Below are 136880 nucleotides of genomic sequence, written 5' to 3' on the forward strand. Positions count from 1 at the left end.
GTGAGCTCAGTGTAAGCCGGCTTTGATTCTTTGTGGGTCTTTCTCCTCAGTTTCAGATTGTTGGGGCAGCTGCCAGTAACCTAAGAACTTTAGCTATAAATCCATAGGAATGTTAGTTTGTTACTGTAGTTCTGATCTCAACTCACAGCCATTGCTTTAAAAGAGTTTGGCACATAAATAGGAACATTTGCTGTAAAATCGAACTTCCTTTCCTTCTGTATACAAGGTGTGTGTGTGTGTGTGTGTGTGTGTGTGTGTGTGTGTGTGTGTGTGTGTGTGTGTGTGTGTGTGTGTGTGTGCGTGTGCATGCAGAGAGAGAGAAAGAGAGAGTCAAAACCTAAGACAAGTAACCTCACGAATCAACCTTTTTTGGCAGGTTTTGAAATGCCTCTGATCTTTTTTCCTGCCCTTAGGTGCCTCGGGGAAAATGTTTTTTGCTTAAATTGACTCTCGCTTTCAGGTGTGCCGTTACATGCCCTGTTTGCTGCCTGCACCTCTCAACACAGACTCTCAAATCCGGGTAAGTCTGGCTTTTTGTCTCACTGGCAAATTGGCATTTTTTGGATAAAGTGAAAGTATCAGCAAGCTCAGAATTTGTTGAGTATGTGGGGAACCAGCATAGAGTATATCAGCTCATAGATTACAATCATTACTTTTACAAGATGATAAATAATCAGGTAACTCTTATACATAAGACATGCATGTGTAACACAGAATCCAATGGGAAAATGGTGCTTAGTGCAGAGTGGATGCAGCCCATGACTTGAGTCTTTCTGTTCTTTGAAGGCAGCTTCAAATGATATAGTATTAAACTGCACAATTTTAAATTGTGTATTAGGTGAATACTTATTTTATCATTGTGATACAACTTGTGACAGATTTTTAGAAGTTTGAATTCTATAGAACTATCCATATCTTCAAAATAATTTTGCTAACATTTTAAGTATGTGTAAATACTAAGGAAAACATGGTATCACTATAAACTGAAAGAAAAGCTTTATAGCTTCACATTCTGCATTCCTCACTGATGCCATTTAGGAAACACAATTGAAATATCTGATGATTCCTGATATAATATGAAAAGAATGTGTTACACAAATAAGAGTTAAACAAGATTTCTATGAGAACTGTCATTTTTGGGTATATAAAATAACCCTTTTGAAATGTTCCAGTAAAAGAATTGAGGACAAATATAAATATATTTATTATAATTATCCCCTGTGATACACATTACTGTAAATTTTTTTACAGAAGGGAACAGTAAAAACAGCAGTGGAATACCTGCCTTTCTTGTGGAGAGGTTGTTTGTCAAACCGATTTGCACCTGTGGGTATTAGGTGCTGGGCAGTTTGACGTTATAACCCTCGTGTCTTCATCTATTTCATCCAAATTGTTTTGAAGGAAAAGAGGAAACTTTGATAAGAGTTTGAGCACAGCCTTCAAGCAAGGGCAGATGAGGTAATGTTAGTGAACAGTCAGCAAGTTAAAATCAGTTAGCCATGCCAGAAAATTAGTTATTGTCAGTTTCATACTGTTTATTGCAACACTTAACATATTTTAATACCAGTGTCATCTTAAAGCATTTATTAAACCCTATCATCCAAAGAAGGGTTAATACTATGCTTATTCATCCCAGTTAACTTTTACATACATCATTTAACTCACCAGTAAATTGAGGGGGAAAAAATTTTCACATAGGCCCTATGAGGCTTCACAGATGTTATCTTTGGTAAAACAACTAAAAAAATGGCACCAATTAAATTTATGGCTCGACAAAATAAGGTATGGATGAGATTACCACAACACCTGAAACTGTGCTCCATATGCAGCTGTAGGTTTTATAATAACTGGGTAGGTGATTTCGGACAATAGCACTTCTAAAAAAGTTGCCAGACTTCCTGTAACACTCATCCAGTTTGGGGCTTAGATTACCTAAAATGGGAATCAGGAAACTGGGAGTTAGACCGGAGCTGAATAACTTACGAAGTGAAGGTGGGGTGACAAAGCCCTGGCTAAGGGCCCTAAAGCCACCTGCAGGGCTTCTCAAGCTCAGCACTACTGATGCTGTGAACAGGTCATTCCTTTTTCTGGGGATGAGGCTGTCCCAAGCACTGTAGGATACTCATTTAGCACACCCCTGGCCTCTGCCCACCAGGTGTCAGTAGCTTCCCCACCCCTATTATGTAGCCAGAAACATCTGCAGACACTGCGAAATGTTCTCTGCCGGCAAACCAACATGTTGAGAACCATTGCACAATCCAGATGCAGGAGAGCTGATGTGGGCCCAAGCATGCGCATCAAGGATCAGCCACCACCCATCCTCCCTGAGAAGGAGGGAGAGGATTGTTTCAGGAGGTAGCACTGAGTGAGAGGAGATACACAGCATTGATTAATTGGTAACAGGAAGTCGAGTCCACTTGCAAGGTGACATAGAGAAATAAGAAAATTGGGGATGACTTTAGCCCATTTACTACCTTTTATTGTATCATTTCAGGGAGAATATTTTTAATAGCTTGAGTTAACCATAGTTCACTCACCTCTTCATTCCCTGTGCCCCAGGGATTTCACAGATAGCTGGATTAGAGGATTTTAAACCTCAATGTTGGAGTTCCTTTGGGCCACTCCCATTATTTGGGTGGAGTAAAGGAAGCCAGGGACCCCAGCACATTGTCCGCCCATCATGCCACTGGAACTCATAGTGTGAATGCTTTGGGCCAGTTCTTCTGACCTGAAAGCTGTAAATCCTTCATAGGATGTGGCTCAGGATTGTTTCACAAAGCATAGTTCTAAATGGAGACAAGGACTGGGAATGAATGACCTCCCTTAGAGTTTCTCCCAACTGTGATATAAAAAAAATTTAGGACTATTGATAGATGATTACATCATAGCCCTCTTTACCTCCCAAGTGCTTCTCTTTGCAGTATGTAAATCTTCAGATTTTAAGTCAGCACTGGTTTCTCCCTGGACTCTAGAAAGCAAAAAAAAAAAAAGGAAATACAGAAATGGGGAGAAAGTCGAGAATTATAAGGCTGTCGGGGAGGAGGCAGGAAAATGTTCAACACTGGGGAACACCCGGGATTGGCAGTTGATGTGGGGATTTTGAAACTGAGGCCAGAGCAGGCCCAGCAGGGACCTCCAGGGCACAGCAGAAGCCTTCAGGTGAGGCCCATGCGGGGAGTTAGTGGCAGACCAGTAAATGAAACTCAGGCTAGAATTCTGTGCACGCACTTAGTGCCAAGCTTAGAGACCCATGTGTTTTAATACCAGAAATGCAAGCTAAAGGAAGTCAAGCCAACAACTCTCTCTGCTGTTTTTCTAAGTACTTTCAGGGACAAATAGATGAATGCTTGCTTCATGGTAGGAAGATTTAGACACGGTCATTTTTTTTAAGCAGAATGTTTCCATTCCTAGGTAAATACCCAAGAGATATAATATACAAGAGGATTAAAATATGTATCCATATAAAATCTTGTACATAAATGTTCAGAGCAGCATTATTTATAATAGCCAAAAAGAGGGAAAACCCCAAATGTCCATGAACTACTGAATGGATAAACAGAGTGTGGTGTATCCATATAATGGAATATTACTCGGCAATAAAAAGGAATGCAGTGCTGATACCTGCTGCAACATGGATGAACCTCAGGCAGAGGCAGGTGGGGTCTGACTACTGGGGCTACTCTGGCCTCAGTTTCAAAATCCCCACAGCCTGGGATTTCTTGTTAGGGGAAATGTTCTGAAGTTAGATAGCAGTGATGGTTGCAGAACTCTGCGAATATATTAAAAACCACTTTAAGGGCACATTTTATGGTGTATAAATTAGTAAAGCTGTCATCAAAAAAGTAATAAAGAGCAGAATATACTTTATACCTTAAAGAGGTATTAAAGCTGTGGAGATAAGAATATCCCCACTCAGAGAGAAGAGCAGTTTCATAGGAGAAACCTCATATATGAAAGAAAAGTCTCTTCTGTTTTCTCCCTAGTAGCTTATTAACAATATCAAAGGCTTCCATGCTAACGGGAAAACCATTTTTGGATATGGTGGGGCTAGAAAAAAAGCCGTTCACTGAGTGAGCTCTAAAAGGAGTGTGCACATTCAGACAGGAATGTATCTAGGAAAGACAGAGCCCAGTGAAAGGCTCTACTCACCCCAACGCCATAGCCTGGACCTGCAGGTCTCAGTGGGGGACACTCAGAGCACACAGACAGCTGGAATACACCCAGCAGCAAGTGGGATCTCACGGAGGGCTTGCTGCAGCCCCAGCTTTGACCCTCACGATGTGTACTCACTTAGGACAGTGGTTCTAAGAGCTGAGCATACATCAGACTAGAGGGCTTGTAGAAGCACAGTGCTGGGCCCCATCCTTAGTTGCTGACTCAATAGGTCCTGGGCTGGGGCCTGATAATTGCGTTTCTAACAAGTTCCCCGGTGACATGGATGCTGCCGATCCAGTAGGGTGGCCAGCATTTGGGTTTGCCCAGAACTCCAGGGGATTCCCAGGACCTGGGGACTTTCAGTGCTGAAACCAGAAAAGTCCCAAACAAACCAGGATGAATTGGTCACCTTATTAAGGCCATGAGCTGTACTTTGAGAAGCGCTGTTGAAGAAGGTAAGATCAAATTTAGATTTGAAGGGTGGGAGAAGGAAGAATCAAGGGTAAACCCTCAAATTTCTGGCGTAAGCCAGTTGGTCCTTGGTAATGCTAGTGGGTCCCAAACTGCACTGTACATTGGAATCTTTAAAAAGTACTGAGGCCATCAACAAAAAGAAAGACAAAAACCACATGATCATCTCCATAGATGCTGAAAAAGCATTTGACAAAGTTCAACATCCATTCATGATAAAAACTCTCAGCAAAATGGGAATAGAGGGCAAGTACCTCAACATAATAAAGGCCATCTATGATAAACCCACAGCCAACATTGTATTGAACAGCGAGAAGCTGAAAGCATTTCCTCTGAGATCGGGAACTAGACAGGGATGCCCACTCTCCCCACTGTTATTTAACATAGTACTGGAGGTCCTAGCCACGGCAATCAGACAAAACAAAAACATACAAGGAATCCAGATTGGTAAAGAAGAAGTTAAACTGTCACTATTTGCAGATGACATGATACTGTACATAAAAAACCCTAAAGACTCCACCCCAAAACTACTAGAACTGATATCGGAATACAGCAAAGTTGCAGGATACAAAATCAACACACAGAAATCTGTGGCTTTCCTATATACTAACAATGAACCAACAGAAAGAGAAATCAGGAAAACAACTCCATTCACAATTGCATCAAAAAAAATAAAATACCTAGGAATAAACCTAACCAAAGAAGTGAAAGACTTATACTCTGAAAACTACAAGTCACTCTTAAGAGAAATTAAAGGGGACACTAACAGATGGAAACTCATCCCATGCTCGTGGCTAGGAAGAATTAATATCGTCAAAATGGCCATCCTGCCCAAAGCAATATACAGATTTGATGCAATCCCTATGAAACTACCAGCAACATTCTTCAATGAACTGGAACAAATAATTCAAAAATTCATATGGAAACACCAAAGACCCCGAATAACCAAAGCAATCCTGAGAAAGAAGAATAAAGTAGGGGGGATCTCACTCCCCAACTTCAAGCTCTACTATAAAGCCATAGTACTCAAGACAATTTGGTACTGGCACAAGAGCAGAGCCACAGACCAATGGAACAGACTAGAGAATCCAGACATTAACCCAGACATATATGGTCAATTAATATTTGATAAAGGAGCCATGGACATACAGTGGCGAAATGACAGTCTCTTCAACAGATGGTGCTGGCAAAACTGGACAGCTACATGTAGGAGAATGAAACTGGACCATTGTCTAACCCCATATACAAAAGTAAACTCAAAATGGATCAAAGACCTGAATGTAAGCCATGAAACCATTAAACTCTTGGAAGAAAACATAGGCAAAAACCTCTTAGACATAAACATGAGTGACCTCTTCTTGAACATATCTCCCCGGGCAAGGAAAACAACAGCAAAAATGAGTAAGTGGGACTATATTAAGCTGAAAAGCTTCTGTACAGCAAAAGACACCATCAATAGAACAAGAAGGATCCCTACAGTATGGGAGAATATATTTGAAAATGACACATCCGATAAAGGCTTGACGTCCAGAATATATAAAGAGCTCACACACCTCAACAAACAAAAAACAAATAACTCAATTAAAAAATGGGCAGAGGAACTGAACAGACAGTTCTCCAAAAAAGAAATACAGATGGCCAACAGACACATGAAAAGATGCTCCACATCGCTAATTATCAGAGAAATGCAAATTAAAACTACAATGAGGTATCACCTCACACCAGTAAGGATGGCTGCCATCCAAAAGACAAACAACAACAAATGTTGGCGAGGCTGTGGAGAAAGGGGAACCCTCCTACACTGCTGTTGGGAATGTAAGTTAGTTCAACCATTGTGGAAAGCAGTATAGAGGTACATCAAAATGCTCAAAACAGACTTACCATTTGACCCAGGAATTGCACTCCTAGGAATTTACCCTAAGAATGCAGCAATCAAGTATGAGAAAGATCAGTGCACCCCTATGTTTATCGCAGCACTATTTACAATAGCCAAGAATTGGAAGCAACCTGAATAAAGAAGATGTGGTACATATACACAATGGAATACTACTCAGCCATAAGAAAAGGGCAAATCCAACCATTTGCAGCAACATGGATGGAGCTGGAGGGTATTATGCTCAGTGAAACAAGCCAAGCAGAGAAAGGGAAATACCAAATGATTTCACTTATCTGTGGAATATAAGAATAAAGGAAAAACTGAAGGAACAAAACAGCAGCAGAATCATAGAACTCAAGAATGGACTAACAGGTACCAAAGGGAAAGGGACTGGGGAGGATGGGTGGGTAGGGAGGGATAAGGGGGGGGAGAAGTGGGGGGTATTAAGATTAGCATGCATGGGGGGGTAGGAGAAAAGGGAGGGCTGTACAACACAGAGAAGGCAAGTAGTGATTCTACAACATTTTGCTATGCTGATGGACAGTGACTGTAAAGGGGTTTATAGGGGGGACCTGGTATAGGGGAGAGCCTAGTAAACATAATATTTGTCATGTAAGTGTAGATTAGTGATACCAAAAAAAAAAAAAAGGGCAGTTCCTGTGTGGTAACCTCCAGTGAGTTCTACACAAGGGTATAAAGGGCATATAAAAGTGTAGGCAAAGGGTCTGTTTGTGTTTATACAGAGGTTCAAAGCCTAATTGGGCTACCCCGAAAATGAACTAAGATACGATATGAAAAAGGACTTCCAACATCTGCACTCTCTGGAAGACTCATGCCAGAAGATGATCATCAAAAACCCCAACAAAGATCCACGCACTGCTACAGCTGTAGATGCACTCATCCCACCAGTTCCTGGACTTGCCATGGGAATGAGGAAAGAAATATCTAAGCTGGCCTGTGCATACAGTAAAACAACAAATTTGACTGGATCTATATTGTTGGAACTCAACCAAGAATTAGGAGAAGTGCAAATTGTAGCGCTCCAAAATCTTACAACTACAGACTATTTACTGTTAAAAGAACATAAAGAATGTGAACATCCCCCAGGAATGGGTTGTTTTAATTTGTCTGATTTCTCTCAGACTGTTCAAGTTCAGTTGGACAATATCCACCATATCATAGATAAGTTTTCACAAATGCCTAAGGTGCCTAACTGGTTTTCTTGGTTTCACTGGAGATGGCTGGTAATTACAGGTATGCTTTGGTTATGTAACTATACTCCTATTATGTTAATGTGTGTGTGCAATTTAAGTAGTAGCTTAAAACCTATACATGCTGAAGTTACTCTATAAGAAGATATGTCAAAGAAATAATCAATCTTCCCATGTTTTCTGCCGCCTGCTACTCCTATAGCTTTTCTTCTTCCTTCCTAATTACAACCCTTAAATAGAATTCGTGCCTCATATCAAATTTACCGAGTATCATAATTGTTCCAAGTGGTAAAGATACCTCAAGACAAATGCTGGGCATAGAAGCTACAGGGCATAAATATGCAAAGAAATAAAAAGCTAACCATTTCAAACAATAAGGCTTCTCTCTCACTTACCAATTCTAGATTTCCCTGATATGGCCCCGGAAGATGACTGGTTAGCCAGAGACGGGTAAGATTCCTCAAGGGAGGAACAACCTAAGACAGGCACAGTCGCAGGGGGGTCATCAGGTGAGAAATTGGGGATCAACAGAGGTGAGGCTTAGAACCTCACCCCCCCTGTTCTGAGAGAAATCTTCTGCATACGTGGATGTTTTATTGCCCTTGTCTAGCTTGGATTAATACATAGTCTACAGACACACACCTGATCATCTACATTTGCTCTCTTACAACACTAAACTATGTTTTCTACCTTTATCTTGTATCTACCTACCACTTCAGCATTTTATTAAAAATAATAATAATAAAGAGAGAAATGTGGTATCCACATATAAATCAAGTATAAAAATCAAATGAGTATTCATATTTGAACTGACTGTTTATAGTTCATAATGCATGAGCAAAACCGAAGGTTTCTGTGATGGCTGCCCTTGTACTGTTCACCATGTAAGAACTTATTCACTATGTAAGAATTTGTTCTCCATGTAAGAACTTGTTTGTTATGCTCAGAAGATTGGAGACTGATGAAAATTAGGCTTGAGGTGGATTAATGATTGTGCATTGAGCATTGACTCCTCTATACAGAATTTTATTGTTGTTAACAACCATTTGATCAATAAATATGAGAGATGCCCTCACAAAAAAAAAAAAAAGTACACACTTCCAATGGTAAAATAATAAGTAACTGGGATGTAATGAATATAGTCAAGATATTGTAACAGCTTGGTATGGTGATAGCTGGTACCTAGAATTGTCATGTATATAAATGTTGAATCACTATGTTGTACACCTGAAACTAATGTAATGTAATACTGTGTGTCAACTACCCTTCAATAAAAAATTATTATCTACAAAAAAAAAAAAAAGTACTGAGGCCAGGACACCACCCCTAGACTCAGGTTTAATTGGTATGAAATGTTTCCCTGGGCAGTAACAGCAACGTTTAGCAATCACTAGGCTATGCCGTTCTTTTAGAATGGAATCCAGGTGGGGAGTAGGTTTATGGAGGCCAATTAATGACCTTTAGGGGTTCATGAGCCATCGGTGGTGGTTCTCAATCCTGGCTATAAATTAGAATCCCCCAGGGAGCTTGTCACATTGACCCCTGGGTTCCACCCAAGTGATCTGACTGAATTGGTCTAGATTGGGCCTGAGCACTGGTAGTTTAAAAATCTCCCCAGGTACATACAATAAAATACTGTTTAGCCTTTAAAAAGAAGGAAACTCACACATGCTGCAACATCAATGAAACTTGAGGACATTATGCTAAGTGAAATAAGCCAGACACAAAAAGACAAATGCTGTATGATTCTACCCACATGAGGTGCCTAGAATAGTCAAATGCATTGTCACAGAAAGCAGAAAGGGAGTTGCCAGGGGCTGGGGGGAGGGAGGATTTGGAGGTGTTTAATGGGTATGGAGTTTCAGCTGTTCAAGGTAAAAGGATTCTGGAGAGTGGTTGAACACAACGTTAATGCACTTCACACTATCAACTGTATGGTTTAAAATGGTTAAGATGGTAAATTTTATGTTATATGTATTTTATCATAAAATAACTAAGTATTTCTTAAAGGAAGTCATTAAAAAATAATCTTCCCAGGTTCTAAGGTGCAGCCAGGGCCATGCCTGCTGATCTAAGTGGAGGTTCTCAGCAGGCAGTGGCATTGATAAGCCTTGTGACTGTATCATTTCCTCACTGAGAAACTGGTGATAATTCTTAAGCAATTATTAATAAGAGAATGATGTGTATTCTAATCCTGTTTGGAATCTTCTAACTCCTCCTTCTCCTCTTCTTCGGGGCAGGTCACTCAAACCCTGCTGATTTATGCTGGCAAGTTCACTTCTCTGTCATGATCTTTATTATTTCTTGATGATAATTCTTGGACCGACTAATAAAATTCCCAGAAGGTGATTTCATCACAGAAATGTGATGAACTATGATACTAAGGAAGCTTTCTTCCCCCAAAATACTCTGCAAAAGGCATTGCACGTGAGCTTTTCTTCCTAAGATCAGCACTGTGATTCATCCCCTTTTTATGTCTGAGTCCTTAACACTCTGCCATTGCATCCCTCCCACCTTTCCAAGTAAGGGAGATCAGCCCATTGTCTGTAGTTGGGGACAGTCTTCCCGTTTGGAATCTCCCTGTGAGTGGATTCCCCACTGGAGAGACTATTTTCTATGTAGCACTTTGATTACCTTCAGCAATCCAGGGCCTCCATCATTTCAAGAGCTGAATTGTAGGCTATTCACACTAATCATAATCTCTCTGAATTCAGTTTCTTTGGTTATACAGAGAATAATATTTTCAACTTGGCTTATATTTCCCATCCTTACTAAAAGGATATTCATCCTTCTGCATTTCTGGACAGAATGAAGCATGTGTCCTAGATTTCTGAATTCAGGACAACATCAGAACTGGGGATTCATGGTATCAGAAGTGTAACTGGGTAATTGCCCGGCATCACTTGCCCTGACTGAGGAAAAGACAACATAAAGCACCACCTAGAAAAAGTGCTCGGGGTCAGATGGCTGTGCATAATGGACCTTCTGAAGCCTCTCCTCTGGATTCCTACAGGTCCTCACAAGGTTTTATGAGTCATTAGTCAAAACCTGCAGAGCTCCTTTTCAGGTGGGGATGCACAGGGCTGCTTCCCAGTGAGTCATTTCCTGCAACACTAGGCATTCAATGAAGCCCAGGCTGTGTACAATTGTTCCCACAGGCTATTGGTGAAAATATAAATTGGGAGAGACTTTCAACATGGCAGTTTGATAGAAATATCAAAAGTTTTATATTCATACACATACACACACATACACACACAATTGTAGTGTATATATGTACTCTTTCTATACACATATATGTATATGCACAGACCCCAACATACATATGCTCTGTGTAAGGTAAATTCTAACTGAAATAAGCAGGCGATGAGAAGCAACAAAGGGCCAGGCAGTTTATTTGAGCGCAATCCCGGGCAATGTTCCCTGGTCTGGCTAGTTATAGGCTGGGGAAGTCATACTCAGCAGCGCAGGCAGCGAGTTTTTAAAGAAGGTAGGGGGAGGCAGAGCTTAGATTTACAATGGTGCGAGGATTGGCTACCCTAAGGCACATTTTTCAGGTTGGGAGAGGGCAGCAGCTGGGGACTTCGGCACGTCATCAGTGTCCAACGTGCTCACCCCTCCCTCCGGTGCCTCCAACCTTACATTCCAGCCTTTTGGTTATAATGGGCATCGACTTGATCTGGCTACTTCTGGCTGAGGAGGGGCAGTACGGGTAGGGCTGAGGCTGGTGGGAGGCCAGAGGAAGCTTGGAGGGAAGGGGCGGGTACTGATGTACCCACATGGTCTTGTTCACTTCTACTGTCCGACCTCTCTATCGGTGGCCGGAGGTTTTAGCAGATATGTTGTCTTCATCTCTCAGGACAGATACATTTAGCATGATCACTCAGGCTTTGCCCCGTCTAGTACTGTAGTCCGGAAGATAAGAGACAGACTGAGGCTTGTTCGTAGCAGGCAGCCTGGACGAAAGAATGGAAAGACGAGCATTGGGCGGGACAAGGGGGTATCTTTCTTAGGACTGAGAAGTAAGGTAGGTAGGAGAGGTGTTCGGAGGAACTTGAGATAAGTGAGTATAAGGGTTAGGGATGACTGGGTGAAGAGGGACTACGGCTTCGTTGATTATCTGCAGGTCTTGAACAAGCTGGTAGGCCCCCGATAGCTTCTTGACTGGAAGGATTGGAGTGTTACAAGGATAATTAGTTGGTGCCAGAAGCCTTTGGGAAAGAAGATGGTTAATGATAGGTAGGATGCCCTTGTGATGGGCTTGGGAAATAGGAAATTGGGGTCTAGAAGGAGAGGAGGATGGGTCTTTGAGGTGGATGAGGACTGGAGCATGATGGCTCGACACTACAGGAGTAGAGGTGTCTCAGACTATCAGGTTAATGCCAGTCGATGGTACAGGAGAGTCTATGGAGGACTCAGGGCTACAACTTATATTGGCTAAGACGATGAGTGAGCTCAGTTGTGGATGACTAAGAGGCAGGGAGATAGAGGCACTAAGCTTGAAGAGGAGATCTCTCCCTAACAAAGGGAAGGGACAGGACGGGATGACTAGAAATGAGTGGGTAAGAGGATGGCTCTTAAACGTGTAGGCTACCTGACCTGTCTCTAGAGGCTTAGAGGGGGTTCCCGTGACACCCACGACTGAGACCTGGGAAGGATGTAAACACCTGTGAAAGGAAGATAAAACAGAGTAGGTAGCTTCTCTGTCCACTAAAAAGGGGATGGGCTTACCTGCTACCCACAGTGTGGCCCTGGGCTCGGAAAGGGTGATAGGGGTGTTCAAGTTTAGGCATCTTCAGTCTTCGAGTAGGCCCAGCAGGTCCAGAGGGGAGTCCTTCAGGGGGGCCTGCCTCCCACGAGACTCTGTCGTGGGGGGATGACTTTCCCCAACTGGGCACTCTACTTTCCAATGACTTCTCTTACCACAAACTGGGCAGGGTTTAGTTGGCTTGTTGGTCAGGTTGAAGCATCTCTTTGCCCAGTGGTCTTCTTGGCCACACTGGAAGCAGGGTCCCAGAGGCTCACGAGCTCTGGACCGGTCTTTGGTGTGATGAGACCCCTGTCCTGCTGGCCGCAGGGCCACCATGAAGGCTCGGGTTCAGGACACTGTCCTCCTCTCATGTTCTTCATCACGGATATTAAAGACTTTAAAGGCCGTGGTTACCAGATCATAGAGTGGAGTTTGGGGTCCCTCTTCTGCCTTTTTAACTTACTTCTTATGTAACTAATACTTGTTCTGGTGAAATCTAGTTCTTTACTAGTTTAGGAGTAATAAAACAGTGACTATAAATGACAAAAGATTGCAAATGACAACGGTTAAAGATCTGATGAGAGCTTACTGTAAGACAGTTGACATAAGGAAATTCGGGTATTTCTTTAGCACTAAACATTCAGTAACAAAGTTTAGCATTATTTTCTTTGACAGTGCTTTCCAGGTAATTAAGCAGGTAATTTTATATCAGATAAATAAGCCAAACCGGCTAAATACTTTCTCTAATGAGAAAAAAATTCCTCTGACATGTTCCAGGGGCCCTCTGGAAAATATAAGAGTTAACTAGAGGTAAAAGCACCTTTTTGAATTTGATTTTGGGAAGCTGTTAAAGTTTTTTTTAAGGCATTTGTTTAAATAGAATCATAAGTTACTATGAAACAATACTTATCTATTTAACTAGAATGACAACAAAATATTTTAAAGGCAAATACAGAAGGTTACACAGTTATTAGCAAAGCTTAGCTTTTAGTTTTTTCATATTAAGATCTTATTATCTTAGATATTCAGACAACTCATTGAGACTTTAAGCATGAGAAACTGTTTTGATACAACAATTAGAGAACTCTTTGCAATCTTTCAACGTTGAGAGCAGACTAACAGTTAAGAAAACTTTATCTTTTTAACTGAAAACAAAATTCTAATTTTGCTGTGCTGTGTACTTAATTCCGAGACTCATTTGCTTTAATTTTTTGTAGTATGACTATATTAAATTATTCTACAAGCTTTCTACAACTTTCCTTTTACATTTAGTGTTCTCCCTCTTTAAATAAATAGCTGTACTTTAGAACAATTACCTTCTTTTACCCTCAACAAAACGAATTTCCACTCTTCATACTTTTTCTTATTAAAACACATCTTTTTAGCAAGTAGAGATGTTTTCTTCTTTAAATAGCTTTAATTAGACCTCAAAACCATTAAGAACTTTAATTTTCAGTGAACACTGAGAAGTGGGCTATTTTAAACTATTGCACTAGCATTCTTTAGATTAACAAATTCATGAATACACTTTATAATTCCTGACACCATGTGCTTTACAGCATAATCTCTAAGCACAAAATATGTCTACTTAACTTAGCAAAACTTTAAGATTGTAGGTTACTACAAAAATTTTCAGGCTGCAGGCAGGCACACACACTGCAATACACAATCACTAAGATGTTTACTTGCTACGCCTAGCTCACCTACTCTCAACAACCACGCCAGATTACTTACAAAACAGCAGATGTGGGGAGGCGTGTAGGATTAGGAGAGAAAGGAGGCAGGTCTGTGCTGGGAGAAGTCTTGTCTGTGGCTCCTGGAACCGGAGGGCGGGAGGAGTGTGTTCCAGTGGGGGAAGAGGGCGGTGAAGGCGGAAGGAGAGGGGGAGGGGGTGGTGCAGCCACCGGAAGAGGAGAGGAGCAGGAAGACGGCATGTTGAGAATGTAGGACTTTAAGATGGCAGCAACACAGGGCAGGACAAAGAACTTAAAAGATGGTGGTGGAGAGGGGTGGGGGTAGCGAGCTGAGAGAGGTGGGGGACCAAGGTTCTCCGGCGGATCTGAAAAGGAAGAAGGACTGGGCAGAGTAAGAGGCTGACAGTCCTTAACTGGAGATCGGGCCAGGAGAACCTGGGTTGTTGAACACTTAACATAAAGGTCTGGGCGGGAGCACAAAGTCCAAAAAGCCTGCATATATGGGATTTCACTCCACTCTCTGCTCTGGTGGCAATAATTAGTCAAGTCAGTGAGGAGGCCAAAATCAAAAGTTCCCTCAGGGGGCCAGCGAGATTGATTGTCCAAGGGATACTGAGGCCCAGCCTCAGAGCAAAGGAAGACTAGCTTCCATTTGCAAACTTCCCAGGACAAATATAGAGTAGCCAGATTAGAAATGAGACACTGCAGTGGGGTCTGAGCCTCCGCTTTTGAGGGCTAGTTCCCCATGTCTGAACCACTCCCCAACTAATCCTGCTGAGAGGAGTGCGTCCCAAGCGTGCCAAGTCAGGGGAGACCTCCTGGGAGCCTGGGTGAGGGACGTCTCCCCCACCGCAGGGCCAGGTGTGGGTATCCTGGATGCCCACAGCAGATGGGCCAGATACCCAGGGGCTGGATGCCCCAACCTGGACGTAGCTGTGATTTTGGACGGACCAGGTGAAACAGAGTTAGGAAGAGAAACAGACCGGGGGAAACTGAGGGACTCACCGGAAAATAGTCCATGCAGCGGAGAGCAGGCTGAGGTCCCGGGTTGGAGAAGGAGAGGGGGCAGGGCCGCCAGTGGCCAGTCGGGGCCCCGAGCTCACGCCCCTTCCCAGGTTTCTTCAGCACCAAATGTAAGATAAATTCTAATCGAAATAAGCAGGCAATGAGAGGCAACAAAGGGCCAGGCAGTTTATTTGAGCGCAATCCCGGGCGATGTTCCCTGGTCTGGCTAGTTACAGGCCGGGGAAGTCACGCTCAGCAGGTAGGGGGAGGCAGAGCTTAGATTTACAGTGGCATGAGGATTGGCTAGCTTAAGGCACATTTTTCAGGTTGGGAGGGGGCAACAGCCGGGGACTTTGGCACATCATCAGTGTCCGATATGCTCACCCCTCCCTCCGGTGCCTCCAACCTTACACTCTGGACCATTATTTCCACTTCATTTAATGATTTAATATGTCCTGGGTATAATTAAGAAACAAAATTAAGGATATGATTTTAGCAAAAATATTTACAACAGTAAAATATTAGAAACAAAGGACATATCAATCAATAGGAGATTCAGTAACTATTTCTTATTCCTGTATTCAGAGGAATACTATCCAGTAATTTAAAATACTGATGAAAAACAGCATGTTCCCTTCTCCCAAATCACTGAGATGCCTGTATACTCCCATCTATATGAGGCTTCCCCACCACAGTGACTTGGGAGGCCCTCTATCTTAAGGGTATAGCTGACTCCACATAGAGGACACAGGTTTGATTTGTGGAAGCCCCCAGGTGATCCTGATGTCCCTCACTAGGCTGAAAATTGCTGATGTAAAAATGTATTTCTTGTTACAGAAAGATGTCTGGGATATACTGATTGAATCAAACATACAGTATGATATTTTAGGAAAATATATGCAAGGAAATCAGGATGAAGGATCATATAGCAAGATATTAACCAACTTTTCTTTGGGTGGTGGTAGTATAGATAATTCCTTCACTTTGCCCGTATTTTCTTCTATTTTTTTCAATAATGAGTACATACTGTATAATTTAACATTTTTTTAAATAATAGATTAAAATAGGTTTAAAATATCAAAAGGAAATTATCTGCATTCTGTGATTTCAAAAAGTAGAAAACAAGTATTTGTAAAAATTGTATACACTTTTATTTTTTAAGAAATTGGGCATTGTAGCTATTGTGGGGCTGTCCTCTCTGGGAAGGTCTGCCCTGCACACTAGGCAAAAACCTCAACCCAGAGGAAGAAGGGAGGGCTCCTGACCCTCATGGGGAAGAACTGGTGAACAGGTCAGATGAGTGCAGGTAAGAAAGGAATTCATTAAAGTGAAAGTAGTAGCAAGTATCAGAGTTGTATACTGCCAGGAAGAGTAGCCCATGCAGGCAGTGGAAAGCAAGGAAGAACAGAGGGAGAAAAGGAGATTTCATTGAACTCCTGCTCAGCATAGAGCAATTCCCTTATCAGCTCCTTAAACCAGGGTCACCTGGCATCTGATGTCTGCTTGAATTTGCATTGCATGGGAACTATGTCTCTGCCACCCCAGGATTTAGGGGAGTTGCAGAGGCTGGATGGAGTGAGTTTATATTCTGAGAATGGAGACTTTCAAGCAGGCCGCTAAAGAATGTGATGGAACTGCTGCAATTCTGCGTGGATCACCCAGGTGATGGGAAAGTGCCAGCCCCTCCCTACCCAGAGGGTCCTACAGCCACTTCCCTACTTGTTGGAAATGTTTCAAGGAGAGAGAGAGGATTGCCGTTAAAACTAGAAAGCTGAATGAAATAGCAAAGTGACAAAGACACTTATCACCTGGGGTGGATGTCTTGGAGATCCTGTCTTTTTTGTAACAAAGAATTCTGAAACAAAGTATAATAGACTTATGCGGCAGAAGATTTTACTTAAAGGGACAGTACACACTCAAATGGAGTGCAACCTCAGAGAGGAGTGTGCTTCAGGATTTAGTGTTTGGGGTTTTATAGGGCCTTTTGGGTAGGGTTGGTATAAGGTATGATGTATACAGATGACTAATATTTCCTTTGAAGTTTTGTCTTAAGAATAGGGTTATTTAGGTGACTGTTGATACAGCTCTCAGCATTCCGTTACCCATGTAGGTTCATTTACACACCTGAGGTCTGTCTCCCTTCCTGGTTACAATATTACATAATGGATTAAGGTGACTGGAAGAAGGGAAAACAGCACAAAGGTTAAGTTAAAGAATAAGTTAGGCCTTTATTTGTTTGCAGGCTAAGTAGATTTTGTAATGGCGTGACCCTTGTCCCATTTCCCTGCTCTATCTCATAGGTATTTTGTGACCCTAAAGGATAAGAACCATCAGACAAATTTTCAAATCATTGAAAACTAATGGCAATTATTGAGTCTCTCAGTGACTGAATTAACCTCCTTTTTTTTAACCCAGCAGAATTTAATTTAATCATTTCCTGACAAAACAATGCAATTTCAACTGACCTTTTTTTTGCACCTTGGTGAGTATTGGTTGTCAAAATCTATTTTCTGCTTTTATTGTTCTAAAATATTTAGTAGAGATATTTTTAAAACATATCCACCTCTTTTTTCTACATTGTTATATATTTGCATAACTCTTCTGTTGTATAGTTGTGTCAAGCAACTAGAAATTCCACCCAAACGTATTTAGAATCCATACATAGCCATTTCTGTCATGCTTTAATGGAATATTATCCAGCAGTTAAGTAAAGGAAGATACTAAAGAAAGTAAAATACTTTCAGGTTATTAATTTGCAAATACAGTGCATTTTAATTTTTGAAACTAGCTCTGCTTTGAATACAGAACTTGTCCCAGTAAAGGGATCTTATGAAGTATTAATAGGCAAAATTCCTTCTTCTATGTAAGCAGCAGCTCAGAGCTAAAAGGCCCAATTTTTAATGCTTCTGCTGTCTTTAATAAACTACGAATAATTTACGTATATAATTATGTAATTACGTAACCAATCATGATTGGTTATAGATAAAATGTTTCCAACAATTGCTCTCTTTGATCCTGACTTTTCTATAACAGCCCTGCTTTTGGTTACTGAGTACTGACTAAATTGCTTAGAATCCCTTCAAAGGTTCAAGCTGGATTTCTTAATAACAGCAAACTTTAAGAATCTCATCTTTTAATTTTGCAATTCCCAAACCCTGAGGCAATTTTCCAGTTAAATTTGCTGGTAATGGAGGAAGGAACAGCTCTAGGTGGTAAAGGCTCTTTTGTCCTCCGTTGAAAATTCTCTGCTGCAGAGAGGAAAGCCACAGGCCAGACAGAGCAGAGACTTATTATACTGCACCCCCAGGACTAGGAAGTCAGAAAAGAGTTGTTTAGATCTACATCTGTCTTGGGTGTTCTCCCTGGGGCTAAACCAGTATTCACAGTCAGTGGTAACCACTAGATCATGGAACCTTCTCCCCAGCCTCTGTGTAACGTAACCTAACACCTTGCCAAAGTTCTGAGCCACCCCCAGCTGCTCACAGAGCCCTCCTCAATCAGGAGAACCCTCTCTCACCTAGCGTTCTTCAAAACTAAATTAGCTTAGGCAGAAAAGCCCTCACTGCAATAGTCCCTGGATTTCTAAATCTGTGCTTAAACCCTCATCTAACCCAAATCTCTAAGCTTGCCTGTGGTTGAACTAGCAACCCGGTTAATCTCACATCATCAACTTGGACATGTTCTGGTTGTAGTTCTTTGTGTGTGTGTATTTTGCATTCCTACTAAGGAAGATAAGGAGAAAGAATAATAAAACATGCATTGGCCCCAGGTTTGGGGAACTGGATGCAACTGCAAACCTTACCTAATGTGCATTCTTTGTTCATTTTCTTGCCCATAATAATGTATGAGTACATAATTATGTGTGTGCATGTGTGTGTTCACAGCCTCTAAAACTCTAAAATGAATTCTAAAGCATTTGAAAACTTCTCACGTTTAAGAAAATTACAACAATATTATATATTAATGGTTATTCCTACAAAATGATCCTTTACAGAAAATTTGCCATACATTTTAAATGACCAGATCTCCTAAATTCATTTTTAAAAAGATTCTATCTTCAATATGTCATTTTTGAGGGTATGTTGATTTTCTAAAGACAAACATCTTTATTCTCTGGGTGAATTCCAACCTATTGTTAATGTGATAATCTGGTAGTTGAGAATTTCAACCCAGGGAGGATATTCCTGAGTCTGTGTTCAGGCATGAAGCTTTAACTACTTTTGTTTCTAGCTGCTTTTTCTCACAATTTTAGACCAGAAGTTCATATTTGCACTTAGAATATTAAATGAATAATAGTTCAATTTCCTCAAGTCCTGGAATACATTTATTTCTGAAAATAACACATCTGATCAAAACAAGTTTGGCCAAGTCAGGTTAAAAAAACATGTTTAATCTCTAAGGTAACAATTCCAATAAAAGAATTCAGGATGGAACTTGTCTAAAAGAATAAATCCCTGGAAGGGAAGTCTTAGTTAATCTGCACATAGTATTAGCAGCGATTTTGTACCTGACCATGTTTTAAAGTCTCTGTTGGCATCCAAACTTCTGACTAGTTTATCCTAGATGCCAATTCGAGGAAATGAAAGGAAATCTGGCTTGGATTGTTGGATGAACAGAAGGAAAAATCCATGTTAGCCAACCTAAGATTATTTATTATACAATGACATAAAAAGTCTAAAATGGAGCTTTCTTCACAAATCTATCTCAGAGAAAGAGAAAGCTGTGACTTTGTTTTAGAAAAATGCTCTTTGCCATGAGATTGAAGGAAGAAAATTCCCGTTCAAACTGATATTTGGTAACCCGAACTTGTGGAGAAAGAGAATTTATCATATCTGTAGCTGTATAACTCAGATCTATGTATGATTAATATCTGATAATAAACACAAAGTGACTAGATTAATAGAATAGTTCACTAGGGAATGTGTAAATACCCTATATTTTTAGAGGCAAATTGAAGTAAAGAAATCCATTAAATGCAAAACAGGTCCATAAGAAAATTCCTTCTTTGTGTTTTTACAATTGAGAAACCTGAGGAGAAACCAAGCTGATTGCATGGGGTGATAATTATTTTTCATTTTAGGCCCATCCCTCTCACTCCTGTCTGCTGAAATAAGGGCTTGGCATAAATTTTCATGTCTCGAGGGAAAAGCATATTAAGAGCAGCTAGAACAAGTTACATGGGTACTATTTTAAAGTGTGGGGTTTACTTGATTAACCATCCAGAGGCTGATGGGGTGATTCAAGAGGAGAAAGGATTGTTTTGGTATTTTTACTTTTTTATTTTGAGAGAACTGCAGGTTCTCATGCAGTATAAGAAATAATACAGCAAAATCCCATATAACTTTCACCCAAGTTCTCCCAGTGTTAACAGCTTGCATAACTATAGCACAATATCACAACCAGGAAATTGACATTGTCGTAGTCTGTTGACCTTATTTAGATTTCACCAGTTTTACATGCACTCATTTGTATGTGTCTGTGTGGGTATGTGTATTTCTTTTTTCTGCAATTTATTCATGTGACCATCACCACAGTTAACTACAGAACAGTTCCATCACTTCAAGGATCCCTAAGATTACTGTCTTGCCTGAGTATTTCAGTCCCAAGCAAGTTCACTCTGTATTCGGTGAGACTGAAAAATGACAAAGGAACATTTGGGGGTAAAAAGGGGCTTATACCAAGCTTTACTCTTGTGGTGATGGGTCGAGTGCTAGAATCCCATCCACCTCCCTCTCAGCCTCTGACCCAGACACTGCCTTAGTTCCAGGCTCTGTCTGTGCTCCCTGGCTCTGCTCTCCTCTCTTTTACTCTCTTGCTCACTTCTCTAGGATCTGCCCTTAGCACTGGAGGGGGGGATTCTTTTACAGCAATACTGGCAGAAATGGCTTATTGCCAATGGGTATACAAGCATGCACCTGTGCAGTAGGCTAAGTATTACCTCATTCATGTACACAATGGGTATCAGGTGAGGATTCTGGCCATGGAACTTCCATTTTCCCTATAACTACCCTTTTATATCCACACCCACTTCTAACTGTTCCTACTTTCCAAACTCCTGACAACCATGAATCTTGTCTCCATCTCTGTAATTTTGTCTTTTAGCAAATAGAATTAAGCAGTATATAACCTTTTGAGATTGGCTTTTCTTTCTCAGCATAAGTCCTTCAAGATCCATCCACATTAGTGTATCAGTGATTCACTCCTTTTTTATTGCTAAGTACTATTCTATGGTATACCTGTACCACACTTTGCTTAACCATTCACCTATTGAAGGACAGCCTATTGAAGTTGTTTTCAGTTTTTAGCTATTATAGTTAAAGATGCTATGGGCATTCTATACAGGTTTTTGTGTGAACAGCAGTTATCTCTGGGATAAATAATAAGACTGCAATTGCTAGTTTGTGTAATAAGCACATGCTTAGTTTTATAAGAAACTACTATACTTTTCCCCAGAGTAGTTGTATGATTTTATATTCCCACCAGCAATGTATGAGTGATCCAGTTTCTCCACATCCTCTCCAGCATCTGGTGTTATCACTATTTTTTATTTTAGCCATTCTGATAGTTATGTAGTACTATTATGGTTTTGATTTGTGTTTCCCTAATGGCTAATGATATTGAACATCTTTTCAGGTGCTATTTCCCATCTGCATTTCTTCAATGAAATGTCTATCCATGCTGTTTGACATTTTCTAATCAGACTGGTATTTTAATGCTGAGTTCTTAGAGCTCTTTACATAGTCTAGATCAACAGCTTTGTCAGACATGCAATTTACAAGTCTGTAAATTTTTTCCCAGTCTGAAGCTTGCCTTTTTACCTCTTTACAAAGGTTGTAATTTTGATGAGGTCCAATTTACCAGTTTTTCCTTTTATGGATCATGTTCTTGTCAATTCTAAGGATTATTCACCTAGGCCTAAGCCCCCAAAATCTTCTCCTATGTGTTATAGGCATTTTTTAGCTTTATGGTTGTATATTTTACATTTAAGACCATGATCCATTTTGTGTTAATATTTGTATAAAGTGTAAGGCTTTAGTTACAGTTAATTTTTTTTGCCAATTGATGTCCAATTGCTCTAAAACTATTTGTTGAAAAGGCTATCTTTACTGAATTGCTTTTGCATCTCAAAAATCAGTTGGGTATATTTTTGTGGGTCTATTTCTGGGTTCTCTGTTTTGTTCCCTTGATCTATGGGTCTATCTCTCCACCAAAATTACTCTCTCTTGTTTACTGTAGCCATATAATAGGCCTTAATATTAAATAGATTGATTTTTTAAATTGTTTTAGCTATTCTGGGTCCTGTGACGTTGAATCCAGGTGTGATTTTATTTCTGAAAAATAACCATCTCTAGTTTGAATTGCAGTCAAGAGAAAACTTGGCCTAGATTTTGGCCTTCAACAGAACTCCAACCCTTTTATTGAATTTAAAAAGATACTGTACAGAGTTTGGAGGGAAAAAAAAGGTGGAGTAGGAAGGCAAGGTGGAAACCTCCTCCCATAAAATACACATAAAAGAAGAAATACAGCAAATATAACTAAACCTGAAAATGAACTGAAGACTGCAGAACAGATGAACTATACCTGGGAAAGAAGAGAAGAAGACCACACAGAAAAGGGTAAAGTGGCAGAGCATGATCGAGCAGGACCCAGGCCCTCCCTGCACCCCAGCCTATAGGCAGGAGAAAGAGGAACAGAGTGGGGAGAGGATAGGAGCTCAGGAGCACTGCACACTAGCCATGGATATCTGCTCCAGGACAACGAGCCTACATTACACTGGGTTTAGGTGATTAACAGGGCCGGACACCAGGGGCAGACTGAACACTGGGAGGCTGAGACTGAACACTGAACACTGTGGAGGACAGGCATGCTCCACTGGTCCTGAGACCCAAAGCAGAGGCAGCAGTTTGAAAGACTTTCCAGCAGTGGGAGGGGTACCAGAGGGGCAAGGGTTGGATGGAGCTCTTTCTTCAGAAGAAGGACAGGTACACAATACCTCCCCAGTACTCCCTTGGCCTAACAGTTTGGGAAATCTCAGGAGCCCCAGTGCTCCAACTCCCTTGCTTGCAACACAACCGCAAGGCTCCTCCCTGCACACATTACCAGTAAGCCAACCCACATGCCCCAGCAGGAGCATCAGACTGTGCTGCCTGGCAGGCAGAGGGAGACTCTCCCAGCTTTCTCACCATGTTTCAGCCCAGCCAGGGAGGTACCAGCCATAGCCAGACCCAAGTGCTCTGGATACCTCCCTGTGGGTATCCAAGCCTGGTGCTGAACATCCTGCCCTGCCCTAGAGCCACACATAGGCCCACCCACCCCATTAATACTGAAGCTCTGCCATCACTGCAGGGCAGGCAAAACGCAGCCTTGCTCACAGCGATACCTGCAGAGTCTTCCACTAAGATCACAAAGGCCGCTGAGACAAACTGCTGATGCTACAGGAGAGAGAAAAGCAGTTCTAATGAAACTGGATTATTGTTTAACCCCATACACAAAAGTAAACTCGAAATGGATCAAAGATCTTAATGTAAGTCATGAAACCATAAAACTCTTAAAAAATAACATAGGCAAACATCTCCTGAATATAAACATGAGCAACTTCTTCCTGAACGCATCTCCTTGAGCACGGGAAACAAAAGCAAAAATGAACTCATGGGACTACATCAAACTAAAAAGTTTCTGTACGGCAAAGGACACCATCAACAGAACTAAAAGGCATCCTACAGTGTGGGAGAATATATTTGTAAATGACACATCTGACAAGGGGTTAACATCCAAAATATATAAAGAACTTACACACCTCAACACCCAAAAAGCAAATAATCCAATTAAAAAATGGGCAGAGGGTATGAAGAGACAGTTCTCCAAAGAAGAAATTCAGATGGCCAACAGACACATGAAAAGATGCTCCACATCACTAATTATCAGGGAAAATGCAAATTAAAACCACAATGAGATATCAACTCACACCAGTTAGGATGGCTAACATCAAAAAGACTAGGAACAAAAAATGCTGGCATGGATGTAGAGAAAGGGGAACACTCCTACACTGCTGGTGGGAATGTAAACTAGTTCAACCATTGTGGAAAGCAATATGGAGGTTCCTCAAAAAACTAAAAATAGAAATACCATTTGACCCAGGAATCCTACTTCTTGGAATTTACCCAAAGAATACAACTTCTCAGATTCAAAAAGACATATGCACCCCTATGTTTATTGCAGCACTTTTTACAATAGCCAAGATATGGAAGCAATGTAATTGTCCATCAGTAGATGAATGGATAAAGAAGATATGGTACATATACACAATGGAATACTATTCAGCCATAAGAAAGAAACAAATCCTACCATTTGTAACAACATGGGTGGAGCTGGAGGACATTATGCTCAGAGAAATAAGCCAGGTGGAGAAAGACAAGTGCCAAATGATTTCCCTCATTTGTGGAGTATAACAATGAAGCAAAACCAAAGGAAAAAAATAGCAGCAGACTCAGAGACTCCAAGAAGGAACTAGTGGTTACCAAAGGGTAGGCATGTGGGAGGGTGGGTGAGGAAGGAGGGAGAGGGGATTGAGGGGTATTATGTTTAATACACATGGTGTGGGGGATCACGGGGAAAACAGTGTAGCACAGAGAAGGCAAATAGTGAATCTGTGGCATCTTACTACAATGATGGACAGTGCCTGCTTTAGGGTATGGGTGGGGACTTGATAATATGGGTAAATGTAGTAACCACATTGTTTTTTCATGTGAAACCTTCATAAGAGTGTATATCAATAATACCTTAATAAAAAATAAAAACAGTTCTGCCCACTACACATCAATAACAGTTGGGACTCCCTCAAAGTAGAACCAGGCGCTGAAGAGTAAAGGGTCTTGAGCTTCTGGGAACCAGAGGATGCCTCCTTCATACAGCTATTACTTTATAGAAGACCCCTCTAATACAAAGGAAGAAACACAGAAACACTGAAAAAATGAGGAGACAGAGGGCTATGTCCCAATCAAAACTACGGGACAAGACACCAAAAAGAGCTAAATGAAATAGAGATCACCAAACTTCTTGATAAAGGATTCAAAGTAAAAGTCGTAATCATGCTCACTGATTTACAGAAAAATATTCAAGATCTCAGGGAGGGCTTCAACAAAGAGTACAGGAGTTGAAAAAGAGCCTCTCAGAGCTGAAAAATACAGTAACTGAAATGAAACAAACAATGGAGGGATTAAAAAGTAAATTACTACAAGTACAGGAGACACTCAATGAAATGGAAATTAGAGAACAGGAATACAACAAAGCTGAGAAACAGAAAGAATAAAAACATCTCTAGGAATATAGAATGGTAAGAGAACTGTGTGACCAATCCAAATGAAACAATATTAACATAACAGGGGTACCAGAAGGAGAAGAGAGAGACAAAGGGATAGAAAGTCTCTTTGAGAAAATAATTGTTGAAAACTTCACCAGTCTGGGAAAGGAAATAGACACACAGGTCATGGAAGCAAAGAGAGCCCCTAACAAAGGAACCCCAGGGAAACAACATGAAGACATACATAATAATTAAAATGGCAAAGAACACGTATAAGGAGAGAGTACAGAAAGTAGCCAGAGAGAGAAAAGAAACTACTTATAAAGGAAACCCTATCAGGCTATCAGCAGGCTTTTCAGCAGAAACTTTACAGGCCAGAAGGGGGTGACATGAAATACTTAATGTACTGAAACAGAAAGACCTCCAGCCAAGAATCCTCTACCCAGCAAGATGATCATTTAAATTTGGAGCCAGGATTAAATGGTTTCCAGATAAACAAAAGTTGAAAGGATTCACTACCACAAAGCCAGCCTTACAGGATATGTTAAAGGAACTGCTATGTATGGAAATGTTTCTAAGGCTAAATAGCTTTTACCAGTGAAAATAAACCCATAATAAAAGTAGTAGACTAGTAAATTACCAAGCAAGTACAAAATTAAAACAAAAGAGGCAAAATCAACTATACACAAAATCAGTGAAGGGGTACACAAAAAGTGCAGATACATAAATACTTTATGTATTTATCTAATACATAAAGTGTGAAGGAGGAATAAAAAGGAAAAAAAGTATTTTACATTGTGTTTGAAATAGAGCAATCAGCAATTAATATAGACTGTTATAGAGTAGGGAAGCTATCTTTGAACCTCTCATAACCACAAGCTAAAGCCTGTAATAGATACACAAAAAAATTCAGGGAAATCTAATCACACCACTAAAAACCCATCAAATAACAAGAGTGTAAGAGTAGAAGAAAGGAACAAAGAGGCGCTATAAAAACAACCGGAAAACATAATAAAATGGGATAAGTACATACCTAACAATAAATACCTTAAATGTAAATGGACTGAATGCACCAACCAAAAGACAGAGTGGTAGAATGGATAAAGAAACAAGACCCATCTATATGCTGCCTGTTAGAGACTCATTTCAGACCCAAAGACATACACAGACTGAAAGTGAAGGGATGGAAAAGATATATCATGCAAATAATAGGGAGAAAAAAGCAGGAATAGCCGTAGTTGTATCAGACAAAATAGATTTCAAAACAAAGAAAGTAACAAGAGACAAAGAAGGACATTACATAATGGTAAAGGGGTCAGACCAACAAGAGGATATAACCATTATAAATATCTATGCACCCAGCATAGGTGCACCTAAATATGTGAAACACATACCAACAGAATAAAAGGGGGAAGTAGATTACAACATATTTATTTTAGGAGACTTTATTTAACACACCACTCACATCAGTAGACAGATCAACCAGACTGAAAATAAATAAGGAAACAGAAGCACTGAACAATACAATAGATCAGATGGACTTAACAGACATCTAAAGAACACTCGACTCAGAAGCAGCAGGATACACATTTTTCCCAAGTGTATGGAATATTCTCCAAAATAGATCACATACTAGGCCACAAAAAAAGCCTCAGTAAATTAAAAAAGATTAAAATTGTATTGAGCAATTTCTCAGACTGCAAAGTTATGAACATAGAAATAAATTAAACAAACAAACCTGCAAACACATGGAGGCTAAACAACATGCTTCTAAATAATCAATAGATCAATGAACAAATTAAAACAGAAATCAAACATTACATGGAGACAAATGAAAACAGAAATTCAATAGCCCAAAAATCTGTGGGATACAGCGAAGGCAATTCTAAGAGGGAAGTACACAGCAATACAGGCCTACCTCAAGAAATAAGAACAATCCCAAACAGACAATCTAAACTCACGATTAAAGAAATCAGAAAAAGAAGAACAAATAAATCCCAAAGTTAGTAGGAGGAGAGATATAATAAAGATCAGAGCAGAAGTAAATACAATAGAGAAAAACTAAACAAGAGAAAAAAAAAATCAATGAAACCAGGAGCTGGTTCTTTGAGAAAATAAACAAAATAGATAAACCCCTAACCAGACTTACCATGAAAAAAATCAAATACACACATGAACAAAATCAGAAGCAAAGAAGGAATAATCACAATGAATACTGCAAAAATACAAAGAATTGTTAGAGAATAGTATGAAAAATTATATGCCAATAAATTGGACATTCCAGAAGAAATGGACAACTTCCTAGAAAAATACAACCTTCCAAGACTGACCCAGGAAGAAACAGGAAATCTGAACAGGCCAGTTACCAGCAATGAAGTACAACTGGTAATCAAAAAACTCCTAAAAAACAGAATTCCAGGTTCAGATGGCTTCATAGCTAAATTCTATCATTTAAAGAAGAGCTAATACCCATCCTTCATAAAGTACTCCAAAAAGTAGAAGAGGGAATACTTCCAAACTTATTCTATGAGGCCAGCATCATTCCAATACCAAAACCAGACAAAAAAAAAAAAAAAAGAAAATTATAGACCAATATCACTAATGAACATAGATGCAAATATCCTCAACAAAAAATTAGCAAACCAAATTCAAAAAGACATCAAAAGGATCATCCATTCATGATCAGGTGGTGTTTGTTCCAGTGATGCCAGGATGGTACAATATTCATTAATCAATCAATATCATACACTACATTAACAAAAAAAAGGATAAAAACCACATAATCATCTCAACAGATGCTAAAAAAGCATTTGACAAAAACATCCATTCATGATAAAAACTCTCAACAAAATGGGTATAGAGGGTACATACCTCAACATAATGAAGGCCATATAAAACAAACCCACAGCTAACATCATACTTAATAGCAAAAAGCTAAAAGCTTTTTCTCTAAGATCAGGAACAAGACAAGGACGTCCGCTCTCACCACTTTTATTCAAAAGAGTACTAGAGGTCCTAGCCATGGCAATCAGACAAAACAAAGAGAGAAAAAGCATCCAAATTGAAGGTAGCAGTTAAACTGTCACTATTTGCAGATGACATGATACCCTAAAGAATCCACCAAAACACCATTAGAACTAATGGATAGGAAGAATGAATATTATAAAAATGGCTATCCAGCCCAAAGCAATTTACAGATTCAATGCAATCCCTATCAAAATACCAACAGCATTTTTCAATGAAGTAGAGCAAATAGTTCTAAAGTTCATATGGAACCACAAAAGACCCCAAATAGCCAAAGGAATCCTGAGGAAGAAGAACAAAGCTGGGAGGATTACACTCCCTGACTTCAAACTGTACTACAAAGCTACAGTAATCAAAACAGTTTGGTACTGGCACAAGAACAGACCCATAGTTCAATGAAACAGAAGAGAGAGCCCAGATATAAACCCACACATATATGGTCAATTAATACATGATAAAGGAGCCAGGGATATACAAAGGGAAAAAACAGCCTCTTCAACAACTGGTATTGGGAAACAGGACAGCTACATGTGAGAGAATGAAACTGGGTTATTAGTCTAACTCCATACACAAAAGTAAACTTGAAATGGATCAAAGACCTGAATGTAAGTCATGAAACCATAAAACTCTTAGAAGAAAAGATAGACAAAAATCTCTTGAACTTAAGAATGAGCAATTTTTCCTGGACACATCTCCTTGGGCAACGGAAACAAAATAAAAAATGCACAAGTGGGACTACATCAAACTAAAAGACTTTTGTACAGCAGAGGACACCATCAGCAGAACAAAAAGGTGTCCTACAGTATGGGAGAATATATTTGTAAATGACTCATCTGATAAGGGATTAACATCCAAAGTATATATAGAATACATATGCTTCAACACCTAAAAAACAAATAACCCAATTAAAAAATGGGTGGAGTACCTGAACAGACATTTCTCCAAAGAAGAAATACAAATGTCCAACATGCACATGAAAAGATGCTTTATATCACTAGTCATCAGGGAAATGCAAATTAAAACCACAATGAGATACCACCTAACATCAGTTAGAATGGCCACTATCCAAAAGACAAGAAATAACAAATGTTGGCCAGGATACAGAGAAACGGGAACCCTCCTAAACTGTTGGTGGGAATGTAAATTGGTGCAACCTCTGTGGAAAGCAGTATGGAGGTTCCTCAAAAAATTAAAAATATAAATACCATTTGATCCAGTAATTCCACTTCTAGGAATTTACACAAAGAAAACAAAATCCCTGATTCAAAAAGATATATTCACCCTTATGCTTACTGCCACACTATTTGCAATAGCCAAGGTATGGAAGCAACTTAAGTGTCCATCAATAGATGTATGGATAAAGAAGACATGGTACATATACACAATGGAATACTATTTAGCCATAAAAAGAAAAGAAATCCTGCCCTCTGCAACAACATGGATGGATCTAGAGGGTATTATGCTCAGTGAAATAAGCCAGGGCAGTTAAAGACAAATACCATATGATTTCACTTGTGGAATATAAAAAAGCAAAACTGAAGGAACAAAACAGCGGTAGACTCATAGACATTGAGAAGGGACTAGTGGTTACCAAGGGGGAGGGGTTGGAAAGGGTTGGGGAGAGGGGGTGGAAGATAAAGGAGCACAGTAATTCACAATCATAATATAAGCTGGTCATGGGGACAGTAGTGCAGCATGGAGAATATAGTCAATGATTCTGTAACATCTTTCTACATTGATAGATAGTAACCACTCGAGATGGTGAGGATTTAATGTGAGTAACTGTTGAACCACTTTGTTGTACATTTGAAACCAATGTAAGGTTGAATATCAGTGGTACTTCAACTAAAAAAAAGATGCTATACTGTCTTTGTCTTTTTCAAATATAATTTTTAAAAGAAGAAATATCGCTATTTCTGTAAATAGCTATCAACAAAATATTTCAGTGGACTTAAATTATATGTGTATCTAACTTTATATGTGTGCTATTTGACCTTATCCCCAGGAAGATTTTTCTTAGTTTTATTCAGTCTTTCTAATAATAAACAAATCTATTAATATGTCGTGGGTTCCAAAAGTAAAATGTAAAGGAGCAAACCCTGCAGGCAAATAATTGTTTGAAATAGTTCAGGTAAGAAACAGTTCAGATTACCCCCACCCACCCCACATTCACGTATAGAGATTTAACAGTTATTCTAACTCAGAATTTAACATTTTAAAACAAATAGAACTTTAAAAATAAGTTTTTAAGCCAAGATCTAAGGATATTATTTCAATCTGTACACATGTAGAGAATTAAGGTGACAATTGATATAAAGTTGCCATAGCAGCGATCTTATCTCACTCATGACCAGATCTCTTCATGACATCTGTTCAGCAGCAGGTATCAGGGGCTAAGTGTGCTGCACAGACTACAACTCCCTCTCTCACTTTATCTCAAAGGGGCATGATCTGGTGCTTGGTATATCTGAACCCAACAACCCAGGTTATAAAGGGGTCAGTTAAATTTACATATTTTAAGAAAAAGTTATTTCCCAAGGATTTCTTAAATGCTGTAATTGATTTTGTACAGATTGGAAGTATAAGAGGTAGCATTAGTATCTCCTTCCTCACGTCTATGCATTAGATAGTGTTACATATCCTAAAGTAACACATGGAGAATTCCCAGTAAATAGGAGCTGTCTCAGCTCAGTTTTGCTAGAAGCAGAGCCTGACACAGGGATTTGTGTGCAAGTGGTTTATTGATGTTGTGCCCTGAGGAGTAAGAGAGTGAGGGAAGTGGAGACAGAATGTGGTCCCAACTGGAGTCAGGCTTCACTCTCCTCCCACGGAGAGGTTCTGAGTATAAATTGTGCCATGTAGTTGATACCAGCCTGAGGCAATGGTATAAGCCATTTTGAACTGTGAATCTATCCATCACTCACTGGCTACAGGCTGGCGTGGGTGCAGATGGTATAACCTCCCAGGCTAAGAGATTTCCATCACACTGAGGGCAACAGTGTCCACGATGTTCTTAGTGATCAACATAACTGATATTAAAAATAAATGAATGGTTAACTTTCCAACTTAACCAGCTGCTGCTTTAAGCCTTTTGCTACCTTTCCACTGCCTTCTCCATAGCCATTTCTGTTGTGTTCAAGGATTGCTCCGTTATGCGAAAGCTCCAGGTGAATGCAGCTGGGGTGCCTGTCATCCCCCCACTGGCAATCTCCTAGTGGGCCGCAGTGCGCAGCTCACAGCTTCTTCTACCTGCGGGCTAGAGGGAGCCCAGAAGTACTGCATCCTCGGCTACCTTGAGGTGGGTTGGTTCTTTGTTTACTTGTTGGAACATGATCAGCGGGATAGATTTTTTCCAAGTACATCTGGGCAACGTAAAAGAAGGATGCAGCACTCCTTCCTGAACATTGGAATCCCAGGTGATATGATTCCAAGTCCAGGAACCCTTGACTGATCAGAAAATAGGGAAAATCTGCTCCGTTTCTTGTTACCTTTAGAATTAGACAGAAAAGGCTTTCGGTTCAGTCTTTGAGGGGAATTACTATAAAATGTGCTCTTCTACTTAGTTGCCTTAGCGACCCCCTTCAGTGGACTTAACTGACTCTCGCAGTGAAGACTCCCTCAGGGCTCAAGGCCATTATGCTGACTGTCCTGCCTTAGATAGAGAGGATACAGATCTTTTAATTCGTTGTGCACCAGCCTCACAATGCCACTTGGAATCGTCTTGTCTAAAAAACCGTAAAATCGCAAAGTGGACATATTTTTGTGCTTTTTCTTCTTAAAGATCAGTTTTATAAAAAGGATCAGTTGCTTTGTATTTTTTTCTTCCCTGTGCTCTGGGAGCAGAACACACCTCCAAGGTCATCTTAGTATCATACCTGCTGAGAAGCCCGAGGCAATCACGTCAACCCCTAAATGAGAGGATAAGCAGGAGGGAAGTTGGACATAAGCCAGCTGTTAGTGGCCCAGGCTTTTCCATGTATTGTTCATTTGAAGTAACTCCTAGAGGTCTCGGGGAAATGCTTTGTATTCTAATTGATTTCTAGAAAAAGAGGATGATTATAAATAAGTAGAGACAATACCTGAGTACTTAGCACTGTTCTAATTTTGGGAAATACTTGTGTAAGAAAGCAAACTGTACATGTACAAGGAAATGACACTGTAGACATTTGCTCAACTCTAGGTCAAGCGGATGGATAGCCCTTCAAGTGACTTCACTGAGTCCAGATATTCTGGACAAAGAAGCAGTTCTCAACTCTTACTATCAGAAACTTTCCAACACTAGCATCACGCATTTTGTTCCTTAACCACTGGCATTTGATTACTGTTGTCATAGCCAACTCATGACATACTCTGATAATAATTGTAAATTAATATTCCTATATCTTGAAGTAATACCACCAAAAATAGAAGTAAATCAAACTTCAGAGGCTTCTTTTGCCAAGGCAATCACATAAATCTCAAAAATCTTAGAGCTGCAAAAAATTCCCAGATATCTTCAGGCTGGCAAAGTATTACAGGTAGAGCTACAAGCACTAGTCTACAGAAACACTCTTGCAGCGTGGAGGAGGACCTTTTCCCATCCATTCTCTAACAAATGCTACCAAGCTGAACATACTCTTCAGAAACTTCAAGTCAGCATTGACCCATAGTGTTACCCAAATTGGGACTCCCTTATCTAGTTGCCACAACTAAGCATTCTCTATAGCCAGTCCCATCAAAGACTTCTAAAATGTTTACAGAAAAAAATGGCTCACAAGCCCCAAAGTTAAACATTTTCCCCAATTATTTCCATAATAATACTAAAAATTATTTGAAGTCTTGATATCTTTGTGGAATCATAGGGCTTCTGCTGCTCTTTTAGGACAGTTCTGGAGCAAACCTCCCCCTATGCAGAATTTATCTAGCTTCTGTTGTTCCTTAATTTTCAAAAGGCATTTTGCTTTTCTTCAAGGATAAGGCTTATGGTGGCCAGTGAGTCTTAAAAGATTACATGGATTTCTTGACCAGCTGGTTTACTTTGACAGACTCTAGGTGAAATAGTCATTAAAATCAACATGCATTTATTCAACACATTTTACTGAGCATCTGTTATGTGCCAGACACTATTCTAGGTAAGGAGGTAAACAAAACAAAGTCCTTGCCTCATTCAGCTTAGATTCTATCAATGGAGACAGGCAATAATGTAACAACTCAAGTCTCAAGCAGTGATAGGGGCTTAGAAAATAGTATAAAGCAAGGTAAAGGATTGAAAGGGCAAGCTCCTGAATTCTACCTCAGCCAATCAGGACCCGGGGTCTACCTCAGCCAATCAGGAACCAGGTTCTACCTCAGCCAATCAGGACCCAGGGTCTACCTCAGCCAATCAGGAACCGGGTTCTACCTCAACCAATCAGGATCCGGGGTCTTCCTCAGCCAATCGAGACCCGGATCCTATTTCAACCAATCGGAGCTTAGTCTCTCTCTCCCCTCCAGTCAGCAAGTACACCCACCACCCCTGGACCCTGCCAACTGACCAAAGCCATGACTCATCACCCCGCCAACTACACCCAGATCCTGTCAATTGACCAAAGCCACAACTCATCACCCCCCCAACTACTCCCAGGCCCAGCCAATCAGCCAGGGCTACGACCATCACCCCCACAAACCACCCTGGAAACCCATAAATCCTTTGTTCCAGGGAAAACGCACTCTCTCTGGCACCTGGCCACTGCGTTGGCACGGGTGTGAGATTGAGCTCGGGCTAGCTCGAATAAAGGCTCTTTGCTTTTGCATCCGTGTTGGCTCCTTGGTGGTCTCCTTGGGATTCACAACTTTGGGCACAACAGGATAAAGAATGGCAGAAGGCCATAAGAGTGGGGAGGTGATACTTTAAATAGGAATCAAGGGAAGTCTCTCTTAGATGATGGCATTTAAACAGAGACCTGAAAGAAGGAAAGGAGCAAGAAATGTGAATATTTAGGGATGGGGGGAGCAGAAAACAGCTTATGTCCAGATTCTTAAGGCAGGAGAAGCCTTGGGTCACTCAAGGAAGAGCAGGAAGAAGTATAGCTAAAGCTTGAGTGATCAAGGCAAGACAGAGGAAAAGTTAAAGCTGTGGTCCTGGTCAGGTCCTGTAGGCCCTTGTAAGTCATGGTTCAGACATAAAATCAAACAACATTGATTGAATACCTACCAGAGCATTTGCTGTTGTGGGCAGTTTGCGGCAGGAAGGATTACAATAAATGGCCCCTGCTTTCTGTAAACTTTGCAAAAATGCTCCTCCAGACTTCTGCAAATAATAGCCAGGAACAACTGTGCAGGCCATTGACAGTCTTTTGGAAATCTTTGGAGATTTCCTTGGGAATTGTAAGTAAAGCTGCAAGTGGGCTCATTAAAGTAAGCAAACTTAAAGGCCAGTCTTGGCTGTAGTAACCTTTGAAAATCCATCCCAAGCAAAGCTGGTTCCAATTCACTAATAAGATCTAGTCTGGGAGATAAGAGGTGGGCCTCTTTGTTGTGAGCTTAATGAAAATCTTATACAAAAATCTACATGTGTGATGTAAAGGTTTTGGCTATGAAATCTTTTCTGCCAAAAACTATGTCTTAGAGAAAAAGGGTAATGGTTGCGGATAAGCTTTTAGCCAATTGTCTCATTAATTTCTTGCCAAATATTCTTTTATTTACTAAAGGAAGTAATTTCAACTCGAGTATATCCTAATTACTTATCTATCATTTAAATAACCTCCAGATTATCTACCTCTTGTATAAGAAAAATATTAGTTCCACATAAATTTGCCTTTTTCCCCCAAATGTATAAATTTATAAAATGTCTAGGTCATATTTTAATTTCACTTGTTATTGTATCTAAGCACCTATTGGATGGAAAAATTGATGTCTTGTTATTTCCTCTGCTTTTTATTTTTAGCCAGATTGAAAGACAAATATAGTAAGTACAGCTTGTTTTTAAATTCAGATCAACAATAAGTAATTATATGATTCTTTATTTTTAATTTCAATGATGGTGTTTTCTAGGAGGAACAAAAATGCTTCATCTGTGACTCCAGATTTCCTTATGATCCCTACACCCAGTCAAACAGCCACACCATTGAGAATGTAATTACAAGTTTTGAACCAGGTAGAGAAAAGAAATGGTGGCAGTCTGAAAATGGTATGATTAAGTTCCTTTCTAGTTTTATGTTTCTTCATATTTTTAGTAAGGTGTCTTTCTCTCTGAATGATTTTAACAATGTGACAAAGAGTTATATTGGAATGGGACAGTATCCACCAAGAATGTAGAGCCCTGTATAAGAACAGAAGTTTGTATTTTAAAAAATTGTTTTCCTCTAGAGAAATCAAAGTATATTTTAAGCATGTAACTCAGAATGTTTCACTGTTTCCCTATTGGGGAAGAAAATACCTCTGCATCCTTTTGTTCTTGAAAAAAAAAAAGTAAGTTTATGAAGTATTGGTAAATTAACCCTAATCTAAAACACTCTAGTAGGACAGAATTACACACTAGTCTAATAACACTAGGGGAAGTCCAGGAGTTATCAACACATGCTTTTTTCTTAAACACATGAATGGAGAGAGAAAAGGGACATTTTGTTTCTTGCTGCAAGCCAAAGATTTTAATACAGAAATTGAATTGAAAAGATAACTAACTATTGTCTGAAGTTTTTCATCCCTGGATTTGTGCCCTTCCTGCCCTTGAACAGTTGTCGTACCGACTGTTGCACTCGTCCTGACTTTCTGTATTTCCTAGATGCCCACTGTAAGTTTGGACATGATGAGGGATTCCTCATCCTGGTCCGGGGTCCTTGGGTTTCATGAATTAAATCAATGTATGCTGACTCACTCATGACAGCTGCTCTTCAGCACTGGTCTGGACCCCTTAATCCCACAAAAATGATTCCATTTGCCAAATATCTATATGTTTCACTTTGGGCTATAATCCCTCTATTTTCTTCAGACACCTAAACATATTTTCCCTGAGGAATCCTAGGCCATTATTAAAGGTAATGTGGTTGGTTTAAAGGGGAGTGTGAAAATAATTATATAAGATAATTTAGGGCAAATGTAACATGAGGCTGTTTTTCTGTATCATCCATTGAACAAGTACATGATTGGTGTTTACTAAATGCCAGTTCATTCTGGATCCTAATTATGGCTCTCTAGTTGGACTGTCCTTAGTGAATGTGAGGTGGTTTTCACCACAGTCTACTGTCTCCATTGATAATTTTTTTTTTTTTTTTGCTTAATTTTTTTTTTTTTTTTTTTTTTTGCTTAATTTTTTTTTTTTTGCTTAATAGCTCTTTGACCCAACGTCCAGCATTCACTCCCCCATCTTCTCACAGAAGGAATCCCCTCTATCAAAGCTGATAACATAGAACAAGGTTCTCAGAGAAGGGGAAGGTAATCTCCTTCTACAAAGGTTAGGAGCCCTTGACCCAGAGCCTGGAATGTGGCTGCCCTCCCAGCAGCGAACCTTTCCCTGAGCCATTTGCCCTCAAACTCCAAGCTGCTCCCAGTTCGCTGCAGCCCAGCACTGTTCTTAGAGCTGTCCTGTCCAGTACTGTGGCTCCTCACCACACCTGGCGACTGAGCACTTAAAACATGCCTAATCCAAATTGAGATGTGCTCTAAGTATATAAAACATCCTTGGTGTCTAAGACTTAGTTTGAAAAAACAAAATGTCTAATAAAGCATCTATTCAATTTGTGAGATATTGATCACATGTTGAAATGAGAATATTTCTGATATATTGGGTTAAGTATATGAAAAGTAATTTCACCCACTTCTTTTCACTTTTTTAAATGTGGCTGCTTGAAAATGTTCAGTGACACATGCGGCTTATATTTCTTTTGGACAGTGCCACTCAAGAGACTTCAGTCATGTCCACACTGAAGTCAGTCTTCCACATCCATGCGAGGGATGGGTGATAGCCAGCTACTTGGTTCAAAGTCCTGGCCAGGATACTTCTGAGGAGCCCATAAGCCTCAGTCCAAGGGGACTATTCCAAGCTGTTTCTATGAAAAGTGACAATGAAACTAGTTCAAATGATTGTTGGCAGCTGTTGGAAGAAAAGGACATGTGGGTTTTTGCCACGTCCTGGCTTGCTAGCTCATGTTTTTGTGTAGTCAGGGTTTGAGATCAAGGAGGTGAGCTCTCCCTCTCCACCTGTGACAATGCCCTGTCACTCACTTGGTGGTACTTACATACTACTGCCACACAGTGGTCATGCACATTGCCACCAAGACTTGAATGCGGGCACAGTCTGGGTAAAACCTGTATTACTCTCATGCAGACCTTCTCCGGGCATGGAATGGCATGGGAAACCACTGCCACAGGCTAGGAACAAGTGTGATCACATTGTTTTAAAGGGTTTTATCATAGACAAGCCATGGTGAGGGATTAACATGATAAACTGGAGTCTCTCAAAATCACTGATTTTCTCCTTTATGGATTTTTCTTTAGGTCTTGATCATGTCAGCATCAGATTGGACCTAGAGGCATTATTTCAGTTCAGCCACCTTATTCTGACTTTCAAGGTATAGATGTGTAGGCTTTTTACCCACTGATCTACTTACCAAATGCCAAATGCTGGGCTTACCTGGAATTTTCTTGCTTGCAGAGAACAAAAAGCTGTGTAAATTTGGATTCAAGCTTTATAATCTGGGTTTTTGTTCTTGAATGAAAAAAGAAATACCACTGCTCATTAATAAATTACATGATTAACAAAAAAAAACTTAGAAGATACAGCAAAAAGGAAAACTCCAAGCCCTGGGGTGATAGGGACCGCAAGAACTAGAAAGATGATTTTCAGGAGAAAAGGGCAAGCACTGGGAATTATTCGGGGAAAAAAATATGGTAAGATGATGATCAAAAGAGGAAGAAAAATTTTAAGGGTCTTTACGAAGCTAGTTAAGAGAGAGAATCCTGTGTTATATTCATTCTATAGTTATTCACCAAAATTCTAATTTTGATTTCAAGCATGATGCTGTTATGGTAAAAAATGAATATAAATAAAACATTTAAAAATGTAAATAAAACACCAGTCTTTGCCCTCAGAGAGCTCACACTGTAGTCATGGAAACAAACATATATAAACTTAAAATTATAATATACAGTGATAAGTACAGAAATAGATGTATGATTAGAATGCTGGGGAATTCACTGATAAGGCTAACTCTGCTCTGGGGAATTAGGGTAAATTTCATAGTAGATTTTGAAGGATGAATAAAAGTTTGCTGGGAGGGAACATTCTGGACAAAGAGAACCACAAGCAAGCTGCTGTAAAATATCAATTACTTCAGCTTTTTTAAAAATGTGTATGCTATCTTTCTTCAATTAATAATTCACACAGCCATAAAAATGTTTTAATTGGAATTAAATCCTAGGGCAAAGTCTATGCTTGTAAATACTTGCCCACTTGGGGAAAGAGATTTTGTTTGGTATGTTCATTGTATAATAGATTTTAAAAGATACATGTAAAGTTTGAAAAAAAATTAGGAAACATAAACATTCAATCTGAAGTGGGTAATAAAATCTTCCTTTGTGAGGCATTAGTAATTTGACTAATTTTTCCATAGACTTTCCGGCCTGCTGCAATGTTAGTTGAACGTTCCACAGACTATGGACACACTTGGAAAGTGTTCAAATATTTTGCAAAAGACTGTGCTACTTCCTTTCCCAACATCACATCTGGCCAGCCCCAGGGAGTGGGAGACCTTGTTTGTGACTCCAGATACTCGGATATTGAGCCCTCAACTGGTGGTGAGGTAGTATTCCCTTTCTTGAATTTCTTTGGATATAAATTAGACCTTTTTTGGTAATGTGGTTGATTTAAATGAAAACAATTTAGGTAGTGTTGACCAAAATACAACTTGAGCTGTTGAATTTTTTAAATGAAAGTATCTAAATTGAAATGAGTCCTGAATTCTTCTCAATTCAGATAAGTAATAAATACATTATAAGAAACAATCCTGCACAAGAGAGCCCAGCTGAAGGGGAACAGGGGCTAGAATCCAGTCTGGGCACTGGCACCCAGAGGAAGGAGCATCTGCTTGCATCTAGCAGTGGCCTTCGCTTAGTTATCTCATCTCCATGTTCTGTAAGCCACCACCCAGGTGGGGTCTGCCAGGGACATCCCTCTGAACAAAGCTAGTGACTGGCAGAAGGTCAGTGTAGGGGTGGGTTTGGGAGGTATTACCTGATCGGGTAGAGCAGAAAGAATTCATGGTCAAAGACAGCGCCAGGATCCCCTGCCAGATCCAAACTGAGGATGACTTGCTGAAGTGTAACCCCACCACATCACCCCAGAGCAGTGGCCCGCTTCACCAGTGACATCACTTCTGCCTGTATCGACCACCGGTGTATAAAGACTTCCATTCACTTTCATTCTTAGTACTTTTATCATAGGAGAACCCAAATGGTAATCTGTATCCTATGCCCACTGGGAGGCAATGGCTCCACCTTCCTGTAAAGTCAGGATCTCTTCTTAAGAGTATATTTAACAATGATGTTATGAGGTAAAATACTATAAGTTTATCTACATTTCTTTCACAGGTTGTTTTAAAAGTTTTGGATCCCAGCTTTGAAATAGAAAACCCTTACAGCCCCTACATCCAGGGTATGAATTGCTTAATATTTTTCACATCAATTCCTTTTTCTAAAATTTCATGTTGGGAGTATTCCTTGTCATTGCATTTCTATAATACATTAAGAGGATGTCCCTCAAGGAGGGTGCTTCAAACTGTGCAAGTTAAATGCACTTTGATATACTATTTTCATTATTTTCCTTTCTCTAGATCTTGTGACATTAACAAACCTGAGGATAAACTTTACCAAACTCCATACTCTTGGGGATACTTTGCTTGGAAGGAGGCAAAACAATTTCCTTGATAAATATTACTATGCTTTGTATGAGATGGTGGTTCGGGGAAGCTGTTTTTGCAATGGCCATGCTAGTGAATGTGGCCCAATGCAGGAGGCACGAGGAGATGTCTTCAGCCCCCCTCAAATGGTGAGCTACTAATCTGGAAAAGCAGTTGGCTCCCCTACTTTTCTTTCACTGTCCTGGTGCTGAGTGAAAATCAGATCTCTGTGGGAATCAGCAATCAAAGTGCCAGCTTGGTACTGGAGGAGATGTCATTCAGCCTGGCCTGAAAGGCCATCTGGGGACCCTCAGTTCTCTAGCCAGAAGCTCTGTGGATTCTGCCACATAATGCGCACCATTGAACTAAGGCACAGAATTTATAATTTATGATTGCAAGATAGCCCATCTTTCTCTCCTTTTATTTGTTTTTTAGAGAATGGAGATTTGGAGGGAAGGACTCATAATTTCACATGCATCCTCTCACAAAAATTGACTGAACGTCTATTGTGTGAGAAAGCCTGTACTCAGTGGCACGGTGTTGGAGTAATACCTGACACCATAAAAATGGTCACTCCAAGTGACATTCTTACACTCTGAATCTTTGTGTGCAAATCTCTTCCCTTCCCAGGACTAGGCTTAAAAGAGTGATGCAGCAGAAGAAATGTATTATTATGCACAGCCCTGGAGGGGGGGGGTGTCTACTAAATAATATTAAACTATTAGTCATGATCAGACAAGGCTTGATATTGAAGCAATTATACCTTCCCATTCAGCTATCTCTGTGTTTCACTGGAAATAGAACTTTTCCCTTTGAATTTGAAGTTAGGGTAATTTGAGAAAACCAAGAGAATCACACACTTCTCTGCAGTTTCTTTCTGTTTCCTAATTCCCTCTTTTCCCTTATGCTCCTAAATCTTCCCCACATACATTCCACATGCACACTTATGCTCACAATCCCCATCCTGTCCCTCATTGTGCTGAGGGCTGAGATGTGTTGCCCTGAAACTAGAATTCAAAACTGCCAAATGCTATATTGTACATGTTCACTGAACATCTTAAAATTTTAAACTTAAAACCTAGTTAGGCAAACAACAAAAGATAGTGGAGGTTGGTATTATAACTAACATGGAAACTAAGATCCAGAGAGGCCCCGTAGCCTGTTATTTCACTTTGCATTTAGAAAACCCCAGTTTCCTCAAAGTAAGCTCTTTTTAAAACTTTTTCTCACAATGCAGGTTCCTGGACGGTGTGTCTGTCAGCACAACACAGCTGGCCCCAACTGTGAGAGGTGCAAGGACTTCTTCCAGGATGCTCCTTGGCGGCCGGCGGCCGGCCTCCAGGACAACACTTGCAGACGTGGGTGGAGATACGTTCTTAGCACAGACTGAGTGGGCCCTGCATTACTTTACTTTGAAGAACATTTAGTGCATTTCTGTGGGACTCTGGGAGACAAGGTTTTGAACCTGGGACTTCTAGCTCCATTGTGTGGTATCCTCATATCTCCCATTATCTCACATAGAAGAACCACCAACTTCTCAAATCCCCTCACCAAAAATTAATTTAAAAATGGGAACAGTATGCATGTGTGTGGTCCCCTTTCCAGAGGAGAGGCAGAACCACATAATGGTAGTATCAGTAGGGACAGTGCCACTCCAGGAGTTCGGAGAACACTAGGTTTGGTACAGAGACCCCTACTGTTTTCCTGAATGATCATGCATTCTATGAGTGTGACCTTACGCCCGTATGTCAGATAATAGGAAAAATGAGGACTAGAATAGAGTTTGACAGACTGTTGTACTTTTTATAAAATATTTAGGCTAATGAGGTATGGGGTTTTTTTTGCAATGTGTTTGTTGCCTCCACATTTTGATGGTCTTCCAAACCAATTTGTTACTCAGTTTCTTTTCCCAGACTTGGGAAAAACAGGATTTGAGGAGGTGAGCGGTCACTAGACAAGCTCTCACAGAAAGGCCCCATCCGTGAGAGTCACAGTACACAAAACCCCGCCTGATGTAGCCTGAGCTTACGCTGTTTACAGAGTAAAAACCGACAAGACAAACAGCACAGACATTACCATGAAGACAAGCCAGTTCCTCCCAACAAACTGCCTTTCCCTCTACTGCTCTGACTGAGCCCCAGGTGAGATGGGAATGACCAGCAGCCCCTTGCAGCTCTTCTGCCTGGAGAGGAGAAGATGCTGGATGGGGTGCAGTGATGCCATCTTACCTACAAATTCCAGTGTCTACAGAACATATGATGGGGAGAAGTCAGATTTACAAAGCAGAAGTCAGTAAAGTGTTCTTTACTGAACAACAAAAAAATGTTGCATTCTAGGGCTTCTAGATCATGCACATGATTTATTTCTGTTTACTTGATTTTTAAAAATACTAAATATTAAACATTTTGGGAACACATTTTATAAAGAGCATATGAGCAGAATCAGAGTTCTAGAAAGATCCTCTGACAGCACCTGTGTATACCTGGCATATCTCTAATAAGGCCAAGTAGAAGTGGAAGGTGAGAGGCTGCCAAGGTGGAATACTTGGGTGCTCGGCTGTGCCCAAACCTTAGTTGATCTCTCAGTAACCCCTCTCTCTCCTCAGCGTGCAGCTGTAATGGCCACTCTGACCTCTGTCACTTCGACATGACTGCATACCTGAGGAGCGGCGGCCTCAGCGGAGGCGTGTGTGACGACTGCCAGCACAACACCGAGGGGCAGCACTGTGACCGCTGCAGACCCCTTTTCTACAGGGTCCCCCTCCAGGCTATCTCGGATCCCTATGCCTGCATTCGTGAGTCCCCGGTCTCTGACCCAGCCTTTCCACCTGTGTGAGCAGGCCTCACCGGGGCTGTCGCCCCCTTCTGGCTTATCAGCATGCCCAAGCTGCCCTCCCAGGAGAGTGGGGGATTGCAGAGCACTTGAGCTTAGAGAGCTCTTCCTTTACCAACAAGTTGGGCCAAACAGTCAGTGTCCATCCTAGTCATCTTACACAGTGGCTGAGGCTGGTGAATCAGGCGACTATCCCGATTCAACTAAGAGAGGGGGGATGGTTCCAGAAGGTGCTGCAACCCAAGTATCATGGAAGTCAGCTCAGGGAAGCAGCTAACTACAGATGGTCCCAGTTTATTATTTTTTGACTTTTGTATGAAAGCAATACTCATTCATAGAAACCATACCTGGAATTGTGAATTAGGATCTACTCCCAGGCTAGTGACATGCAGGAGGATCCTCTCTCATGATGCAACAGGGGGCAACCAGCTTGGCTCCCAGTCAGCCATGGGGTCACAGGGGTCAGCAACAGTACACTCACAACCACTGTGTACCCACAGCCATTCCGCTTTTCATTTTCAGTACAGGAGTCAATAAATTACATGCTGTCTTCAACATTTTCTTATAAAATAGGCTTTGTGTTGGGAGATTTTGTCCAACTGTTGGCTAATCTAAGTGTTCTGAGTACATAGGTAATGAGCAAGGCTAATCTGTGAGCAATAGGTGTATTAAATGAATTTTTACAATATTTTCTATTTCAATGGGTTTATCAGGATGTAACCCCACCCTAAGTTGAGGAAGATCTGTACTGAAATTGGCTACATTTGACTAGATGTAGGTGACTCAATTTTGCTGTTAAGATGCATGAACTAACCATTACTTTGCTTCTTTTTTCTATTTTTCAACCCTTAAAAACCTTTCATTTATCTTTAATCTCAACTTTTTTAAGTGGACTATTTCACACCTATACACAGTAATAGAGAATAGTATAAGAAATACCCTTATGCCTACCACCAGCTTTGTTAAAATGTAATATCTTACCCAGTCACCTTCAGGACTGTAATAAAACACTTCGGGCACTACTGATGTCCCAGGTGCACATCTGTCCCATTTATCTACCCTCCTTCCTAGGGATAAACTCTCATATATTTGACAATTACCATTAACATGCTTGTTTTTTCACTTACATGAGTTTTTATCTACAACAATGTATTTTGGCATGTTTTTCAGTTTTAGATCAACAATATTGTGATGTATTATGTTTCCTTGAGTATTTTGTTCAACATTATATTTTTGAGATTTGTCCCTATCAGGTAACCCTAGTTCTCCAGTACAATTTTTGTATAGAATTTTTTCTTCCTATAAATATGAAAAACATATTTGTCCATTTTTCTTTTGATGATTCAGTAAACATTCTTGTATATGTGGCCTTGTGCACATGTACAAAGACTGTCCCTAAGAATCATACCTAGGAGTGGAACTACTAGGCCATAGAGTATTAACTGCTTCACATTGATTAGATAATACCTAATTGTCCCCTAAGCAGGCACACCAATTAACACACCCATCAATGTTGAATAAGAGTTCCTGTTCCTCTATATCCTGGCTAACACTTGGTTTTGTCACACTTTAACTTTTGCTAATGAAATTATATCTCATCATTATTTTAATTTGCATTTTTCTGCAGGAATGAGACTATAGTGAGGCAAGTAAAGCATCCAGGTCCTAAATTTTAAGGAAGCATTCACCTGCAGAGTCATTTAAGTGCAGGGTTGGCACTTGCCACTTGCACTAATCTGCCAGTAAGTGCCACCTTAAATTTTGCATCCTGGCACCTTGCTGTAGATTATTTCATAGATAAGTACTCCACCTGGTTTAAGATACCCTGTGCTGGTTACTGACTCTGAGACCTTACTCCACTTGGAAACTAACAAGTTAGCTTGTTATTGTTTCGTGGATGCTGGCTGAAAACAAGAAAACTCCTGGGTCAAAGACAAAGGTTTCATTCCTCATGGCACAGCAAGCCACAAGATGTTTGTACTGGTGTGAGTTCCCATGTCCCTGAGCCCCAAGTCCCATGGGGCAGCTCAAAGGATACCAGGTGCATCCTGCACACCTACTGAGTTTACATCACAGCAGTGGAACCCTGAGCCTGGAGAATGCATTGCTTTTATAGCAAGTGGAAGCAAGCCTGTTTTTTGTCCAGAGGAGACATTTCCAGGGAAAGATGTTACCTCATTCCTCAAAGCAGCTTGCAGCAGACACAGCGTTGAGAAAGGGCCGGAGGGCCTGGGTGAAGAGTAGCCAGGGCCTTGCACTGTCAGTGCTCTTGGCAAAGAAACACAGACACCTGGGACTAGGAGACTGCCTGTCCCTGACCCAGAAATCCTGCTTTGTAGGCCGTGTTATCAATACAATGAAACCAAATTGGGAGGGGCTCCTGACTATGAAACTACAACTTCACACTTTATATAATCAACATACAGAAAATGAAGTCCTACACAAAAGTGATTCAATAGCCACCTGAATACTACAGTGTCCTAGATACCAAATGTTAAAATCATCACAGGAGTAGAAAAACCATAAACAGAGTTTTTTGCCCATTACTCAGTAGGTATATGATTGCATAAAATTTTACCTTATATGACCTGTTTTAAAATGATACAAAGAACTGGGTTCTCAAAAAATGTATTTCTTTAAATCAATGTTCTAAATGTCCTACATTTTTTTTACCAGAATTTGTAATCACAACACACACACACATACACACCTCTTTTACTAATGTTTTAAAAGTTGTATTTCTAAAAAAGATTAAATTGCTCTTAGGTGGAATCAGGAAAATATATTCTGAAACAGATAATCTAGGAATCTAGAAAGAGATTGGAAATGACCAAACCACATGTTTTGAACCCATCAACAAAACTCTTGTTCCTTAAGAATCGCTTAGGATTAACCTGATAGTGCCTTTGAAGGACATCCAAGAAGGACAACTAGTATCCCAATATTAATTAGAAGTCATTATTTGTAAACAAGGAGTTTTTTGAGGAAAAGCAGATGAGGAGCTTGTAAAAACTACCATCATGAGACTCCCCAGTTTTTCAGTTTACCCAGATATGTGTTTATGTGTATGCAAGCATGTGTACACAGATGATGTTTATTAAGAATGACTAGAATTCTCATGTAAATGTTCTCTAAATTATCCTTGTTCAAGCCTAAATATTTACATAATCAGCTTCTAGGCATAAGAGTTGACTAATGTTAAGGGTTCTTTGATTAAAACAGTCAAATATGATACAGAAAAAACAAAGGATAGACTCAACCATAGACAGTAAAAGTTGAGACTGGAATTAAATTGTGTCACACCAATTATTGGATTTTATTGGACTTCTGTCCCCAGGCCATGAATGACATAGGGTTATTTGAAACTAAACTTACTACCCATTCACCCACATCCCTTTCCCAAAGGATACTTCTGTGAATAATTAAATTACACTCCGGAACTCAGTGCTGACCTTTTGGAGTGTCTCCCAAATAAAGCTAAGATTTTTCCTTTTGGCTACTTCTAAAGTGAATCCGGTCATTCCTTGCTTTCTAGAAGCAACTGGCTTTAATTAGGAGGAAATTGTGGTTTTTGCAAACTAAACAGAACCCAATGCTATTTTTCCATAGTAAGGTTTTATCACCAGTCACAATCCAATAACAAACAATTGAAAATCAGAAGATTCTGTTAGACAGCCACATTTGCTTCAGTGACACCAAACAACTGGTTTGACTGGATTTTTTCCACTAAGCTCCCTAACCTAAATAGGTATGTAAACATTGCTTTAGACTTGAGGGTTTTGTTTTTATTAATCCTAAGCAAACATGTATAAATGTGAACATAATTGTGCCTTAGAATCAGGATATTCCCTTTTTTCTTTATTGAATTCCTTAAAAGTGGAATCCCTTGGAAACACAGCACTACAAAGATACAAGAGACCTTGGTGGTCACCTAATGTCACCGGCACCTTGGCCTGTATACAAAGCCCAACAAATGCTGCTCCAGCCCCTGTGCAGACGCCTGCAGTGATGAGGGTGTCACTGCCCTGCCCAGCAGCCCTGATGTGAGAGCTCCTCCTCCTGCTCGGTCAGGCTCTGCCCTGGTGACTCTGTCCTCCCGAATTACCTGTGCGAGCAGCATCCTTTTCCATATGATGCCCCTTCCTTTAGTTCAAGTTTCTACTGAAAAAAAAATGTGGGTGTGAGGAGGTTGGTACTGTTGCTCCTCTGCTACAGGTGACTGTTTATCCTACTTTCCAGAATCTCTTCCTCCAAGTGTTTGCACCACCATCAGATACCCAAAAAGAAAACATATGGGGCTGCCCTGCCCTTTGCTTTCCTGTAGGGGCCCCTTCCAGCAAGAATCACAAGGGATGATACCACTTGTCCTTGCGGTGGGCTTTCTGTGATGGGGGAGGGCAGACTCAGGGTTTACTATGTTTCAGAGATTTGGTAGGCATTTTGGGTGATTTTTTTCTTTTTCATGTCCCTAGATGCCGTGTGTGTGTGCATATTTCATTACAGCCCTCTCTTGTCTCTTGACCTTATTTTCACTTGTACAGTTTTTTCTCTTTGTTTAAATCCTTTTTTACTGAGACAAAATTCACTTAACAAAATTGGCCATTTAAAAGGGAACAATTCCCTGGCATACTGTTGTGTCATCACCACCTCTGCCCAGCTCCAGACATTTCCATCCCCTCCAAATAATCTATCCTTGACATCCAGTTTTCATAACTATCTTCCTCTGGTCCTCTTACTTTGAATCACTTAAAAATCTTTCTTTAAAAAAAAAATGTGTAGGATTATCCAACATTTTCCAAAGCCAGAGATCTAGGAGACATTTCTAGGCACCCCTTACCCAGTGGTCTAATTATGTGAACATATTCAATGATTTAAACAAAGTACAATTGTTACAGTATGAATAGAATGCTATGCTTCTATTTCAGGTTTCCTGCAATTAACTAAGATAATGCATATCTGTTCCCAGCTTGTGAATGTGACCCTGATGGGACCATATCTGGCGGCATTTGTGTGAGCCAGTCTGATTCTGCCCTGGAGTCTGTGGCTGGCCAGTGCTTGTGTAAGGAGAACGTGGAGGGAGCCAAGTGCGACCAATGCAAGCCCAACCACTACGGGCTGAGTGCCACCGACCCCGTGGGCTGTCAGCGTAAGTCAGCCGCGGATGGGCGTTTTAAAGCTTGGGGATGTGTCTTTCAGCCCTAGAGTTCAGTCACTGTAAATACGAGTCCTACCAGCCTCTGGGTCTTTTTAACCCCCTGCAAATTTTAGTTGACTTACTGGAGAACTTCTTGCGGTGGTTTGCTGAGGTTATCATGAGGGACCGTCAGGGGATGCTCACATTTCCCCACTGGAGCAAACACACGGGAAAAAAGCCAAGAAATTGAATGCCAAGTTATGAAACCTTTAGAAAAGTAACCTCCACTAGGACTCTCCTATACAAATTTGTTAAATTACATTTTGCATTTCTGCTCAGATTGATGACTTCTTAGGCAATTTTCAAGTCCTGGTTTCTTTTTATTTCTTAAATTTGTTTCACCTTTTTCTTATGTCCCTTCTAGAATTGGTCCTGTGTTCCCTGACAAAGAGAAGAAAAAAAAAAATTAAAGAGCTGAGGGAGGGATCGCCAGGAAATAGAAAGAACCTCAGAGTTTTCTGGGGCCAAGTGGGGAGACCCTTGGCTATAGGATCATAGGAATTTTAGAGCTGCCTGGGTCTCATAGGGCTGCAGATTCCTCAGGAAATCTGGGTAAATAATTTCCCTTTGGTCACAGTGTCATGCTCCATATTTTTGCCCATATAAGGAACTGTGGATTATTTGCATGTTTAAAGAGCAGCATGCTGAATTCTTCTGTAATAAAATGTGCTTCTTGAGTTTGACAGTGAAATTAAATTTGAGCAGAATGAATTATATCATCAAGCCAATTTCCTATTACACGTTTCAGTGTTCCACGTGTTTACCCGACTTCACTGACTAACCTGATGCCCTCTGAGAATAGACCAAATACTGGTTTTTTGTTTGGGGCTTTTTTTTTCTTTTGTAACAACTTTAGTGAGATTTAATTTCCATAACATACAACTAATCCTTTAAATTGTACAATTACATGATTTTTAGTATATTCAGAGTTGTCTAACCATCACTACAATCAATTTTGTACATTTTTGTCATCCCAAAAAGAAACCACATACTCTACTTCTGACTATATACCCCAAAAATTGAAGAGATATTTGTATACCCATGTTCATAGCAGCAACATTCACAATAGCCAAACGGTGGAAGCAACCCAAGTGTCCATCCATGATGAATGAATTTTAAAAATGTGATGTATGCATACAATGGAATATTATTCAGCCTTAAAAAGGAAGGAAATTCTGACACATGCTACAACATGGATGAACCTTGAAAACATTGAGCTCTGTGAAATAAATGAGGCACAAAAGGACAAATACTGTATATTTCCACTTGTTTGAGGTACCTAGAGTAGTCAAATCCACAGAAATGGGAAGTAGAATGGTGGGTGCCAGGAGCTGGGGTGAAGGGAATGGGGTGAATTGGTGCCTAGAGGGTACAAAGTCAGTTCTGCAAAAGGAAAAGTGTTCTGGAGATTGGTTGCAGACAACAATGTGAATGTACTCAACACTACTAAACTGTATACTTAAATATGGTTAAGATGATAAATTTTACATTGTATATTTTACCATAAAAAGGAAAGTAACCCCATTCTCTTTAGCTACCACCTCCCTGTCCTCCCAATTCTCCCAGCCCTAGGCAAGCACTAATCTACTTTCTGTCTCTGTAGATTTGCCTATTGTGGACATTTCATTCAAACAGAATCATACAATATGTGGCCTTTGTGACTGGCTTCTTTCGCCAGCATAATGTTTTCAAGCACCATCCATGTGGCAGCATTTGTCAGTACTTCATTTCTCTTTATTGCTGAATAAATATGAATATACCACCTTCTATTTATCCATTCATCAGCTGATGGACATGATGAAAAGAAAAAGTTACAGAGCAGGAAAAGAGAGAAAACAGGGAAATGACAGCTGCCTGTCCCAGAGAAGTGGCTGTCAGCAATAACCATGACAGAATAGCCTCTGAAAACTTGCCTCTAATCCCCAGACCTGGCCAGCATCACTCAGCTAACCCCACCAACCACTGCAGCCCGCATGATGTCCCTTCATGTCCTCATCTCCTAACTGCCATCCAGCAGAACTACATGAGACTTTAGAAGTGTCTGGCAGTGGGTTTCCTCTGCAGAGCTGTATGCAGTACAATCATCACACAGCCAGGCAGACAGTAAATTTGGCAGGGCAGGCTGCTCTGTGTTCTTGTCCACATGTTTTGTTCAGCATAAACTATTAAGGATGTTTACAGGAGTGGGGAAATAAAAATGAGAATAATTGTGTATGCTGTACTTTCAGCCTGCAATTGTAACCCCCTTGGGAGTCTGCCCACCTCGACCTGTGATGTGGATACAGGCCAGTGCTTGTGCCAGTCATTTGCCACCGGACCACACTGTGAAGAATGCATTGTACGTATCTGCCTATGATTTCCCTTTCATGTAGCGATGCACATTTCTCCTGCCATTGCTTAGAAGGGCATTGGTCTTGTTAATCGCTTTCCATATCCTATTGTATTTCAGTACTTCTGTGTTAAAAGTATTTACACTACAGAAATCAGCAAACACTGTAAGTCAGCCCCCCACCCTCCTGCAGAAAGCTGGCCATTAAACATTTACCAGCATGCCAACATTTACCAGATTGGACTGAACCAACTCAGGCACTAGCTTTCTCCATTGTTCTCCTCAAAGTGCAAAGTAATAGACTCTAAGAGCATTTATTCACCCCCTTTTCTTAGCCCACCAGATCACAGGGCCCTTCCTTCTGTCTCTTGCACGCAGTCCCTGTGCCATCCCTCCCACTCCTGGCCTAAAAATATTTTGGACAAGCTCATTAAAAGTAGTAGATGAAAACAGGTTTAAATATATTGTAGATTCCTGTGGGAAATAAACTCTTGGGTTTTTCAGACTCTATTAAACCTATGAGTATGCATGTCTAAAATTAGTAAAATAAAATATTTTTTTTTACTCCACAAGAAATGTGTCACACATGAGGGAGTTTAAACCCTACTTTTTTCTTTGTTCTCCTGGCTTGGCAGCCTTCCCTGACATTTTAGAAAGAAAAAACAAAAACTTAACCTAATGAAAGAACAGTGACCTTGATGTGTCTGAAGAAATGTAGCTGATAAATAAGAAACATCTGCCTATTACAACATAGTTTTGTGCTAATATTTTAAGTCATTTTACTAAAAACATATGAGGATGGGGTAGAGGAGGTGGGGAAAGAGAGTAAGGAAATAAATAGGAGGAAGGAACTCTGTAAGACAGAGCAGGTGATCCACAGCCGTCCCACGTGGGAAGGTGAGCCACCCCAAGCTCAGTGACCACACGTGGGCAGCACAGCGGGGTGTGGAGCTGGTTAACAGGACCAAGATGCCACACCAAGCGATCCAGACGGACCTTAGACTCAGGCTGGCTTTTCTCGCTGGCAGAATAACTGCCGACTGTGCCATTAACTCACTTGTGTCTACAGGAAGAAACTAACCAAGCAGGGGTCACCCCATGGAGACTTGTCCACTGTGGCTGGGCCCATGCATCAGCTGGACACCCCTACATCCGCGTGTCTCTGGTGGTGCCCTGGACCCAGGCTGTGGCGGGCAACATGGCAGCACGCCCTGCTGAGAGGGAGTTTTCACAACCACTTCCTGAGGGAGGCAGTTGGTTTCACACTGCTTTTGCCTAACCTGAAATTTGGTTTTGGGAAAAATACTGAAAGTCCTTTGCTACATTTTGTAACAAATTGTGTCAACTTTTAATGTTTAACATAAATCCTTTTGAGTAAAATTGGACATAAAATTTTACCAAGGTAACAAAAAAAGCACAGACTTAACAAATCCATTTCAAAGGAGGTCCCTGCCTATAAAGACCTTATTTTTATCTGAGCATGTTAAAATGAGATTCCAGGGGGAAGTACTTTTCTGAGCATTTTATAGTAAACATTATCATATTTAAGAAATAGTTGTTTATATCTCACCAGCTGTTTATGTTGAATAAAGGTCAAGATGTTGCAATGATGAAACAAGTTTGGAACAAGAGTTGACTCTCATGCAGAGTTTGTTATGACAAAAACAACTTATTTATTAAAAAAGTGATTCTGCTAAACTTTGATATTCATGTAAGATCTCAAGATCACCTTGATTGATCTTTTTACCCCAAAACATTTCAGTACTGTGTAAGTAAAACTCCCTAGGGCTTCTGTGGTGGGGAGAATCTATTGGTTTTACAAAGTGGTTGCAAAAAGGCTTGTTGAAGACATCCTCAGACTGACATTAAACACCCCAGCCTGAGGCTCAACTGGTTCTGTCCAAGGAACCATGTGGTTTCCATTGCATTTCCACCTGAAACAACATATGGACACCTGCCTGCCCCCTTCATTTCAAGTCCTGGGAATAGGAGGTATGTGTCCTCGAAGATGATTAAGAAGTGCACAGGCAAGAAGGGCTTACTGTGGAACTGTCCAGGCTGTGTGGCTATTTGACATGCGTCACCTGAAGGGTAGGGATTTTATATTATGCTTCAGAGCAGCACATACCTTCACAGCTGGAATCAACTGAGCATCTTCTCTTTGCAGGTTGGATACTGGGGACTGGAAAATCATCCCCAGGGATGTTCTCCCTGTGACTGTGATATTGGAGGTGCTTATTCAACCATGTAAGTCAGTAAAGTGAATGACCGAGTTCTCTGGCAATAGTCTTCACTCACATTTCCATGTAAGAGCACACTTTATTCTAACCTAGTCCTAGTCACGGGAAGGATTTTATTCCATAACAAGCAAAGTGTGTGAACAGTGATGATCTTGATTACATTAACTATAGCCCAACAGATTTATTTTACTTTAAACATTTCCAAAGGTGAGATAAACAATTCTGCTGCCTGGGTATACAAAGCTTGCAAACATGTAGCTTGACTCACCTAAAACACCAACATTTTGCCACCCTGTGAAGAAAGGTCCTACACTGTCCTTTTCCTCAGAGGAAAGAAGTGGCTACCTGGGTTTTGAGGATCTAGATTTGCTTTTCGAGACCAGATGTACAGTCCCATGGCCTCTCAACATCTTCCCCAGGACGACTCATCAATTCAAAGAATGAGTCAAACTCAGGGCATTTAGCGCAGCCCCCCTTGCCTTCATTTCCACTCACCCCATTGGGCATTGATGGTTTTGTTTCTCCTAGATGCTCACCTGAGGATGGGCAGTGTGAGTGCCGCCCGCACATCACTGGCCCCGGCTGCACAGAACCAGCCCCCGGCTACTTCTTTGCACCTTTGGATTTCTATCTCTACGAGGCAGAGGAGGCGATGCCACTCCAAGGACTTGCACCTTTGGTCTGTATTTCCTTTACCTTCCTTCATGGAATGTCAGTAAATACATATAGCATAACACTCGATATCATGGGTAAAGTACCTAGAAAATAATGGTTTTGCCCACAAATGCAGATCATCTATCTGCAGATTATATAAATTTGGGTAGAGACTACATTTTGTTTTTCCTTATATCCCAGTTCTAGTACAAAGCCTGGCACATAGGAGTGAATTGGATTAGTTTGTGATGAAACGGACTTGACTTTTGCTCTTTCAGTGCACCCACCTCATAGAATGTGTTTGTTGAGCATGTACTTGCCTGTCTCCCCCATGACACTATAAATCGTGAGAGGGAAGGAAAGTCATGTCCCATTCACCAGTGCTGCCCTAGCACAGTTCCTGACACATAGTGGGAACTCCATAAATCTCTGCTAAAGAATGAATGAATAAGGCACGCACAGAGCTGTGAGATGTGCTCACTGGCCTCCTGAGGCTGATCTCGGATTGACAGTTCTCATTGAAGCTGGTGCTGTTCACAGGAGTGTATGACTGCAAATGTCACTTGTTCCCCTGCTTCACTTCCTACAATATCACAGTGGGAATTTTCCCTAAAAATATTTTTCTAAAAATTTTCTTAGAGGAGCAGACACACACACACATATAAAAAGATTAGAGATAATACAAGCTAGACTCCCGTGGCATTCTCTATCATGTGACTCCAGCCATGACAGGAATGTGACGAAGGAAAGGTAACTTGAGGTGAAGGTCCTCAAGGAGAGAGAACATGTAAAAGTCAATTCTGAAGACAGGATTTGGACAGAAAACATAGAACTCATTCCAGGCCCCAGTGACTAGCTCATTTCCTGACATCTCTTCCTTATCTGGACACTGTTGGTGGGAGGGATGAAAACACTCCTTAGGAGGCTTGGAATTTGCTCTTTTCCTGACTGGAATTGGGGCAGGGGGAAGAGGCTTTCACTATTACTGCTTAGACTTAAAACTCTGGTAAGTGGGAATAAAACAATCCTGTTTGCTCATGGTTTTTAATATTGCATCTTTATGATGGTGATTAAAAAAATCTTTTGGTCCTAATTACAACCCTTAAATAGAATTCGAGCCTCATATCAAATTTACCAAGTATCATAATTCTTCCAAGTGGTAAAGATACCTCAAGACAAATGCTGGGCATAGAAGCCACAGGGCATAAATATGCAAAGAAGTAAAAAGCTAACCTTTTCAAACAATAAGGCTTCTCTCTCACTTACCAACTTCACATTTCCCTGTATGGCCCCGGAAGATGACTGGTTAGCCAGAGACGGGTAAGATTCCTCAAGGGAGGAACAACCTAAGACAAGCACAGTCGCAGGGGGGTCATCAGGTGAGAAATTGGGGATCAACAGAGGTGAGGCTTAGAACCTCACCCCCCTGTTCTGAGAGAAATCTTCTGCATATGTGGATGTTTTATTGCCCTTGTCTAGCTTGGATTAACACATAGTCTACAGGCACACACCTGATCATCTACATTTGCTCTCTTACAACACTAAACTATGTTTTCTACCTTTATCTTGTATCTACCTACCACTTCAGCATTTTATTAAAAATAATAATAATAAAGAGAGAAATGTGGTATCCACATATAAATCAAGTATAAAAACCAAATGAGTATTCATATTTGAACTGTTTATAGTTCATAATGCATGAGCAAAACCGAAAGTTTCTGTGATGACTGCCCTTGTAATGTTCACTATGTAACTTATTCATTATGTAAGAATTTGTTCTCCATGTAAGAACTTGTTTGTTATGCCTCAGAAGATTGGAGACTGATGAAAATTAGGCTTGGGGTGGATTAATGATTGTGCATTGAGCATTGACTCCCCTATACAGAATTCTATTGTTGTTAACAACCATTTGATCAATAAATATGAGAGATGCCTTCACAAAAAAAAAAAAAAAAAAAATCTTTTGGGAAGGAATATTGGTATTTATATTTATATATTGGGCTATAACTGTTGTGAAATAATAAAAAATAAAGATACTGCTCTCTGCCCCTGGTTCTGGCACAAAGCTCCTAAAAGCCTTGTGATTTCCCAAGTATAAGAACACTAGGAGTATCTTTTGTTCTAATATTTGGTCTTTGACCCTCGTCCTTGACACAGAGCTCCTAAATCCTTTGGAATTTCCTCAGTGATGGGAATGCCTTTTGTTCTAATGAGACTTTTGATGGGATCAGGGACAGCTTCTAAATGGGGATTTGGGCACTAGAAAAATGAAGATACTATTAGATGCCTGAAACTTTAAGCTCCTCCTGCCATCCTGTAGGAAGGGGAGAGGGGCTGGGGACTGAGTTAATGATCATTTATACCTATGTGATGATCCTCCTTAAAAATCCCCAAAATATAGGGCTCAGAGGGCCTCCAGGTTGGTGAACACATCCATGTGCTGGGAGGGTGGTGCACCCCAGCTCTGTGGGGCCAGAAGCTCCTGCATCCAGGACCCTCGAGGTCCTCACCCCTATGCATCTGTCTCTTCATCTGGCTATTTATCCATATCTTTATCGTATCCTTTATTATGCAATAAACCTCTAAGCCTGCATGTTCCCCTGAGTTCTGTGAGCCATTCTAGCAAATCATCAAATTCAAGGTAGGGTCACAGGAACCCCAATTCCAGGTAGGCAGTGTCAGAGCTGAGCTGAGCTGAATTATAGGACATGCTACTGGTGTCAGAGACTTGGTCAGTCTGGGAATAAACCCACACATCTGGTGTCAGGAGTGTTGTGAGTGTGGTAATAGTGTGAGAGTACAGGAGAAACACAAGAGTGCTTTTCCTATACAATTATAAATACAGTAGTTTCCATTTTCTAAGATAGAAAACACGAAACAGTTACCTAGAATAGATGGACTGTTGCTTAACATTTATTCACTGCACCAGTGGGTGCCGACAAGCAGTTACATAGGATAATATCCTGTAAGTTGATGCAGCTTCTGATATTTACAGTGACTGGAGTATCTGACGTTAATCCTTGCTCCTCTCTCTGTGGCTTAAAGAAAAAGCAGAGGTACAAAATGGGTGCAAAGGGCAAGGAAAATCACTTGAAGGATTGGAAAGAATATCTATGACAAGGGAATGGGGGATTTAAGGGGGGATTAATGTTAACTGTTTAAAGTGTAATAACAGAATAATTTCCTCTCCACTCAGAATATGATCTTTAATTGTAGCAGAAAGGATTTAAGTTAGGTGCCATTTAGTTATTTGTTCATTCATTTAACAGGTATTTATGTGTGCTGCTATTAATAAAACTTCCATTTACTTAATGCTCTGTGCTTTGTTCTTTATGTACATTTTCCCATTTAATTTTCCAAATAACCTAAGTATGAACATCTTTAATTCTCAGATGAGGGGAGACATTAGAGAGGCTAAGCAGTTTGCTCCAAGTCACGTGGCTGGTGGGCACTGGGCCCTGGATTGAAACCCAGGGACATCAAGTTTCAAAACTCTTGCTCTTTAACCATCTATGTTGCCCACCAACATGCATAATGCTGAGCCCCAGGCTACGGGTGGCATAGAAAGGGATTAGTTAGGGTCTCTGCCCTCCAGGAGTTCCTAACTATAGCTAATACATTCACACAGATAGCTAAGGATGGAGGCAGTGCCATTTGGCAAGGAGAGTCAATAAGTTCATTAGCATTTCAGAGCCAGGAGTGATCCTTTATGAGTGAGCTTACCACACAGTAGAAAAATTCGGCCTCAGACTTGAAAACAATAAAGATTTCAGTTGGTAGACTAGGTGAGAAGACAGTCTACCCGGAAAAGTTAAAAGTAATGGCTCAGGAGAAACCAGGCAGGTGCATTCACAGGTAGAACTAGAAGCTTATAAAGGGAAAAAGCATTGGAAAAGAATGTTAGATTTTCCTATTAAAGAGGCCTAAATTCCATTCTCTGGGCAATGAGAACTCACTGAAGTTTTCTGAGCAAGGGAATGACATGACAAAGGCTATCCTCAGTGTTCTTGTCAACGCCAACTAGCAGAGTGAGGCCTGGGATGAATGGAGAGCAGTCTGCAATAGTCTACACAGGAATAAAGAGGGGTCTAGCTTAAGAGACAGCAGAGAGAAGAGAGGATGAAATGGAGATAAGAAAGGACGTGAATCCGGGACTGCAACTTATATATAGTTGTTTTAATTGTAATTATTCAAATAGTTTTCAATTTCAAAAATTGAAATTGGAAATAAGAATGACAAGGGAGGCATAAGGGGGGAAAGGGGCATTACGATTAGCACACATAATGTGGGGCGGGGACACGGGGAAGGCAGTACAACACAGAGAAGACAAGTAGTGACTCTATAGCATCTTACTATGCTGATGGACAGTGACTGTAATGGGGTATGTGGTGGGGACTTGATAATAGGGGGAGTCCAGTAACCATAATGTTGCTCATATGATACCAAAATAAACATAATAAAAAAATAAAGAATGACAATTAACTTTCTTGATGGGTCTTCAAAAGATATTTATTCATTCATTCATTTATCTGTCTGTCTGTCTTAGTCTGTTCAGGCTGCTATAACAAAAATACCATAGACTGGTTGGCATATAAACAACATAAATTTATTTCTCACAGTTCTGGAAGCTAGGCACAGCAGATTTGGTGTCTGGTAAGAGCTCACTTCCTGATCATAGCTGTCTTTTCTCTGTGCCCTCAGGGGGGAAGGCAAAAGAGCTCTCTGGGGTCTCTCTCATAAGACACAAATCCCAGTCATGGAGACTGCCTTCATGGTCTCATCACCTCCCAAAGCCCTACCTTTAAATACCATCACACTGGGGGTTAGGTTGCCACATATGAATTCTGCATGGACACATTCATTCCATGGCAGCATCCTTGCTCCTCAAAATGTGGTCTGTAGACTGACAACATTGGAATCACCTGTGAGGTCATTAGACTTGGAGAATCCCAGGCTCCACCCCAGACCTATTGAATCAGGTCTGCATGTGAACAAAATCCCCAGGTGAGTCCTGTGCAGTTTGGGAGGCACTGGCTTATTTTTCTAGAAACTGCCTGTGGTCACAAAAGTTAGTATTGATTGAATTTAGCATAGTATAGAATTTAATATAACATAGTATAAAGTTAATTCCATAATGTGTTTTCTTTGTAAAGTTAGTAAAACAATTTATAATCGTGTTTTACAAGATGAGCACAATTGGTGAGAAAAATAAAAGTGGAAAAATAAATGTAATCCAGTTGGCCTGTGCAGGGGTCCTCACCACAGAGAGGCCAGGCAGCTGGTCAGAGAGCATGGCTAAGAGTCTGAGTAGTAAACACTGTAGAGTTAGAGTTCCTGCAGCAGGCCACAGCTGACCTTCAGGGCTGCCTGCTCATGATGAACAACCAGGGCAGCTGTGAAATTAAAAACCTTGTTTGTAAAACTAACAATGAAACAATCAAGCAAACTAATGTCTGGGGTACAGTGAAAATTTGGAAATGAGCAATAGGAGAGTCTAACTGGGTCAGCAGCTGAATGACTAAATAGATGGTATAAAAGAAGTCCACAAAAACCAGGATTTTAAGGAAACTAGAGTTGTGTGAATGCAATTTCTCTGCTTTCATGTGGCTGGAGGAATTTGGCTCTCCAGCAATAACCTCTCGTGGGAACTGATAAGGCCAGATCCTCAAACTGTGAGAAAGTGTGAGGAATTGGTCTGGAGAGTGTCAAAACTGACAATATTTAATATATCTTTGAATCTCTATACTTTGCCTATTGTTGATTTTCTACAGCTTTCTTGTTTAAAGTTCATGTTAAAACATAGCTTTTGTACTTTCTTTTAAACACTATAATGCCAGCAGATGAGAATAAGTATTTTCCTAGTTGAGAATTTCACTAGTATAGCATCCTTTAAAAAGAAAACCCAACATGTGGTTTTAGGACAACCAAAAAACATTTCCCTTAGTTGCAGAGAAATTTAAAAAATTATAAACTGCCTCTGTGATTTTTCCTGAGGATATTAAGTGAGAGTCATGACTACCTTTTAAATGAATGGTATAATCTGAATGAACTGTAGTATAATTGGAGCCTTACTGGGTTACTTCAACTGTTATTTCTTTTCTTTTCAAGATATTAGCAACAGCTTTGCCTACATGTGACGTGTATTTCCAGCAACAAGGAAATGATTTCACCATTGACAAAGGCAATGTAATATTGAAGAGAAATCAGAAGCAGAGCATACCTGCTGACCCACAGATGGAGGTAAATGGTTTCCTCATGGCCGTTGTCTGTCGTGCCGTGACCAACCGGGGAAGCTCCTGAACTGTGCCCAGTCCAGGTAAGTGCTGAGTCCTTGTAAGCACTTACCCTCAAGGAGAGAATGGAGGAACAGAGGAAGCAAGCCCAAAGTAACTAGAGCCTCTCTGGAAAACTTCAATAACTTTATTTCTTTTCAAAATGAAAATTTCTGGGAAGATGGATTCTGGAGAGTTGGAGAGTCAAGTAGTGTGAATTCCAATGTCTTGCCATTTTCATAGGGAAAGGCACAGTGCCCAGGAACAGCTCTCCCCCTAATTAGCACAAAGGACAAGCTGATATCCCTGGGATGGTTCATAGCTAGTCTGGAGAAGGTGCGTGCGTGCAATCCAAGATGGCTGTGGTTGGTGAGGGCTGGTGTGAGTGTCAGGGAGGCCACCTCCTAAGGCCCTGCCTCCAGTGGCTTCAGGAGCCTGGAGGAGATCTGAGGACCTTATAGCCATCTAACTGTTCCTCTCTCAGAACTGGAGCTGCCTTGGGCCTGCTTGTTCATTCATCATTCATTGCACTGAGATCTCCGTTGAGCGTTCCTGTGTGCAGATGCATGAATGTGCATGTTAGAAAAGCAAATGAAGGAAAGCAACATCATCTGATCATCTGTTCTGTTCACAAACCTGATACCTAAACAGTTCCTCACATATAGGAGTTCTTCTTGACCAAATGAATTGTTGAATGAATGACAGCACAAGCATTTAGGCTTGGAGCCTGCCCTTAAGATTGTTGTTGGGGAAATGAACCATGTACACAAACAACTAATGCATGACAGGGTAGGGGTTGTCATGACAGGAGTGCACAGCAGGTGACATGGACTTCAGATTAAGAGGAACTGCCTCCAGCTGAGAGGGTCAGACACAGCCTCATGGGTCGTGCTCCTTCCAGGCCCAGGCACACCAGTCATAGCAGTTTTACTCTTCCTCCTCCTTATTTGTGTCCACATGCCTCATGGCCATGAAGCCTTCTCTCACTCTCTAGGCTTTTCAGTCTGAAGTCCACCTGAAAGAGAAGAGCAGGGCCTGAGGGCTACCCTGTCTGGTTCCCCTATCAGTCAGTCATGGCTGTGGGTAGCCCGGCAGATGCAGGTAACCTCCCAGCCGTGGTGGCTCCCTTTGCCAAGGGCAGTTATCCAGAGAAGGGAGCAGTGGTGAGCAATAGCAACCAACAGTCACAGGAGCTAGTGGCTGGAGAGAGCGGCCCAGCAAAGGGTTGCTGGCAGTATACTAATGGCATGGACTCAAGTCCACTCCACGCATACCCAGGCCCACATGCAGGGCCCCTTGTTCAAACACTGGGGAAAAGGGCCATCAAAGGTAAAATGCAAAGCTTTTTACTTTCTTCCGTACTCTCTTGACTTGTCAAACTTTTTTATTCTTTAATGTCATTCTAAGTAAAGAAATACTGCAAATTTAAATTTTTAATATGAATTATACTACTTATTTTCATATCATGCAATGCAAATTTTTCTTTTTTCTTTTGTTATCATTAATCTACAATTACATGAGGAACATTATGTTTACTAGGCTCCCCCCTTCACCAAGTCCCCCAACAAACGCCATTACAGTCACTATCCATCAGCATAGCAAAATGTTGTAGAATCACTACTTGTCTTCTCTGTGTTGTACAGCCCTCCCCTTTCTCCCACCCCCCCATTAAGCATGCTAATCATAATACCCCCTTTCTTCTCCCCCACCTTATCCCTCCCTACCCACCCATCCTCCTCAGTCCCTTTCCCTTTGGTACCTGTTAGTCCATTCTTGGGTTCTGTGATTCTGCTGCTGTTTTGTTCCTTCCGTTTTTTCTTTGTTCTTATACTCCACATATGAGTGAAATCATTTGGTACTTGTGCAATGCAAATTTTAACTGCAAATGTAAGAGCATTTACTCATACCTGTAATCACTGAAACTACACAATTTGTATTTCATAGTCATATATGCGTTTGTATTTCATTCTTTCTGGAGCAATGGGAATGCTGTACAAAACTAATTCAACTGTTTTTATTCATTTTTATGATATGTGGCCTACCCATACTCTCTACCTTCAGCTTGCTGATGAGAAACTATGGGTCACCCTATCTTCCTCTTTCCTTGTAGTCATCATTTTCAGTGTGAGTAGTTGGCTAAAACAGGGAAGTAACCTGAATAGTATATTTCTTAGAGTGCCTTTAACTTCTTTGTGCTTTCAAAGCAAGTTCTGGTTGGAACAGAAAGCTTGGTCTCTTGGAGCAGTCTGCACCCCTGCTTACTCACTCATGGGTGTGACACTCTGCTGTGTACTCACTTTGAGTCTCACTGGACACCCATGCGTAGGACATCCACCTGAAGCTTGTGCTCATGGGCATCATGTGCACGGTATGCGAACGGAGCAGCAAGGAACCAGACACAGATCGTGCATATCTCTTGTGCTCATGTGCATGCTCCATGTCCCAAGAGACTTCACTTACAAAATAATTTGAAGATAAAATTAATTATTTCAAGATGGTGGCAGCAGAACATTAAACCAAAGCATCTAGCCCTTCTGAGCATAGGAACCTGTACACTTACATAGGTTTCATGCCCTGCCCATTTGCTTCTTACATGAAGTTGACTCTATGCAGGCAGTTTCTCCAGGATCCTCATTCGTCACAATTCCTGGAAAACTGCAAAAGGAGATAAGCGGGAACAAACTGAAGCTTCTAGCTGCTGCAGTTGGTCCCAGGGCTGTAACTGATACTCACCATCTTCCTCATTCCCAGCCACCCATTCTACTTTCCCCTCACCCTCAGCTTCTTCTGGGTGAGATGACCTAGACCCTCATGCCACCAGGGTCTGAGCACCTGGTTTCCATGCCTTTAGCAGGTCAGATGTGTGGAAGCTCCAAAGTTGCCTCCGTGGATCACCTCAGTGCCATACACATTCTTCATGTCCCCATTATATAGCATCAGCCCTTCCGGTTATGATAAGCTTTCACTTGACATTTCTTAGGATAAGCACTCTTAACTTATAGGTCAAAGAATCAATGCCCCTTGCCAAGCAGATCTATTCCAAGTGCATGTTCAGGAGCTGGAGGAAACAATCAGTGAGTGTTTCAGTAAACTCAGTGAAACCACTGTGAAAAGGACCTGGGCCAGGACTCCATTTACTGCCTGATCCTCATATGCCCCTGTTCTAAGAGGGGGACCGTGACGGCACATTGGGTACCTAGTTACCAGCATCAACTCAGATCCTGTATCCCCTAGCCCATGAAAGATCTAGGTATTTCCCCTTTCCCAATAGACTTAGGGAAAAACCATTAGGTATCTTTGGGAAATAGTGAGAGAATCACACTTGTTATGGTGTTGAAGAGTCTTCCTTCAAGGGGACCTGGCCTTTTATTCAGTCGCTGGTTCTGAGTCTGAGAAGTGACTCAGATCTAGAAATTTGGCAAATCTTTCCATTAGACAGCCAACCTCAACTTTCTGCTGATTCATACTTGATCACTTTTGATGATTATGGACATTACGCAGTACTTTTGTTGACTGTCTGTCTTGCTCCTATGAACACCATTTTTTGTTAATCATCTCCACAGAAGATTCCTGTGGGTCAACCCCCTGACCTCCTCTTTCAACCTTGTTGCCCATTATAATTACATCCATCTTGCTTCTGAGAACTAAGTGCTACTCAGTCTTAATAGTCTAGGATCCCGTCCTCCACACTGACACTAAGGAACTGTTTTGTAATGATTATCCTACCAGCCTAGAGAAGACACCCGGTATCAGCTTCTCAGTGATGCTGGAGCTCCCCTCACCAGTTCATTCCTTACTCTCTTGATAAACGGAGGGTCCTCTGGGCCTCAGGGAATCTAGTCTGTTGGTGGGTTTCCTGGTCTTGCATATTAGACATTCTGGCATGCCTACCTTGAGCCTTGCATTCCTTCCCACACAGCCTGCTACTGCGGTTCTGGCACCTCTACTTCATTTACACGGCACATGACTTTGCCAGGCTTCCAAGAGCTACTCCAGCAACATGTTAGATCCATCTCTCTGGGCTCCTGGGCCTTGCCAGGCTATTAAATCCTATATCACCAGTGACCCTCATAACCAAACCCTCCTTCTCCAGTTTCATATTCTGTCCCTTTGGTCTGGCACCCTCAGGATCCATACCCAGCCATTCTCTCCCAGTTGCCACTGGACATGTTAACCGGGTCCCTCTCAGAGATCCAGAACCTTCCCAATCAGATCATGCTGACATTTGACCCTAAATACCAGGCAAGTGGCCAGGAGGGTAGTATGGACAGACCCTGAGGAAGGTCTGCATCATTTGAGGTATCTGCATTGTCTTCAAATGTGGCAGGGCTGGAGTAGAGGGGTTCTATTTTCCATAAGGGTGGTGGATTACATCTACAGTCCAAGAGCACTCAGGAGAAGCTCGAGGTCCCGGTTTCTGGTGTGCATCCGCCTTGTGTCAGGATCCTGCTGCTTCCCTGTGGAGGGCCTGATCTTGGCATGGCTGGCTTACCTTGGCCGAGAATTCAGCCTTCTCGGAAGATCTGCAACTCTTACACTTAAGTCTTGTTCCTGGTCATCAGCTCTTCCTGCCCTCTACTTAAAGAGATGAGAGTCTCTGTAAATGTCTCCAAGGAGGCCCTCTGATCCTCATGCTTTGCTTTAAATTGGTGATTGATTGCCCCTGAACCTGTCATCTTCCCTCCTCAAAGCATCAGTGGCATTCAACAACTGCCACCTATTTCCACAGTCCTTACACCTATGATTTCCCCCACCTCTCTCAAGGCCAAAATGATTGCTGAAGTCAGTGCCTCCCGTTCCCCCTTTATCCTGTCCCACTTCTCCACAGATAACAGTTTTAGCAGTTACTCTACTGCTGCCTGCCAGAGATATCAATACATGTTACACCGGGGTCCTCACTGCCAGCTGAACAGAAAATGGCTCTCTTCCAGAACTGCACCTAAAAGTATGTAAATGATCTGGTACAAACTGTTCAGGTCAGCAGCCCTAGAAACAGAGCCTAAGGCTGGATTCAGGTGCATGTGGTTTATTAAGGAAGTGTTATTCCAGAACACTCTAAAAGAGTGAGGGACATGAGATAGAGAAAAGGTAAGAGTAAGAGATGTGCCCTCAGGTAAGCCCACCTTGGCTTGATCCACACAGGAGCTCAGCAGTTACCCAGGGCTGAGAGCTGGGCAACGGGGAAGCAGGGGAGGGTGAGCTGTTAGAAGCCACACACACAGCAACTGGGCGATGAGCGCACCAGCCAGGTCGAGGGGATCCCAGAGGACCACCTGCAGTGTCTACGGCAATTGTGAGAGTATTTCTTAAATGTTTGAAAAATGTTCAGATAAGTGGGTTTACATATCCTCTGTCTATTGAAACCTAATTTGGCAGTATAGTTTCTTATTTACATTTTGTCTAAACTCCTCTGTGGCAGGGACTCTGTCCTATTCATCGCAGTCCTGACTCAAAGGCTGGTTTAGAATTGTTACTAAGTAAATAAACATTTATCAAATGAATAGCAGTTTGGGGTAGATCACAGGTAGAACTCCAGGCTAAGTAATTTGGGCGTGATTGTGTTGGCAGTTGGAAAGAGTGAAATGCTTATTGGCAGCAGGGTGTAGCATGTATTGGACTGGGGAGAGAATGGAGAGGACAACCAAGAGACTCTTGCAGCAACACAGGCAAAATGTTAACAAGAGGCAGGATTCCCGGAGTCTGTGAGGGTGAAGAGGCTAATGCCGGAAGTCATTAAAGAAGTGTTATCTCGGGTCTAGATGGCCCCAGCCTGACATCCTGTAAGACACCATCAGAGATGCTAACCAATAAAATGTTAGGGTTTTTGTCCTTTTATGCCCCCAAGCAGGTAGAAGAGCATTTTTCATGTTCACATGGAAGAAATATCTAAAAAATAAATCCATGTGGGTTTTCTAATTGCCATTCACAATTAGGCAAAATCCAAGAAGAAAGCATGGGGATATTTTCTTTCCCTCCATATTTTGACCAGAATCCTACAGTCATATCTGAGAAAACCCAAGTTCATCAATGTGGAATTTTCTGTGTTCATTAGCACATGGGTACTTAAAATTAAAGTGGTTTCCAGTGACACTGTTTTGTACTCAGTCATTCTATACAGTAACATATGTTCTAAAGCAGCAGATTCAGTACATTATTTTCAACTGTATTCTGGACTGTATCCTGGTTGGAATAATTTATCTGTGACTCAGATGTGTCATATACACATCAGGAAATGTGGGGGGTTTTCTGAACTCTTCCAAGCCTTGACTCTAGGCAAATCTAATACACATTCCTCTCCAATTTTAGGGCTCGGTGACTTTTGGCCAGGCGCCTGCTGTTCACATTGTTTTCCCAGAGCTGCTTCCTGGGACCCCTGTTACGTGGACTGGACCTGGATTTGCTAAGGTTCCTCCTGGGGCTGGCTTGAGATTTGGTGTCAACAACATTCCCTTTCCCATGGACTTCGCCATTGCCATTCGCTATGAAATTCAGGTACCCTTTAATTCCAGCTTTTCCAGTGTTAAAAAACTGAATAAAATATACTCTTGAACTCAATGTTTCCATTCCAGTCTTGCCAGATAGGCTCATCATAAAATGATTTGCAAGAAGTTAAAACATCTGGAGAGCATTATAAATCAAAGGGTTTCCTGATTGAAGAAACACAGTGAGCCATATGCACACATGGCTTATTCCATGGAGAGAAGCTAGAGTTGGAGTTATATATTTAAGGTACTAGGTCTAAGGAAGTGGTGATGGAATGTTTGTATAAGAACAACAAATAACTAAAATAACCCAAATCCTGCCCTCCTGAGATTTTTTTCTAAAAATTTAGTAAACTAATGTATGCACAGAGATTCAGACTCAAAGGATGCAGAAAGGCATTTATTTGCATGTGGGTTTGACCTTAAACAAGAGAAAACTTAAAATAAGCTTGCTCCTCTCACTTCCTCCAGTCTGACTGTCCCTTCTTCCCAACTTTTGAGAAATATCTGAGACAAGAGAAACCAAATTAGAAAAATACTTGATCTAGAACAGTAGTTCATCACCTTTTCTTTGGTAACCTGGAACCCTATGAAAAATATTTTATATGACTTGGGGGGTGGTCTCAGAGCCCCCAGAATTCTTCTAGGGACCATGTTCTGTAAGCGCTCACTGTGGGTTGTATCACCAGAGCTGCTAATCCACTTTAAAACTATTGTTATGGCATAATCCTCTATTTCTCACTTATAAATAAAAGCCAAAGGACTTCAATGAACTTTGACCTGGTGAGTATGACAGCAAAGTCATTAAATATACATATATATAAATTTTTCCACAGAGAAGAAGCTTCTCTGGCAGCTTTAAAAAGCCTTTCCCAAATTGTGAAGCTTCCAGACTATAGTTACTTAGCATATACTATAAATAAACATCTCTGTTTATATATATATAAATATATTTAGTAATATAATTATTATTTATATACTAATATATTTATATAATAACTTTTATGTAATAAAAAGAAAAAAAGCATATATCCTTCTGTGAAGGATTCCAAATTTTTATTTTTGTCCTGTGAGCCAGGAACATGATGAACTAATCAACCCTTTGGGAAAACAGAGGTTAAAGATTAGACCTGTTGGGAGTGCCAGGGTTTTTCCAGGCCCATGAACTAAAGTTATGGCCAGAAACAATGTTCTTTCTACCTGGATCACAGTTCAGACACCAGAAAGTTAGGCCCAAGAGTGAACCTCTGCAACTACTTTCAACTCCAAACTTGTATTTTGTGAGTGGGCAATGGGTTGCAAATGGGATTCCACGCACTATGCGCTGGGTATATGTTTGTGCACGCATCCTCACAGTGACATGCTTTTATGTCATGCCTCTAGTCGGCAGCTGACTGGTCTGCCCAGATCATGATTAATCCACCTGGAGGGAGCAAGCAGTGTACACACAAGACCCAACAGCCAAGGCTTCAGTCTTCTGCTTTACCAGCAGCTTCCAGGTATGCTGGGGACCTGTCCTCAAACACTGACACTTTCTTTTAGAATTTCACTCATCTACTAATAATTGGTATTCAGAAGCTAAGTGGAAGAAAAGGTATAAAAAGGAGACTCTTAACATTTACTGTTCCCTGTGTGCTGCGTGATCCTTTGCATTTAATACCACATTTCATCTTCCCAGCATCTCAATGAGGTGAATTTTGTCTGCATCAGACAGGGAAATCAAGAACAATACTTAGATGACTTGCCCAAGTCTCATAGCTAATGTAGCAGAACCAGGATTCCAGCCTAAATATCCTACTCTCAAACTTGACCATCCCTTCCCCGTTCCCCAGATGGCCTTGATATGTGAAATGTTACAAGGATAAGAGTAAAATATTCCGTTCAAGTTATCTCAACAGCTGACAGTCTATGAGTTAAAAAATTTCCTAATTTTGAGGCCACTAATTTTGTATCAGAGACTTGTGGCAAATAAAACAGACCTTGCTAATCCTTAGCATGACAGATAGGTTAAGGATATTGGTTCCATCCTTTTCTCCAAGCAGCTATGACAACCCGCGGACAATAGTTTCTAAGGCTTTGCTGTTGCCACAATCCCATGGAAGGGCCCCAAAGAATGTGGGTGAACTTACTGTCCCCCCAAACTCACCTAGACCTGGCTCTCCACCCCAGTAGGACCCACTTCCACACAGTACAGGAGGAACGCTACCAAATACTATAGCTGCTGAGGTTATGTAACTGTACTTTTGTCACTGAATTTTTGCTTTATTAATACAGAATCGTGCTGCTTCCCACACCCATCTGTTTAGAACCAGATGTACAGTATTCCATAGATGTCTATTTTTCCCAGCCTTCGGAAGGACGGCCCCTCGCTCATTCACATATCCTGGTCGATTCTGTGAGTACCACGGGGCTTTGTGGGGGGCTGCTTCCTTCTCAGCTGAGCTCCATGGTAATTCTGCTTTTGGACTCTCTTGTGAAATGTGTCTTGAGGAGTATAAATATATTTGTTCAAATATATTTCATGAATAAATGTTTTTGTTTCATATACAGAAACAAATGTGTTTCATACAATACAAAATAAAAATGTATTGTTTTATTCACTATAACTCATTCATGATCTACAGAGATCACCTATTTTCTATGAAAGCCACCTAATAACAACTGCAAATCTTACAGAATAGTATGTGCCAGTAACAGTTTGAAGTGTTTTACATATTTTATTATTTAGTGTTCACAACAGCTCTATGAGGGAGGTACTATCATTATTCCCACTTTACAGATAACAGAACTGAGGCCCAGGGTCACAGATCTAGTGAGCAAGGAGTCAGGAACCAGAGTCAGACCGCCTAACTCACGGTCCCAGCTCGGGGCCACTGCAGTGTTCTGGCATTACAGAAAGCTTAGGGAGAAACTCCACTTAACTGTTATCATCTTGTAAGTTCCCCTTTTATATATGCAGTGTTTTTATACCTTTGTGCTCAGAGTGCTCATACAACTCTGTATACAGATTTTTTTCACTTCACATTATATCATAAGCATTTTTTTATGATGCCTGTGGCATCTTATTATACCTAATATTTCCTTGAGTGATTTCTTCCAGCATCTCTCCCCCACAGAGTCAGACCACAGGCTTCCCTTCCAAACTGTGCACTCTGGACCCAGGCTTGCACTGCGCCAAGTTTGGGCATCGAGTAAATTTTCTTAATTTACTTTCCTATTCTTCTACTCCTGGTCATTTAAGTCGCTTCTGTTTTTCACTACTATATATAGTTGGCACATACTTTTAAGTGTTTTTAAATATAATCCCACTCTACCCCAGGTTTTACAGCTCTTGAAATAACTTGTCCAATTAATTTCTGGAAGGTATTCTCCGATTAATTGTCAGGATCAGTAATCTATTAAAGTACTAGTTTCATTCCACCTTCAGTAGACTTGTATAGAATTGTGTGAGGTTTTTTAAAGTAATTTTGTGGATAAAAGGCAAATTTTTTAATTTGCATTTTAAATATTTGTGAGAATCTCCTGATATGATTTAATTGGCGAGCTACAGCCCTACAAAGCTTTACTGGAACACAGCCATGCCCACTTGTTTATACATTATCTATGGCTGCTTTCCTGATACAAAGGCAGACTTCAGTGGTTGCAACAGAGAAAGCCAGAAGCCAGAAATTATTTACAGTCTAGCCTTTTATAGGAAATTTGTTGACCCCTGAGTTAATTAGCTGTATATTATCCGTGTTTTGTGAATTGTGTCTTTGAAGTTCAATTTCTAGTCATTGTACATTTTATTTGCCCTGGAACTTTGTATTTCATCATCTACTGTAGAATTCAGTATGAGATAACAGATATATCTTGGATATTATTCAACAAGCTCACCTATTATAACAAAAAAGCCATTGTTCTAAAATTATTTTACCAAAGGTAGGGTTGCAAGATTTAGCAAAAACAGAAAAAAGAAGGAAGGGAGGAAGGGTAGGAGGGAGGGAGGGAATAAACAGAGCACCCAATTAAATTTGAATTCCATATAAATATGTCCCAAATATTGCATGAGACATACTAAAAATTTATTCATTGTTTCTCTGAATGCAGTTTTAACTGGGTGACTTCCATTTTATTTGGCAACCTTAACCAAAGATGGTCTAAATCCTGTACCCTGAAGGTCATGTAATGTTGTGGTGAAGTAGAAAGTAGAAACAAACTCTTGAACAGGAAATTTACGCTATCATGATTTCCCTATCCATATAATTCATTTTCTCTGCTGAAGAGCTTTAAATAGAACTGTGCTCATGAACTAACATACAAGTTACAAAGAAAGAAAATTAAATCCAACAGGTTTAATTCAGGGAGAAAAAAATCTCAAAGTTGGGAACCCAGGCAGAGTAAACAAAGGGAGAAGAAAATAAAGAAGTCCTAAATCACTAAGGTAATAGTCATGAAACAATAGTCATGAATACTGGAAATAGTCAAGATACTCCTCATTTTAAATCCATAGCCTAAATATTTCTAAACCTTGTAAATGAATTCCAAAGATGAACACTTGATGCTGCATGAACGCATCCATTCAAATTATCCATTCATCTGCCACTCATTGGGTGTGTATCAGTCAGGCACTGTGCTGGTTCCTGGGGTATAAAACATGGTTCTTGCCCTCAAAGGATTCTCAGCCTGATACAGAAGACAGGCATGTAAACAAAATCATTGTGATGTTTGATAGATGCATAATATAAGTGGATAATTTGAAATTAAAAGTATATCCATTTAATCAGCTTTCAAGCAATTATTCTTTCATATATAGCTACGAAAACCCTGAAACCTGAATAAAAATTAGGAGAGTACCCCAATCTTGGCAAAATGTCAGAAACCTCAGAAGAGGCCCTAGATCCCTGTTTTAGGTCAGATACCCTAGAAACAGAAGGTGGGGCAGGACCCAGGTGCACCTGATTTCTTGAGGGTGTGCTCACAAGAGAAGAGCCAGGGGAACAGGAAAGGGCAGGGGAAGGAACTGAGCAAGATGCGCTCTCCCCTGAGGTGTGGCTTCAGCCTGATCCCGCAGGGGGTTCTGGAGCATGAATTGCACCATAGGCTTGGTTCCACCTGGAGGAAAGTGGTGGACCTATGTGTGCCCAAGTCAGGCTGTAGGCTCACCACCACCACCACCCATCCCCCAGTGAGTGCACTGACTCCCGGACAGGATGGCTGACTCCAATTTTCTGGAGAAGGGACAGCTATGAGCCTTTAGCAGCCAATGTCACAGCAGCTGGTGTGACGGGAAGATCGGGCAGGGCACTGACAGAGCCCCCTGTAGTCCCTGACCCAGGATGTCCAGTAGGAGAAAGCTGTTTTACAGTTTGTGATTATGGACTATAGACTAGTTACTTCCACAGCACCCATTTTGCTGCTCTGGGAAGATACTTGACTGCATGGGACTTGGCCCTTTCAAAGTTCTTCTCTGCAGCTAGATTAACATTTGCACCTACGACTGGAATGAGTTGCCAAGAAGACCAGATGAAAGCTTTGTTCAACCCTGACGCTCCTTCTGCACAAATGCCTTTTGTTTGGCAAGCATAATAAGACAGTTAAAAATTATTTTCGGTCACCCTGGTTACATGATATGTGATTCCATAAAAACATGTTTAGAGTCAAAATTACACCAGGCATTCTAAAAGAGAAAACTGCCATTCTTCTGTTAAACCATGGTGTGGACTACACTGGGTAAACATAAAGTCATTAGAAGTTTCTAGAAGTGGGTCATGACATTATAAAATCCTAAAGCTGACAGGGACTCTTGTCGTCTGGTCCATGTCCTTGGTACCAGGAATGGCCACCTCTAAACCAGCTCAGACCAATAACTGTAAATAATTAATCCTTGGTTGGCTTTCCTCATTCCCAGCGTCAGTCCGTCTGGCTTCCTTCACCTCTTTCCCCACTTGGCTTGTGTTTGGAGGAAGCAGAATCATTTTAGTATCAACTGAAAGATGCAATACTAGACGTGTGTGTATATGTGCATACACACTTCTTTATTGAACAGGTTTTTATGAAGCACTTACTGTAAAAACACTGTGTTAGGCACCTTCCTACATTCCTTCCTAGCAAGGAAGACAAACATCATCCCTGACATACCCAGGCTACCCTCCCAAGGGGAAATGCAGACCACTAGGCAGGAAATGACAGCACGGTGTGAGAGGTGCTGGGAGCTGTGACTGGTCACTAGAGTGAGAAGTTCAGTGTGGCTCAAGCAGTGGTTCCTAGCCTGAAGGGCATCTCCTAGGCACTACAAATGATATTGATTTAATATGCAAATACAAAAGAGAAATAAAAGGAAAGACACATCCTAGACACACTGAAGAGGAAAGATTGCCCAGTTTGCCCGGGCTTGTGATTGACTTGATGTGCAGGGCACATGGAGGGACAGGGAGAATTGATGACGAAGAAGCAAGTAGCAAAGATAATCTTGCTTCCTACACTGAGCAGCTTGGCAGATGGTGGCCTTATTTCCTGACAACAGGCCCAGAAACGACAGCAGATCTCAGGTGTGCTTGGCTTGCAGTGCCTGTGGGACAGCCAGTTGGCTGGTCAGGGCAGATCTCTGCCGGATGGAGTGCACGATGGCGATGTGGGCTGGAGATGTAAGCTCAGATGTCAGCCATCTGTGGATGGTAACCGAAGACACAGCACTTTCCAGGTCACTTAGGAAGAGGGTGTGGAGTAAGCAGGGAGCCCCGCAGAACCCGATATTTAAGGATGGGTGGGAGGAGAGGTGTCCCATTGGCATGAAGAGTAAAGGGAGAGGACACAGTAAGGGTGGCAAGGAAAAATTTTTCAATAAATTTGGCCGTCAAGGAGTCGGGGGCAAAGATGGGGCAGCAGCAAGAGAAATATATGATATCAAGAAAGTGATTTTTTCAGATAGGAGATATTTAAGCACATTTAAATAGCAGTTGAAGAGATTAAAGGAAGCAAGCATAATCCACAGGAAAGTTTCCTGAGGACCAAGGGGATAGCAGTGGGTGCCTCTTCCACCGATGCTTCTCCTTCGTAAGCCCTCAAAGTGGAGGACAGGTGGAAGGGCCTGTGAGACAGTTTGGGAGGAGGGGAGGGGGCTCTGGTCCCTTTGCTGGGGTCTACTTTCTCTGTGGACTAGGAGGAGCGCGAGGCAATGGCACACACCAAGAGGGCAGGGAGAACGAGCTTGGAGTTTGGAGGAACAGAGACAACACTTTGAAATAGTGTCTAGGGCTGAGATTCCTGCAGGTGCCCTGTCATAGGACAGGTAGAGAAGGACTGAAGTCAGGGTTGAAGTAAAGGCCCCTGGGAACTAGTTTCAGCTTGGACACAGCAAGAAGGCCAGGGGAGATGTATCTGTGCCAGTGGGCTCCCTCTCCTAGTCTGACCTGCTGAATTAAAACTTATTTTCAATGCTGCTTTTTCCACCAGCTGTTCAGAATGACCAACTGGGTATGATCAGTCAGATGAACCGACATGTTCTCTGCTGTATCATGCAAGCCATTAATAAACATTTCAATAGTATTAGGTTATAACTGAGATAAAAATCTCAAGAAATACAACTGTTCAGCTTTGTTTACATAGACATAAAACTATAGAGGATTCCTCTGTGACAATAAGCTTGTCATAATGAATTTGTCCCCATGATCGCTGTATGGTCTAAGCCAGCAATTCCCAAAATGCATCTTTGAAATAGTGAATTTATGGGATGTTACTAAGTAGTGTTTGAATATGGGACCACGTGGTAGTATAAGTGTGGAAACACTGAGTTTTAAATGTGTTTCTGGCAGCACTTCTCAGGGCTCAAATATGTTAATCTATACTGTTAATTTCCAAGAGGCACATAGTTTGATATAAACTATCACTGTTCATAAGTGATTGATAAGGACAAAACTTTTAAAAGGAAAGTTTTATAGAATTAGAGTTCCACAGTACCACTACGGAATGTGCTGTCTTAGCCATAATTTATCACAAGCAGCTTATTTAAGTCTTTCAAATCTAAGAAATTTATTAGCCAGATAAAAATGTACTAATAAGGCTAGCAAGAAGAAAATGGCTTATTTTACTTTCCTTGCTATAAGTCAACAAATGCAATTATTTAAAAATTTCTTAAATAAACTGAGAATCTTAAAGTCTTTGGTTGTAAGCAATTCATATGATAAATTGAGTCTCTTTCAAACATTATTCTCATAGATCTGATTTTATTTTTTATAACTAGAATCTTGAACAGGAGACAATTATGAACATAAGTCTGTTTTCATTATTTCAACAGCTTGGTCTTATTCCCCAAATCAATTCTTTGGAGAATTTCTGTAGCAAGCAGGATTTGGATGAGTATCAGCTGCACAACTGTGTTGAAATTGCCTCGGACACGGGGCCTCGGGTGCTCCCTGGTGCATGTGAAAGGCTTATAGTCAGCATGTCTGCCAAGCTGCACAATGGGGCAGTGGGTAAGTATGCATTTAATGTGTTCAATCAAAAGCTCTGCTATCTGTACAAATGCTTTTGGAACATGAGTAAATCAATTTTAATTTATTTCAGCATCTACTCCAAACAACCAGTGTAAATACGAGTTGCCCAATGATTAGATACACAGAACAGTTTTTGACCTGTTGGAATCGTTAAGTCAGTACAGTAAGTGTATAAAAAGAGGAGCCTTGCAGTAGGATTGGGATGCTGGATTGCTGAAACACTGGTCCTAAAATATTTATTTGGATCCTGGCATTTGGAACTAGAACGAACTCTAAATAACTTCTTTCATTCATCTCCAAACCTTCATTTAATAAATGAGACTGTTAGGATACAAAAACATTAGGTAACTTGCCCATTTCACTAAGCTGTAGAAGGTTTCTCATCCTTGGCATTTTGAAAATTGGGGGCTGGGTAATTTGTTGTTGGGGAGTGGGGAAGTGGCCATCCTGTACTTTACAGGATATTTGGCAGTGTCCCTACCCTCTACCCCCGACACCAGTAGCACCCTCCCCCCATTGTGACTTCCAAAAATGTCTCGAAACTTTGTCATATGTCCCTTGGGCGGGGGGAAATCTCCCTCCCACTGAGAACTACTGCTATAGAGGAACAGCTACAATCAGATCCCAGGCTTCCTACATTCCAGGCAAATGGCAAATGCTTTTCCATTAATATTCAGGACTGTCCCTTCAGAAGAGTCTCACAGACACCCCCACCCAGTCTCATGAAAGATATGGAATATGGGAAATCAAAGCTATAGTCCAGCACCAACATAGATCATCAGTAATCAAAATAATAATATAATAATAATTACATTGGAACAATTAAGTATGAAAACTGTTTTAAGCCTTCCATTAACATGTTAAGTAACATTTATTGTTATGTTTATTGAGCACTTAATACATGCCAAACACTGTTCTAAGTGCTTCATAGGCATTATTATCTTTAATCTCTATAATCCCACAAGGCAGATCCTATATTATTATTATTCCCATTTAACAGATGAGGGAATTAAGGTTTAGAGAAGCACCAAATTAAAGAGATGAACTAAAGCTACTAGCAGGTCAAGATACTTTTCTGTCTCTTCCTTCACCTCTGACTTCCCTCTTTTGTTCCCTGCAGCCTGCAAGTGTCACCCCCAGGGCTCAGTGGGACCCAGCTGCAGCCGGCTCGGAGGCCAGTGCCTGTGCAAGCCTGGTGTGGCCGGGCGCTGCTGTGACAAGTGCTCACCAGGAAGCTATGGTTTGGGGCATCATGGCTGTCACTGTAGGTAGCAAAAAACAGATGGGGAAGCATACTTGTTCATAGCCTTGGAGTTGTCAAGGCAGAAAAATCAGTGTGTGGAGCTTAAAAAGGGACGTGATTGGGAATTGGGCTAGATTGTTCAGATTGTCTATTTATGTAGATAAAATGTACTAAATCTTTTTCCACCATACTTCATCCATTCACTGGTCACTGACTGTGTACAGAGCTCTTTTAGGGACTACCAGTGATGATAAAAAGCATGGTCCATGCTTCTGGGGTTTGCAGTCCATCAAACAGGTGGTAGTCCCAGTGGGATGTGGGAACACCATGAAGGGAACTGGCTGTGCAAACCCAACTTTCTGATTTGACACATAAGCCCTGTGGCTGGCAGGGCTAAGATGATGTGGGATTGGAAGGTCAAGAAGGGAAACACTGCCACCAGGATAATACCCTTTTTGATGCTGGGGTCACAAATAGCCTTGGAACTCATTTTTTAGGCCTCCCATTAATAAGGGCTTAGATGGGGCTTCATCCACAGTTGGTAATTCAGTTCTTATGGCTGTCATGTTTGAGTATACAGTTCTCTGTTCACAGGGGAAAGCATTAGGGAGAATACTGTTCCCCACAGAAATCTGCTTTAGGAACCTTGAAAACCTCTAGGTAGGTTGATTCTCCTTCCAGGTAAGTTGGGAGCATATCTTTGCAGTCGTGATTCAGAGAGATGGCACCTCCTGGCCATTGCCTACCCAAAAGCACAATGCTTAGGTCCATTCTTGCATTTTTTCCCCTTCTCATTAAAAAAAATTATGAAGTGCTTGAGATACACAAAGAAGCAGTTTTTCCATGCACTGCCATGTGAAACAGTCATCATGTTTTTGTATAGAGAAGATTGTCTCAAAAGATCCAGCAATTTACCAGAAAAAGATTGAGCTATTATCTCATCTAGGGAAAAGAAAAATCCAACCATCTTGAGAAGAATTCTTAACATTTTTAATAATCTTAAAGTTTGACTCCCAAGACAAATGAAAGTTCAAGACACTAAAAACGTGTTACTTATTCATTTCTTCTGTATAAGCAATATTTGTAAGATCCACAGCATACTGCGTTATTGAATGAGTCAGTGACTTGTTGTTTAACAAACATTTACCTGGTACTCAGTACCTGCCAGTTTCTGTTCTAGCACTTGGCACACTTACTTTCTTCCTCTGATTGGGATGATACAGCAAGTTAGGGACTGTAAAATCAGAGCTGGGACTCCTATGGAGCACATCACTTGCCCTCCACCCAATGTTCTCTTTGCTTTATCTAGCATGCCACTGCCACCCTCAAGGCTCAAAGAACACCGTGTGTGACCAAATAACAGGAGAGTGCCCCTGCCAGGAAGAGGTGGCTGGCCGCCATTGTGATCAGTGCCTGACAGGCTATTTCGGATTTCCCAACTGCCGCCCTTGCCTTTGTAATGGGTTTGCTGAACTTTGTGATCCGGAGACAGGGTCGTGCTTCAATTGCAGGGGCTTTACAACTGGAAGAAACTGTGAAAGGTAGGAAATTCATATGTGCTTTTCTTTTTAATTTCTTGCTTTTGTTCTGATCTCACAACATTCTAGAGGACCACTGAGTGGAAACTCAACAATATTTAAGTGTAGAATGATTGCTATGGGAGGGGAAGATGTAGTATCATTCCCATTTTCCTTCAAGATCTTGTTATGAGCCAGACAGTGATTAAACCAATAACAGGCATTTACCTGGCAACTTGCTTTTTATGTTCCTAAGATATGACATGTAAATTAAATGATGTTCTATTAGCTTTAATTACTATACCTTGAAACTTTCAATATAAAGCAAAAACTCCTTTCTCAGAGCAAATGAGCATCTGCTGAAGCATTGGGTTTGGGGAGTTGTACCAACCTGAAACATAACACATCCACAGTGGTTAATATGAGCTTTCCTGGAGACATTTTGGTTAAAAAAATTTTTGCTTTGACAGATGCATTGATGGTTACTATGGGAATCCTTCCTCAGGACAGTCCTGCCATCCTTGCCCATGTCCAGATGTTCCCTCGAGTGATCAATATTTTGCCCACTCCTGTTATCAGAATCCCTGGAGCTCAGATGTAATCTGCAATTGTCTTCAAGGTTATGAAGGTATGCAGTATAGTTCATGATGGTCTTTATCTTCTGTCCCACACTGCTGTTTGAAAAACAGTCATGTGTTGTAATTTATCTGTCTTGGACAAAATGAGTGGTGCAGAATATAAGGTGATGGTAAGAAGACACAATTTGGTAAATTTCTGCTTTACTGAACAAAGAACTTGAATGATTCAAAAATGAATGACAAAAACTCATTCCACTGAGCTATCATTATTTTTAAATAATGTTTGGATAAACCAACTGATCAAGTGAGTTCAAATCAAATTAATTTCTTTAAAATCATCACATGTTAAGATATGTATGTGATTAAGTAACTTATGTATCTTATATATATCACATATATCATAAGCACTTAAAAACTAAAAAATTTTAACCATAAAATAGTTTCTTTGTGTAATTTGAAGCAAGCAATTTGACTGATATTTCACAGATATAACTTACTTTTTCAGATATCTTGAAGAACTAATTTGGGCATTGTTTAGACACTGCATAAGTCAGTTCAATGTTTGTATCTGTCACTCAATCCAAAAATTTATTTTGAAGAATTTAAGCAGAAGTGTAAATTATGCAAACAACGAAAAAATTTATGAGGTCTACTTAATTTAATCATGTCATCTTCAGTGATAATTACTATCATGATAATAAATTGGTCGGTTAATTTTTTTTTACATATCTATATTTGTTTTATTATTTTTTTCATGAAATACAGTCATACATATGGTTTTATACCTTGCTTTTTTCTCCTTTAACACTATATTGTGGATATATTTCTATATCAGTAAATATATAATTACATCATTTTTTTTTGGTATCATTAATCTATAATTACATGAAGAACATTGTTTACTAGGCTCCCCCCCTTCACCAAGTCCCCCCCACATACCCCTTCATAGTCACTGTCCATCAGCATAGTAAGATGCTGTAAAATCACTATTTGTCTTCTCTGTGTTGCACAGCCCTCCCCGTGCCCCCCACACACTATACATGCTAATCGTAATTGGTTGGCTAATTTTTGTTACCTATAAGGTTACACGTGTCTCTAGTTGATTTATACCTCTTCCCTCATAGTCTCTTTTTCATGGACATTTTGGGTTGGCTGGTCATTTTTTTTAAGAACTGAGACCATGATTGGGCAATAAGAGCATTTCTAAATGGGATGAACCAAAATGTGGAGGGTGGACCCACAGTTTGGGCACCTAAATGTCTGCAGTTGCCTCATGGTTGGAAGGGTAAAGAGTGTAGAGAGGATGGTTCCTCCATACAGTGCTTAATAAAAATACACTCAAGGGCGCCTACGTGAAGAAAACCACCCTCAGCCATCTTTACTTCTAGGCACATATCTCAGGCTGCTGCTCTTTACCTGTATGACCATGCAAGGGTTGTGGTGCCCAGAGAGAACATGGCCTGAGATTAGCATGGCTCTTGGCACACACTAGGGTGACACTGGCTACATAAAGATTCAGGAATCCTTTGCTCACACCCCTGCTCTGTGATTTTTTTTAAAGACCAGAGTACATTCTTCACAAAGGACTTTTTAGCTCTGAATAATCATTTTTGTCTCTAATTGGATAATAAATTTAAATGAGTGGAGGAGAGGATTAACGATGGTGGCATGAGAGGTGAGATAAAGACCTTCTCCTAAAACCTCATATAATATGAAAATGTAATTAATACAACTAATCCTGAAAGATCAACAAGAAAGCAAGCTGTGCCAGACTGCATACACCTGGAAGAGATAATAGACCTCACGGAACAGGGTAACATAACAAAGCCATGACCCGGCAGGACTCAAGCTCTTCCCCCACCCCAGTTCACTGGCAGGAGGAAGAGAAACAGAGCGGGGAGGGAGTGAAGGCCTGGGACTGCTGAACACCCAGCCCTAGAGATCTGCTGTGGGAGCACAAACCTACATAGCATGGTGCTCTGGTGATTAGTGGGGTTGAAAAGCTAAGACAGGTGGAATACCTGGAGAGACTGAGATTCCAGCTGCTTGTGGAAAACAGGGATCAATATCTGGCTGATTTGGGTGGGCAGTCTGAGAGACTTCCTAAAAGCGAGAGGGTTGCTAAAGGGGCAAGGATTGCACAGAACTTACTGCTCAGGAGAAAGGACAGGTAAACAGAATTGTTCAGTGCACTCTGTCCAACAGGTTGGAAACTTTCACAATCCTCAGGTGCTCCAGCGTGATACGCAGCCTGCTGCACCTTCCTCCCAGCCAGCCTGCACCTGGCTCACAAACCAGCAAACTCTGCCCTGGCATCAGGCCAGCCAGAGGGAAGCCCCGCCTATGGTAGCTACAAAAGCAAAGCATAGAGGCTTACACCTGTGTGCTTGGCCCACTGGTTCTGGCAGTGGAGACAGGCATAATAGCTGGGAAGCAGGAAACAGCTCTTTCCTGCCCCCAGGCACCAGCACCACTCCTCTGCAACCCTGAAAATGCACCAGGGGCTGAACAGCTCCAGAGAGTAGAGGTTCTGGGCACTAGAGGGCACCACATTACAAATATGAAATGTCAAAGGAACCTGGTTCAAAGCAAAATCTCAACAACCCCAGAAAAAGAGTCAAGTGAGACTGAACTAATAAATCTTCCTGAAAGAGATTTCAAAATAAAAATCATAAGCATGCTGCTGGATGTACAGAAAAATATTCAAGAACTCAGGAACGAATTTAGGACAGAGATCCAATCATTGACGATCACAATGGAGGTTATTAAAAGCAGATTAGATATGGTGGAGGAGATGATAAATGAAATGAAATAGAAATTAGACAGGAGGAATACAAATAAACTGAGGCACAGAGAGAAAAAAGGATCTCTAGGAATGAAAGAATACTGAGAGAACTGTGTGGCCAATTCAAATGGAACAATATTTGTATTATAGGGGTACCAGAAGAAGAATAAGAGAGAAAAAGGGATAGAAAGTCTCTTTGAGGAAGTAATTGCTGAAACCTTCCCCAATCTGGAGAAGGAGATAGTCTCTCAGGCCATGGAGGTGTACAGATCTCCCAACACAAGGGGCCCAACGAGGACAACACCAAGACATATAATAATTAAAATGGCAAAAATCAAGGATAAAGAAAGACTATTAAAAGCAGCCTGAGAGAGAAATAAGATCACATACAAAGGAAAACCCACCAACCTATCATCAGATTTCTCAGCAGAAACCTTACAGGCCAGAAGGGAGTGGCATGATGTATTTAATGCAATGAAGCAGAAGGGCCTGGAACCAAGATTACTTTATCCAGCAAGATTATCATTTAAATTTGAAGGAGGGATTAAACAATTTCCAGATAAGCAAAAGCTGAGAGAACTTACCTCCCACACACCATCTCTACAGTATATTTAAGAGGGGCTTCTATAGATGGAAGTGTTTCTAAGGCTAAATAGCTGTCACCAGAGGTAATAAAAAGGGATAGATGAACAGTACAGAATATGATACATAATATATAAAGAATGGAGGAGGAAGAAAAGGACAGGGAAAAAAAAGAACCTTTAGATTGTGTTTGTAATAGCATACTAAGTGAGTTAAGTTAGACTCTTAGACAGTAAGGAAGTTACACCTGAACCTCTGGTAACCACGAATCTAAAGCCTGCAATGGCAATAAGTACATACTTATCGATAATCATCCTAAATGTAAATGGTCTGAATGTACCAATCAAAAGACATAGAGTCACTGAGTGGATAAAAAAACAACACCGACCTTTATGCTGCCTACAAGAGACTCACTTTAAATCCAAAGATGTACACAGACTAAAAGTGAAGGGCTGGAAAAAGATATTTCATGCAACTAATAGGGAGAAAAAAGCAGGTGTGTTGCAGAACTTGTATCAGACAAAATAAACTTTAAAACTAAGAAAGTCACAAGAGACAAAGAAGGATATTACATAATAATAAAGGGGTCAATCCAACAAGAGGATATAACCATTATAAATATCTATGCACCCAACACAGGAACACCTACATATGTGAAACAAATACTAAAAGAATTAAAAGAGGAAATAGAATGCAATGCATGCATTCTAGGAGACTTCAACACTCCACTCACTCCAAAGGACAGATCAACTAGACAGAAAATAAGTAAGGAGACAGAGGCACTGAACAACACATTAGAACAGATTATCCTAACAAACATCTACAGAACTCTATACCCAAAAGCAGGAGGATACATACTCTTCTCAAGTGCACATGGAACATTTTCAAGAATAGATCATATACTAGGCCACAAAAAGAGTCTCGTGTAAATTCAAAAAGACTGAAATTGTACCAACCAACTTCTCAGACCACAAAGGTATGAAACTAGAAATAAATTATGCAAAGAAAATGAATGAGCCCACAAGCACATGGAGGCTTAACAACATGCTCCTAAATAATCAATGGATCAATGACCAAATAAAATCAGAGATCACGCAATATATGGAGACAAATGACAACAATAATTCAACACTGCAAATTCTGTGCGATGCAGTGAAGGCCATGCTGAGAGGGAAGTATATTGCAATACAGGTCTACCTCAAGAAAGAAGAACAATCCCATATGAGCAGTCTAAACTTACAATTAACAAAACTAGAAAAAGAAGAACAAATGAGGCCCAAAGTCAGTAGAAGGAGGGACATAATAATGATTAGAGCATAAATAAATAAAACAGAGAAGAATAAAACAATAGAAAGTATCAATGAAAGGAGGAGCTGGTTCTTCAAGAAAATAAACAAAATAGATAAACCCCTAGCCAGACTTATCCAGAAAAAAAGAGATTCTACACACATAAACAGAATCAAAAATGAGAAAGGAAAAATCACTACAGACACCACAGAAATACAAAGAATTATTAGAGAATACTATGAAAAATTATATGCCAGCAAACTGGATAACCTAGAAGAAATGCGCAACTTTCTAGAAAAATACAACCTTCCAAGGCTGCCCAAGGAAGAAACAGAAAATCTGAACAGACCAATTACTAGCAACAAAATTGAATTGGTAATCAAAAAACTACCTAAGAACAAACCCCTGGACCAGATGGCTTCACCCCTGAATTTTATCAAACATTTAGTGAAGACCTAATACCCATTCTCCTTAAAGTTTCCCAAAAAGTAGAAAAGGAGGGAATACTCCCAGACTCATTCTATGAGGCCAGCATCACTCTAATACCAAAACCAGGCAAAGACACCACAAAAAAAGAAAATTACAGACCAATATCCCTGATAAACATAGATGCAAAAATACTCAACAAAATATTAGCAAACTGAATTCAAAAATACATCAGAAAGATCATCCATCATGATCAAGTATGATTTATTCCAGGGATGCAAGGATGGTAAAATATTCAAAAATCCATCAACATTATCCACCACATCAACATAAAGAAGGACAAAAACCACATGATCATCTCCATAGATGCTGAAAAAGCATTCAACAAAATTCAACATCCATTCATGATAAAAACTCTCAACAAAATAAGTATACAGGGCAAGTATCTCAACATAATAAAGGCCATATATGAAAAACCCAAAGCCAACATCATACTTAACAGTGAGAAGCTGAAAGCCTTTCCTTTAAGATTGGAAACAAGACAAGGGTGCCCACTCTCTCCACTTTTATTCAACATAGTACTGGAAGTCCTAGCCATGGCAATCAGGCAACACAAAGAAATAAAAGGCATCCAGATTGGTAAAGAAGAAGTTAAACTATCCCTGTTTGCAGATGATATGATATTGTACATAAAAAACCCTAAAGAATCTACTCCAAAACTACTTTATCTAATATCTGAATTTAGCAAAGTTGCAGAATTAGTTAACCAAACTAATACACAGAAATCTGTTGCATTCCTATACACTAATGATGAACTAGCAGAAAGAGAAATCATTTGCAATTGCATCAAAAAGAATAAAATACCTAGGAATAAACCTAATGAAGGAAGTGAAAGACCTATACCCTGAAAACTACAAGACACTCCTAAGAGAAATTAAAGAAGACACCAATAAATGGAATCACATCCAGTGCTCTTGGATAGGAAGAATTAATATTTTCAAAATGGCCATCCTGCCTAAAACAATCTGCAGATTCAATTCAATCCCTATCAAAATACCAACAGCATTCTTTAGTGAACTAGAGCATATTGTTCTAAAATTCATATGGAACCACAAAAGACCCCAAATAGCCAAAGCAATCCTGAGACAGAAGAATAAAGCTGGGGGGATTACACTCCCTGACTTCAAGCTCTACTACAAAGCCACAGGAATCAAGACAATTTGGTACTGGCACAAGAACAGACCCATAGACCAATGGAACAGACTAGAGAGGCCAAATATAAACCCAATTATATATGGTCAATTAATATACAATAAAGGAGCCATGGACATACAATGGGGAAATGACAGCCTCTTCAACAACTGGTGTTGGCAAAACTGCACAGCTACATGTAAGAGAATGAAACTGGATTATTGTCTATCTCCATACACAAAAATAAACTCAAAATGGATCAAAGACCTGAATATAAGTCATGAAACCATAAAACTCTTAGAAGAAAACATAGGCAAAAATATCCTGAATATAAACATGAGCAACTTTTTTCTGAATGCATCTCCTCGAGCAAGGGAAACAAAAGCAAAAATGAACACATGGGACTACATCAAACTAAAAAGCTTCTATACAGCTAAGGACACCATCAACAGAACAAAAAGGCATCCTACAGTCTAGGAGAATATATTTGTAAACGACATATCCGACAAGGGGTTAACATCCAAAATATATAAAGAACTCACACCCAAACACCCAAAAAGCAAATAGCCCAATTAAAAAATGGGCAGAGGATATGAACAGACAATTTTCCAAAGAAGAAATTCAGATGACCAACAGGCACATGAAAAGATGCTCCACATCACTAATTATCAGGGAAATGCAAATAAAAACCACAATGAGATATCACCTCACACCAGTTAGGATGGCCAGTATCAAAAAGACTAAGAACAACAAATGCTGGCGAGGATGTGGAGAAAGGGGAACCCTCCTACACTGCTGGTGGGAATGTAAGCTATTTCAACCATTGTGGAAAGCAATATGGAGGTTCCTCAACAACCAAAAATAGAAATAGCATTTGACCCAGGAATTCCACTCCTAGGAATTTACCCTAAGAATACAACTTCTCAGATTCAAAAAGACAGATGCACCCCTATGTTTACCGCAGCACTATTTACAATAGCCAAGATATGGAAGCAACCTAAGTGTCCATCAGTAGATGAATGGATAAAGAAGATGTGGTACATATACACAATGGAATACTATTCAGCCATAACAAAGAAACAAATCCTACCATTTGCAACAACATGGATGGAGCTGGAGGATATTATGCTGAGTAAAATAAGCCAGGTGGAAAAAGACAAGTAACAAATGATTTCCCTCTTTTGTGGAGTATAACAACAAAGCAAAAGTGAAGGAACAAAAGAGCAACAGACTCAAAGACTCCAAGAAGGGACTAGTGGTTACCAAAGAGGAAGAGTCAGGGAAGTTGGGTGGGGAGGGAGGGAAAGGGGTTTGAGGGGCATTATGAGTGGCACATATGGTTTGGGGGGGATCATGGGAAGACAGTATAACACAGAGAAGGCACATAGTGACTGTGGCATCTTACTATACTGTTGAGCAGTGACTGCAATGGGGTATGGGGGGGATATGATAACATGGGTGAATGTAGTAACCACATTGTTTTTTTATGTGAAACCTTCATAAGAGTGTATATCAATAATACCTTAATAAAAATATGTATGTATATAAAATACATTTAAAAAAATTTTTAATTAGAAAAGGGTTTTTAAGAATGATTTTTTAAATTTTAGAACACTTTTCCTTATTCATCCCAATGCGTGACCTCTCATCCCTGAAAGAGCCCAGTTATTCTCTATTTTCATCAATCTCCATCCCCCTCTCCCCACCCCACACACACCCCTCTCATCTCATTCCCTTTTTATCACCCCTTCCCTCAGGTAAGCGGTGTGGAGAATGCTCTGCCGGTTTCTATGGAAATCCACGAATTTCAGGAGCACCTTGCCGGCCGTGTGCCTGCAACAGTAACATTGATGTAACGGACCCAGAGGCCTGCAGCCGGGTCACAGGGGAGTGCCTTAGATGTCTGCACAACACCCAGGGGCCCCGCTGCCAGTTCTGCAGGCCAGGTTACTTCGGATCGGCCATCAATCAGACCTGCAGGAGTAAGTCTGCAAGTGCCCCGGGAGAAATGTGGCAGTGGAGTGGCAGCTCTTAACTGTGGTGGCAGAGTTAGGCCAGTAGTGGCAGCACCTGCTGGGTGTTGCACTGGACTCATCAGCAGAAGTGGTTGTAGTGCCACCATAGGTATGTCAGGTGCAGCATCAGTGTGCTCACTGGGGTTTAGTTTGCATTACGTGACTGCTGCCTTCAACACTTGCCCTCGCAGACTAAGACCGTGGCTTCTCAGAGTGTGGTCCACAGTGCACTGTGCCAGCATCACCTGGGGACAAGGGGTGGGGTAGTCACAGGCAGATTCCTGGACTGTCTCCTCAGGTCCTCTGAGTTGAATCTTGGGGAGTGAGGCCCAGGAATCTTTGGCGAATGGCATGAGGAAACAATGAGGTTTTCAGTCATCCCAGCTGTGAACTCTTGGAACTTACTAGGCAGAACCATATGAAATTGCCATTTGTGGGGGATCAAAAACAGTTGAATGGGTTCAACCTGCTTAGATTCTTTGATAAAGTCTGTATTATTTTAAGCTATTTCTTCTTTGAGCTCTTCGAAGAAGTGATACAATCAGGTCTAAAAAGCAGTTTGTATGGCTTGTTGAATGCCGGTGTTATCACTGAATTTACCTCCAACAGTGGCTCTGTTATCCAGGATGCTCCTGCCATCCTTCTGGTGTGAATCCCACTGAGTGTCCCCCTAGTCGGGGAGCTTGCCTCTGTGACCCTGACACTGGTGCATGCCCTTGTCTGCCCAACGTCACGGGTCAGGCCTGTGACCACTGTGCTGACGGGTACTGGAATCTGATCCCTGGCAGAGGATGTCAGCCATGTGATTGTGACCCCGGGACTTCTCACAGTAACCGCTGTGACCAGGCAAGATACTTTAAACTTACTAGCATGCCGAGGGTGAGAAGTGAGGGGGAGACGTGGTTTCCAAATAAGAAACATTTCTTTACATACTGTTGTTAATTAGTGCTTTTAGACAGGACTGGCCTTGTATGGGTATAGAGTCTGCATTTATCGAGGAATGAAAAGCACCAGAGAGAATGAGGGTCTCAAAGTTGAGCCTCCTTCAGTTTTCTCCAGGCTTCTCTGTGACTGCAGAAGTCAGAATTCATGCACAGCAAAAAACACACTATCTTGTGTTTCGCTACTTTATATGCATAATAATAGGGAAGCCCCAAGAAACTGACCATCAGTCAGGATTGATTGTTAATCAGAAGGAAAATTAATAGGTGTCTTCAGAACCCTCAGTTCCATTCTTCAAATTGAGCTGTCATCCCCTATGGCTCACCAACTGCTTCGCATATGGGTAAAATAGGAAGTCTTTACTACCAGACCAGTGTCAGTTGTTCCTAAAGAAAGCAGGCTAGTGTACTAGAAGCAGATCTTCTTAATGTATGCTGCTTAACCACACATACGATTTTCAGTCAAGGAAACAATGAGCACAGAATTTTTTAAAGAATATTATCTATTTATAAAAAAAACTATTAACGTCATGATTAGGTGTTTTCAGCTTAGTATATCCTTTGAAATACTTTCACATTAGTGGAATTGGGGGGAAAGGGTGAAACAATGACAAATTTTAGAGTCAAATCCACAATACAAGATTTAATTGGAATTAAAATGCTAATGTAAGAAGCTTTCAACTAACGTAAAGTAAAAGAGCCTTTCAACTCTTTTAAACCAAGAGTCTTTCCAACTAACATGTCTCACCTCCAATTTCAGCTCCACTGTTCAACTTTTTAAAAGTCAAATTTTATACAAGTAAACTTTTGAAGGTAATTCTTATATAGTGTTTGCCCTTCTCTTTTCAACCTTCTCCAGCCCATACCCACACAAATACATACCATGACCTCCTTTTCCTGAATACATTTCTACTTTAGGATAGACTTAGATTATAGAAGAGTTGTAAAGATAGTGCAGAGAAGAGGTTCCCTACACCCAGTTTCCTCCATTTCCTAGCATCTCACATTAGTAAGGTACGTGTGTCACAATCAATGAACCGATATTGGTACTTGACCATTAACTAATGCCCATCATGTATTCAGATCTCCTTAGTCTTTACCTGTGTCCTTCTTACGTCCCAGAACCCAGTCCAGCACAGCGCATTACATTCAGTCATTGTGTCTTCTCAGGCTCCCCTCAGTTGTGGACAGTTCCTCAGATGTTCCTTATTTTTGACTTCAACAGTTTTGAGAAATATTTTATAAAATGCCCCTCAATTCAAATTTATCTGGTATCTTTCTCATGATTAACCTTGGATGACAGCTTTTGAAAAGAACACCATAGAGGTAAATGCTGTTCTCAGCACAACAGGTCAAGAGTACACACCAGTTACACAACTTACCACTGTCAACATGAACCTGGACCACCTGACTGAAGTCGTGTTTGTCACGTTTCTATACCGTCAAGTCCCTCTTCTCCCCACTTCCCATATGCTGTGCTCTACACAGTTATGCTCTCCACCCTTGAGGGCAGAGAATCTCCATGCGTTATTTGGAATTCTTCTGCTCTGGAGATTTGTCCATTGTCCCCCTTTCTTCCCTTATTCAGTCATTAAAAAAATAAATAACCATAGGGAATCATGGATATTTATACTGTACTTTGAGTTACAATCCAGTACAACTTTATTTTGTTGTTCATGTTATTCCAGCTTTGGTCGTCGGGAGCTCTTTCAGTTGGCTTCCGTACTCCGTTGACGTATTGTCGGGGGGGTTGGTTTTCTTTAAGTATTTCCTTACTCTCTGCACTACAAGATACTCTTAGTTCATTTTGTGTATTTCCTGCCCCTGACCTGGAATCAGCCACTTCCTTAAGGAGTGCTGGTTGCTTTCACTGGAGAATGGGATCTAGGTACTAGATGGCCTTGCCTATTTTATGGGTTCCCTTCCATTCCTCACACATGCAGCCACCAGCCATGGAACAAACTAGGAGATTTCCGTGTGACTGCTTGGCTTTCTTATTCATGAGGAATTCCTGATGTTCATGACATCATTGTCTTGCATGCTTCTTAGGTCTTTTGGGAAGCCTGTTTCCAGCAGCACTCAACAAAGGCTAGAGTTCAGTCATAGAGGCAAAGGGAAGCCTATGAAGCTGAAAATCTGATGGCACTTGTTTAGCCAATACTCCTATGACAAGGGTATTTGAGGTTGCCTGGTTACAAGGGTTTCCTTAGGAATGGTTGTTCTTTATAATCAGGAAACACTTTCACTGGAAGATAGAGGAGACATGTGGACCTTAGATTCCCAGTTGTTTAAACAACTACTGATAAATGTCTCTGTGTCAGCCAGTAGGTGATCCTAGTGCATTCCTACAGAGCGATCCAAACGTGCCGCCCATTATTTTCATCAACAGGTTAGAGGGAGTTGGAAGAACATGCTTATCAGATCTGTAGATATTGCAGTTGTAAGCTAATGTGATAAAGACAGAATAAGAGACAAGATATCCTAACAGGCTATCTTGTTGTCTAGAAACAAGATGAAATGTTGACAGGATGAAAGTAAAGTTTTGCAATTGGGTTTTAAAAACCCACTGCATAAATACAGGATGAGAGTAAAAACTTGGCACCAGCTCATGTGAAAAGCATCTGAGGATTTTCACTGCATGCTTCAAGTGAGTCAGCAGTGTGGCCAGGCTGCTCGAGCAGCGATTCCCATTCAGGCTGGAGTAATGGGAATGCCATGTCCCAGTTCAGGGCAGTCATTTGTCCCTTTGTCCTCCATACTGGTCAGGCATCTGCAGGAGCTTCGTTGTCATTTGTGGGTACCACATTTTAAACATTATGTTGACAAACTAGTATGCATCCAAAGGAAGACAGTCAGGATGGTGGGTAGAACCATGCTATTCTGTGCTGAAGGCTTGAAGGACTTAGGGGTGGCCGGCCTGAAGAAGAGAAGCAAGCACAAGTAGAGAATGGCCCCCTCTAGTTGGGAGGAGGATTGGAAGAGAGAAGAGGCAGGCTGCAAGGAGCAGATTCTGCATCAGTGTAACAAAGTATTGCCCAACAATCAAAGACAACCAGCAATATGACAGGCCCTCCAGAGCAACAAGCTCCCCATAACTTGCTTTATTTCAGCAGAAGCTAGTGGGAACTCTAAAGATTAGAGTAGAAGCTTGGTATATCCAGTCAGTTTATAAATCCACCTACTTATAGAGTTATTGTTTAAGCAGATTTCGTCAAGTATAACCTAAGACCACAACAATAATTATTTGCTTCTACATTTTTCTCCCATTAATTTTCCAACTCCCTGGGTTTTCAGAAAACCTGGTCAAGAATCCAGTTGGGAGGATACAGGAAAGTTCCTCCCTCTCCCAAAAACACTGTGAAATATAACTGTCATTAAATTATTTAGCACCAAGTACAAAAAATGTTGTTTTGTTAAGAAAAACACTAGCCCAGTTGGGAGAAACTCTGTTGTACATTCAATAATGGAAACATTATTTGCCAAATGAATTGATGAAAGTTAGTCCAGGTCTTTGGCCCCTCTCTGTTATGGGAGAACTCCCATAACTGAAGAGGAAAAGAATGTGGCCCATTTCCCATTATGTGTTTTGTTTTCATTTACATCTGTGTATGTTTCCCAGTTTGGGGCCACCTGTCCTTGAACAGCTGGAAGCAGGCTGTATATTCTGGAGCCCTAAGCCAGAACACATGAACTCCTGATCCTTGGTATTGGTGGGGGTGGCTGCTGGCCATGGGAATCACCCTTCCTCTGCCTTGGCACAGCTGTATGTCCTAAGACACTGGAGGGAAGACTGTTTTGTATTAAAATGCATTTTTTTTAGACCATAAAGCTTGTCAGTTCCTCACCCATGACTGTTCTCATAGCTTACAGGCCAGTGTCCATGTAAATTAGGCCATGATGGGAAACGCTGCAGTGAGTGCAAGGAAAATTATTACAGTGATCCGCTGGGACGATGCCTTCGTAAGTACTGGCAATTCTAAAATCATGCGTACAGCCAATCTGGTCCTACCACAGGCATACTATGCACAAACTGAACTTGAAATTCCTTTATTTGGTAGAAAAATCACCAAGTTTAATTCTAGTTATAAAATAGCATTTTTTGTAGCCCTATAAAAAAGGTTTTTTCTCCAATATTAAAACTTTAGTCTATACTAAATGTTAGCCTATGTTAAAATTCCTCAAGTCATTGAAATGCAACAGACCTGAGGTCATGACTTGGGGCCAATTTTCTGCTATTTGGAAGCATATTGACAAAAGCAGCTACTCTGGATTGAGATACAGGCTGGAAGATGGATCATAAGAAGCCTGCAGAGGGGTTGTCTCCTCCACATGTATCTCGTAACCCTGGGTCTACACATACTCACTTATTCATTCATTTTCAGATATTCATAGTGTGCCTGCTGGGTGTTCTAGAGAGTGAACAAATAGGGCAAGGACCTTAGCCTCAGGGAGTTTGTGTTCTTGTGCCCTTTATCCCATGTCTTAGCGCTAGTTGTAGGATTTAGAGCAGCACCATCCAGTAGAATTTTCTGAAGAAATAGAAATGTTCTGCACCTGTAATGTCCAGTGCAGGAGCCACTAGCCACATGTAGCTGTTGAGCACTTGCAGTGTGGCTAGTGCAATGCAGGAAATGAATTACTTATTTCATTTAAATTTAAATAGCCAGTTAGTGGCTGTCATATTGAATAGTGCAGATTTAGAATCTGGGTTGATTCGGAGAGGAGGAATCTCTCAGAATCTCTTTAAGTAGTCTTTGCATCTCTACTTAAAGTCAGTTTCCAAAGAGGTCCATCTAAAGATTCATCAGATGCGATGAACTTATAGGGCCTCCTCTACCTAGCCACATGGTAACCCTTTCCTCTTCTTCATTCCTGTATAAATGTGCTTTTGTGGCTAAAAAAAACTGCCTTCATTTCCTTGCCCCATTCAAATACATATTCTCACTGTTTTCCCCTGGCTCCACTTACTTTATTTTCTGAATACTTTAAAACCCAAAGAGTAATTTTGGTTCCTGGGAAAACTGTCTTAGAGAGCCTCTTTCCCTGAGTCCCTCTAATATTTCAATAATCTTATTTATAAAAATACTTTCACCTTAGAGAAAACTTTGCAAATGGTCAACTCAAGCCACAGACCCTGCTTAACAATCCTGGGAAAAGCAGTTAATAAGGGGAGCCTTGGCGTCTAGCTGGTGACAGAGTGACAGAGTGCCACCCTAGAGGGGTTCCTATTAGAGGCCTCTAGACCAGTGTGAATGAGCCAGACAGATGGTATATGGTTGAGGAGCCCTGTGTGTTAATTGGTTATTATTTGTAATTAGCATTATCTTTACTTAAGCTGTCAAATGCATTTTTAAATCTTCATTCTTTGCAGTTAGTCACCAACATAGGCTAGTGATTCCCTGACCCTTTGGAAATTGCAGTAACTTCAATAGCTCTCCCCATTGTCCATCCTCAAGCTTAATAAAAAACCTACTCAATTAAAGTGCATGTAGCATCAGTTTTTTTTTCTTTTAATGGAGACAAAATGAATTTCATTTCCCCCCCCCTTTTAGACAGACTTTAGTTTTTAGAGCAGTTTTAGGTTCACAGAAAAATTTAAAGGAAGGTACAGAGGTTTCCCACATAGCCCTGTGCCCACAAGTGCACAGCCTCCCTGCTATCAGCATCCCCCCAGAGTTGGACATTCACTGCGATTGATGAACCCACATGGACAGATCATAATAACCAAAGTCTGTAGTTTACACTAGGGTTCACCCTTGGGGTTGTACATTCTGTGGGTTTGGGAGAATGTATAATGACATGGATCTGTGATTACAGTATCATTCAGAGTATTTCCACTATCCTAAAAATCCTACGGATTCCATGTATTCATCTCTTCCCTAATCCCTTCCCTTAGCAAACACTGATCTTTTTACTGTCTTTGTAGTTTTGCCTTTTCCTAATTATCCCATAGTTAAACTCATACAGTATATAGTCTTTCAAAGTGGTTTCTTTCACTTAGTAATATGCATTTAAGTTTCCTCTACATCTTTTCAGTTTGGAGCTCATTTCTTTTTAGTGCTAAATAATATTCCACTGGCTAATTGTACCACAGTTTATCCCTTCACCTTGGTTATTCCAAGTTTGGGAAATTATGAATAAAACTGCTGTAAAGATCTGTTCTGCAGGGTTTTGTGTGGACAAGAGTTTTCAATTCCTTTGAGTAAATACTAATAAGCGATTTTCCCCCCTTTTTTGAGAATGGAATAGTTCTCCTTATATAATGGAAGGCAGTATGGGTCAGCACACCCATAGGTTTTATTAAGAAAAAGTATGGTCATGGGAATTCTTAGCAAGTCTATGACATGCCTGAATCTCTCTTGGGGACAATAGCAGCAGTCATTAGTATGTTGCCCACCATCAGATCTATGTTTCCCACTCAAATAAGTGAAGAACCCACATGTGACACACAGTAAAAATGACACTTAATATTTTCCATATAGAAACCATGACCTGATAGTGGAATGAAAAGAGGAATGTTGTATTTCAATGGCCAATGCATAGACCTTTGAAATTACACTGGTTTTAAATGTTCACCTTTGAAGTAGGAGTTGGGGAGAGATTCTCAGGAGAGAAGACTTTATTCTTGAGCTAGTCATAAGCAAAAGGTCAGGTGACTGAAGTTGTTTGTTCCTTTTCTCTTCCTTTTTAGCATGTGACTGCAACAGGGAAGGTTCCCAGAGGCCCGTGTGTGACCAGGGCACAGGCATGTGCCACTGCCGGGAGGGTGTCAGTGGCCAGAGATGTGATCGCTGCGCCCGGGGTCATGGCCAGGAATTCCCTGCTTGTCTTCGGTGCCACGTGTGCTTTGATCAGTGGGACCGCACCATTTCTCCCCTCTCCAAAGTGGTGCAAGGGTTAATTAGGCTGGCTGCCAACATGGAAGATAAAAGGGAGACGCTGCCCATCTGTGAGGCCAACTTCAAAGGCCTCAGAGAGAACTTGTCTGAAATAGAAAGGATTTTGAAAGATCCTGTTTTCTCATCTGGGGAATTCTTAAAAGTCAAGGATTATCATGACTCTGTCCGGTAAGATTTGTACTCAAGCAATAGACAGCCAAGTTCCTGCCTTACCTTATCTCCAACTGAGCGTTAACAGCCTTCAATTTAGAAATGTGCCTATGTCGACATAAAGGAAATGATAATTTTTCAAGTAAGAACCAGGCTGGCGATGATGTTTGCCTGTCTCTTTCTTACCTAGCTCAGATTATGGGTAAATTTTCCAGATGCCATTGATAATGATGACAAAAAGCCAATCATTAGGAAGTTGATTGGGAAACTCACACACAGCAGAGCTAAAAAACATGAAATTGAAAGTAGAGTGGTTTCTAACACAAATATTTTTTCTCAACCATGCACTCAGGAAAATTTGCTAAATCTTCCCAATTTCTTCAGTCACTCAGAAGCCCATATATTAACATGAAATCTTGTATGAGTATGATAATGGCTTCAAAATGCTATATCATGTTTATCATGTGTTATTTAATCCGTTTTTTAGTCAGCAAACATTTCTAGAGATTATGTTGGTTGCTCTAGGCCAGGGATCAGCAAACCACAGCCCACAGACAAAATCTGACACACAACCCTTTTCTGTAAATAAAGTTTCATTGGAACACAATTACACCTATTGATGTAGGTATCTTCTGTGGCTGCTCTCCCACTACAGTGGCAGGGTTGAGTAGTTGTGACAGAGACACTACGGTCCCCAATACCTAAAATATTTACAGAAAAATATTACTACTTCCTATACAGTAAAAAATTTACAGAAAAAGTTTGCCAAATTGCTCTTGGCAAAATCAGGACGAATTGGGTAGTCTCCACCTTTCTAGAAGTGCACAGCCCCCTAAGAAACTAAAAAGACTGTGGTTATACAGCAAATCCCTCCATCCTTCATAGAAGGTCCTGGATTAAAGGATAGTTGAAGCTGCAGGGTTTTATATTATATAAAACATAAGAGTAAATATAAGGCTGTTCATTATCAATAGGCAAAAATCCCAGAAGTATATGGTAATTGCATAAATGTTATACAAGGAATATGGTACAGTTCACCTGGATATTTCAGAGGCAGGGCCACCTGTGTCGTAAAAAGAGCTACAGGGCCCAGGGAGGTCACATGGCCAAGTCAAGCTGGCAGGTGAGAAGAGGAACATCAATACTTATATGAAGACTGTTGCACTACAGGATTTGAACTGTGTTCCCAGATCAACCCATTTTTTAGGAGATGTCAGACATGTAGATTTTTATGGAATTGTCCTCACTTTAAAATAGCCAAAAATCCAATAGTTCTTTTCAAAAATACTCTATAGGCCAAAGGAACATGTCTGAGAATGAGCTTTGAGCACTGGTTTGTGGTTGCAGAAAATGGCAAAGTGGAACTGAGAAAGTAGAATGAGCCTTCCTGCAATGGACATCATAGACAGAGAGGCTGCAAGAGCCCTGGGCAGAGCCAGAGAGAGGAGGGCAAGAGCGGGAATTCCTGCTGAAGTGACGAGGAGAGCACTGGTTGATGGGCCTCTTCAGACAGAAGCCAAATGCCTGTCTCCTCCTGGTCCCCATCTTTTGGCGCTGCCCAAATACCACCTCCTCCCAGAAGCCTTCCCTGACCTCCTCAGAGAAGGCCTGTGTTTCCTTCTCCATTTTCCCACCTCTTTGTGGATCATCTGCCATTGCCTGACTGGGGGGCTCTTGAGGCCAGAGCTGCATTCTCTGTGCTTGTATTCTCTATACCCAGTTTCATGATATAATATATGTTTGCTGGGTAAACTACAAACCAAAGGGCAGGGAGGAGGGAGAACCCAGCACATCATGAGTGTAAGTTCAGAAGTCAAACCTCCAGGGTCCAAATCCACTTACTGCTGCACAGCCTTGGACAAGCTATTCACTTCTCCAAGCTTCAGTTTCTTATCAAACAAGGGTAGTTCCTATTTCATAGGATTCTTGTGAGAAATACTCAAGCCACCGAGTATGGTATCTGGTACATACTAAGTGTTTAAAGAGAACCGATGATAATAATAGTAATTACTATTATTGTCATTATTACCCTGAAGAATTACAATCCTGACAGTTGAAGCCTGAAGAAAAGCCTGTGGATTAGAAGGAGAGTTAGAGCAGAAAATGCTAGGCAGCATTAATTAATGCTTTGCACTTGTGCCAAGATAAATTAGTCCATAAATTTGTATTATAATTTCCCTCAACTGTACTCAAGATCTGCACCTGGTTTCCCCATCCAGAGGATATACTGACGATTCACTTGCACCAATGGTCTGTGCTGAGCCCAGCAAACTGAGGCAGGGCAGAAGTGTGATCCATCAAAGAGAAGGTGGCAGACAAGGAGCACACCCACACACTCGCCACCAAGGAAGCCTCCTCACATGTGGAAACTGAAAGCTCAGACCCTGTACAGAAGTAACACCAAGAAGAATCTTACTGGAAGCAGATTTATTCTCATTGAGGAACTTATTTTTACCCATGACTAAGTGAGGGGTTCCATGCTGAAAGCCAAATATGCATCTGTTAAACCAATGAACCATGTCTAAATACATGTTTTGAAAACCCAAAGCAAAGGGAGATATAATATAAACAGTTGAAGTAGAAAGATTTTAAAATCTTTATATTTTACTACACTTTGTAGGCTGATCATATTTCAAGTAAGCGCTGAAAGATTCCAGGAAGCTGAATTAACAAGAAAGAGATAAGCCATAAACAGAGTTATAAACTGTCAAATAAAAAACTGGGGCAGAAAATCCATTCTAATTATGAGGATACCTAATAATGAGGGCAATTTTTTATGTGTGATTTTTTTCACCAATCTATCAAATGCAATAACAGCTTCACTACATTTACTCTCATTTTCCCCTGTAGGAAACAAACCAGGCAGCTAAGTGAGCAACTGAAAACAGTGTATGAATTTCAAGATTTGGAAGAAATATTAGTAAGAATGAGGAGTGAAGCAGACCTTTTGCTTGAAAGTCTCAAAGAAGAAATTGATTTGCATTCCACTGTCCGTAATGCAAGCATCATGGGTAAGAGAGAAAATGCACTTTAGCTGTCTGTTTCTGGAAGGATTGATTAAGTCCATGGTGCATTCCATTAGTGAGTCATCATGGGCTTATTGCCATAGTGCCTGAGCACTTTAGAACATGAAAACACACCCATTATTATATATAAAGGTATTATTTGCACATGAATATTTCAACTTTTTAAGCATTGTAAAACCTGGGTAACATTTGCTCAAAATAATGAATAAAGCTAACAATGTCTGATACCAAACCATGCAAAAGGACTTGTGTCATTAGCACTTAGATATTCTAATATGGCAATAATGAGGGAGAGATGCTTCCATGCCTGCCTGAGTATAACTCACTTCTTCTCGAGTAACCAAAAGTGCAAAGGAATATTAGAAAAAAAGGACTTAAACAACTTCATAAGAACTTCATAGTGATGTGGAGTCATTAACATCCTAGAAGCCCTTGATTCATATCGCATGGTTCTTAAAAATGAATGGGAGCTGTGCCCAAGCCAGGATCACTTGGAGGAGAAATAAACTCTAAAGCACAACTTTGATTAGCTCATCTCCTAATCTCTGATGAGACCCCTATTACATATAGAAATGGACAATTTGTTACTACCCATAGAGGCAGCAGTGAACCATCTAACTGAGAGGTAAAGGGAAAATACACATGAAACCCACCTCAAAGCAAAAACATTGTCTGCTTTTTCCTTATCCTATGTGTACGCTCCTGTTTTTCATCTGATCTTGACCTTAAAGAAAAAAACTAGATGATAATTATGACCCTAAAGGAAGGCCTAAATGGCGAAATAACTATTGATAATTATCAATAAATGCTAAGTAAAGAGAAAGGAATTTGTTCTAATTCCTGATCTGGAAGAAAGTACTCACTGAAAGAGCTGAAAATCCATCAGCGATCCCAGGCAGAAGATGGAAAACTGCCCCCGTGCTCCTCCTCCCAAACACGCAGTCCAGTAGCAGCAGAGCCTTTTCCCCGTGTCTGACGCTGAGCTGGGCAGTAGAGGCGGGGAGATGAATACAGCAAGTCTTTGCCCTTACGTTATTCCAGTCTAGTGGAGAAAACAGGTGTATAAACAACCCCGAACAATGAAGAGACTACCTTAAAACATCTTCACGCTGCTTCAGGAACAGTCATGAGAACAAAATTCCTCTGGGGTTTATTAGCAAATACTTGAGAAGTAGTGACAATTGAATTGAGCTTCACAGAATGAAGATAAATTTGTCAGATAAAGGCAGAAAATCATCCCAAGCAAAAGGAATACGGTGGTGGTTTTTTGGGTTTGGGGTTTTTCTCATAGTGAATGAGAATCATAACATCTCAAGAGTATGCTAGCGTAAGAACCAGGAGGGTTCAAAATGGAACGTGTGGCTGGCTGTTGCCTACATTACGTATATGGGAAGGAAAGATCAGGACCCGAGGCCTCTGCTTCCTAAAGTATGGAGTTACAGTTTAAAGCCCAAATATGGTATCATTTGCATCAAAACATGCCATATAACTTTCATGAGTTTGTGTTTTAATAAAAATATGGAAAATACAGAGAAGTGCTTAAGAACACAGCCTCTAGAGTCAAACTGCCTGGCTTCATCTCTTACTAACAATGAGACCTCAGGCAAATAATTTACCTCATCAGAGCCTCATTTTATCACTTGTAAAATAGGGGTGATCACCCTAATGCACATGTCACAGAGTTTTGTGAAGATTAAGGAAGAAAATTTGTGATAGTACAGGTGTACAGAAAGCATTCAACAAATATTTGCTACTGTCGTCATTCTCAAAATCAGAGGCCAGCAAACTACAGTCTGCCAACAAAGCCTACCCATAACCTGTTTTTGAGCATAAAGCTTCTTTAGAAGTCAGCCTCACCTATTTATTTATATATTGTCTGGCTGCTTTTACTCTACAGTGGCAGAGTTCAGTAGTTGTGACAGAAACACTGTAGCTGGCAAGCCTACAACATTTATTCTCTGGCCTTTTGCAGAACAAGTTTGTCAACTCTTGCTCTGTAGAGTTAGGTAAACTTAGTGGGCTTGTCATATTAGGGTTCACATAGGTAATCATAATTAATAATAATAATACATTTGTGGAACACTTTACAGAGTAATTTCATACTGTCTCACTTAAAAAAGTAAATCTTCACAAATTACTATCACCAATTTATAGGTAAGGAAACACAATCTAAGACACTAACTAACTTGCTCAAGGACATACCCAGACAGTAAAGGGTGAAGTCAACTTTCAAACCCACATCTACAGACTTAAATCTCAGGGTTCTGTATCTATTTTATCTGTTACACTACACTTAATCCTTCCCCAGTAAGTGCAAATTCAAGGAAGATAATGTTGTGTTTTTGCATTGATCATTGAGACCAAGACAGTAGTCACATTGTAGAATGATGATCTTGATAACCAATGTATAATTTCATTTGGTTTTACAAAATTTATCTTAACTCAATTTAATGTAGATGTCTCAGAGAACATCAAGAAGTACTATCAGAGATCACTATCTGCTGAAAAGAAAACTAATGAAACAACTGCCATCATAAATAACTCTGAAAAAACCAGGAGGGACTTACGCACCATTGTGGATACACTAACTGCAACAGGAAACCTATCATTGGAAAAACTGAAGCAGATTAAGATACCAAATAGCCAAATATTATATGAAAAGGTAAATATTCATGATTGATACAGTATAAGTGTGTGTGGTTTCTACTTGGTATACAGATCTGTTCAATTGTATTTCCCTGTCTTGTATTTCTTTTTTTATTTGTATTTTATAAATGTGTAAATGTATGTAACATATATATGCTCTGTTTTTTAATATAGATATATGCATGTTTTTTAATTTCTTAAGTCAAATTTTGAGGAAAAGAGTAAAGCTTGTGGCTTGATTTTATTTTATATTATTTGCTGTTGGTACAGATTATGGACATTTACTCCATATTTGTTTAAAAAATGAAATTAACATGGAAATGCTAGACATTTGAATATTTTCCCAAAAACAGTAAGTGTAAAAATGGCACTGATTGGCACAATGCTAATAACAAAAAATTTAGGAACTGATTCAGTTACCCATGACAAGTAATCTACATACTGAACATGAACGACCACGGAAGAAGCACGTAATAACAGAGCAGCGCCTTACTTCCGAGAGCCTGCATGGCATTAGACGAAACTACCAACAAGTTGCTCTTTAACATAAATTGTTTCCCTTGCAAGGTGTGTGGAGAACGAGGGGACGTGTGTGCACTCTCGTGCTGTGGTGGCCCCCTGGCCCTCTCCGGGACTGCCCTGCAGAAAGCTCAGGAAGCAGAGTCCATGATTCACAGTTGGAGCAGCCAGGCTCACAGAGTAAAGAATCAGGTAGGTTAACGTCTTCTCTTACTCTACTTGTAAAGCTCTGGCACTAAAAAAATGCAAACTACTTGAATTTTTAAAGACTGCCATTTGCTTCTAATTGGAAGGACAGATTCTAGATACCAAGAATTCTTATGCCTGGAAGTATATGATAAAAATACAGATTTGATATAAATGTAGATTTAAAGGTAGATGTGAATATTGACTTATTTTATATAGTAAATATAATATATGTGTGTAAATATTTATTTATATGTGTTTATGCATATAATATAGTGTATGTGTTGTAGAGAGAGAGAAGAGAAAGAATGCAAAATATATGTTTGTAGGACATAGACTTGTGTGGACATGTTTCTTTTATAGCACATTTTACAGAAATGTGAAAACTCCTATCCTCGATTTAAAAAAATATACACCTCTCAAAGTAAAGAATAATTTTTTACAAAATCAATGATATATTTGAAATTCTACTAAATATACAAATTTTAAAGAATTAAAATTTAATTAAAATTTAATTTAATGTTACAAAATATCTTAACAGCAATATACCCTTGTGTCTTGAACATCTTCTTATGTCAACAGACATGATAATGTTGTTTTAATATTTACATACTTGATAATTATATCTCTAATAATTCTAAATGATTTAATGTATTTTAGCACAGCTGTGGTCCACAGTGAGGGACAAGAGGGACGAACAGCATTCACTAGACAGGCAGTGACCCAGTGCTGGTCATATTGATAAATGAGCATAATTTTTAATTACCTAGCTTTCTTTAGATTTTTTTTTGACTCCAGTTGTAGGTATTCTGTGGATACACTGTATTTGCCTTGAAAATACAATAGTGATGTGTTTCTTAATTTGCTCCTTCTCTGACAATACACATAGAGCCTTTGATGAAGAAGAAAAAGCTCCTAAAAAGCTGAATTTTTTACCAAGTTAAGTTAAATATTATAGCAGTCCATATTCTTGTTTGCAAGCAATAGAAACTGACTCCTGAATACAAAGGAAACGTAAATGAAGATGTCTAGGTCTCAGAATTGAGAAGAAGATAGAGGGCCAAGCTTGGGAGTGGGCTGAGAACCACAGCCCTCACTCACACACACACACAAACACACAGCAGCAGTTTGCACAGTGAGCTTCACCTCAGTGGGCCTAAGCCCCAGCTGGTCCCATGACCTTGCTCCACATGTTCCAGAATCCAAGTTCATAATACATGAAATACATATATATTTACGCACATATGTTTACTATATAAAATAAATCAATATTCAAAGGTGTGGTACATATACACAATGGAATATTATTCAGCCATAAGAAGAAAACAAATCCTACCATTTGCAACATGGATGAAGCTAGAGGGTATCATGCTCAGTGAAATAAGCCAGTCAGAGAAAGACAAGTATCAAATTATTTCACTCATCTGTGGAGTATAAGAACAAAGAAAAAAACCGAAGGAGCAAAACAGCAGCAGAATCACAGAACCCAAGAATGGACTAACAGTTACCAAAGGGAAAGGGACTGGGGAGGATGGGTGGGAAGGGAGGGATAAGGGGTGGGAGGGAGAAAAAAAAGAAAGGGGGCACCATGATTAGAATGTATAATGTTGGGGGGGCACAGGGAGGGCTGTACAACACAGAGAAGACAAGTAGTGACTCTATAGCATCTTACTACGCTGATGGACAGTGGCTGTAATGGGGTATGTGGGGGGGACTTGGTGATGGGGGGAGTCTAGTAACCATAATGTTCCTCATGTAATTATAGATTAATGATGCCAAAATAAAATAAAATAAATCAATATTCACATCTACTTCTATGTCTACATTTATATCCATATCAATGTATCAGAGCAAGCCTCTAAATTAGCCAAACTGGAGACTATCCCTACACACACTAAATGTTAGAAATAATTTTATGTAGTCATAATTCTGTATTGCTGCATAGTTTTTCCCTTATGTTATTCTTCATTGCTTTAACAAATATTCATTGAGTACCTCCTCTGAGCCAGACATTCATCCAGATGTTAGGAATTCATCCAGATCTTCATTGCAGCAATGAACACAATAAGTGCCTATCCTGGCCTTGCATCCCGGTGGCTAAAACAATCCTCAGTTGTTCCATGTAATTTTAAACTATTGCCCCTTCTCAAAACACAGAAATCTCACACCATTTAAATAAGCCCTGTGTTAACCTATTACTTTTTAAAATAGCCCCTGAAATACGTAAGAGCAGCATCTGGCTTAATCAGTACACACGTGGAGCACTGGAGAAGGGTGGGCCCAGGGCTGTCATGCTGATAAAATGGTGTGCTATCTTCCTCTTGCTTACAAGGGGGAACAGCACCAGAGAGCTTCTGAGGGAATTCTCAGGAGTCAGTTGTGACAGAACATGGACTGCAGAGAGATGTTGTAGGAGGGCAGTAATTTACCAACCCCTGTGTTTCTGAACATAACCTCAACAAGTCTATGCAGAGATTTCATCTGTTTAATGTGGTGCTTTCCTGTCCAGAGTATTTATTTCTGGAATTCTCTTTTTACTCCTATGCATTCTTACTTCCTATCCATTTTTTATTGAGATAAAATTGACGTATAACATTGTATTAGGTTTAGTTGTACAACATAATGGTTTGATATCTGCATATATTGTGAAATTATTAACACAAGTTTACTTGACATCCATCACCTTACCTAGTTACATTGTGATGAGAACTTTTAAGATCTCTCTTACCAACTGCACTCTGTCTAAAAATTAAAGCTCCAGAGTAATAAGGAACCACTCTCAAAAATACTAAGATACATACTTTTAATCATGTAAATATTTCTTTCTTGTTTAATCTTTTGCCAATGATTACAATTAAATCCTTTTCCACAGCCTCTGCAAGGCTCAAATTAAGCAAGCTCCTTTTGTGGGAGAATAAAGGGGGATTTTTTTTCCTAATTATGTTTGATCCTAATTAGTCCTACTTCTGTCACAGTTCATGTTGGTGATACTGTCCTATTGCTTTTTTTCTCTTTCTCTAACTTGATGGAATCCCAAGAAAAAGTCCATGACCTTTCTCAAATCACATAATTAAGAATTTGCTCTTCAAGGTCGTAAGCCTTTTAGTTCTATCATCCCTCCACCAAGTGTACAAAGTGTTAGGATTTATCTTTGTAGTCTGCTCTGAGTTCAAACTCATTTACTAAAGAAGGAATGTTGTCTTTTTAGCTTTCAAAAAAGTACACTATTTAAATTTGAGGAATGTTTAAAAGAGTAGCTACTTTAACTTGTATAGAAAAAATGCTCTCGGCTTATTAAACATAATGGCCACTGTAAGTTAGTCCTCAGTAATTTCTGTGAAATTTGTGGATATTATAGAATGCTAATGTCTCATTATAACAGAATCTGGGTTTTAGATTTGTATCAGGAAAAGTCATTAGTACTAGGTCAATATTTGATCACTAACAATGTCTTAAGTCATAAATTTCTGTTACTAAGTAAACATGATAATGAAAACAATATCATCTCTTTAAAGAGCCCTTGAAAATAAATCTATTGTGTAATTTCTAGACTTCTATGTCATTTTTAATGACAGTTTTATTTGGTACAGCTAGGAAATTAAACATCACAGAATGTGCCTAATTGTTGAGTGTTTCCTCATTGTTATTTTTTTTCTTATTCCAGATAAAAAATATAAGTAAACTGGCAGAAGGCTCCAAATCTATCTTCCAGCTGAGTGAGAAACTGAGGAATATGAAAAACCAAAGTGAATCTGAAGAAGAAGAAATGAATCTTTTAATCAGAGAACTAACAAAGTTTTTGTTAGGTAATTTTTTTTTTTTCTATTAGGACGAGTTTTTGCTCCTTCTTCCTCTTCTTTTAAAATGCATATTCAAACATAACAACTGAGTCCAAATTACATTAACTGCAAATAACATGTCCAAATTAGACACATGATATACCCTTGACTTAAAATATTTTCATGAAAATAATCCCCAAATATTAGCTGTACCAAAAAAATTATAGCTTTCTACATAAGACTAACTTAGGAATAAATCCTAGAATTTAGTTAAAATTCCAAACAAATGAGTTTGGTGTTTAAAATTATTGCATTTTTCTAAAAATAGGATAGTCCAACATGGATGACGCTGTCAGATTCCCTGAGGTGAGCTTCCATAGCTTTCTCTGCTACAGAGTATATGAGATCAAAGGATGCCAAATTTTGGTTAGTATATCAAATACTGTAGTGAAATGGCATCTAAAATATTAGTTTTAGCTATTACTATTTTCCAGGTCTTATGCTGGCTGTCTGGGGCTAATCAAAAGGAACTATTTGATTCATTAGCATTATGAATTATTATTACAATTACAAATTTATCCCTCATTGTGCCTTATTTTGGGAGAGGTTTATTAAACCCCTGAGAATTATTAGTTAAGGATAAAGATCAAATAGTATAGCTGGAGTTGACCTGAAACCTTACTCCCTGCCAGTACTGCAGTTTGGGCACCACACTATATGAAACTAATCTTAAGAGGCTTTCTTTTCCAGAGCCATCTTCCAAATTCAATAATTTAACGCTCTCTACATGAATTAATGAACAGTTGGGATGTCTGTTACAGTCTTTGCTCAATCACTTCACTAATTTGTTTCATATTTTTAGGAGACCTCTGTGGCCAAGTATTTTTTCCCATCTCTGTGGAAATTCTGGAAATTGTACTAGCAACTCTAGTTGAGATGGGGAAAAAAAATTAGGCAGTAAAAATAATCTGTAAAAATGACAAAAATAATGCATAAAAATGAATGGGGGTGGAATCTATTGGTCATTTTGTTTGTTCCAAAGCAAATTTTCAATGAGTTAGCTAGACAGATTGTTACTAACAGGACACAGATCCAGAAATTGGTTGGATTGAGGAACATGTTAGCTTTTTCTACAGATACAAATCAATTCAAACAACAAAACAAAACTAAAATCAAAACTGCCAGACCAGTTGTATAAGAAAATGGGATGTGGCCCTAAGTCCCAACAGTGGTTCAGAAAGCAGCTGCTGCCTGCTTTCTTAGAGCCATCTTCCAAATTCAGTAATTTGCAACTGGGCCATAGGGTTTATTCCTTTATTAGTCTCAATTCTCATTGCTATGGAACATTTTTTTAAAGAAAATTTTCACTTTAGTTAACCAAAGGAATCAAAAAATTAAAAACTGTCCAGATTATCACAACAATAATTAGAGTAGGCATAGAGAAAAATCATATTCCTTAAAAGAAACTTCTCTAGTCAGGGTACCAACAGCCTTGGTCACCAGGAGCCAGTGCCCTTCCCCCACCTGGTTCTACTCTTTTCCATGCTATAAAGCCCAAATAAAATTATCATTCAGTTATGCAGTAGCCACACTATTCAGCAATTCTTTGACCACCTTACTATTTTTCTTATAGTCTGAATTCCTTATTAACAAAGTTATACGTCATTTCCTCTAAAAGTGCTCATAAAAATTTTGCATTTGTAATTTCATAATAAATGCCAATGAATGTTTGATTACTGAATATGTGATTAAATTAAATTCACTTTTTATTAGAAGTTTTTTATAAAAAGAATTGCTATTTCTTTAAAAAGCCAACTCCTGATTCTGCTTAAAATATGGTTTTAATTTATTCACAAAAAAAGTCACTGTTTTCAAAAAATATTACAGGGAGAAAAATCTTCCTTTTCTGTGACACAAAATAGCTGAAGAAAAGTTGACTGCAGGAAGGACATACACACTCCTGTCATGTCAACAATCAAATGCTAAAAATCATCCCAAGCCCACTGCCTCCTACATGAAGCCCAAGTTCCTTAGCCTCCCATTAGGGGTTCCAGCCTTTCCAAACTTCCACTCCTCCCACTTGGACACCCCACTCTTCCTCCAACAATGATCCTCATACTGTTTCTTGTTCCCTCAGCTTGGAACCCCTTTCCCCCACCTTTTACCCAACCTGTCACAAGGTTAATCTCTGCTGTCCTCTAAGGCCAGGCTTAAATGCCTTTTTGAAGTTCTTTTACAAGTATCTTCTCCTCCCTCTGGACCCCACATCATTTTGTCTTACATTTATCAGTTGTGTACTTGTGGAATCAGTATTCATATAGAATAACTTTTATTTCCCCACTTAATAGTAAACCCCTTAAGGGTTAGATATGTGTCTTATTCATCTCTAACTTCCCCTGTGGGTTTAGCATCATACGTCAATAAGGAGACAGAATACAAAAAGTTATCACCCCAAACACAGTCCATCTTCCACTCAGTTCTCAAAAGGTGCCAATGTTATTTTTCTGAAAAGCAGGGCATAGGTGGATTTACAAATTTCTTTATAATATGTTATTCATCTGGTACTTTACTCTGTTTTGTCACATTCCCTTCTGAAAATAGGCCTATGAGTAGTAGCATCAGGTATAGTTACCCAGTTATACAAATGACCAAAAATTGTGAGCCATGTTAATGGCATACAGGATTGGAATCAAGTTTTGTTGAGTCTAAACCCAGAGCTTCCCGATTGTTCACTCATTGTGTCTGAGTATTAAAGAGAGGCATCTAAACATTTTCATTGCTTTTGAGTCTGTACTTACAGTAAGTAATCCTTGGGAGGATATTTTGTAGGATATATACAATATCCTCAGTCTGTAGTTTTCATTTTCCCAACAAGCATTTGCATAGCATATATTCAGGACTACACAAGCAGTATATTGCTTTGAGGGAAAAGGGAAAATTGAGGGTGGAGAAGACTCCGTGGGACACATATAGTCTAATGCCTGTATTCTGGGAACCCATAATCAATATCAGTGTATTTGACTTAGAATTCCTTGTGGTTATATTTACAAGATACACCATTGATAAGGAGACATAATAACTAAAACCCAGCTTCTTATTTAAGAGGAAGACATGCCTCCAGAGGACATAGAGAAAGTTGCAAATCCTATACTTGACATCCACCTACCAGTAACATCACAAAATCTAACCCATGAACTTGACAAAACACAGAAGCTGATGCAACTCTGTAAGGACTACAGGACAGACAAGAACAGGCTAAATAAAGCAGCAGGTGGAGCCCAGAAGGTTTTGGTGAAGGCGAAGGTAGCTGAGTAAGTACAGCACTAATATCCTCCCCTTGCTCTAACCAACCGTCAGCCAAGGCCTTCTGAAAAAAACTTGCCTGAGGAGCTACAATGTTCAAATGAAATTACCCTCCAAATTGAGGGCTAAACTCTTTTTGTAGGTGCCTCAGGAAGCTGGGGAATTAGGGAATGTGCCAGAATGCTCATTTCCCATTTTCCTTGAACTCGGAATGCCTTTCTCATAATCTGTTACCTCTTTTTACCATTATATACCAGTAAATGCCATATACTGATTACATGCCAATATTAACAGGTGGTGAGAATATCAGTGTATTTTTCCCTTCCTGTGTCCCTGTTTTTGTTACTTTCTTAATTTACTTTAATAAGTAGTATTTTGAAAAAAAATCTCAATTTAAAAAAAGAGACTACACTCAAAAGGTATGATGGTGAGGAATAGAAGAAATGAACACTAGTGTCCCAGGAATAATCCAGGAGTAATATGATATATACGGTGCACAGAGTTAACTAACTCCTGCTTCCTTTTGCCCTTGCTGACTTAGCCAAGCAGAAAGGAAAAGGTCTCTTGATGTTTTTATGAGCAAGGGGTACTGGGAGTCAGGGTCATAAGGTCAATCAGATAGTGGCCACATCATTGGCACCTACCACCATCTCTGGCTGCCAGAGGAGCTAAGACTGCCTTCACTGTCTTATCAGCCACTTACATAAATGAAATATGCCAGCCTCCACTGTCAGTCCAACCCCTCCTAGTTTTCATATTTCACATTCGGAAGATTAAGTAACTACAGTGCAATCACACCACTTTTAAAAATGATGTTGTTGATGACAGGTTCTTAGAACATGCAGATTCTTACTGTGCAGTGTTAATGCTTTCAAAAGGACACTAACAAAGTAAACTGTGGACTTTGGTTATTATGATGTGTCTGTGGAGGTTCGTCCATGGTGACAGGTGTCCCACTCTGGTGGGGATGTGGACAGCGGGGAGGCTGTGCATGTTGGGAGCAGGGGTCTATGGGAAATCTTTGTACCTTCCTCTCAGTTTTGCCATGGCCCTGAAACTGCTCTAAAAAAATAGTCTTTGTACAAGGCTTTTTTCCACTGGGAGGAGAGGATGGGCTGGATTTGGAAGGGGAATTTTTGCAATTTAGCTCTTTTTGCTCTCACACAAGCATTTCTACTTACGCTTTTGCAAAGGGCTTTCTGATATTTCCCTCATTTGGTACATTCTTCCAAAGGTGAATTTGAACTCATAGATCCAAGTATCTGGTGAATGTTGACTTGAGGTGAGCTCATTTCTGTAAAATAGCATGTCACTTGGAATGCTTGTGATGTTAACCTCTAACTGGGCCCCTGGGCAGCTGGAATGTCAGTGAAACTTAAATAAACCTGAATAAACAGCCTGCAAATGCAGGGCCTTTAGTTCTCTCTGCTGTCTGGGGAACCTCTTGACTCTGCCACCCCCACTCCAATAAGAAAGTTAGGGAATGTTGTGGAAGTTTGAGAAATTGGGTACTGGAATTGGCTGAGGATAGTTTTTTGTTTAAAGCTTGACAGTTATATCCCCAAACCTCTCTGTTTGTGACAAATTAAGAAGAAACAAGACCTGTATCCTTGATTTCCCTATGTGGCAAAATCTATATCTACTGAGTATGCATATGTGTGTTTTTATTGGTATTTAAATATACCTGTTTTTCAAAATGCAGACTTCAGCACTTTGCCTTGCTTAAGAGTTATTTAAATTTTCTTTATAAATAATTCAGTAAGGTTTTTGGTTGAGTCAAAACTCTCAAGGTGAATAATGAATAATTTTATATATTTATCTAATCTGGTATGTTAATATTTTACCTTAGAAAAGCAGCAGCAAATGTTGTATTAAGTCTTGACAAAATGTTGAATCAATTGCAACAAGTTCAAATCACTCAAGGATGGGCAAATTCCACCATCACACAGCTGACTGCAGAGATAACAAAAATAAAAAAGAATGTACTGCAGGTATTTCTCTTCTTGGAACTAACCTGAGATAGATTTTGAGTGCAGAGACAGTACAGTTTTTATGTGTGCCAATGTCATGCTTGCCTTACCTATTGATGGGATTATTATAAGGATAAAAAAAGATTATGGTGGTGCATTCATGTAATTAATATTCTATGCAGAAGTCTCATAGCATCATTTCATTTTTTTGTTGACCAATCCTGGGGGACACAGCAGGTAATTCTGCCAGCTTATAAATGAAGAAACTAAGACTCAGAGAGGTTAAGTGACATGACTAAGGTCACACAGCTAGTTAAAGGTAGATTTGACGCCAAAGTGTATCCCATCTGATATCAGGGAAAGTAAGACTTTAAAGAAATAAAATTAATTGTTGTCAGGTTTCTGTAACTAAATGTGCATGAAATCTCATCAGAATATACTAAGACTGCAAAAATATCTTACCGAAAAGAACGTGTTCCATCCAGAGTTTGGTGGGAGCAAAGCCCTGGTTTAACCCCCATGATAGATCCAGGAGAGGGAGCCTGGCAGCTGAAGGACAGGACAGGACCTAGTCCCCTGGGGGTGAAGGCTCCATTCTCTAGCACATTTCCCCCGCTACGGATGGTGAGTTCTGCAGTCTCTGCCCTTCAGCTGGGTTTTACATGTCTAAATACATGCATCTTGAAAAGACAGAGGGCAGCAGAACAGGCAATAGTGCATAGGAAATAAAACCCTTAGATGTGAAGAGGTCGTATGTGTAGGCTAGCTAGAAAAACAGAAACATAGAAGGCTTTTTCCCCTTCTAGGCATCACCCTAGAATGTGTTGACAAAATACAGCCCATGGGCCAAATGGGTTCACCAACTGCTTTTGTATACAGAGTTACAGAGTTTTATTGGAATACAGCCACATACCTCTATGGCTGCTTTTGCCCAATAATGGCACAGAGTTGAATAGTTGCAAAAGAGACTTTGTGGACCACAAAGTGTACAATATTTACTACCTGGCCCTTTACAGAAAAAGTTTGCAAATTCCTCTCTAGAAAACTGCCACATGTGTGCAAGGGCACGGGAAGGGACTTCCATTTCTAAAAATGTGGTGGACCAGTTCCCAGCAGGAAAAAAGTAAATATGGTAGATAGGATAATGCATAGCCAAAGCAGTAATAAATAGAGGAAATTCCAGAGGCCAAAAATGACAGGAAAGCACAAATCCAGAGGTGATCAAGCAGAGGGCATCTGCCAGTCCCTGGTGTGCGTGATGTTGGTTTTGATGGTCACCATGCAAAACAGGCAGGAAACAAAGCCCACACAAGGAGGGAATAAGACCCTACAGAGAGCTGTGAGCCCAAAGGCAGAACTCCTCAGTGACATGGTACACTGTTCTACACACACACACACACACACACACACAGAGGTGGGGGGGAGAATGAGAGGGAGGGAGAGTACCAGTAAAGGCATTTGCCTCTGAGAAGTGTTCACTAAGAATTGCTAACCACAGGCTAGCTCTCACATGCATTTGGGACTAGTGTTCACACTACCTGGGTGACCCCAACACCCCAAGGTAAAAATGTCCTTTAAAATGGTCCTAGATTGGTAGTGCACTCAGATGCCTGGAAGAGGCAACCAGAAATCCCCTCCAAAGGAACGCCCTTTAAACTGAGCCTCAGAGAATTCCCCCAAAACACCTAAGAAGCAAGCTACCCTAAGCAAGAATCACCATAAACAGGAAACAACAGAATCAGAATGTAAGGGACTGCAGGTGTTACTGTTATTGGAGATTAAAAAAAAAATAAGAATGTGTATTATGTTTAAGAATATTGAAGAACATAGGAAAGTATGACCAAAGAATAAGAGACAGGAGCTGACAAATGACCAAGCAGATGTGGCTTTGCGATAAGACAAATGTAGTCATTGAAACAGGGAACAAGTCTAAGATGTTCATTATTGTTTGGGAGGGGCAAAAAAGTTAGAAGCCACCTTTATTAACCACAGAATAGAAAAATAAATTGTTGTATATTCTAACAAGGGCATGCTTTAAATTGATAAAAAATTAAAAAACAGCTATGCAAATTAACCTAGGTTATTTGTACAAGCATAATTTTGAATTAAAAAGTTCAAGTTGCAGAAAATCCACAGTATGATCTAATTGTATAAAGTTAAAAAATAGAAAATACTGTGCATTGTTAGAAATACTGCATAACATAGAGTAAAAAGCACGTAGAAGTACGTAGAAGGACAATGTTAGACCCCCCTTCAGAGGAAAGAGAAGAGATACGTGGGGAGTAGTACATGGAGACAGTGGCTCACCGGCAGTGCTTTAGCCTTAAACTGGCTGGTGGGTGGGTACAGGGATGTGTGTCATATTTTCTTTTAGACCCTTTTGTATGTATGACATATTTTGGCTTTTTTTTTTAATGAAACAAAAACAAAGGAATGATTTTATTTCTCTTTACACCTAGCTTAGTGTCTGAGGGGAAATTATATCATTTATTTTCTCGACTGTTTGTTACATAGACTTTCTCCTTTCTGGTCTTCCAATCAACAACAGGCCGAAAATCAAGCCAAGGAGACTAAGAATGAGCTGGACTTAGCACAGCAGCAGTCAGGGCTGGAGGATGGACTTCCCCGACTGCAGACCACAGTGCAAAGGAATCAAGACCAAGCCACCCGTGTGAAAGCGCAGGCTGAGTCGGCCCGACGCCAGGCTGGGGGCCTGGAGGAGGTCATTACTCCTGCCACTGCCACCAGGGGCAGACACACAGCATTTCTGTAAAAGATAATCTTTCAACTGCAGATTTTTGTACCGTTTGTTAGCATTTCCTTTCATGCTGGTCCACACTCAGGGGTGTATATTTGTAGGGATCCCAATGGGCATGAAAGCTCTTATGCAGCAGAGAACTGTCTCTGGAGAAGACAAGTCCTTTGGCCAGTTTACGTTGGAGTGTTTACTCCTCTGATCTTCCTAATATTACCAGTGGTGTCCTAGTCAAAGTTGTCCTAAACTTCCAAACTTTCACAATTGATATCATTGGTCTATCTTGCATGTAGTTACCCTTTATTCTATTTAACTCACATAACATAAAGAAAAGTGAAAGTCATCTGCCAAAGAGAACAGCTCAAATTACAAAAATTGCAGTGGTTAATTAAGCAGTTGTCAAAATGAACTATTAATTTAAGTTGCTGACAGAAACTATCAACTCATTTTCTTAGCAGGAAATCTTTGGTTGATTGAGTTAATATAGTAGCTTAAAAGAAAAATGTTAAAGTGTTCTTACAATTGGTCTATTCCCTTGCTTTAACTCCAAATGTACTAGGTACATTTCCCACTGGTGGGAGTTGAGAATATTTTCTACAGAAGGGAGGTTGAGAAAGGTACCTTCTGCCCACACTCCTTCCACTTATGTATCCATTCCTAGGTCTGGCCTTTGTCCATCTATCTCAGGTTATCAGCCATTCAGGTGAAGGCAAAGGTTTCTATTCTGAAACTGAGGCAACAGTTCACACTAGCACTTCTGCTGCCCTTCCAGCCTCATCTCTGTCTTACCTTTTGCCAACCCAGTAATGCATCCTTGCTGCCTCTAAATCTTCACCGCTCCCTCTGCCCTTCTTCATGGACACGCAGCTGTTCAGCCGATGGCACAGATGCTTGTCAAGTGCAGGACTGGGACAGTTCTGTCCTCTCTTTCTCCTACCTCAGTGTAGCTCAGGACAGACCCTTGGTGCCTCATAAATAGTTGCCTTAACTTGGAATAACGATTGACACTTTGTAACAAAGACATTTTTTAAATTAACTAAAGCTGAGATTTTTTTCAACCTGAAAAGAAACTAACAATGCAAACAAGGCCCTGCTGGAAATACCTGAGTAGCTCAAGCACATTGACTGACTGGGTTATGGTTTCCTCTTACTCGTTTCCTGGACAGTATCAGGCAGACATGTGTACATGCTGGATAAATATTTCCTGATTGGAGTGTTGCTCTGTTACAGGAGTTTGTAGAGCTGAAAAATCAATATGCTGCTCTCCAACGTAAGACAAGCACCATAGGACTGACAAAGGAAACCTTAGGGAAAGTGCAACGGCTCAAAGACGCAGCAGAAAAACTGGCTGAGGATACAGAGGACAAGATAAGAAGAATAACAGGTATCTATCTATTCCTTTTTTCCCAGCTTTATTGAGGTATAACTGACAAATAGAATTGCAAATATTTAATGTGATGATTTGATGGACGTGTTGTATACATTGTGAAGTGATCACTGCAATTAAGTTAACACATACCTCACCTCTCACAGTACCTTTTTCCTTGTTGTGGTGAGAATGCTTAGGCTCTACTCACACAATCCCATGTCATTAACTATAGTCAGCACCATGCTGTACCTTTGATCCCCAGAACTTGCGCATTTCTTACCTGGAAGTGTGGCCCCTGTGACCAACAGCTCCCCATCATTTCTCCTGTCCGCCCTAACTTCTGCTCCTATGAGTTCAGCTTTCTTTTTAGATTCCACAATTGTGACCACAGTATTTGGCTTTCTGTCTCTGGCTTATTTTCACTTCGCACAGCATCATCCAGGTTTGTCTATGTTGTTGTTAAGTGGCAGGATTTCAGGATTTCCTTCTTTTTATGCCTGAATTTTATATATTTTCTTTATCACATTTCCTTTATCCATTCACCTGCTGACAGACACCCAGGTCACTGCCGTTGTGAATAAGCACTGCAGTGACCGTGGGGGTGCAGGTGTCTCTCAGGTCCCATTTCCTGTGGATAAATCCCTCCAAGTGGAGCTGCTGGGTTGTAGGGAGTTCTGTCTGCTCTTACACTCCTCCACCAAGTCAACAGTTACATAGTACTTCACCATCCTGGTAGAATTTATACCAATTTCAATTGATTTTGACACAGCTTAATCCCATGTGAGCCCACTGTGGGGACAGAAGTAGGAACCGGGGCTGTGTTTTGGGGACTGCAGTGTAACAAGCATCTTGCATGGTTCCACTTCAAAGGGTATTAATGAGCATCTATCTACTCTGCGTTAATCATAACAGAGATTTTTTTTTGACTTGTCGCCTTGAAACTCCCTTTCCCTAATTCAGTGGTTCTCAGCCAGTTTATCCCCTCCACTGGGGATAAAAATATCTGAAGACATTTATGCTTGTCACAACTAGCAGGTACAACTAGCATCTAGTGGATGGAGGCCAGGAATGTTGCTAAACACCCTGTAATACACAGAACATCTCCCCAACACACATAGACACAATTACTCTGCCCAGTAGTGCCGAAGTCCTTCCATGGAACTTTGTGTCTGTCAGGGTCCCAGCAAGAAACAGAAAGCACATTTGGACGTGACGCTGCACCATGTATTTATAAGTGGTGTTGTCTCAGTTACATATTCATTGCACATTAAACCACCCCCAGAATCAATGGCTTAAATGACAGCCATGAATTCTTTCTCTGTGGGTGCCTGGGTGTCCCCTCCACAGGTGTCCTGTGCGTTGCTCAAGCAGCTGCATTGGGCTGAGGGGTTGGCTGTCTGGTCCCCCAGGGTGGGCTTAGCTGAGATGCAGGACCTCTCTCCATGGGGGCTTCCATGCCAGGCTGCTTTATGGCATGGTTTTATCAGGGTTCCAGGAGATAAGCACAGAAGCCACAAGGCTTGAGGTCCTGCAACATCATTTCATCCACTTTCTATTGGTCACAACAACTTGCAAAGCCTGACCTGGTTTGAGGAAAGGTAAATAGAATCTACTTCTTGACAGGAGGAACTAAAAAATGGCTCAGGAATTAAGGAACTCAACTGAGGGTGGGGAGGTACTAGGCAACTGGTAGTGGGGAGAAGCCATCAGCATCCCTGGGCCTGAGGGAGCAGCAGGACACGGGTTCGAGTGCTGTGAGGTGGCTCTGTGAACACCCGAGGGCACGGATGGGCCACCTTGCAGGAGCTGTTGCAGAGAAATGTAAGACCTGCAGGCACCTTGCTGCTTGAGGGACAGAGGTCACTGGCTCTTACCACCCTCCCATCACCTCTCAGAAATGGCAGTGGCTGAGTGTGAATGAAAGCCAGAGGTCAAGGGAGCCAGGGGCCATCATCCACAGAGGCTAGCTCTCCAGGACGCAGAGCAGGATGGAGCAGTGTCTGCAGGGGCAAATGCCAGTGACCTCACAATCTTAGACACGTGCGTGTTAGAAACACAGGGGTCTTGTTTTCTTTTAGTACAGATGTACTTCTAGTGCTGAATCTCCTTTTAAATCTCAAATGACAAATATCTGAGAGTTTTCAGTGATGAATGCTTACTGTTCATATCCACTCTGTAGTCTCTCAAAGGCTTTACTAGAAAGTTCTTATATTCAGACAAAAAATCTCCCTTCATGGAATTTTCACTGCTGATTTCATTATGTTTTCTTAGGATGACAAAAATATATTTACTGTGCTTTTCTGGTCCTCAAATACTTGCAAATAGCTATAGCACATTGAACATCACTAGTTAAGTCAACTTTTCACAGGACAGTTTCAAATTTCCTCAGCAATCTGGTTCCTTCCTCTAAACTCATGCTGGGATTTCCCCAGACCAGCTAAGGATCAGGTGTGATCTGGTCAGTGAACTTGGACACTTACCTTCCTTTGTGAAGTATCTACTTCACGCCCAGGTCAGCCACTTTCCAAAGACCACCTCCCACTGTTAACTTCAGCCCCCTGTAGCTCTTCCACCCACTACCGAACAGGATCTTTGACAGGGTTTACTGTAATTGCCATGTGTTTGTTGAATGGAGAATGAATGGATGGATAGGTGGATGCATGGATGGACAGGAGTGAATGGCATCCCTTTGCTTTTGTTGTTCAGGGACTTCAATATCAGCAGAAGAGAATGAAGAAATGAAAATGTCAGTCCTTTTCCCAGAAAAATTAGGAAATCCTAAAGTGATGAACACATGTTAAAAAGTAAACTTAAAAGTATAGCACTTCACCAAATACAATCAAGCCCACCTCTGTCTTTTCATTTCTAATAAATTCTAACTAGCGTTAGACTCACACTGATAAATGCCTCCAGATGTAGAATATTTTTAGACAAAAATATCAATTTGCTCTGATTTATGTGAAAACTTTGAGAAGTCTGATGGAAATAAATGTTTTATCCATTGAATCAGAACACAAAACTACACACATCTTTAAAAGACATATAAATCCCTGTGTTTGGTGTAGTGTGGGTATCCAGGACGGTTCTATCAAGTGAAAATATATCATTTACTTCATTTTCTTCTCTCAGATTTAGAAAAGAAGATCCAAGATTTGCATCTAAGTAGACAAGAAAAAGCTGATCAACTGAAACAGTTGGAGGATCAAGCCATTGCCATTAAAAATGAAATTGTTGAGCAGGAAAAGAAATATGCTACCTGCTATAGTTAGAGTTACAGTACAAAATCAGCCTGTGCCTTCTCTGGCTTCTGACATGGAAACCTAAGGAGCTGCGCTGAACTTGGGAAACGCAAACGCTCGGCCTGCTCTGCCCGCCCTTCCCCAAGCCCTCTCTGTGCCGCACACCCGCCCCCAGGGCTGGGCGGGAGGACTGGGCCAAGGGAAAGCTGCTTCAAAGAAAAGAAAGGGCAAGTAAAGAGACTGTCTCTGCTTTCAGAAACCTTTCCTCTGGCCTTCCTTTCCCTTTCCTACTTAAAAATAGTGAGTTACATATGCCAGCATAAATCTAAATATTCTATTTACTAATACTCATTTCCAGTGAACTGAAAGGTTAAATAAATTGCCAGCAGCTGGGGTTGAGGAATGGGAGTTATCAATCAACAGCTATAAAGTTTCAGCTAAGCAAGATGAGGAAGTTCTAAAGATCTGCTGGGCATTACATGCACAGTCGGTGATAATATACATTCAAACATGTTATGAGGGTAGCGCTCATATTAAATGTTCTTACCACAATAAATTTAAACAAAATAAATCAGTGTCTCTAAAACAAAGATGAAAATAAAGGATGGCATGTACTAGATTGTCTTATGTTTTAATTTAGGCTTGCTCTATCTATAACACTATTGTTCTATCCTGAATAAAACGCATACAATTCAAAATGTAACTTGTTCTTACACCCACTTTTCTACATATTCATTCTCTCCACCAAAGGATTCCATTTCCCCACATGGTACTAGAACAATATTCAAAAAGATAAATACTGAACTATGTTTTATAATTTGCAGGCATTTTTGCTGTAAAATCTACTTATTTTTAAAAGACTAGCAATCATGTTATTGTTGTTTATAAAAGATCAGATTGCCTCATTTCAAAATGGGTCTATGATTTCACATTAACTTTTTTTGCATGTGTGATTATATATAGAGTATTGCTTGTTTGTGAAAGCTATCCTGTAGAGGGATTATTTTACAGGAATTTGTCCCCACAGTTTTGAATAAGCAAAAATATACATCAGCATTGATGTAAGAAAGAGGAAAAGCAGCTGGAGCCATTTTCCCTAAGGGACTGACTCATAAAAAATGGATTTAAAAAGTCAACAAAGGGGCTTTAGGATTACATGTAACTATGAAATTTCTGAAAATATATTTTATTCAGGAAAATTGCAGTTTCCTGGGAGATTCTGAAGAATAGAATGAAACTTTTCTATGGGATGGCAGTCTCTTGAAATATATGATTGTAATGCTTCACAGGTCTAGCACTTAAGACTTACGGAAGATACCAACAAATGACACACAAGATGAAGAGAGTCGAAAAATATAGCTGTTGTAGAGTCTAAATTGTTTACTCCAATGTAGAGGGTGGAACACTTAATTTTACAGGCATGGTTATCTGTTTGCAATAGCAACATTCAGTGATCTACCTTTTCAATGGTCAAAGACAGTGTAAGCAACAGGCCAGAGAGTGTGGACATGGTTAAAGAGGGAAGAGTTTCTGTGCTCTGACTTCCCAGTTGAAGTCTGGAGAGACAGAACATTCCCCAGCCAGGAGGGAAGCACAGTGCTCCGCAGAGCCACGCGCAAGGGCAAAGTGAACCCATCGCCTCTGCGGGCTCCGGGGATGGCGGTCTGATGAGGTTAGGAAGCACATCAAGTACTTTGGAAAGATTGCAATTAAAAAGTGGTTAAGCTTTCTCAACTTTGGTGTTTGAGAAGCTTTGGTTATCTTTCAAAATGTACATGTGTGAAAATCTTTCTTGATAATGTCAGATGAAAAATTCTAATGTCCTGTACTGGCTCTATCAGTGGTTTAAGATGTACCCAAGGCAAAGCTTCGGTGAAACAGTATCTGATACATTGCAAAGTAATTTGGTAATGTTGAACGGTATATTAAGAAAATCATCTTAAACAGGGAGAAAAGCTCTGGGAATAATTCATTGTGCTACTTATATTAACAATGCAAAGAATCCAAATAATTACAAATGAATTAAATATGATTTTACCAACGTGAATTCTTGGTTGCAAAGACTGAAAACCAACGATAGCTTATTAAGCAGGAAACATTTATTGAACGGATACCTGGTAGCACATAAATGGAAGAAATGGCTGGAGAAAAGGTAACCAAGGACAATTATGCATCTGGGAATGTATCTAAGATTGAACCCCAGGAGCCCCACTGGACACTCTCCATCGTCCAGTCAAACTTCGGCTGCCTCTGCATCATGTGTCACTCAATATGCCTAGTGGGGGTTTCCAGTCAGTGGAGCCTCCTCATTGCCCTGGCTGCCAGGGAGTGAGAAGAGCAAATATTTGATGCCCTTGGCTTTGGTGGCAGGAGGGGAGTTCTGCCTCCACTTACCTTTGGAATCTTCCACAGTAGGATTTTGATGCCAGACATCAAAAAATCACAAATGTCCACTATAGATCACCTCTTTGACTTCTTAATATATTTTTCGTCCCATTTTTTTCTTCTAAAACAAAAGCATATGCTTCTACCAAACATAGCGTTGCCTTCACTCAGCATCTGAAAGCACATTCACCCTGTCCTCAGGGGAACCAGCCCGAAGCCCATCTCCTACTGAGGGCGTCGGCTCTAAGTTCCTGGGCTCCATTGCCTCTATTCCTTGTCCATTTCTGCTACAATCAGTCTTGATGCGTGTACTGCAACTTACAATCAGAATGATAATGTTCACCATCAACATGCACCAAGTGTAGAATTGTGGGAGAAAGAAAGGAGATAAAGTACATTAAATATATTTTGTTTTATAATACAAATGTATAAATACAAAGTATCACATACTGAGAAACACAGATGGAGATTGAATGTCTGTATTTCATTTCTGTGATTTTTCTCCACCACCAACCTTCATTTCTGTAAACTAAAGAGGCTATAGTTGGTATTTATGATCTTCTTTCTTTATTCCCATTTCATGTTCCCTGTCTTGAGCAAACATCTCTTTACCAGATGTTTACCAAACTCCCTTCCTGAGGATTCTGAGGTTTTGAAGGTCTGTGTGTTCAGAGGTAGGGTGCTCTTACATTACATTTTCCCCCTGGACATGGCAGGATTAGATGTCTGGGTTCCAGTTCAAATGCCTCCCTGCTGCCACTGGTGACAGCAGCTCCATTTCCCTTTAAGAGTGAAGACCAATTACCCCAGTGTCTTGCCTGAGGGTTTCAGCCCTGGGCAAGTTCGCTATGGTTTCGGTGAGACCAAGAAATGACAATGGAGCATTCTTGGGGTAAAAGGGTTTATACCTGGCTTTGTTCTCCCAGGGACAGGTTGAGCACTAGAATCACATCTGTACCCAGCAGCTTGAGGGTCCATAATTCACCTCCATTTCTGCCTCCATCCAGACCACTGGGCAGAGCTCTTTATATAGTGACTCAGTTAGTAATAGCTCATTGCTTATAGGTGTGGAAGCAGTAGCCTAGCAGTAGGCCAATTACATCAAGTAGTTTAGTGTCAGGTGAGGATCCTGGCCATAGGAACTGCCATTGCCATTTTCCTCACACCCAGTTAAAATTGTCATCCTCCACCACCACCACCACCTCCTTTATTTGGTCAATTTATCCTTCAGCATGAGGAACCTGAAATAGATGGGTATTGGTATGTAATTCAATTCAATGGCACAACAGTTGTGTCATTGTGGATAAAGTGAAGGTTCCTGTGGCCAGGATTCTCACCTGGCCCTGGTCAGCTAGCTCATACATACATGTGGACAGTATGTTGCTAATGACTTTATATAAAGAGCTCCACCCAGTGCTCTGCACGACACGGTGGCAGGGCTGCAAGGCTGCAGGAGAGCAGAGCAGGGGCTGGAGTGGTGGCAGCGCTGAGGACAGAGACTGGAACAGCTGCGGGGGCAGAGAGGCCCAGGGGCAGAGACCAGCTTGCTGCATGCAGACTCGCTCTGAGTGGGTGGGATTCTAGTGATTGACCTGCCACTGTGGGAATAAAGTTGGGTATGAATGCTTTCACCCCAAGAACATTCCATTGTCATTTTTCGGTCTCATTGAATCCATAATGAATGTTCCCAGGACTGAAACCCATTGGCAAGACAGTCATCTAGTAACATCATACTTCCCTGGAGACCAGAGCCCAAAGTCATAGGAACAGGAAGTAAAACTTTCCCTGTGAATCATCTAGATATAATTGTGAGCTGTGTTATATGGTGGTCCATTCTTGATTGTAGATGTAGGTATTCTGCCTGTAAGATGTTCCATCGGTTTTCCCAGAAGAAGTCATGATTTTGCCTTGTATGAACCTGCATACGTTTTTTGTGCCTTTGTTATAATTATTCTAATAGTTTTTAATTTGAGTTGAATGAACATTACATCCACCCACCACTGGATGATCTCTTGAGGTATGTGAGTGTGGGTAAAATGAAGGTTCCTGTGGCCAGGATTCTCACCTGGCCCTGGTTGGCTAGCTGACTACACATGTGTGCGCAATACGTTGTTACTGACTCTATATAAAGAGCTCCGCCCAATGCTCTGGGTGCTGCAGTGGCATGGCTGCAAGGCTGCAGGAGAGGAGAGCAGAGGCTGGGGTGGTGGCAGCACCGAGGGCAGAGACTGGGACGGTTGTGCAGGCAGAGAGGCCCAGAGGCAGAGACTGGCTTGCTGCATGCAGACTCCCTCTGAGTGGACGGGATTCTAGTGATTAACATGCCACCATGGAAATAAAGTTAGGTATAAACCCTTTCACCCCAAGAAGTTGTATTGTCATTTCTTTGGTCACATTGAATCCATAGTGAACTTGCCCAGGGCTGAAACCCATTGGCAAGACAGTGAGGGACCAGCATACAGAGGTCTAGACTGAAGACTGAGCATCTCAGAGCAGGACTTGGAGAAGAGTAGGACTTAGAAACCAAGGCTGGGACTGAGACTGACAATATTCAGTAAACAGGGCAAGCAGGCTGGACTGAAGACACCGGATGTGGAAGGAGCCAGACAGAGTGCAAGGAACTGGGTTGGCCACACAATGTGGTGGCCAGTAAGTGTGAGAAGGCCTGGGAGAAACATCTGCAACCCAGCCAGTCACAGAAGATCATGACAATCAGGCAACAGATGATCACAGGTAGCTGGTGTGGTCCACTAAGGAAAAAATTCTGTCTTCTCCTAAGTTAGAAACAAATCCCAGGTGAACGGCAGCTCAGACCCTGTAGGTGAGCACAAGGAGCCCATAGCATCCAGGTAGCAGAACGAGGTGGATGATAGTGGGGAGTAGATCCTGGCAAGAAAAAAGCCCAATGGGGCACAGGCTAGAAATTGCTCTCTGATATCCATCCTCCCCCTTCTTTCTGTTGGGCACTGTCTTGCCAATGGGTTTCAGCCCCAGGCAAGTTTACTATGGATTCAATGCTACCAAAGAAATTGACAGCAAAATGTTCTTGGGGTGAAAGGGTAATACCCAACTTTATTCTCACAGTGGCAGATCAGTCACTAAAATACCATTCACTCAGAGCGAGTCTGCATGCAGCAAGCCAATCTCTGCCTCTGGGCCCCTCTGTCCACACAGCCGTCCGCTGGACCCCTCTGCACAGTCATCCCACACAGCCATCCTCTGGGCCTCTGTCCTCGGTGCTGCCACCACTCCAGACTCTGCTCTGCTCTCCTGCAACCCTGCCACCGTGTCACACCCAGAGCACTGGATGGAGCTCTTTATATAGAGTCAACAGCCATGTATTACCCACAGGTGTGCCGTGAGCTAGAGTCAACCAGGGCCAGGTGAGAATCATGGCCATAGGAACTCATTTTATCCACAGGCACGTAGCTGCCTAGTTAGAAAAACCTGTATTTTTCAGCCTCCCTTGCAGTTCGCTATGAGACTGTGACTAAATTCTGGCCAGCTGGTGCAACTTCGTGGACCCAACCTTAAAAGGTTTTATCTTCTGCAGTAAGCAGAATACTGGCCCCCAAAAGATGTCCACGGCCTAATCTCAGCTCCTGTGAATATGTTCCATGCAGGTTACAGGTGGATTTAAGATCATTATCAGCTGACCCAGTGATGGGTTGATTAGCCTGGATTATCCAGGTGGGCCCAATGTTGGCCTAAGTCCTTAAAAGTGAAAGAAGGGCAGAACAGAGTCTGAGAGGCGTCAACACGAAAAGGACTTGCCCTGGCCTGACTGGCTTTGAAGCTGGAGGAAGCGAAGAACACACAAGGCCCCTACAAGCTGTAAAAAGCCAGGAAAGGGATTCTCCTCCACGACTTCCAGGAAAGAACGCAATGGTGCAGCACCCTGATGTTAGCCCCATGAGACCCGCATCGGACTCCTACGGAACCGTAAGGTCAGGTCGTACTGTCTTAAACTACTGTGTTTGTGGTAATTGGTTACAAGCAGCAGTAGGAAATAAATATGCCCTCCATTTGTTTTTTCCCCTTTCAACTGGGCCAGAATAGGGTGAGCCATTTCCAACCATGTGATAGGGATAAGCACCTGGCGTCGCTCCCCACCCTGGGCCACTCTCTTGGTAGTGCTTCCCCTTACTTAAACCAAGGGACCAAGTTGATGTGAAACAAGTAGAAGACACCTGTACTAGTCAGCAGCCCAGCAGGAGATGGAGGGTATGAACTGGGACAGTGTAATAAGGGAAATGGTCACAAAGGTGTGGGCAGGGTGGAGAAAAGCCGTAAGAGACCCCAGAGCAGCAGCCCAGAGCTGGCCCCAGGCGCCCTTGACCAGGGCTGAGGAGAGAGGGCCACAACAGCAAACTGCACACAGGCTGCGCAGGAGGGCCACTGAGCAGGCCTGTGATATCCGGGGGGAGGGGGGAGCGCAGCAGCTGTGACAACCCTGCAGAGGGTCTCAGTGCATAGGTGCCCTGGCATCACTCCCCACCCTGGGCCACTCTCTTGGTAGCGCTTCCCCTTAGTCAAACCAAGGGACCAGGTTGATGTATCCATGTAGATCAGGCTCCTGGCTCACAGAGGAGGGACAGTGACCTTGTGGGTTAAAGCTATCTGTGTCCAACCCCCCTGGAGCACCTGCCAACCTGAGCTTGTACATGACAGGAGGGCAGACTCCCCTATTATGTCACCAGGATTCCCATATGTGAAAGCAGCTGAACCAGCATCCCCATTGGTACCTGTGGGTCCCTCTGGGACTCCATGCCCTCTGCTACAACAGTCCCCTTTGCTCCACAGCGTGGGGACAGTGGGCCAAGGGTCAGGTGACAAGTGCAAATCCTGGCTTGTCCCCTATGTGACCTTAAGCAACTTACAGCCTCTTTGAATCTCATGTCCTCATTTCCCTCCTCTGTAAAATGCAAATTAGCATACCTGGTCTACCTCCCAGGGTCATGGAATTGAAATGTTCCAATTCCTATGAAAGGCCTTTGGGGAGAGCGAGGTACAGAAATCCTTCAAGACATACCATCAGTGGGGTCGTGAATGTCACATCTGCATTTTCTTTCCTGCCACCTCAGCCCCCTGTAGTGCTGCCTGCCTTGAATTCCTGATTGCTCTCTCTCCCCCAAACCTAACCTTTCCTTAAGGGAAACTTCATTTTACCCTGAAGGCTTCTCCTTCTAGCCTCGCTCCAAAGCCTTTGTCTGCAGTTCTCTTATGTTGCCAGCTGGCTGATATACTTTATCTGTCTAAGCAGATAGTAAGTTCCATGAGGACATAGAGCGCATGTGCAGCCACTTCTGTGTCTTTTATAGAACCTAGTGGAGTGTGGAGCACTCTGAATATTTGTTCACTTACGTATTGGTTCCATAAAGTGACTCCACATTGTTATAAGCCAGGCTATCCTTGGGCCATTGCTGAATTAATTACAGTTACATGTAATATGGAACCAGCTTGCCATAAGGTTATGCTAAATGGTTCAGCCTCCACCCCACTCCCACCCCCACAAAATGTAATGTAATTGGGAACAATTCAAGTCTTTGCCTCAATATTTAAGGGAAAAACTGTCAAATGGGAATAGAATGCATGCATAGACTGTGTGTGTCTCTGTGTCTCTGTCTCTGTCTCTTGAACACTATAGCAGCTGTGGAAAAACCTCTCCTCTCTGGAAACTCTTCTCCCCTAAAAACTCCCCCAAGCCAAGCTCACACTACTCTTCATTCCTTTGTGCCCAACTCTTTCCAGTCTGGTTTCTTCCCTTTGCTTTTCCTCTGCCATGTATGTTTACAAGGCTGGATTATTTTCCAAGTCGCACAGCCATAAATTAGGGTGAGCCACTCCCAAATGGAGGTCAAGGCCTCACAGACAGGCCAACAGCTACGCTGCCCAGGCAGAGCTCACTGGGCCAAAGTAAGTGAGAGCCTTTCCTCTGCACTCAGGCTGGCTAGAAAAAGCCACTGCATTAAGTGGCTAAGCACAAAACATTAAAGGACACTTTCGTAAGTGTATTTTAAGATTTATGCAACATTTATATAAATGCAACTATAATTTGTAGGTTTCTCAGCAGTCCTTACCCACTAAGCAAATCAGCTTGATCAACCCCCTTGTGTGCAGACCCTCACACCTACATACTCTCTTCCTCCCTTGCCACCCAGTCCCTGAAAAAAAGCTTGATTAGAACTTTTTTTCATTTGCTTTATGCTTCTGACAAAAAGTTCTTTCCCAATCTGATTCTAGGCTTCATAAAAGTGAAGAACTTTGAGGACCAACGTTCTCACAGGTTTTTTCCGTTGTAAGCTTTAAGCCACAGAGCTATCTGCTTACAATTTACCAGGAGCCAGTCTCTCATTTCCTCTCCTCTGTGAGACAGAGAAGGAGCATTTTTTTCCTTCCCTCCAACAAAAAGCAGCCAAAGCAGAACTAAACACCTGCTCATCCATCCAACAGCTTTGCTCTTCTGGGAAATAACTTGAATCTATGTATAATCTTTATCTTTACTCATTACACCCAATGAGTAGCCATTCTAGAAGGCTTCTACCGCCCTACAAACCCACCTCTGGTTCAACATGCTGGTTGAATGAACTTTGTTACAGAAAGCAAGTTTTCCACAATCTACAGTAAACATATTAACTAGAACCTACAGTGTTTTTGAATGGAGACATAAGGTGTTTTCAAGTTCACATGTACTGTGTGATTTTTTTTTTTTAACAGGCAAGTGTTTGACTCATAGCAATATCCAGCATCATTCCTCACACAACCATAGCTCTTCGACAAACACCAAATGCTGGGGTGTAGGTGGCAAGCTGCATTTTACCTTCTATTCCCTGGGTAGTAAAAGCATACGTGTACTGTATTTCCAAGCTCTCTCTGATCATCGTAACATGATGCCGAGAATTCAAATCTAATCTGTAGTGCTGGTACTTTCTTGCAATGAAATCTCTGAAGTACTTAGCCTGCAAAATGTTTACAGTAAAAAATTTTAAAAATTCTACCGGTTGAAGATATACCGCTGATGGGAAAAGACACAAAATGACTGTCAGAAAAGCATTAGATAGAGCTGGGCCAGCTTCCAGAGGCACCAGCTGCCGGCGTCTCGGGAACTCTTACATGTGATATTCTCTGATACTACCTCTCTTCCGGGAGAAAGATATAAGAAATCCAAAGTGCAAGACATTACAAGATTTTCCTAGTCCCCTCCCCTCATTTTCTGAAGGGTACTAAGGTTAACATAACTGGGGGCATGAAGCTAGTTGGGCAGAAATGCCAAGGCACGTGTGATAGGAAATACCCCTGATAATACTCATTCTTTTGCACCCTCTCTTTCAAGACAACTTGCTAATTTAACTGGTCTTAGGCTCTATTAAATGGATCATCAAGTGCAGCAGAATACTTTCCTAAAATTGACCTCTATTTTAAACCAGTCATCTTTAAATAAATGACCTTAGAAGTTAAATACTTTTAACCTGTTAATCAATATTTCACAGGGAAGGGTTCTGCTTGAAAGAAAGCAAAGGTCAAAGTGTTTTTTGTCACTATATAGAAATACTTTATCCTTAATGTTAGTGAGCAAAAATGTATCCTTTGAGCATAGCCAACTAAGTGAGCATACAGTTATAGTTACTAAACCCATACAGTAGAATTATTCTGAGTCCTCAAAACTTTCCATGTAGTTTTTAAAAAGAGGACTACAATGTAACTTACAAATAAAAAGGTCTTACAAATTTTAGATATTAACTTTTATTACACCTCAAGTTTACTAATATGTATTCATGCAACAAAATTCATTTCCTTACACAGGAAAACAAAGCTAACCACTAAAACAACTTGTTGATTGGGAACATCAGTTCTGTATGGTATGTAACCAATGTCTAGGACTGTAATAAGCCAACAACTATCCAGGTTGTTACCTCTGTTTAAGTGAATATCTAAAGCCACGGTTTTTTGTTTGTTTGTTTTAATTCTCAGTTAATTGAGCTTATTATAGGTATCACCACATTGTCATTTTGTAGAAATGGAAGTTAAATGGAGCCTAAAAATCTAACAACCAAACTAGTGTTTGAGGATTCCAGAGATTCATACCGTGGGAAGAAGCTCAAAGCTTGGAAAAGCAGTATAAACATTCCATATCTAAAGATAAACACTTGGGGATCTTTATGACACTCAGGTTTAACTTTGTCTTGGCCACATACTACATGATGACTCCTCAGGCAAGGCAAAATTTGAATGGAAAAGATGAAGTATTTAGGAGTAAGAACTTTCATTTGGAAAGAAGTCTACTCTTTCAAGTGAAAAAAGTCTATTTAGATGTGAGTTATGTTTTAAGTTACCATTTTTCCTCACCTTTTCAGTCCATGGTCAGACATTCTCTACAGAGAGAAGTATACATAGTAAACTTTCTCCCTAACAAACTCAATTTTCTGTCCCCCAACTTTGGGGAGCAACTCTAATATATAGCTAATTAGATTTAAACATTTACAGGACACCTTTCTCTGTAAAAGGGGGGAAAATTAACTTTCAGGTGTGCACACAGCTTACCATATTTTGATTAGAATATAGAAGCAGAGAAAGTCATAGTTAACAAAAAAAGAAAAAAAAATGAGTCATGGCTCCTATAGCATTGCATTCAAACCCGAATAGACCATAACAGTTCCTGCTCAACTCAAGTTTCTACTGAGTACCTGCATGTTTTAAGAGATACCTACGGGCTTTAATATCTGTCTTGTCTCTGTTTCAGCTGTCCAGTAGGCAGACTCTTTCTTTTCTTAGGGAAGTGAACATGACCCACCATGTCCATCTAGGTTGCATGGTCTATGAAAGTGAACTGCACTTCTATACGTAAAATGTTGCTTTGGACAATGCAACCATAGAAACTGTCTTAATTTGGAAATAGTTTTTAGAACAAGGGCTATGCACCTTCATCACGTGGAAAAAATCATAAATGGGAAAGCTATCACATAATTCCTAGGTGGTCCCCCCTTTTTAATCCATCAAAAAAGTTTTTTCATAAACTGCTTTTCCCCCAGTTGTATCAGAAATAGGCGAACCTTTTTTGGCCCATTTTTTGGTGTTTCATTACAGGGGTCTAGTATAATTACTTAACTAATCCCCTATTGGTGATCATTTAGGCTATTTCCAGTTTTCCTTTTGTTATAAATATCTTTATATGCATAATTTGGCATGTTTTTCCAAAGTCAAAGTTATATATATTTTAAGTCTTAGTATATTTCAGATTGCCTTCCAGTCCATGGAACACTTTTACCTTCCCAAGAGACACTTATGCTCTGCCCTCATGAACCTAATTACGGATGAGGTGATACGGCTGGGGACATTGACTTACTCTGTCATTGCCACCTTGCAGCTTTTCACATGACTGTGAAGGTGTGGTCACTTTTTGGCAGTCCTCAGGTAGATTTACATTCTTCACAGCACAGAGCAGTTACTGAGCAAGTTTATGTGAGTTAATTCTGCACATGTTCATTAATACTTCATGTATTTCAATCATGGCAAATTACTTTTTTATAGTTTCCACAGAATAAAATGAAACATGCTATCTGCTTTTTTAAAGTACTAATGGGTCTGACTCATTCTGGCCAGAGAATTACCTGTGAAGGATTTCTCCCCAGAAAGCACAATGGGCATAGCTCCAGGCATTTATTGAATGAATGCATTCAAATATCTGATGAGCTGTGTGCTCAGTGCTGGGGAAACTGCAAATGCCTTAAGAGCATCCTAATTGTTTAACTCACAAAAAACCTATTCATACACTACCCACTTACTTGGTGCATGCTCATTGCATACCTATAGTGTGCTCTGTGACAAGCTGGTGTTGGGGAAACAGAAGAGATGGGGTGCCTGGCTTTGTGCATGGCACATCTGTTCTAGACCAATCTAGAAAGATCTTCTCCAATAGGCATATATCCAGGTGTTACACATGGCAATGGAATTGAGAAGATTCCATATGTGAAGTGTCATCAGAGGTGGAATTTGAACATAAGTAAAAGCTAGCTAGGCAGAGAAGAGGGAGAAAGCATTTCAGGTAGAAGGAACTGGATGGGCCAAAAAAACAGGTTTTGAGAATGGTGAATCTATGAAGGCTAAGGCTTAGGTGAGGCTGATAGGCTGAGAATGTAGAGATGACAGATTAGGTAGGGGCCAGATTTCAAAGTGTCCATGCAGTATGCTAAGGCACCAAAGCTTATTTCACAGATAAGGAAAACTGAGTAGCACAGAAATGTGACCTACATGGGCCTGATTGAAGAGCTTGTCATGTCAATTAAGTAAATTCATTAGCGACTAGAAATAGCACATTTTCATTCCAAAAGTCTTTGAATTTATATTCCAAGGTGAGAACTTATACTTGGTAAACCTTCATAGCATACTTTAGTTAACAAACATTTATACTTCAAAAAAGACTTTGGGCTAGAATTTGTCCTTAATTATACCAGTTGAAGACAGATGCATTCTCCTTATTTTTAAAAAAGAGTTAAGACATTACAGATAAAGCAAGAGTTCCCTTTAAACCCCCATTCCAAACACAGTCCCAATCCTTTAAAATACTCATCACTGTTTGCCTCCTTCTAGAACTTAACGTTGTCTACCCATATATATATGTTTATAGAAATAGAAAATTGTAATGTTTTTTGTCTTAGACTTTAACCTTTGTTGATCTTTACCAATATTATATATGTTTAAGATAACCCTAGCTTTTTCTAAATGTAGACTATATACCATTAGTACATAGCAGTGCTTGGCACATTGTAAATGCTCAAGAAACGCTACATAATGAGAGAATTTGCTGCTAAGCTTAAAGTACTAATCAGGTGGAGTTGTCCAAGTCAAAGGTCAGCCAAATACTGGTGATTATCACCACTTGAATTAGAAAGTCCTCTGAGTAGATGACTGAAGCGTCAGCTCCCTATTCCATGATTTCCAAATAAGATCACAGAAATCACTTAGTCATAGAGGTTAACAGCAGCATTTCATTAGCCATCTTGGAAAGAGCAAGCCCATCCCACAACTTCTTTGTCTGGAAAACAGCCCAGTATGTGAAACGGCACCTAATCCTGGAGTGTGACCCAAAGCAGACCTGTTTCTGATGTGTACAACGCAGCCACCAGCTCTAGGTGAGCTGGCCTTCACAAATGGGACCAGCCTGACAGCAGCAAGCACAACCCCCGCGGTGAAATAACTGCTCCCTCTGGAAGACCAGGCTTATTCTGTTAGAGCAACTGCAGTTGTAGAGTTAATTCTTCTAGAAGGCCAAGGGCATTACTGCTGGGGAAGTTGAGAGGAGCTGCGGCTGTATGAGAGAGGGGAGGGCTTTTACCAGTGTTTCCCTTGCTTCTGAAATGTCCTCAGATCAGAGATCCCGTCTTCCAGGGTAAAACGCTAGACTGAGAATTAGGGTCAACCCCCAGTATAAGCCATGAATAGTAGTGGAGCATTGAACTTGCTAATCAAATCCAGTTTCCTGGATCACCGTTGGTAATAATTAACAACCCAGGACTGTGAGACAGGTTTGCAGCAAGAGAGTAGATTAGACTACCACTTCAGGCCTCTGGTACAAAGATACCACCTGAACCTTACTAGGTTCAAAATATAGGTTAAATAAGCATTTTTTTCATTCAATAAGCATTCCCGAAGGACCTACTATGTACTAGGCATGGGACTAAGTGCTTGTGGGCAGATGCGGTGAAGACTTCAGAGGCTCTCTCAGTGCTGAACTTGACCTTTCAAGTGGAGAAAGACAGATTCTAGAAAGAAAAAGCAGAGTAAATAAGGAAGATTTTTAAAATTACAATACCAGAATAGAGTCCTTTTATCCCTCCTCTGGATATTACTGAATTTCAGCATTCTTACAGAGCTGAGGGAAGAAACACCATCAACTGAAATAAAATTTTCAGTCTTTAAAATAGTTTTAGGTGGGTTGTTCTAAGAGATGAGCTAATTTTAAAAGTTTTTCTAAAACGTACAATCACTGCGTGTTAGCTGCCTGCTCAATTTGACATCAGTGATTTTACAATAAACATTTTAAAAACAGAGAAGTAATGTGGGTAAAATTGCAATATTTCCAGAATCTTTTGCCTGGCTTTAGTACATCTGCATATTAATAGGTTTCCAAGGGGTGAGAAGAATTAGTCCATCTCCATATCAATAGATAATTACAAGGGCGTGGAAGGATTTATCTGGACCAGAGAGGTTGGGCAGAGCTCTCTTCTGCTGCAGCCAGGTCTGGAGAGAGACAGGACGACTGCTTGTAAGAAATAAACGGGTTTCTTAAACTTTATTTTTCCCTTTGACTGATTTCAGTTTCAAAGGTATTTTGCCCCAAGATTTTTTCCTGGAGTTACAAGCAGTCTTAACACACCTCAGATTTTAGATGCCCAAGCATATAGCCTATATCAAAAAAAGAACATTTTAAATATTTCTATAGTAAATAGTTGTAATAATTTCCTATACTTCCAATTATACAAATAAAAAATGTTTGTGAATATAACTCTTACGGTTGCCACACACTGACCAGAGAAACAAACAAAAATCCACCCTTTTGAAGGCCTTACATTTTATTATCTGTGGAGTGGCAAGTATTTGTATTTTTAAAATTCTTACTGCCCCTTTAGGGCACTCATGAATGAAGGTAAAGATATGACAAGCCAGGGAAATGAAACGTGGGCTTGTGACTAGAATTCAAGTCTTAAAGTGTTTAACTGACTACATTTAAGCTAATCCTGCTATGAATCTGATAAAACTTTTCTGAAGAGCTTTCCTAAGGCTCTCTAGCTTCACCTCAGACATTAATCTCTTACTCATTTTTCAAGTGCCAGGTTAGCAACCAGACGCTAAAATCTATAAACAAAGAATAAATAGTGACCTGAAAAAAACTTGCCCCATTTAGAGGGTTCCTATGGCATTCCTGTTAAATATGGATTCGAAATTTTTTAGAAGGCTTGGAATTCATGGGTATAGGTAGGGCAGCACTTTTTTCTACCCATCTCCCATTGGATCCCATTGGATCAATCACCTTGTCACTGTCATGGGAGGTGAAAGGCAATGGGTGTGCTGCTTTGCAGAGAGCCTGTGAGAAGCACAGATGAGGCCTTCCTACACCTATGTTAGTGACTGTTAAAACATTCAAATACAGAATTGGGTACCTGCGGAATCAGTCATGATAAACTAGGTTATATTGCAGTTTAAAACAAAAACCTCCCACGTCTTGGGCTAAGAAACACAGGTTCATGCTACATATCCAGAAAAACTTATTGGCTGAGGTAATGTGCCCTGGCTTTAGGCATGGCTGGATCACGATACTTCAAGTTGGTCCTTAAGGATCTGTTCTATTGCTTCTCTTATTTCTGCTCTCTTCTGTGTGGGCCCCAGGCTCAACAGCCTCCACCAATTTCAGGCTGATGTCCTCAGAACTCTAAGTCCACAGGAAAGAGGTTTTCTTTTCTCTCAAAAAAATCGCAGTAATTCTCACAAAAATCCCACAAAAAGCCCTAACTGGAAAACTCCATGTGCGTGCCCATCCCTTAAGCCAACTATTGGAAAGAGGGAGATGGAAATGCACTTATTGGCCTGGAGCACATGAAGGGATTAGCCCCATCCTATGTGGGCTGACAATGTGAAAGGACTTGTCCCTCAAAAGAGCTCTAGGCGCTGTTACCAGATGAAGGGACATTCCTGCAAGCCTAAAGGGCAATTTCTGCTGTGCAGTGGGAGACTGAAATGCCACAGCTCCTTGCCTGATTCAGGCCCCGAAGGTCAGTGTCTTAGAGGGTGACAGTAATGACCCCTAAGTCTTCCCTTAATGGTTGTATGGAAGGGCTATTCAATTTGTTATTCATCCAATAAGTAGCTACTGAGCATGTACTATACCAGAAACTCTGCCACCTGATGGGAATACAAACTGCAATAAAACACAGTCCCTGTCCTCAAAGAGCTCTTGGGGGCAAGGGCATTTAACACAAAATTGTAAGTTACTGTCCTGTATGTTATAAAAGAGGTACTTAGGAAGGGCTGAATTTTACTGGTCACTGAACTTTTCCAGATCAATTCTGGCTCTTGCAAAGTACACTAACTTTCAAATCTAACTTTGAAAACAGCAAAAATCTAGTATTTTTCATGAGAACAATGTTATATAAATAGCCACGTTTTAAGACCTACAGATCAAAGTCAAGAATGTGACATCTTTGTTGTTTTACTGTCAATCCGAGATTTAAAATGAGTCTTGTAAGGGCATCCTAAGACTGTGTGAAGGTGACCTTGAAAGCAGGTTTGTTTTTTCCCCAAACAAAATAATGCCTCAGGAAGATAACTGTCACATACCCTTTGAGGTGGAACAGCCAACATTCGGTAATTCTATCTGCCATCCAAACACTGCAGAACTCAACATCGAAGACTGCCTCATGCCGGAGCGGGCAGTGCCAGGTAAGTACAGCCATGGACTCAGCAGGAGCAGGGCCTCCACAGGCTTTACTAACAAAAGTGATTCATCCCTCTAAACTTGTAACATCTTCCGAAATACTTAACAGAGGCAGAGCTTGTTCATGAGTGAAATTTGGACATATTTCTAAAATGAACTCAAGTCTGGTAATATTTTCTCCTTGACTAGAAATTTGTGTTCAGTAGAAAGTGGACATTTAAGACTTAAGGAAGTTTTTAAAATGTGGAGTCTTTATTTACTTTCATTCAAGGAACATTTATTGGGCACTTACCCTGGGCCCCCTGTCGTCACATTCGGTGCTGTTTAAGCACAAACGAAGGTTACACAGTACGTGTCCTTGTCTCACTGTCTACTGGGGGAGATAAGGGCATAAACAAATAGAGCATTATGTCATTTTATGCAGTAACAGGCCTTTACAAGGTGCTAGAGAGTAGGGGGTGGTGCAGGAGGAGAGGAAGTTATGTCTGAGTGGAAGCTTCAAAGAAGCCTGGTAGCTCACTAAGCTGATGAGGTCAATAAGCAGCAGAAAGAAATGAAGGTATAAAAACTGTGTCACGTACAGGGAACTTCAGGAAGCTCGCTTGGGCAGGGGGAAGCCATTAAAGGCTTTTGAACAAAGGAATGACATGATCAAAGCTACGGCTACAACAATCCTTCTGGCAATGTTAGGGAAGACCAGACTTGGGACAGAGAGAGGCTGCAGGTAGGAACAGCAGCTAGGCCGCTCCTTGACCGGATGTGGGAAGAGACTGAATAAAGGCAGGGCGATGAGGTTGGAGCAATGGGACATGGGGACTAGATGATCATAAAGTAGAAATAACAGGACCTGGTGATGAGAAGAGGTGACAGGGAAGGAAGGGTCCAGCATGATTCACAGCTGGGCTGCCTTCAAGAGTGCAGGCCCTGTGCAGTGTCTCAGGACCCCCACTCAGTGGCTTAATGCTCCACTCTCACCACCTGGAGATCATTCATAATATCTCAACAAGGGGCCCCAAGTGCTCATTTTCATTTTGCACTGGGTCCTGCAAATCATATAGCCGGACCCGTTCCCAGGTTTCTGTCTCAAGCTAGGTCATGTTGCCAATGACTGAAATTGGAAACAGAAGAACACACTTTGTTCTACACGGGTGGGGGGACAGATGAGTTCACTTTTGCAACTCATGAACCTATGTGTCATCAAAGTAGAGATACTCACTAAGCTGTTAGAAATTGCATGTAAGTTCCAAGCAAGGTCCAAGCTAGAGTTACAGATGTGGGGGTACCAAGGCCACAGACTGTGGGTGTAGATGCAAGTATGTAGAGGGAAAAAAAGCTGGAGACAGAAGCTTTGGGAGCACCAATGTTTCAGATCAGAGAGAGGAACAAGAAATGGCAGAGGGGGAGTCAGAATCCTGTGGGAAAATTTTGGAGAGAATTGCATCCTGGAAGCCAAGCGAAAAGGAGTCTCAAGAAGAAGGGAGGGATCATGTGAAACATACGCCACAAAGGGATCAAACAGGAGAACTGTCGATTGCGTTTGTCCATTGGAGGGCTGGTGGTAATTCCTGAGGCCAATGGTGGAGACTGAGTCATAAGGGGATGAAGGAGGAAACAAAGTAAAAGCAGATGAGCCTTTCTAGAACTTGGGTTATGAAGTCAAAGGGAGGAGTGGAGTAGAGTAGAGGGTGTGTGCTATGAAGGCAGGCTTTGGGGTTTTTCCTTAAGTTGCTGGAGCATATTTCTTAGGAGGTAGGAGGAGGGCTCTTGCCTCCAGGACAGAAATATAAAAGAGAAAGGTGTGACTAAAGACAGACAAACTCATAGGTGGAGTGGTCTGAAGGGGAGTCAGTGTTATACACACTCCCAGATGCACAGACACATGCCAAAAAAAAAAAAAACCTAACATCTAATTTACAGGGGGTTACTGCTGAGTGGGGTGGTCAGGAGAGCAGAGGGCCTTGGAGTGTTGAGTAACTCTGTGCTCCAGGAAAGGACGCTCATCGGGGACAGATAACTAGCTACTAGCACGGAGGACCGTCTGCTGTGAGAGCAGAGGCCAGTCTCACAAAAGATGCAAAACGGAGTGATACTTGCAAATTTGTACATAAAAGCTGTAGTCATGTTTGGCCCAGGGTGTTAAAAGCCCCGAAAGGGGAGAAGACTTTTTGCCTCTGAATGCTTTTTCTAATTAGGCTCTGAAACGCCTCCGTTGCAACCCTAGCTCGCCACCACAGTACCTGCTTTCCCAGGGATCTCAGGCTGCCCAGCCAGCGCCAAGGATCCCCAGCGTCACTCAGAGGCGGAATCTCATCTCTGGAGGCTGCCACAGGGCAAGTGCTCATCTGGTGAATAATTAATGCATCGCGAAGACCTGAGGCTCCTGCCTCCCTCAGCGGAAAGGACGTTTATAAACTCAAAGCATTTACTCTATGGTCTACTGATTAAACTCCCCTGGAACCTATTTCATTGCAGCTTAACCCTTCTCCTGGGGGTGACTACTTAGAAAACAAGCAAAATCTCCTGACTGGACTAATAACTAACTATAGTCCCGAATTCTGGGCACTTTTGCTGAGAGCAGGGCTAAAGAAAGCTCCGGCTTTGGCTTTGACTCCAGCCCTTGCTAAGGCAGCAGAATTGAGCTAATTCACAGGAAGGTTGGCAGTCCCACCACGAGTCTCTCTGCCGTCTCCAGCCCCCAGGAGATGGGCGAGCTTGTATTCACCCCTTATTTAGCCAGACAGATGACCCAAGGCGCTCTTGGAGACCCCTCCCCACCTCACCGCGTGGCCGCGGAGGTCCCCTCTAGAATCGCTCAGGCTGTGCCTTGTGGAAGGCAGGGGAGTGCG

At 40.8% G+C, this 136880-nt stretch overlaps 1 protein-coding gene across 8 annotated transcripts; it reads left to right on the forward strand.

Annotated features, from left to right (window-relative positions):
* Positions 1 to 383: 383 nt before the first annotated feature.
* Positions 384 to 119211, forward strand: LAMB4 (laminin subunit beta 4). Of its 8 annotated transcripts, none has more exons than XM_057504402.1 (35): positions 384 to 520; positions 31627 to 31784; positions 35391 to 35411; positions 35498 to 35633; positions 37940 to 38013; positions 39055 to 39243; positions 40031 to 40094; positions 40273 to 40487; positions 41576 to 41696; positions 42944 to 43132; positions 48137 to 48316; positions 50593 to 50702; positions 52861 to 52940; positions 53462 to 53612; positions 59696 to 59827; positions 66166 to 66351; positions 67725 to 67840; positions 68616 to 68736; positions 74617 to 74794; positions 75936 to 76079; positions 77368 to 77599; positions 78046 to 78203; positions 86182 to 86406; positions 87065 to 87285; positions 91244 to 91340; positions 94072 to 94447; positions 97280 to 97440; positions 99912 to 100117; positions 100669 to 100812; positions 104471 to 104612; positions 107689 to 107896; positions 109738 to 109879; positions 112407 to 112580; positions 113844 to 113997; positions 117112 to 119211. In XM_057504402.1, exons 6-35 carry the CDS (start codon positions 39073 to 39075, stop codon positions 117249 to 117251), a joined length of 4938 nt encoding a protein of 1645 aa, XP_057360385.1. In that variant the 5' UTR covers positions 384 to 520; positions 31627 to 31784; positions 35391 to 35411; positions 35498 to 35633; positions 37940 to 38013; positions 39055 to 39072; the 3' UTR covers positions 117252 to 119211. The 8 variants fall into 8 exon arrangements, 7 of the variants coding, with proteins under 7 accessions (XP_057360385.1, XP_057360381.1, XP_057360382.1 ...); XM_057504398.1 differs by lacking the exon at positions 35391 to 35411 and adding an exon at positions 17578 to 17644 and having other exon boundaries at positions 407 to 520; XM_057504397.1 differs by lacking the exon at positions 35391 to 35411 and adding an exon at positions 17581 to 17644 and having other exon boundaries at positions 466 to 520.
* Positions 119212 to 136880: the final 17669 nt, after the last annotated feature.

This window comes from Manis pentadactyla, chromosome 7, assembly GCF_030020395.1.
Source record: "Manis pentadactyla isolate mManPen7 chromosome 7, mManPen7.hap1, whole genome shotgun sequence".
NCBI classification, from domain to species: domain Eukaryota; kingdom Metazoa; phylum Chordata; class Mammalia; order Pholidota; family Manidae; genus Manis; species Manis pentadactyla.

Excerpts from the sequence above, each read along its gene's own strand:
- LAMB4 (XM_057504398.1), top strand. The coding sequence starts at position 17,611 with ATGCAATTTCAACTGACCTTTTTTTTGCACCTTG. Across the intron at positions 91,341-94,071 it reads TCCGCTGGGACGATGCCTTC|CATGTGACTGCAACAGGGAA; the intron begins GTAAGTACTGGC and ends CTTCCTTTTTAG. Across the intron at positions 100,813-104,470 it reads CTCACAGAGTAAAGAATCAG|ATAAAAAATATAAGTAAACT; the intron begins GTAGGTTAACGT and ends TTCTTATTCCAG.